Source organism: Lampetra planeri, chromosome 14, assembly GCF_965212315.1.
Source record: "Lampetra planeri chromosome 14, kcLamPlan1.2.h2, whole genome shotgun sequence".
Taxonomy (NCBI): Eukaryota; Metazoa; Chordata; class Hyperoartia; order Petromyzontiformes; family Petromyzontidae; genus Lampetra; species Lampetra planeri.
This window is the reverse complement of record NC_136120.1, coordinates 4,456,501-4,600,679: the sequence shown is the minus strand read 5'-3', so window position 1 is coordinate 4,600,679 and position 144,179 is coordinate 4,456,501. Positions and strand designations below refer to the sequence as shown.

The following is a 144,179-nucleotide window of genomic DNA, read 5'->3' as shown; positions in this document are numbered from 1 at the left end:
TATTTTATTATTTCCCTTTTATGTGACTTTACCGAAAGAACCAAGAAGATGAATCCCTGCAGTCACGAAAGCTTTAAATCTAAATAAAATAAATCCTTGACTGAGGTATAAACTACTATTATTGTCCACTTGGCTGTCTCCACCTTTGTTGCGTCGATATTTTCCACTCTTGACAAAACAATCGAACGGCCACCACAGTTGGAGGAGTTCCGGACAAAAGTTCCACTGACAGTGCTGCCCCACCAAGCTCCATTGTCCTCCAACATACAACGACGACGAAAGTGCCGACGGAACGCCACGCCGCCACTCTGCGCACACCCACCACGTCCGATGTAACGTCACACCAACTTGCCCACGAAGTGGCTGGAGACTGTCGTGAAGTGGGCTCGAATTAACTCGGAGGGGTGGTGGAGCAATGCTCCAACAATGAATGAACCATGAACACACATTCCTCCTTCAGCCACGCCGATTTTAATTTAGATGCCGGCATGCCCCTTGCACAAGTTTCAAAACAACAGCTCTCCTCCAACCCCACAATACGTTAAAGATAAGACGTTAACTCCACTGCTAAGTCCAGGCTATGCTGCCTCGTTCAATGCTTGGACACAACCGGCGTACAAGTAGGTATTGTTCGAGATGAACAAAAAACATCTACTTTGATGTGCAGGAATCTATACAATAAGCACAAAACCCCCTTATCCCACTGGAAATCTATATGTTGAAAGGAGACCTGGAAGCTTTACCCCTCTTCTGGATGAAGCAAAGGTGCCTTGGAATAGAACGTTTATGGCCAGGTACTTCTCATAGGAAGCCAGGGGCTCAAAGGGAGGATGAATGGGCTTATTGAGATCCAAATGCAGCTCTCAAAGGGCAAAGAAAGCCCGCACGCGTGACCTGATCTGCTGCACGGTTTTTAATAACATTGTGAGGCACGTGGTGCGTTCTTGCGGCTGGCGATCCAACTGATCACGGAACATCCAAATGGCTGGCGACCGCACCCTAACTGTTGCCACTGGTCTATCCACGTATAACACCCGCTGAGGGCGGTTTTGTTGCCTCAGGTTGACCGCATGAGAGGGAATCTACCTCCTCATTCGCACACCAATCCAATCAGCAGTCATCCTTCAGTAGCATTTAAACAACCTCGATGTCAGCACCCCATGGGATTTTTGCGGAAAGTTCTAAATTCGATTCTAACAAACCCAGGCCTTTAAAACACTGGCGCTCAATTTCCAAGTCCATTAGCTGCAAACAGAAAATGTTCCTCACCGGAACGTTTGGCCCTCATGAAATGACAAGTACCACAAGTAAAATGACCCATTTTCTCGAATTGACTCTTAATTATATGTCTGGGTGAGGTGGCAGGAGGAGGGAGCATAATGAAGGTGGCAAGAGATGTTTTCGGGAAAAACTGCATCTCTAATTACTGTCCTCGGGTCCACACAAAACACGGAGGGAATTTGCGAACAGAGGAGAGCTGTGATGCCGTGCAGGTGTTGATACTGATAGTGGAGCTAAGAAAATGCACGCACGTTGTACACTCCTGCACTGCAGCTGTGATGCCCAAAGGCACTGCTTAACGCGACACGACTGTGTGCGTGCGGTCTCGTGAACTCTAATGGCAAACTTCACTTTGATGTATAACACAAAATCGTAATTGAGTGTCACGGTGGAGAATGTTAATAACAGAATTTGGTCACAATCCTCCAATTCCACAAAGATGCACTTGGCCTAGGGGTTGTGTAAAAAAAAGTTATTTTTGTTTGCGGAGTGAGATAAATATGGCAAGGACGTATTCTTTTATTTTGACTTTAATTTAGTGTCGGTAGAACCACGATATGATCACAGCAAATATGTCACTGGGCTGATCTGTGAGTTCTCTCTCAGCACTCAAAACAACAAACAAGGGAACAAAGATCGCAATGAAAAGCAATTGTTGATTTTAAAATATTCTAATCTGATCTAGTTAACTCCACCGGATATTTGTTTCTGCCTGTCCCAAGCCAGGATAAAAGGAGGAGGGTTGGCGTCTGGTGGCAACTGGCCGTAAAACCCTAAAGCCAAAACATGGAAAGTCCTTGCAAACAATTGGCCCTCAGCCCCCTGCAGCCCTTAAGTGGGCAGAGGGTGTTGTGGTGAATGTTGGGTTTAACAAGGAAGGGACAGGAGGTGAGAAATGAAGAAGTGAGAGGAAGACTCAAGGTGGTAGAAATCACAGAGAAGACGAGAGAGAAAACGCTGGTGCGGTTCGGTAATGTGGAGAGACAGCAGGAAAATGATGTGGGTCAGAAGGTGCAAGTGATGCAAGTGGACGGAAAGAGATCAAGAGGAAGGCAGAAGAAGAGGAGGTGGGGCGATGTGGTTGATCGGACACGGTGGCCCGAGGAGCGGAAAGAGAGATGGTGCAGGACTGGGCAGTGTGGAGAAGGTTGGCAAGGGCAGCGGACACTCCCACATGAGTGGGACAAACGCATGGAAGAAGAAGATAATCGAATCTAGTTGCCAAGATTATTATTATTGTTGTCATTGCTGTTGTTATTCGTTGGGACATTAATCAAATGATTCAGATTGTTACGATTAATAAATAGCAGGAGTACTATTACGGTGATATCAAAGAGCGCGTTTGGTGTTCTCCCCCAGATGTGTCGTCTCCCCATCATTTATCAATCTTGGGGAAAGCGTGTCATATTCATTTGGGTTTTTCAGATCAGATCATCTTACTGCATAGGGTTTTCACAGTTGTGCTGCACTGATCTCCATTTCACGATCGGGTTGTGGCGCGTGTTGTTCGCCGTGATGTCCGACATTCCGCTCCGTGTGCTCGGAGCTTCTCGAGGAACTGAATTTACATCACTTACATGGGTTAAAGAAAATAATCTTGCAGCTTCTGATAGTGGGGCAAGGTAACAATTGATCACGTGGCCATATTGGGTTGCACAAGTCCAATCACTGCGCACCTCAAGCAGGTGCACATTTTGTGAGGCACGCTTTGTGCTACCCTGCGCAGCGAGAATGATGGTGGAGACATCACCTCGCCTGATTGGTGATCTCAGCGTCAGCAAGCGACAGTGCCTCTCTTGATGGGGCATTCACGTGGATGGTAAAACTGTCATTCCCAATTGCATGGCAAGTGATTTTGGGTCATTTTCTCCACAATGTTCATCGAGAAGGGAACGATACCCTTTGTCACTGTATCGCAAACAGATACACAGGGGTTTTTTTATATAATCTGCGGTATTCATCTTCTTGGTTCTTTCGGTAAAGTCACGTAGAAGGGAAATAATAAAATAATAAAAATAAAACATAACAAAATACAATTATCTTCTACGTGACTTCACCGAAAGAACCAAGAAGATGAATCCCTGCAGTCACGAAAACTTTAAATCTAAATTTAATCTGCGGTAATTTAAAACTCTTTGCAGGTAAAAGCAACAAGTGAAAATTCACGCAATATTTACGAAAAATGTAGAAAATACTCGAGATAGTTTGTGCTGTTCATTTATTGCAAGTATTAAGATAAAATACAAAGTCATAATACATGTGGTATAATGGGCAGGGACGTACGTACATTTTAACCTTCATTCGATTGTTTTATAAAACTCCATTGGTTTGTACGTTCACTTGAGACGGGTGTGCACGATACGTGTGCAGTCACAGTGCAGCTCACACTTCTGGGTTGATGCTGTCCCTGTTTTCTTTTGGTTCGCTCGCAAGGTTAGCTTTCTCTGTCCGTGTGTGCCACACCAACACCTGTAAGAGACAAACCATATTCATGGCACGCGGTCCAGAAACATTAACAACAACAAAATAACAAAAAACTTCAAAGTGTGAAAAGAAGCAAAGGAGAGATGCGTGCTTAGAATTACATTGAGAGATAGAAATAGGAACATGGGTTATTGAAAATACACAAGCTAATTCAAACTGTGAACAAAAGTAAGTGGATAATAGAGGGGTTTTTTTGGGTTAGATCGCACAACTATATAAATGTGTCGTTAAACCCGCCACTACCCAACACAGCCAACTCGTAAGGGTTGTCACGTGCCACAACATTTACAATCTGAGTACGTCGCTTCGCCAGTAATTACAACTAGCTTCATCAGGCGACAGCCAGATTTGTGGAGAAGTCCACCTCATTGGAATATTCTGTCGTGGGACCTCCTTTGCCAGTACCAAAATATGAGAAGAGGTTTTCTCCTTTTTTCTGGCAACAAAACAGGTGTTAAGATGTTAAAACACCAAACTGAAACCTTTTACAAGGAATCATGTCTGCATTCACCACAATACTTGTGGTCAGAATGCCTTTTGGCGTCCTCTGGTCTAACACCGTTTGATACTAGGCTCGAAAGAAAGCTGTCTCTGGTGTGGACCAATCAGTTTCAAAGACAATGCATATACTATCAGAGTATGTTTTTTTTTGCATTCTGACCACAAGTATTGTGGTTAATGCAGACATGATTCCTTGTAAAAGGTTTCAGTTTGGTGTCAGAAAAAAGGGGAAAACCTATTCTCATGGCATGTTTTGTTTACATAACAACCCAAAAAAACCCCTATATTTTGGATGATATTGGTCGCGAAAGCCTACATGTTAAAAAGTAAGAGGGTTTGAGAGGGACATGACGTAAGAAGGGATGATGGCCGATGGTCTTGAATAGTGACTAATTGGCAGTCAATGAGTGGAATTCTTTAGAGACGTTGCCAACCAAGGCGACGGAGCCATGAAATCTGCTCGTGTGCAGGTGCTTTGTGCATTGTTGCGGGATGACGGGAGATGGGTGGCTCGGGGCGGTCCTCCTCCAGCAGTTGATTGACATAAAATGTCCACCTGTCACAGGCGTGTCGTGGGTATGTTCCAAATCCCAGACGAATAATTATTTTTCCTGTGAGAACAGGTGGGGTGCCTGTATAAGGCGGCACTGCCAGTAGGTGGCTGACCTATCTGTGCCGAGCTCGATTGCTCTCGACTCCTTGCCTCTCTGCTTTTCTCCTACACTCAAATAATTAACTTCAAATAAAGTTTCGCCAAACATCCTATGCAGGACATTAGGGCTCAATAAAAAAAAATAACGGGTAAACATTTGTCTTACGATTTTAATTAGTTTCCATAATAGCAATAATAATACAAAAATATATATAATTACATTATCCAAAGCACTCCTGCTTAAAGCACAGCTTACGTTTATTATTATTGTTGTTACTGTTTATTCTTCCTAACTGTCCCCTCTCGTCACACTGCACTCTCCTTCACGCTCTCTCTCTCTCTTTGCTTCAGCAGCCAAGGTTTCTTGTCAAAGCTGCGAGTCAACCTTAACTCAGTGGAAGGTCGCTCATTTTTCTTTACTACCCACATAGTCTGGAACGCACTTTTCCCCCAACCATACATGCCGTGCACTCCCCCCTTCTTTTCAAGTCCAGGCTCAAAACCTTCCCGTTGTGTTCTCTGCCTACAACCAACTGCCTCTCTCGATTCAAGAAAGCGGCCCACGTCTCTCTGTACGGTCCTGAGATTTGGTCATATTTAAACACCACGTAGATACATTGACATTGTAATGCATTGACATTGTATTCCATGGGACATAATAATAATGCATTTATACTAATCCAACGTCACTTAATTTTACAGACAGCTTCAGGTAGGGCAATGCATACAAATTGGAAAATTCAGTGCCCACTCAACTCACAGCCGCAATTGCATTAATTGGCAGGCTTGTCAATTAAATGCGAATCAGCAAGTACATTAATTGGCAAACCCTCCGGACAATGCAATGCCATGACCTCACCATGCTTACAACTGGCAGTGTAGTCTGCGCCAGCCTGTTCGCCTATGTCCAGCAACGCTCATTATATTCCACACTCCGCTCTGCATGGAGGTGCGTGGCAGTGATTCATTATAAACGACCTTGTTGTCGTCTCGAGCTTCAATTTTACAGGGGCAAAAATGTGCCCTGTGTTTGCTGCGCTGCCGTGCACTTTGGCATTGTTCCACCTGCAGCAAAGTGGCCATGAAACGGGCTGAATGCAATGTGCGCGCTGTGGGAGAGGGCATAGAGATCCGTTGACAGGACATTGTATGGCGACTCGTTGTTTGGCACAACATTTAAATCTTGACTTAAAGCGTTCGTGACTGCAGGAATTCATATTCTTTGGGTCTATCTACGTGACTTTACTGAAAGACCCAACGAATATGGCACGACATTTGTTCTACTCCTCTGCAGCCGAGGTGGGTAGCTCCACAAAAAGGTCTGACGTTTGCTATAAATGTACTCGATGAACGTAGGTACTAGGCATGTAGACTATGGCGACCGGGGTGGTGGTGATGCACTTCTCCTGTATTTCGGCACTGTGGAGGCAAGTGAGGGTAGGTGGATTGCACGAATTATGAGCCACTCCCTTCTTGCGGGCATCGAGGTGCCATACCCTGGCTTTTCCAGGAGAAGGCGGAACAACAAAATGTGGACTAATCTCCATTTGTATCCCTGCCGTATGGGAGAGCATGTTGCTCCCTCGCACGTGTGCCTCTTCTTCGGGTGCTCCAGCTCCCTCCGCGCATGTATTAAAGCGCGTTCATTCAATGAGAACATCTTCACGAATAAAGGACTGCAGAGCCAGGGCAATTGTTGCCACCGGCTCACTGCCTGGCCACCTTGCGCCTGTTCGTGGTTCCTCTACGGATCGTGAGATGCAGTGCGCATGGACGGCACGATATGAAACTAAAATAACATAAAACAGTATGACCAGATCACCTAGAATGCGCCCGATCTCATCACATCCCAGGAGCTAAAGCAGTGTTCAGCCTGGATACACTTGGTCTTAAAGACTGCTATGGGGCTACGATGTTCGCAGCATAATGCAGTGAACGTTGCATTGTTGTGCTATACGAAGGATGTCGTTCCTGACTTACAGTATCCTGGAGTCTACAAATTGAGTTGCATTTGTGGTGATTGCTACATTGGAGAAACGAAACGTCATGTTTCTGATCGTGTCCGCGAGCACAAGTCAGATCTGAAACACGGCAGAACTGATTCTTCTGCCGTTGCCGATCATTGCTACAACTCGGTGGGCTCTCATGAAATTGTCTTTTCCGAGACCAAGGTTCTCTGCAAACCTCCCAGCTACCATCAAAGGTTTGTACACGAAGCCATACAAATATACAAACACAGACATAATTTCAACCGTGATGATGGGTACAAACTTAGTAATCATTGGAAAGATGTTATCAACCACGCAAAAAAGACTTAATTACACTTTTTTGGACCATCTTATCTGACAGGCACTATTTTACTTTACTTTACCGAGTGTTAACATCCCCAGTTGTTTTTTGGCAGTGCTCTCTTCATTGTTCAGCCGGCATTGGTGTAAGCATGGGCATTTTCGTTCTTTTGTCTATCATGTGTATCAGACCTCCCCTCCCCCCTTCTCTGTCCATTGTGTTGGCGTGTGCAGCGGCAACCGCGTCCAAGCCGTCGTCCATTGTTTTGGCCCCGCTCCCTCCCCCTCCCGATGCGTTGTGCTTGGCGCCCCGTGCTGTCTTTGAGCCCCGCCCCCCTCCCTCCCGATACGTTCCATTCATTGGCTACCACATTCTGATGAGCCCCCCCTCTCCTCCCCTCTTCAACTTGCTTATAAGGGATTACTTCTTGAATCATTGCCTCACTTTATGCAGCTAATTCGGCTGTGACGGTCCCACCTGATGACGGAGACTTGTGTTGCCTCCGAAACGTCGTGATTTTTGTTTTTGTTTTTATTTTATTTTCATTAATTTTGATGTTTTACCTACGTGACTTTACCGAAAAAACCTAAGAATACTATACGATGCTCCCAACGCATACTGGCCAGCAGGGTGAAGTATGGCCAAATAACCCCCACGTAGCACACTGCATAGGGAGAGACCCTCATCCAGGAGTGGCAATGCACACAAGACTGTACTCGACGTGTCGTGATTAACACCGCCTTCCATGCCCCTCTCCCAAGCTGTGATTTGGGGTCATAATTAGATTCATGAATGACCCCAATCAGTTTTGTTCACTTTGTAAGGCTAAAACAGAGCCTTTGGCATCTCGGTTTGCATGCAATTGGGTAAATCCCGATCAAGTCTCAATTTGATACGTGTATCTTACTGATTTTGTCCTTTGAATCGCACCTCCGATTAGCACGATTGGCTACGTAGAGTGCGAAAAAGTTAAACATAAATACAAATCGATTTTTATTTACATGTGTAGTCGGTACACATTTATGCATATTAAGTATTTGCTATTTTATACAATGCTCTGTATTTGTATAAACAATAGGAATACTCAGTGATACATAGAGAATAGGTTAGGTTTGATATGGAAATGATATGGCAATACTACAATATATTGTGTACTGTGAGAGCCGCAATAATTGTGTTGTCCATCTTGCAAAATATCATTGTATCGTGATTATTATTATTAATACGATTGTTTACCCAGTGAAGCCTCACTGACTCTCTAGACTATATTTCAGGCAGTTCCTGTCAAGTATTCGGAATGAGGGCTGATGTTGCTACGTGTATTCCCAACAGAGTAATTTTCGGTGTCATTTTGAGCATTGCTATGTTTGGCCAATACAAGTTGCATTATGTTTTGTTTTATCTATGGGAGAAAACCGCAGAACCTTGAGAAAATCTTTACAGAGCAGAGGAAAAACGTGTGAACTCCACACAGCAAGGTGCACGAGCCAGAAATCACACCCAGGAACTTCCTGCTGCGAGGTACAAGTGTTACAACTGCACCACTCTGCCACCCATTTATTTTATTTTCCTGAAAATTGTATTTCCTAAAAATATATTTCTTAAATAATAAAGTTATTGGTACTTTAACAAAATTCGTTTTTTCCTCCAAGTAACTGATGACATCGAATTTATATGACGTTATACTTTTCCTCTTCCATTTCATTGCGTAACTATTTCTGACAGCATTTGCCTTATGCAAGTTATAGAAATGTTTTTCTTCGTGGAGCAGCGGAAGGAGTACGATGAAGATGAAAAAAACAGAGACATACATGCTTAGATATACACCGAGAGGCAGAAATAGTAACACGTGCATCAGACATCGTATTGGTCTACATCTAGCAGCAGAGAGATCGTGGCTCATGACGATGATGAAGAGTGGCTTGAGCCTATCCTGGTCTCACACCTGATTCCCTACACCGGTGGAGGTGCACGTGCCGGTCATGGAAACCACGGGAGGAAGATCTGGCCCGAGGCCTTAAATACATTCAAAATAAATGTCAATGCGTTCCCTTATAAACACGATAATATCGCAAGGAATGAGAAGCCATCACACGTATGAACGTCATCTTGTTATCAATAATGTATTCATTTTTGATGTTTCCAAGTGCACCGGCGGCCAAAAAGACGTGGTCACTAGCGTATGCACGATATAATATTTCACGCCTGGTATTCTAAAGAGCACAGAGGCACTTTGGCGTTTTATCCGGAAAAATAAAATGCCTCTCGTCAGTTTCATAAAACCTCCATGTGTCACAACGTGCATGCAGCAAACATTCACAAATACCGTGGAGCATAAAGAATCGTAAAAATCAAGAGTTAAAGCACCGTGTTGCTGAATCCACACTGGGCATCTCACCTTGGTGCAGTTATCTGCCTTGGGCTCCAGCTCCTCCATGGTGGTGATCTGCTTGAGGAAGTCGGACTCCTGCATGCCGGGCTGCGAGCCTCTCCTCTTGAACACGGCCATGTGGTGAGATAGCAAAACCTCCAGGTTCACAGCAAAGCCTGTGGGGCGGGTGGGGGGAGCATGGTGCAACACACATTTTCCAATCACGGTCCTTATGCAGCTTTATCTTCAGTCGCTTAACAGTGTAACAAATATCGGTCTGGGTGACTTGTAGCCATCACGTGAGGGTATCCACGACGTGTTATTTTTTATTTCAGCAATTTCTCTGCCCCCCCCCCCCACCTTATCCCTCCCTCCATCCTTTGCCCCCCCTCCCTACCTCGAACCGCGCCTTGGTTAGAAAAGGAGCCCGGTACACCCTAAAGAGCCCCCGTTTGGGGAGAGAGAAATACCCAGAGGGCGCCAACTCTGGGTAAAAAAACTATTGGTGCTCTCTGTCATGATCGTGGGTTCCGGTTCAATAAAAAAAATTAAATGTAAGCAATTTTTATTTATCAACGATAGATGTGTGTGTGTGTAAATGCGATTAGCAACGTTAGTTTTTATTGTTTAGCGTTTTTTAGAGAAAAAAAACTTTCGCGGCTTGTGTAATTGCAGAGCGGTGGACTTGTTCACACCTAGTCATTATCGTATCCCCAGTGGAACGAACAATAGTTTACACGAGCGGACATATGTTAGGGTTATGTTACAGATATGTTTGGTTCCACATTCCTTTAGCTACATTGCAAAGTGCATTTAGAACAGCTGTTTGCAAGTATGGAAAGTGGTCTAAAAATAAGGATATACAAATATTCCGAAGATGACCAATATCTTCAAATATTGGTTCCTAGGGGGAATGAACATGAATTCTTGGGGTAAGTAATATTTAATAATATTTAGCGTGTGTATATATTCTCACTGGCACCTTCCAATCTCACTCCTGTCCTCTCTTATATCCACCCCATGAGGCCAAATCACTGGCCTGGGCAAATTGCATGTTGCTAGGAGGCAGTTCTGAGTGGTAGTTGGAAAGGAGGTATCGAAGGTAGGTCAAAGTAATGGGTTATTTATTCTCATTGCATTTCAAGTGTCACTTCCCCTGCATGAGTTTCCTCACAATCCTTACGAAGGCATTGTCCATACATCACAATGTAAGGCATTTCTTTGACATCCAGAACCCGGGTCTGGCTTTACCGGCGTTCGCCTCACAATAGCCGTTGCTGCTGCACCTGCTGTGAAACAACCCACGTGTTTCAGGCTGCGACGCCACGCAAAGGCGGCGCAATCAGCCGTGGGCGACGGGGGAGACTTGTGACAGGTCAGCCGAAGTATGGCACGCACCCAAGATCGTGATCGCCACACACAGAGATGCAGTGATAGGATCAGCTCATGCGGGGGGAGTTAAAAGGATTCTGGCATCGCAGGACCATGAATGGACAGGATGTGTGGGTATACCTTCATCCAGCAGTGGATAGATTGATGATAATGACGACATACCTGTCAACCAATACGGTTTACCCCTATTCTTGTACAGCCGTTTCAATACGGAAAAACGTTGTTGTCTGTCTGCTTGTGTTTCTCCCTTGTGAAGGGACTTTGTAGGATGAACGTTGAGATGTATAAGGGGCACGGGGTGACCAATACGGTCTGAATTGGTCCACAATAATGTAGGGCAGTGATGAAGGGATTGACAGGGATGCAATGACGACCTCGTGTGGGTCTTTCACCAACGTTCTTGCAATGAATGTGCGTACCTGCCATATCGGTGGCGAAGGGCCGGTCGGGCCGCCAGCCCGTGTACCACCCCACGACGCGGCCTCTCTCCACCAGAGGCCGCTCGTAGCGCCGTCCGCCCACGAGCCCCACTGGCCACACGCCCACCTGGTGGACGCTGCGAATCTGCGGGACAGAGATAGACCACTACCACCACCACACCAAACCCCAACAGTTACGCCACTTGTGCAGCAGCAGCAATGGACTTGTGTACTTTCGTGTGCAGGAAACCCTTGTCCAACGCGGCTTTAGCAGACACGTGTTTTTTTTTGTCTTGCGATACAGGGTTTAGGGGCCGTTTATAAATAATGTCACACACCTGGGGGGGGAGGGAGGGAGGGAGGACATTTGTGACAATGTGTGACGAGGGGGGAGGGGGGGTTTGAGAAATGTCACGTCACGTGAAAATGCGCAACTTTAAATACATATAAATAATATAATTGTTAGAACAAAACAAATTTTGATAAATTTTCATTAACTCTTTTATTATTTAAATTTACTAAGGTCACCTTTGATGTATTCCATGAAGGAGAATTTTGCTTCTCCATGGGAGAATGCAGAAGCATACATTTTGAAAAAAAATAATGATTGTTATTAAACATTTTGATTTGAATGATTTTACCAGGGCTTTTCATTATGTCGAATGAATATGTGATTGTTATAATTGTAATCTCCATTTTGCTTCGTTCTACTACAAAGTTTCAAGTATTTTTTATAGTTATAATTGCTTTTAATATTTTATAGTTATAAGGGAATTTCAATATAATATTCTGAACATCTGCACTTTAGTTAGACGTTGAATATTTTCAAGTGAAATATATGCTAAATTTCAGCTTTCCAACGCCTCCTTTTTAATACATGTTTCTCCTACAAATATCAGAGTGCAGCGCCACATTAAATACGCACTACAATGACAATAGTTGCAAGCGATTTGAAGCATGTTTTATTTTCAAAATGGAAATATGGTTTTGGAGGGGGGAGGCAGAGCTTTGTGACGTAATATTTGAGGGGGGTCTGACTTTTGTGACACCGTGTGACGAGGTGGGGAGGGGGGGTCAAAAATCGGCCAAAATCGCGTGACGTCATTTATAAACGGGCCCTTACCTAATGAGGTCTGTTTATTTCCGCAAGACGGGGGTGATTTTTCGGCTATTCGCGGGTTGACGCTGCTCAGATTCTCATCTCTGCGTTGAACAGTGGTGCCGTGGGATTGCTGCATCCGTTGTAAGGTGCGAATGAATCGACTGTGAGAACGATGCATTTACCGTGTGCGCGTGTGTATGCTTTCACGCGATCATGCTACACACTCATCACGCGCGTTTGGCGATGTCTGCCTGCATTTCCATCCACTTTTGTGTATTCACAGGGATCCTTCCGCGGTGTAACTGTCAGCATGCTGGACCTGTAATCCAGAGGTCGATGCTATCCCCCGGTGCGGCAGTTGAAACAACGGGATACGTTTCTCAAATCCCACCATCTCTGTCCACCCAGTAGTATACGGCAAAGATTGTGAATGTTATCGTTGAGAACTTGATTCAAAGACGAAGTTGTAGGTACCAATTTTCTGAATATCATGAAGCTGGTCCGTGTAATCTCACCATTTACACAACCCATGTTCTGTGAATGCATTGGATTTAAATCTTGGCAGTTGCCCTAAGAATGCCCAGCACCATCAACTTCAATCTGTGTTGCAGTTTTCTTTCTGTGGTTGTTCTATTAAACCAAGTAATTTCCAAAGCATGTGAAGGGCAGGCTCCAGTAACAGCTTACTCACCCACCACACACAATGCCACAAAGGCAGATCCCTTGTATGTGTTTAATAGCATTAGACCGTATATTGTACAGGGAAATAACATTTGAACAACGTGGATAGCTGAAGTATGTTTTCAAGAAATGAATACGTAGTTTATTTTAGTTATTATTTCAACACTAGATTTTGTACATTTGCTCTAATATAGAGTGTAGTACTTCTATGTTATCTCAATACGCTTTTATTTGAACAGCTTAGACAGAATTGAGTTTCATGGTCTCTTGCAAGAGAGACCTGGAAAAAGAGTAATTACACAAGCAGATACTTAAATTGAAACATGAAGATTACATAAAATGTGGGATTTTGGTTATAGAAACTTGCACATAGTGGACTATTATTGCAAATTAAGGTCACCGAGTGTTTAACGCACACTATACAACAGACAGCATGCTTTATTCATTCCTTCGAGAAGTTACCAACTCTTCAACTCTATACGAACTCGGTTAATTTGCCGGGCGGCGTATTTTATTGTTACAATCAAGGCCGTAGCCAAGGAGTCAACATTGGAGGGGGGGACCAAATCTTCCAGGGGGTCTGGGAGTCCCCCCCCCCCCCCCCAAAAAAAAATCTAAATTTGAAAACGAATTTCCTGCCTAAAATATTTTAAAAATTCACTAACACATAGGATGAACTTTGTATTTATGTTTTACAATAATTTTTAATAGTGTGTTGTATTACATTGTTCTGTTTTTTTCTTTTTATCTTTTCTTGTTTCATTGTGTGTAATAGCAGAGATTAGGGATTAATAAAGTACAACCATAACCACAATCATATGAACAGAAATCTATTTTATAGAAATATATTGGGGGACATTTTGAGCATATTAGAATATTGGGGGGGATGTGTCCCCCCCAATATATATTATAATTACGGCCTTGGTTACAATTAATTTTAGCAGGCTATCCTAAACGCCGGATATTAATACATGATGTACTTACTACGACTATCAAGTTGTTTGGTCAAAGAAGTCGGTCATATTTTCATCAGGTTCTTACACGCTGATGAAAAAGGTATTTGTTCTGACACCAAGCACACCTCAAATCAGTTGATATGAACCAACACAAATTGAAAAATTAAAAACAACAGTTGCAACGACATTATATATTTGTAAATACAACAATAACTGCAATATACAGACAACAACAGATATTTATACAATTCTCCAACTTTGCGTTGGCAGAGGATCAGATGGAATTGAGTTTAGAGCCATAGACCCACCCTCAGGCAGAGAAATTCAAAAAAGTAAACCAGCCATACCGACCTACTGCTGAAATGTGCCTACTGATACGTGTTATTGTGCCTTTAATGCCAAACAATTAAACATGAAATTTAACTGAATTAGATTTTTTTTATGTCCTGAAGCCCATCAAGTGGCATTCTTGCTCGCGCCTTTTTCTCGTGTAGAGATAACAATTTCACAATTAACTTCAAGAATCCTGAGATAATTCATTTATCACGAGCAAATACATCGTATTTTTTTACCAACACTGCTTCAAATGACACCCCAGACTTGGACAATTATACGTGATGAAGTAAACTGGATTGCCCAGAGAAACCCCACGTATAAGAAGGGATCACATTAATTTGCTATACACACTGTTCACCAACCCGCTTCCTTCACTCAGCAACTTATTCACTGCAAGTCGGAGTATCATGAACATAATCTCAGCATTATCCACCATCCCTGCTCGAAGTCGCTGGATTACCAGGGCACCTTATCACATGAGCCAGATAACCTGTGTCTCAATTCCAAGCAGCGGTTTAAAAAAAATGTGAATAGGCATTGCTTATTAACATTCCTATTGAGACGCCGTATTGTTTGCAGTCAATATCAAACACTCTGGAAGGTGGTGGAGCCCTACAACGTGGTTGTTGTGATTGAGTGGGGGAAGTAACAAATAAATTCAGAAAACACCATTGTGGGTAGCGGGGCACTTAAATTGAGAGACTCCATAAAGCTCAAAGTGGGGAATTAAATAACCTGACAGTAACCTTAACGTGAACCCCAACTGTGGCCATAACACAAGCCTAACCCTATTCGTGACGCACAAATGCTCACCCCAGTTTATAGCAAATCTGTGTAATTTGAGGACCTTTCAATTCCAACTTGTGGTCATTATTTAATTCTGCCCTATGAGCCTTGTGAATTCCTTGGATTCATGTGCCACACTCTGGCAATGGCTCTTTTATGTATCCAATTTGTATTACTTTACCTCTCACATTGTGGAGAAGTGTTATGTGGGAGTCTCTTTCATTACCCAAGAGTGCTATAACCACAAATTTGAACTCTGACATGGGAGTTTCTGCCATAAACTCAGCAGCATTACAGATGTTCCAATTTGTTTTAAATATGAGTATATGACATGAGCCAATGGTTTAAAGCCTAAAGCTTACAGGTAATGCCTGTGAGAAATTACTTGTGTAAATTATCAGTTGTAAAGTGGACATTAAAGACTCAGCAATGCTCATGGAAAAGGGGCCTCTATTGTGTCATTTCCAATTCCCAAATTTCACATTACGCAAAATTACATGATAAAACTGCCATGTGACTACATTTCTGCTAACATATCAAAACAACTCAATACGTGATACCTATTGATACGTGAAACTCAAACAATATAAAAATGCATGCATTGTACCATTTTCAACACAACACCCCACTGCAAATATTATACTGTCATCACCATTATTAGTTTAAATAATACATGTAATAAACTAATTATATCTAATAATGGAGATGAACACACTTTCAAGGTATTAGCAATTTAAATTGAAATTCCCTGATAGTCAAGGGCCATGTAAAACTAAAATGACTCATAATAAAAGCATACGCAGCTAATATATCAATGGTATGCACTTTAGTGGGTTATTTAAAATGTGCAGTGTGGTCTATGAAAAAAATATTGCTCTGCGATGTGGGAGCTTCTTCAGCATGTGGAGCGAAACGTTGGGCATCATGTCACAGTATATTTAGATATGACAGGGCAATTAATGCTAATGAATAATTTCTCACAGCGATTGTACCAAAGTATGTTGACGCTTTGTCCATGCTAAATTTCTCTAGTTTCCGGGGCTGGCATTTTCAGCACCATGGGCAGCAGCTGCCGCTGGACAAAATAGTTGAGGCACTGCCCTCGCGTGTCCACATGGCCTTACTGCAAGATTCACTATGGCCATGAACGCACACGCTCAACAAGCTGAAACATGTCAAAGGTCCTGTGGTCCTATGTGACTATATTTACATGCACCCACACATTTCATATATTTACACGGGACAGTGTGATGGTATAGGTTTTTTGTCAACTGTCGCTTTTTTTGCATGGAATATTATCATTCATACTGCTAGTAGAATGCGATTGATATATATTACTGATTTAAAAAAAAATCCTCGTTTAGAAAGAACATAGAAGGGACGCGTCCGTGATGTCATGGTTAGAGGTCGCCGGTTCTATCTCCCGTTACGGTAACTGTAACGATGAATACATTTATTAAAACCCCCCACCCCTTTCCACCCAGCAGTTCAAGTGGGTACACCGCAGCCAATTAGTAGGTCGCATGGTGGGGTAAAGTGGGGGTAACTCCCACTTGTTACAAGGCGTCTGACCAACGTGGAAAGTAAACCAAAATACCCTCCAGAAGGATTTATGTAGAGCTCCCTCGCATGGAGACACTTCCAGCATCAGCAGGGTGAGCAGGCAATTGCAGGGCTGCACCTTTATCAAATATGCACGACTGTATACATATATTATTGGTGCTTTAACAATATTAAATACAAAGCGTATGTAGAGCTGTGTAGGTTTTGCAGGACTGGTTATAATGCATTGTATGTATACGAGTTTTCCTGGCTTCATTCGGTAGATGCGTTTTAAAAAAAAGGGCGCACGAAGTGAAACCACACGAGGCAACTGACTGCCAAGTAGCGCTCACACACACAATGTTGTCCCACGACCGACCACAGAGCCGCATACCAGTGAATGCAAACCGCATATAACGAATTTTGGATTGAAATCGGTTTGCCGCATATACACCAAAATCGCACAAACCATACCCGTATTGAACAAGGGAAACCCATACATGTTAACAATGAATTTGACAATCGACTTAGACTCATATAGGCAAAACATTTATATACGTCTATTTCTGTTCACTGGTGACTTCGCTTGCAGTTCATACAAATGCGTATTCAGTTAAATTATCCCCTTTGTTCCATTTCATCCGGGTCCCATTCCTGTATATTTATGCGGTCACAAATTGGTAGAGATCTTCATTTGATACATGCCACAACATAATCATTACCGTTACTGTGGAGAATATAAGTAACACACGACATAAAGACGACGATAGTACTTCTGGCAGTGCATAATTCATGACTAACAGTCTCTGGACAAGTTTCAACGTGCAGTGTCTCATTAGCAGGGTCAGGATAGCTTGATCCAATGCTGGTGAACTGCAAAATTATATAGTAGTAGGTTTTTACCCTTTAAACTGGTACAAAAACTGACACCTTTATACAAGGCATCATGTTTGCAATAACCACAACACAAGCAGTCAAAATGCAAACAAAAAGAAACAAATCTGATAATGATAATGATATGCACTGTCCTTGAAGTTGATTGGTCCACACCCGAGACAGCTTTTCTTAGAGCCCAGTCTCCATTGGTGTTGGACCAGATGACGCCAAAAGGCGTACCAACACCAATGGAGACTAGGCTCTAAGAAAAGCTGTCTCGGGTGTGGACCAATCAACTTCAAGGACAGTGCATATCGTTATCATTATCAGAGTTGTTTCTTTTTGTTTGCCTTTTGACTGCTTGTGGTGTGGTTATTGCAAACATGATTCCTTGTATAAAGGTGTCAGTTTTTGTACCAGTTTAAAGGGTAAAAACCTACTACTATATTTTGCCACTGGTAAAGGAGGTCTCATAGTGCAAAATTATAATTTGAGAGCGATCTTCACGTCCAATGAAGAGCGTGTTTAGCAATCATCAGGCGCGTGTGGCGAGTGCAGCAACTGCAATTTGTATTGTGCGTGGGGGGTGATTTTGTCACCATAAAGAAGCGTTTCGGTCCGTGTTGGCTGACGAGGAGCGGCGGCGTTCGGCAATCCCTGGTGTTTCTATTCGTGCACTGAAAATGCCCTTTGTATCGCAATACCGAGGGCTAACAAAAACATTTACGAGCGTGCGTGGCTCGTGTTTGCCTCGGCGCGTGGCTCTGGCTGGATCGGCGGTCCCGGCGCACAGCGTGTGTGATTGACAAATGCTCGATATTGTAAATTATCAGCGGCGCCTTGAAAACACAGCTTCTGGTCATGGTGAACAGCGGTGGCGAATCGATAGAACCATTAATAAATAGCAGTTAGCGGAGCAGAGATGTAATTTACAACCGCAAGGGAGATTATTCTGTGACTCAGCAAGCTGCACTGTTTTTCTTTACTCCCTCCAATGTCCTTAAATTAACCGTAATTTCACGTATACACAATCGACGTCTATTAGTCGTTGCCCCTGTCTTGAATCAAATAATTAATTACCTAACCAACGTTTTTTGTGGATATTCATTCACACAGGGGGCTTTAAAAGACATGGGAAATTACGCGCAATTGATTAATTATGCATCGTATTAGAATGGGGACCGCATACCCCTGCCATTACAAATATATAATCCGCGTGCCTCTCAATAAAGTGACTCTCTCAATGATTGGGCCTGCTGCAGTGGCTTTTATGGCGATGCGTTTTACAACTGGCCAGTGGCATCAAGCTTGGCTCAGTGACTACAAGTATCGGTGGAAACTTCTTTTTGTAAACAATTGATTCTTCAAATGTACCGTGTTGGGGTATTTCAATTCGGATTGTACCCATTAAGTTATACACGAGATGAATATTCAACATGTAAATGCAACACAAAGCCAACCTACTTGTTGTGGTGTCTCATGCAAACTACTGCACCCCGTTGCTTTTGCAGCCTATGAGGAGCTCAATCCTGTGCTATTGTATATCAGCAGGTATAAAGTTTGATTGCATAATGGGACAAAAAACCCAGCCAGTTGGCTTGCCCCCCCCCATTCATCTCAATCGAGAGAGATAAAATGAGCACCACTTTCTGTGAAGTCAGCAGTAGTTTTCTCAAGGACGAGCAGCGTTTCTCCGCCATAGGAACGTGGAATTTACATTATCCCCTTTGCCGGTTTTAACAAGCAAACGCTGTGCATGCACGTACTCAAATACGTACAGAGTGACCAATTTAGCGTCTTCACGTTCTTCCCAAAAAAATAGTTACATTCAGGACTGTATAATGAAAGCGATTGATCTGCTCCACATCTTACAGAGAAGCGTGTTAAAAGATGCAATCAGTGTACCGAGGCATGTAGAAGCTTTGAAATTAAATGTTGTATTATTGTTTCGCTCCGATTTGAGTGTGGGATCTATTAATGGATCATCGTGCATCTAAACAACAATGTTGTGATATTAAACTTTTCCATTTAAGAGGTGCCCAGGAGTATGTCCGTCCGTACTGAAGAGGCTTTCCATGCATGTGTCATGTGGTAGCGTGCGTGTGCTGTGTGTAGTTTGTCCAGAAGGCATCTCAGCTCAACTCGTGAATGAGCTCCAGGCTGTACCTGCATATACTGAAGTGTGCAACCGTATACACAGGGTGCATTCACGGTACTATATATTTTAACGTTGTCCAATAATACAAAAATAACATTAATAATATTGGTCGCGAAAAGCCTACGTGTTAAATTAATTCACAGTGCTCGATCCACTGGTGAAGGCGTCCCCACGCCGCGTCGGTCAGGGGGGGTTGTTGGGCCATACTTCACCACTCTCGTCGTGGCGGGTTGGCAAAGGGTGGAGAACAGTTCAGATATCACTTGATGTCCGGGAATCGAACTCATTCGCCGGGTTCAATGTGCAGTGCACAAACCGCAGCGCCACCGCTCCACTGTGTGCGTGTATCAGCGAAGCGTCTATGTGCGAGGTACATGCACGCGCATTCCCGTTACCTCGCCTCGCTGAATATCTCCAGGCTGTAGGTGCATGACAGTCTATCCATTACGCGTCTTCTGCACTGTGTGTGTAGCATGTTGTATGTAGCATGTTGCATGTGTGTCAGTGCTCTCGCCTCGTGGAAGAGCTCCAGGCTGGGGTGCACGACAGTCTATACATCACGCGTGTTGTGTGTGTAGCATGTTGTATGTGTGTCAGTGCTCTTGCCTCGTGGAAGAGTTCCAGGCTGTAGGTGCACGACAGTCTATACATCACGCGTGTTGTGTGTGTAGCATGTTGTATGTGTGTCAGTGCTCTCGCCTCGTGGAAGAGCTCCAGGCTGTAGGTGTTGTCGTCGTCCGCGAAGAACACGACCCCCCGGTCGCGGGACGCGGCTCTGTTCCTCCGCAGCCACTTGAGGCCCTCGTTGCGCTGCTCCGTGGCCCTGGGCTGCCCCGCTCGCTTGAACCTCCTCGGCGTGGCCACGTTGAGGTGCGTGTGCGCCACGCCGCAGCCGGCCAGCAGGGCGCCCACCAGGGCCGTTTTCTGGCCAGAGTCCTCCACCACGAGCCAGTGGAAGCGCGGCACCTGGCGGAACGTGTTGGCCAGCCGCGTGAGCTCGGCCTTCTGCACGGCGCGGCTGTACGTGGGAGTGATGCAGTACACCACGGGGATGGCAGCGGGTGACGACGCCGATGATGACGACGACGATGAAGAAGACAACGGCGGTGGCGATGGAGGTACCGCAGGAGGATGCGGATCTGGTGGCCCCAAGAGCTCTTTCGAATGCCGAATCATGAGCTTGCGCTCTGTGTTCAAATCCAGAACGAGAACGAGCACCAGGATCCACGGGGCTATGATGATGAAGCGGCTGTAGACGTACGCCTTCATCGCGGACGCTCGGTGAGACATTTAAACTCGCGCAAACATTACAGCGAGGCGCGTGTCACTCTCGCTCGCTCGCTCGTCTGCGTCGCGCAGAGCCTCGAATCCATGGCATGGGTTGGAGCGTGAATGTTCGGCACAACTCGAGGGCTCAGTGTGAACACAGCGCGTCCCCCTCGGCTCCCTCTCTCTCTCTCCGCTCTCCCTCTTTGCTCAGCGCCCGCGTGAGAGTTTACACTTTTCGTTTACGTCCATATCGAATGTATCCCCCACCCCCGCCGGCCCCCCGATGTCCACCAGCCACCGCTTGATTTGAGCCTCAAGCGGGCGCAGACGACAACTTGTCCTTGCGCTTGTGTGCTCAGTTATGATCACCGCCCATTCTCCCGACACTGCATCATCGACCACACAAGTGCGTGTGAGTGTGTGTGTACGTACAGTCTACAATATCGGTGGCAGGAACCGTCGTAACCTTATGGGATGCGTGTCTTCAAACAGCACGCTATATCCCCCCCCCCCACCTACAGGCGGGTGGGTAGGAGGGCCAGTGGGTGGGTGGGTGGTGATACAGCGTAGGAGATGAGGACGAGGAGGAGGGATGCTTGGTTCTAACTTTTAACCTCACACCGTTAATGCGCATCTCCCAAAGGAGGCAGCGGCTCGCCTTGCAAGGGGAAATGCGTTTGCATTCAACTCCCACCGCCAGCCACTTTGCAGGATATCGCCTTACAAGCGATTCATCTTTGCAGTCAATTTGTCTGCTCCCTTTGTCGACGAGCGTGATTATCCTATGCTGTGTAGAGGCACACGTGCATATGCAGTATACACACACCGAACGCGCATGCAGGCACCTGTATCTGTATGAGCATTGCTGATATCGGCTAAGACGCTCAATTGTGAGCAGCAGGTTGTGGCGCGTCAGGTTTTTACTCATGAATTGAGATGTTTGACGACAGCGAGAAGATCGTGGTCATCATCGTCATCATCACTCTGAGAGTCGAAAGTCGTGTATAAAATAAGCGTTCTCGCCGGTGAGTTAGGTAATGCTGGAGTCCACGGGCTGAATTCCCCCATATTATATCCTTGAATTTGTGCGAGACCTTAAAACAATGCACAGAGTTGCCTGGCTGTGAAGCCGATGGTAAAGACCCCGTGGTATCGTGGGCCACTGTGTGGCAATATAATTACAAAATCAAATCGAATGTCTCTCCGTGCTTAGAGAAGCATTGCAGCGATGCTTATCTCAGTTTGCGGGCCCTGAGACGTTTGAAAATTCCGCATTTAGACGGCAGTGCCAATTTCCTTATCGTGCACTATCTGTTTTTGTTACACAAAGTTATACTTATGTTATTGACTTTAAAGCGGTGATAGACTCAATCAACTTCGATCTTAATTTTAAGCCGTAACCCGCAAATACATTGGAGGCGTTCCAAATCTCTCTTGCGAAATGGAAAGTAAATCACAACTAGATCTCACCTGGGCTAACAGCAATTAAAATGGCAGACAGGCTGGCACACACACTAATGCGTATTCACCAACGAGCACGTTGTTATCCTAATACGCAAATTTACGCATGAAAGACTAAAGAAATTGCGCCCAGCGCACGGAGAATCGATGCAACCGAAACATTAACCTTGCGTGAAAACTGCCGAATCCCAGCTCACGTGGCACGTGCAGCACATTGTCTCGCTCGTCCGTGTCGCCCGCTTCGTGCTGTGCGTATATCATTATAAATCCCAAGTCAGACGCAAATACACACGAGGAGCTGGCAGGAACAGCAGTGGCGCTCCAATAACGCACCAGCGCAGGTTGCGTGGCGCCCCTCGCTGGCAATATGATTTGCGTCTTAATAACGCGTCTGGGACGAAAAGCAATCTATATTATTGCTTGCTAAGCGGGATTACTATTTTATAAGAGCGCCTGCACGCCATGTCCGCACTCTGGTAATGGAGGCTATATATAATGTGCTGATGCGCTAAAAAGGGATCACTCTGCGCCGCGCAACGCATTTGCCATTCAGGCTCCGGCAAACGTGATTGCAGCCCATACGAGCGCTCGCATTGTAACCTTTGCCCAGCCGAGAGCCCATTGAGGGTTCATAATCCATTTTGAATGATGGCCCTTTAACCAGGTGAGCCCTTTGAGCTTCATCAATTTGCTTTTTATTGAACCAGGTGAGAGCTAATTGAGATGTATATATTTTTGGTGGGTCTTGTAAGTGGTTTATTTAAGATGTTATTCTTATGCACATGACGCCGGGTACACAATGGCCTGCTGTCTTGAATGGCGTCACAAGCCTTCAAATGTCAACTTAAGAGCAGACGGACACCATTGCCAACAATCGTGCCAACATTATTTCGCACAAAGATCGCCGATATGGCTGTTTAATATCAACCTTGAGCTTGCTATTAAACATGGTAATAAACTGATGTCTCGATGCGTGCATCTAAATGGACATTGTAATAGTCCTAAAATTAGATGGATATTAAAATATTGACCTTTAGTCGTAGATTTGTTGGTGATGTCAAAATTATTGCATGAGCTTAAGGTATATTGTCCACGAAGTGCAATTGCTTTGGCCATCACACAATGCAACATTGAGCAAATTCATGAAATTTAAGACCGCAAATGGATTATCTCGCCATAATTTAAATAAAGCAAATTACGTGAAATGAAACATTTAAATGCTCGTTTAAATGCAGGTCAAAGGAGTCGAGGCAGGTTGACTCATGGGCCACCCAAACCACATGTGCAGACAGTGAGGGGAATTGTATCGCCTCATTCACCGAAGTAACTGTTCCTCCTCAACCTGTCCCAAGGACTATTTGTTCTTGGGATTTTCTGGATGAAAGAACATTGTATGGCCTATTACTTCTAAGACATTTCATATAATATGGTACAATCGGATTTTTCCTGAAACAGCATCAGAACCCAAGCTTTCAAAAGCACGGCACATAAGAAGGACGTGAAACTAGACGGCGTATATGCACAAAATATAACAAGACGTAACATTTGTTATTTTTAAAAAGTGAAATTGCATTCAACTAATGTGTTTATAAAGATGCCGTGAGCCTGGCGATCTGTGTTCAATTCCCGACCACAACTCGCAACAGTGGTAAGTGACATCTGAGCTGGGACCTTCAGCACGTACGATCAAACAACCCCATGACTCTCATCCACACAGTAGATTAACAAAGGGCTCTAAATTATCTTCTTGGTTATTTCGTGCCTTTACCGAAAGAACCAAAAAGATGAATCCCTGCAGTCACGAAAGCTTTAAATCGGCTCTAAATGAGTATTATTAAATTACATTGATAGACTATATACGGACACACATACACACATCCTCACTTATGTATACTCTGATGTTGTTCTAGAAGGGCAAAACAATTATGTTGGCACACAATGGCCTACGCTTTTGAATGAGATCATGGGATCTTTAACAACCACTGTGAAGCATACGACGTGATTTATTTTGGTTGAAACACCCGCAGTGTTAACCAGGAAGGCCTCTGGATGCGAACTGTAAACATCTGCAACGAGTGGTGAATGCGCGACCGCTATAGGCCCTGTCCCCGTGCAAATTTCAGAGTGGGCAGAGCCCTTTTCCACTTAATAGTATTCTACTATAATGGAAGTGAGCGGAAAATGTGAACCTCACATTCATACCCACTTCAACAACTTCAATTGTGTGTTCTGCCTATTGACAGCTTGATATTGTGCAGTGTTTAACGCAGCCACCGGTAATGGGTTTTAAGTAATAGGCCGTGTATTTAATATTGTGTGTGGGTTCGTCTGCCAATGAGCGCCATGGGACTTTAATAAGCTTCGCGTCGGAGTGGGTTTGGATTAAGACACGTGCTGAGTTATTTAACTAATGAAAACTTTGCACGCAAAACATCGGTTATGGAACGACAATATTTGCATTAAGGATACGAGGAAATAACAAATGAAGAAAAAATGCTATGTAAAAAGGTGCACAGAAAATTAATTGTGCACACATTTAACTGTAAATAAGAAATATTACATGTAGACCGGTAATACAAATCTGCAATTTCAATATTTGCAAATTACTAAATTATTTTTTTAAACACAAACATTGAATCAATTGTATAAATGGGTGTTTAACAAAGCAATTATACTACAAATTAACAACTATTGTGACAAAATGCATGGGGTGTATATTTCGCTTACGATGAAGGTGGTAAAAAAAGCGGGAGCGGTAGTGTAGCGGTATGAACCTAGCGACCCGGGTTCGATTCCCGTTCACGGCCAACACCAGTGACGATTATCTGAGCCGGTCCTGGGCCTCCCCTAGGTCGACTCAGCCTGAAACGAGTACGTGATGTGTAAACATCGCCACTGGGGAGACAAAGGCGGTCGGGCGTGGTGCTGGCCACCGAACTCCTCGTGTACCGTTCCGGCCTTCATAGGTGCTCGCTAACAGCACTTGCCCCTCCAGTCCTGTTAAGGCTATACGGGGGATCTTTGTCTGTGTTTTACATTCACCTCAGCTTCTTTCGCGCTAACGCCTTGTTAACGTTGCCGTTCTCTTAAATCACACAAAACGCGTGAAAAGTATCCTTGTGCGCAATGCCCTTCTGCGGCAGTTTGCAACGAGACCTTTAGAAAACACAAAGTGGCGGGTGGGCGGGCGGGCGAGGGACAACGTGAGCGCGTGATCTTCCACTGGATTGATGTGCCTTGCTCAATCTCACATTGCACTGCGTGCCGATGAGCACGTGTCTGGTCAGGACTCTTCGTTTGTGCTCCACACCTGAGCTCCAGGCGTGAGATGCCTCTGGGAGCGATTGCGCTCGGCCTAAGAGGGCAGTTGGGTTTATTTGTTGCCTGTCCATTGGCAGAGGACTCAGCAGCTGCTGCTGCTGCTGCTCTTTTTTCAGACTCTTGTCAGAGTTTGTTAAGCATCCCGGGCTGCAGTTTTATGTCCTTGTTAGTTCCACGCTCACCACAGGCCGTTGGGATGTAAATCAGGTCTTTTGACATGTGAATCCGATGTAACATTTTAGTTGTTTTACAAAAAAATCTTAGTCGTACAAAAATATGTTTCTATCCTGGACAGCATCATTAATTTGTGGTTAATTGATTCGATCTCATTTGATAATTTAATTTTGTTTCCTCCATAGGCTTGGCACGTTGAGCTCCTGCTTGTCAATTAAATGTGAAATATTTTGGGCCGGCAAATGCACCCCTGCACTTGCATTCAGCAACGGCTTATGGATATAACCGCACAGCCAACGCGCAAAGGTCTTGTTGTAGTGTTGAAGTTGTTCATGTTTTTGCTCAAACGGATGGTGTTTGTTCGTTTCGTTTAAAAAATGCAACAACCTCTTGCAGCGCTTAGGGATAAACCTCGCAGCCTTCAAACAAGTTGTGATACGTACATGGTTTTCTTTGTATATGACACATACAAAAGTAGAATAAATAATCATAATACATTACACTCATACGTAGTTTACAGACTTATGCTGATATAAAAGTGCAATTTTAATTAATATAATAATTGCTGTATATGCAACCGTTGTGTGTATGGCACGGATATTGTATGAGATGCATGGGTACAGTGAGGGGAAAAAGTATTTGATCCCCTGCTGATTTTGTACGTTTGCCCACTGACAAAGAAATGATCAGTCTATAATTTTAATGGTAGGTTTATTTGAACAGTGAGAGACAGAATAACAACAACAAAATCCAGAAAAACGCATGTCAAAAATTTTATGAATTGATTTGCATTTTAATGAGGGAAATAAGTATTTGACCCCCTCTCAATCAGAAAGATTTCTGGCTCCCAGGTGTCTTTTATACAGGTAACGAGCTGAGATTAGGAGCACACTCTTAAAGGGAGTGCTCCTAATCTCAGCTTGTTACCTGTATACAAGACACCTGTTCACAGACGCAATCAATCAATCAGATTCCAAACTCTCCACCATGGCCAAGACCAAAGAGCTCTCCAAGGATGTCAGGGACAAGATTGTAGACCTACACAAGGCTGGAATGCTCTACAAGACCATCGCCAAGCAGCTTGGTGAGAAGGTGACAACAGTTGGTGCGATTATTCGCAAATGGAAGAAACACATGCAAGATCTCAGCTCGTGGAGTTGCAATGATCATGAGAACGGTGATGAATCAGCCCAGAACTACACGGGAAGATCTTGTCAATGATCTCAAGGCAGCTGGGATCATAGTCACCAAGAAAAAAGTTGGTAACACACTACGCCGTGAAGGACTGAATTCCTGCAGTGCCCGCAAGGTCCCCCTGCTCAAGAAAGCACATATACATGCCCGTTTGAAGTTTGCCAATGAACATCTGAATGATTCAGAGGATAACTGGGTGAAAGTGTTGTGGTCAGATGAGACCAAAATGGAGCTCTTTGGCATCAACTCAACTCGCCGTGTTTGGAGGAGGAGGAATGCTGCCTATGACCCCAAGAACACCATCCCCACCGTCAAACATGGAGGTGGAAACATTATGCTTTGGGGGTGTTTTTCTGCTAAGGGGACGGGACAACTTCACCGCATCAAAGGGACGATGGACGGGACCATGTACCGTCAAATCTTGGGTGAGAACCTCCTTCTCTCAGCCAGGGTATTCCAGCATGACAATGACCCAAAACACACGGCCAAGGCAACAAAGGAGTGGCTCAAGAAGAAGCACATTAAGGTCCTGGAGTAGCCTCGCCAGTCTCCAGACCTTAATCCCATAAAAATCTGTGGAGGGAGCTGAAGATTCGAGTTGCCAAACATCAGCCTCGAAACCTTAATGACTTGGAGAATATCTGCAAAGAGGAGTGTGACAAAATCCCTCCTGAGATGTGTGCAAACCTGGTGGCCCACTACAAGAAACGTCTGACCTCTGTGATTGCCAACAAGGGTTTTGCCACCAAGTACCAAGTCATGTTTTGCAGAGGGGTCAAATACTTATTTCCCTCGTTAACATGCAAATCAATTTATAACATTTTTGACATGCGTTTTTCTGGATTTTTGTTGTTGTTATTCTGTCTCTCACTGTTCAAATAAACCTACCATTAAAATTATAGACTGATCATTTCTTTGTCAGTGGGCAAACGTACAAAATCAGCAGGGGATCAAATACTTTTTTTTCTCACTGTATATGCAGTTCTAAAAGTGTAATTTAAATGAGTATAACTTAGGTTAATACAAATTAACATCATTTGACCTTCAAGTACTGTTCATGTTTAGCAATGCTATTTTTAAAGCAGCATCTAAGCCATAATAACACATTCTCAATCGACAGGACTCATAGATATGTGTGAGCCTCTGTCTGCACGCGCACGTGTATTATTAGGGAGTCATGGTATATCGCACTGCGCTACAAACCAGGTAACCTGAGTTTGATTCCCTGCTACGGTTAACATCAGCGGTGACTGTCTGAATATCTGAACTTGTCCCGTATGCAAAGATCAGCAACTGGGAGACAAAGACGGCCGGCTCTGGCGTTTGGCGTGCTGACCTTCGTAGGTGCTCTCTAACAACACTTGCTCCAACGGTCTGTTAAAGGCTATACGGGGGATTTTTCGTTTTTTGTATGCATCACACAGAATTGTCAGCACACTGTATCATGGTCCCAGTGACCCAGGCTCAATTCAAATCCATGATGCATGTCACCAGCAATGGTAAAAGGGCATGCCCTAGGTCAACTTATCTTTGAATGAGCAACCCGGACAGTGTCTTAGCATCAGTAGCGGAGAGACAACGGCTGCTCCTGCTACTGCTCGTGTGCTGTGTTTGCCTTAACAGGTGCTCGCAAACTAAACCTTTCCCGGCAGTTTTCTGTAGGCTGACTGACTGATGTAAATTGGACATCTGTGACGACTACTCTGTGAAAAAGAGCTTCATAGCTCATCGGATTCCTCCAGTATAAATAATATTCTCATTATGAAATTCGAATGATGTTCTCTACATGGGCTAAAAGGCAGAAATGTTGTCAAAGTATAATCAAGCATCATCGGGCAATGTGCCAGAATAGTGTAATTACCACGGAAATGTCGTACTCAAAAATTTTAAATGTTGTGGATTCACTCTTCAACACACCGGTGGGCTAAAGTAGTGAACTATTTGTCTTTTGTCAACGTGACATATTTCTTTACTGATTGGCCGTGTCGGGTGGTGGAGGGTTGCGACACATTTATAAATAACGCGATCTCACCCAAAAACCTTTATTATGAATAATATTGGTCGCGAAAGCCTACGTGTTCAACTATAATCAAGTCTGTTTAAAACTAGAAACATAAAAAACTGTTTTTTTTTTGTCACAAAAATACTGCCTGGGGCAGGTGCAACCGCGTTTTAAAATGCTGTCGGTCTCGGGGTAAATATGTTAAAATAAACGATCCCAATGAATGAATTTGCATCCAATAGCATGCAACGTTATAGCGAGAAAATGTTGATATAGGTTAATATAATATGCACTTCCAATTGTGCTAATCATTTTACCGAAGAAAGCCTCACTCTAGCCTTCAAAACAGTTTTTTTTTTCTCATGAGGGTCCCGAATTCTATTCTCCAATCGCATTAACGGGTGTTTGGCATTGTCCCCGTATAAGTGAGGGATGTGCAGAGGTTTTAATGTAAAATAAGATAATTGGTACAGTACGTGGAGATTAATTGAAGTCGTGGACTTTAAATAACATTTAAAAAAGAAAAATATTTTGTTATTCTCTGAACTATTCCCACCCACCCTGCAACGCTGACGGTGTTGGCAGGCAAACAATAACGGCACGAATTAAATTGCTCGACTGCCCCCTGCAGACACAGCCGTGCGTTTGTCATCACTGCCTTGATAGCCTTTAAAATACATTTCTGCAAAGGAATCCGCTGACCTTTCTCCCCGTCCCTTGATAAAGAGCAGTGTTGTCATTACGTTAAAATGCCACCGTGGCTCCACATGGACACGATATCATCGTGTGTGGGGGAGGATGAACGTCTTGCTGATGCTGCTGCTGCGAGTGTTTGTGATGATGCATGCGAGACTACACTTAGGGATTGCATCCAGAACAACTTTTTCTTCATTACATAATTTTTTTTCATCCATAGCTTTTGGTAATTTCTTACATTTTCAAATAAGTTGCGTATCAGTGTGCTTTGTTGCCGCGACGTGGTGCTGGCATTCCCAGTGCACATTCGAATCTTCTCCTGAACGGTATCCATGCCGAAACCTGCAAACACCCCTCCCCTCTGCCCTCCCTGAATGCATCGGGACGAGCTATAACATCTGTACAACCAGTCTGAAGCAGTGCAGATTTACCTCATGAACACATTTGTAAAAATTAAAGTCCTCATCTCTGGAGATGTTCAACATCATGCACGTGAAGTGGCGTCAATTCCAGGACAATTCAACAACACAAACGAGATATCCTGGCCATGGTTATTGGCACGGATCTCTCGTTTCTCACTCCTCGACCACACGACGCTAATACGCTGAACTTCTTTCGCGCCGTCCGTAACCAACCGTACCAATCGGAGGTGCTGGGGCAAGAGGTCGTCAGCGTGCAGTGTGAGCCCTCAAGAGTCACTTGGATTGGGCGCCCACCACCACGGACAGCGAGTTGCCATGGGCTGCGTGGCCATGTGGTGGACACCAGAGAGATGTGCAGAAAAAACAATCGTCGTGCTGGACTCAAATGCCTGCGTCTATGCACCCCGCCTTCACAGTCTGGTCAAGTAATCCTCATGTGCCCGCACAAGGGGAGGCCGTCATCCGTCAGCGGATTGTCAAAGGTTCTGCACAGGCACTGCCCGGTAGACATGGGACGGTGGGCCAACATTAGGCAAACGGTTACAACCACATGCCAACGTTGTCTCAACGTTGCATTGTTTACTGGGATGACCACTCGGTGCTCACCCGGGAACGACAAATACAAAGAACCCCCCCGTATAGCCTTAAACAGGCTGTTGGAGCAATTGCTGTTAGCGAGCACGAGAGAGTAGTTTGCCAACACCACAAGCGCCGATTATTACACATTGCCACTGGTACTCAAAAGGCTGAGTCGACCTCGAGAACCGGTTCAGATATTCGTCACCGATGTTGGTCCTGAGCAGGAATCGAACTCGAGGGGCCAGGTTTGCAGCGCTGCGCACTCGTGCCCACCCCAGCTGATCACGTGCATAGGGCGATCCCGACGTACAAACTAAACTAAACTTTTTTTTATTTTACCAGGTAATACCCACTGAGCTATATAGCTCTTTTTCAGAAGTGACCTGGCCACAAATGATAGCTCAACAAAGTGGCTTATCACGTGGACATCTATATCAGCTAAATACTCAAAATGCATGATGCTAAATGTGGAGGGACAAACCGGAGGACCTGGAGAAAAATCCACGCGACCACGGGCAGAGAGAAAGGCTTGTAAACTCCAAATATACAGGCGTCAGGTTCGGGGTCGAACCCACCTCCTCCAGACACCGTAGCGCCCCAAGCCAGCGGCGTGATGTCAGGTCCAGCTCTGCGTGTTATTGGCCGCGACTGCAAAATTCGAATGTGAAGCGATCAGTAATTCAATGCAAATCCACGCATTGCTCCTTGCCGATTAGGCGCAGACTCCTCAAATACTTTTGCTCCCTGGCGCCCCCATTGGTCGTGCCGTGGGCGGTGCAGCTGAGCGGCTGGGGCAATGCTCCCCCCCCCGCCAGCTTGGAGCTGGGGGAAACTCGTTAGTTCCAGAAAGCACGTGCACAGCGTTTACCATCTCCTGAAAACGGAACGTCGCCAACGAACCTCAAAGAGCCGATACATGTGGCTCGCTGGATGTAATTTATAGTCGTCAAAAATGCCACGAGAGGATTTATAGCACGCGTGAAACAGAGTAGACTGATCCTAGAAACACATAGTATGTCAATAGACAATTTGGATACATAGCAATAGACAATGTACCAGATATGAATGAATCATAGCCAACTGATAGGGGATCCTCAATGCATACATGGAATAGCTCCTAAATCTGCATTATGTTATCCACCCAGATTTGTCGTTTTGTGAATATTTTTTTCAATGGGGAGGCCCAAAAGGATGCGTTGTCTAGCGATAAGCTTGCTAAGTTGGGAACACTGGTACTCCATGAATTTACCAGGCGTGACAATTCCCGCCGGCTGGCCCACACATGGCCCTGGTCACACTCCTCACTCTAGCGGTAGAGCCACCAGCTGCATGGGTTGGTCGTTACTATCCACGTGTAAATCTGGCAGCTCGTTCTTTGGTGATAGCTGTCAACGCGGACAGTCGCTAGTTCACACGTAAAACAAAAACAAATCATGGATTCAAATCCGTAAATGACATCCCAGTAAACGTGTCAACGCTGCGCTAACGTTGCCACGTGATTTGAACCGTTGGCGCAACATGCCATGTGTATACGACTGGAAAACCCCCTTCATCTACCATGAAGATGTGAAAGGAAATCATTTGATTGGGATTACATCGAGCAACATTGCCCCCTGCTGTGAAAAGTTGGCAGCAGCTTTCTGAAACGGGGTGGTCCGGTATCAATAAGGCTGTGTCACCCCCACATGCAGTACAACTGCAAACGGAAGATGAGCCCTCTACAAGAGGCCCCTGATAGTGGGTTATCGTCACCTTACTTCAGGCCGATAAGCCTGCGAATGGCATTGAGGCTTTAATAACAAAGAAGGATTTCTATGAACTGAGTAACGACCATTCAGCAGTGTCCTTCCAGCTATGCAAAGCACCTCACCATGACAACGAGCTCTAATTAATTCAGTGAACCATTCTGGAGCCAAATCGATCCGTGAAAATTTCTTGTTAACTGCAGGTCGATTATTCCTACAATCCGCAATTTTTACGGATCAGAGGAATCACCAGGAAGTGGATTGCGATTGGCACTGAATTCTACCAAAAAATGTCATGGGGAAAAATATATTCATGCAGAAAAATTACTCCTTTTTTTACATGTGTTGTATCCCGCACCTCCGATTAGCATGGTTGGCTACGTACGGCGCGAAAGAAGTTCAACATAAATACATATCTTTTGTATGTATGTATGCAGCCCCTTTGCCAATCTACTGCTGGATGAGGCCTCTCCACACCCCGTCGAGATAATTATTGAATAATTACTTATCACGCTGGTCAGTTGTGGAATGGTGAATATGACGTGGTGGCATAGACGGACAGCGCAATTTATTCTGCACTGCTATGTAATCGCTTACCCCATAACCCTGCATGTGATCATGATTACATTAACAGAGGAATTTATTTTTAAAGGTAATAGGATGAGATGAGATCTGCTTTCACCCACTAATTGTTTGATTCTTGAATATCGGCAGCTTCATCAGGTAAATGGAGTTCCATTGCAGAAAGCATAGCGTTATAAACTGCAGCACTGCACAGTAGAAACTCTGTGCGTTTAATACAACTGTGTGCTGTGTCGGGAATGTGATTACAGTCGTTCCAGAAGCTATCAATAGCACAAGTACATATTGCAGCATGCATTCGAATTGGATGGACTCTAATCAACAAATGCAAATAAAAGTAATGGCTCAGCAAATGGCTCATCATGTGTATTTCCAGTTTTAATAATGCCATCTGAGTCGCGTATAGTCTCAAACAGTGGTAAAGGAAAAACATTAATCAGAAACGTCCCTTTAATTGGAAAGATGTGCTCGCCCTCTGCATTCGCAAATAAGATGCTTGTTGCTAAAATGGCTCACAATTTGTAAATTTAAATGGAGAGAGAATGACTCAATTTGTTTATTTTAATTGAGCTTAAAGGCCAAGAATTGTGCTTCAAACACCTTCATTCGTTTTTTTTTGCTTATTAAATTGCATTAACTGATTAAATGGGGGCCACGCATGGTATAATTACGAGGCTGGTTCAATTCATTAACCTCTCAGGCCAAGGTTCACTGGTAGGAAGCACAAAACGGCACCTGTCCTTTGAAGGAATATGGCAAGGTAGGGTAGCGCACACTGCCCACCAACGTCTTTCTGAGGTGGCTCTGCACAATGCGGCGTGGCGCACGGGACTCACCACAGAGGGCTTTGTACTTTTTCTAAATGTATCTCAGTTGTGGTGAAACCTGGTTGCTTTACTTGAGTCTCAAGACTCCTTTTCAGAATGGTCCTGCCCAGTTTTCGCTGGGCTAGATGTAATCCCAATTGAACAATTTGCAGGTATTTTTCAGCATTGGGATTTTAGACCAATACCTGTTCCACTGGATGATTTTTGTTTAGCTATGGGAGGAAAACAAAGAATGCGGAGGAACCCAATCCAAAACAGGGGGAGAATGTACCGACTCCACACGGAATGGCACCCAAGTCGGGAATCGAACCCAGGTCCTTCTTGTTGAGATGCAAAAGTGTGACTATTGCGCAATCCTTGAGCACATACTATCATGTAATCCGTCACTTTGGGGGCAGGTGTTGGTGGATCACGCAGAGATTGCCATGTGCATGACTCTCCCATCCTCTCTGGCTACTACCTGGTCAGCCGTGTGACAGCGTAGCACACAGGAGATAGGGCATGACGTTTGCGCAGACGTCAAATATATACCAAAAAAATTTTTTAAAGGAAAGCCACCAGTGCCATCAAAAGCTCCGCTGGTAGTCGCTCAAGCCAGTGCTGGGAGAAGGGCCTCCACTCGAGTCCTATCTCGGTCAGGTTAGAGACCCACAGTCTACCCTACCCCATGCGAGATGCTGATCGACGAACGTGCGGTGAATCCATTGACTGTGTATATTTCTATACAGCACCGCTGCTGTGAACAGAGGCCACTGACATTTGCACATCATTAATTTTAAACTTTTAACTGAAGGGAAACCACGGCTTTATTCATCTTGGCAAGACTTACATTTTGTTTGCGATGAGGAACAAAGCCACAGATGATTGAGTTGCCTTTAAGGGGAATTGAGTGGTTGCTTCTATATGAATAACATCTGGCTTTTCATGAGTTCATGTACACCTTTGTAGCCTTTGTTTTACTTTAATTAACGCTAATTATAATATGCAAATGAGGTCATTGCCCATAATTTAATCACTCCAAGGATGACTGAGCATGAAATTGTACTCAAACTCACAGCACTTAGGAGTTGATTGGATTTTTGCTTATCATGCACACACACGTACACTGTGAAAGCACAGGGTAAGCACACGTGGCTAAATGCGGAGGGGGGGGGTAAACCACACACACGTCCACACACGTAAAGAGTGCATGCTGACACATGATCTTAAATGGTGCAAGGGTGACTTGAATTTTGATCCATTAACCTTAACGAGAATTTGCCAGTTAGCTAATTAAGATAGGAGCATCGCTGTATTAGATTCAGTTGTTATTCATGAAGCACTGAGCCAGCGCTGGTGATAACCTGGGTTTGAGCCCTGGGACAGCGTTCTGTATATAGCCGAGCATTACTACTATAATGAGCCAAGAATGTCTGTGTGTCCCGCGCGTGACGTCACTCCACATGCCACACCCCCCCCCCCCCCGTCATTAATATTCATGAGCGGGTGGATTTTTACACTCACGCAGAAGAAGGTCGAGCAGAATTTTTTTTTTCACAAATTCGCTTTAAGTTTGACGTTTCTTTATTGAAACTGAATCTAATAAATAAGTTTACGCAGCAATAAAGTGGAATTGGTGTCTTTATTTATTTCTTCAGCACTTGAGACAAAAGGTAAGTATAATTTATGCTTCTACATTATGGTAAAATAGACATTTATCGGTGATTTTCAAGATATTGTATCCAATTCCAATTGATTTCAACCCCAGCGACCGAAAGCAGGAGAGAATAAAGTATCAGAGCAGTGGATTTGAACAAATTGAAGGTCAGTTATATACAGTGATACAGTGACATGAAGTGAGGTGTTTAATGACATAGTTTAGTGCAAGAATCACTGCCATTAATACAGTGCTACAGTGAAATGTAGTGAAGGGTTTGAGGGCATACTTTTGTACAAGATTCACTGCCATTAAATTTACACAAGATACAATTATACTCTGCTCAATTTTTTCGTAAATATTACAGCTTCCGTCCTACGAAAGGAAAAGAAGCTAGTACTAAATGTTAGGCTACAAATAAACACAAACATAGCAGTGTGAAGCCGATAAAAATACACTACCAGACTCAAATAAAGATATCGTCCCCCCAATGTTCTGACATTCTTCATCAGATGTTCATCGACATTTGAATCTTATGGCGGCACCCCGGGGTCCCGAATAAACGGAAGTTAAAATCGTAATTCATATATTTATTTTTGGCGACTCCGTCCCACCGCTCATCATGAACGCCGCGACCCGCCTGGCGCGGATCATTCTGTTGTCGTGTCGTCCAAGCGCAGCAGCGAGGACGAATGCGCAGAAGAAACAAAACTTTGAAACTTTGATTAGCACATCGTGTAGAGCTCGTCGAGAGGAATAGATCGCCGTATCGTTCGCCTTCAACAGACATAAAATGACGTCGCAACACAGTTTATGCGAGAGCTTATGGGACCCCGGGGGTCCCGCCATAAGGTTCATTGAGTGGGCCGTTACATTTGAAGGCAATGTATCCTACAATGCGCCAACTCTCAGGCAAGACTATTTTCATTTGTATTTTATTTTATTATTTTCACCTACGTGACTTTACCGAAAGAACCAAATAGTATGGATCATTGCAGTCACGAAAACTTCTAATCTAGAAGTAAGGCTATTATTGTCCCCCCCCCTGCACCTCCGATTAGCACGGTTACCTGCGTACGGTGCGAAAGAAGTTAAAAGTACACATGAATGGCTAAATTACTTGCAACTGAATCTCAAATGGTTGTTCTACATTAGCCATGCGAAATAATAAGATCTGAGAGATTTGTCAAGCTTGACCGGCATCTTCATTATACCATGCTACACTTGAGGACCAAAAATTGTCTTTAATGAACATGTTTAGAATATATTTTGCACGATTAAAGCATCACCAATCTACCGTCCCATATGTGACTCATTCATTTAAACTTGAACTCTCACAATTTATAAACAGTAACAAAAGTTAACGGGTGTGTTGTTATCAATTATCATCATCTACCGTGATCAATCCACTGCCATATGAATGCCTTCCCGTTATGATTATCATTCCCAATTTGCATGGAGATGCTAATCAGACAGAAGTAAGGATATCTTGGTTGTTCTCTTTGTATGCTTCGTTTGTGTTCAACATTCACAAATCTGGTTTGCGAGGATATCCCGCACCTCCGATTAGCACGGTCGGCCACGTACGGTGCGAAAGAAGTTCAGCGTATTAGCGTAGTGTGGTCGAGGAGTGAGAAACCAGAAGTTTAACACACGGTACATTCTGTGGTAACAAGGCAATGCGTGTTACACGCGCTGGGCAATGCGTGCTAGGGGCCGTCCATAAATGACGTTACGCGATTTTGGACGATTTTTGACTCCCCCCCCTTCGTCACACGGCGTCACAAAAAGTCAGACCCCCCTCAAATATGATGTCACAAAGCTCTGCCCCCACCCACCCCCCCCAAAAATATAAACCATGCTTCAAATCGCTTTAAACTATTGTCATTGTAGTGCGTATTTAATGTGGCGCTGTACTCTGATGTTGTAGGAGAAACATTTATTTAAAAAGTCTATTTAATTAAATAGAACGTGTTGTCTATATTTATTTAAAGTTGTGCATTTTGATGTGATGTCACATTTCTCAAACACCCCCCCCCCCCCATCGTCACACATCGTCACAAATGTCTGACCCCCCCCCCCACCCTAGATGCGTGACGTCATTTATGGACGGCCCCCTACACGCGCTGGGCAACGCGTGCTACACGCGTTGGGCATTTACGGATTCTCTGGCATGTCTGCTTGTCTGTGCTTGAGCCAGCAGGTGGCAGTATGCAGCTGTCGGCGCGGCTGCAGCGCTGTGATCTCATGGCCCATGCCTCGCAATGGAGATGTCACGAACCCTGCCTGCTCCGTGGTACACCTTTCCGTGATGCAAATTATCGAAAATTCAAACAAAAACATAACTTCAAACCTCTGTAAAAATAAAAAGTTTCTTCTTTGACCACTGGATTATTGCCCTTGTTGTACTTTGCAAAATTCGCCGCTTGCTGTGGTGCCAATGATGGCAAAGGGGTCCTTCACAAAGATATTTTAGAACAGTCCCACATATGGACTTGACAGCCACTCTTCAAAGCCATGACAGTACGAGCGTGGGCATTAACTTGATTAATAAAACAAAAACAAGTCGTGGAGTGCTTTACAAGTTAATCAAGCTCATTCAGGGGTAATTGTATTCGCTTTTTATAGCTACAAATCTACCAGCCTGCCAGGTAAGACAGTGGGGAGACTTCACAAATATTAACAGCGAAGCATTGCCATCCCCAAGCCTGGTCGACTGGTGGACAGAATGGTGCACTTGGGGCACAATGAATCAATATTACCATACGTACAAGCCACGCTCAACACTAATGTCCTTTGTTCGCTTCAATCCTCAAAGAGAGAAGAGGTGTGATTGTATCATAATTGGAAGAAAACGATTTGCGCAAGTCGGAGCAAGGAAAGGAAATAAATCCCATCTGGCGTCTTACTTTTGCGAATGTGGTGAGTCCACTTTACGCTCTATATTTTTTTCTAAATCGTGCCGTGGACGCGCAACGTTTGCTCAGTTGTTCCAATCGACCCTCCCCTTCCTGTACCCCGCCAAGACCGTGGTTTAATCTCACCCAGATGCCCCAACCACCTTATTTACGCACGAGACATTCGATTGATTTTTGAATGATCCAGAGGAATCTGCCGACTCTGCAGACACTCGCAATGATCTACAGTTGAGAAAAATAAAGTCCTCATTTCACCCTTGCCCATTTTAAGCCTGGCCACCAATTCTCTAAATTGTATTTCACTGTATTTAAAACGCTACATTTTGTTGTTGTTTTAGGAACGTGTTGGTTGCGAATTGTTGTAGAAATGTGTACTTCATTGTCATTTGACTTATCTAAAGAAGCTTGAGTGGCAATGCTGTTAAAACAAATTCAGGAAGGTCTTCAATTGGAATCTCTGGCCATGTCCATTTCATAAAGTGGAAATCGCAGTGCCTGTAGAAAACCCTCACAAAAAGTCTGCACCGATGGGATTATGAACCAAAGAGAGTCAACACATTCGTCAAGAACACTGCTCCAATGAGGAAAATTACGTTTTGGACAATGGTCCTTCTGCAATGCAAATAGAAAGACCAGAGAGGTAGTGTGGGTAATAAACGTTGTAGACTTCACTTTACCCCACCGAGCCTGATTGGAATTACATTTTTGAAATCGTTCTGATAGGTTTTTTTTATTGGTATATAATTGCCTAACCGTAGCGATTGGGTAACGGATAACCCCTTCTATGCTCAAAGAATGTTGCTAAATCAACTAATTTATACTAAAGGTAAAATAATTTAATATTGCTGGCACCTCACATTTGTGGGAAAATTAGTTCTCGTGAGGACAAGGTGCAATCCACTTAGCAATGCATTATTGGCCCCAAGTACGATTTCAATAAAGCATCATGAACCAACTTGCTGTTCATATTCTGGTCACTTCAGAGCTCAGAAGGTTTCGAATTCTCATGGTACATTATGAACTATACATGATGCACTCCAAAGCTGTGCACATTTAAGCAAGTGAAACCTAATATATGGTAATAAATATCCATTATGATTAGATTAACCACCCCCCCCCCGATTCTTCACACCTGATTGGCTAACAAGTGACGACATCACATCCATCCCTCTAAGACCGAAACAGGAAGATTTCTCCATAACTCTGGCTGTCGCCTGATGATTCTGGTTGTAATTAGTGGCAAAACTTCGAACTCGAATTGTAGATGTTGTAGATGAACTGTCCATCACACCGGTGTGGTGAACTAGTAACGAATTGGTAGTTCTGTTTAAGTTACAAACCTTAACAATTGGCTGTCGGGTGGTGGCGGGTTTAACGACACATTTATATATAACGTAACACCTTTATTATAAATAATATATGGTATCTGCATAGCAAGGAAGATCTGTTTCCAAAGAGATCTGTTCGTATCCTTGTAATTCAAGACAAATTCACGGCAGTAATTTACAATCCTCTGTCAATCACATTTTTGGAGGAAGATCTCCGTGCACCATGTTAGTTATGGGGGTTTTTGTTAGGTCATACTTCACCACACTGGTCAGTGAGGGCTGATGCAGGTGGGCCCAGGGACCAGCTCAGGTATAGCCCTCACCACTGATACTCGGCGTGACCAGCAATTGGATTAAGCTCGATGGGTTCATAGTTCCGTGCGCTTAACTACCGCACCACCGCTCTGCCTTTTGTAACTGTGTGGGGCAGGCCTTCGTTCAGAAATGGCGAAGGAAGAGCGTGGCTTTGGGGCCGTCCATACATGATGTCACGCGATTTTGGACGATTTCTGATCCCCCCCCTCTCGTCAGACGGCGTCACAAAAAGTCAGACTCCTCCGTAAAATATGACGTCACAAAGCTCTGCCCCCACCTCCCCAAAACCATATTTCCATTTTGAAAATAAAACATGCTTCAAATCGCTTTAAACTATTATCATTGTAGTGTGTATCCAATGTGGTGCTGCACTCTGATTTTGTATTTTGTAGGAGTGTTGTTATAACAATTATATATTTGTCTAAAGTTGCGCATTTTGATATGACGTCACATTTCTCAAACCCCCCCCCCCCTCGTCACACATCGTCACAAATGTCTGACCCCCCCCCCCCCCAGGTGTGTGACGTCGTTTATGGACGGCCCCTAATTTAGTTTGCGTCACATTCACATATTAGGCATTTGCACCGTAATTCGACACACAATGGCCTACTGTTATGAATGATGTCAAAAGGTTTTAGACGTCTCCGGAATAACAGTCAGCAAGCTTTGAGTAATGCCTCGCAGAATTCTTAAGAGTGCTTTGGCCACACCTGCTAACAACCACTTTCCTGAGACAAAATTTGTCAGATTTGGCTGTCGCCTGATGAAGCTTGTTGTAATTACTGGCGAAACGTCGTACTCAGATTGTAAATGTTGTGGATTTGCTCTCCAACACACCGGTGTGCTGTACTAGTGACGAATTGGCATGTTCTGTTTACGTGACAAACCTTATGTGGTGCCACAGCGACGGGGCCGCTCGGCCGAGCCAGGGAGCCGCCCGGCTTCCACCGCCGCACTGCCCCCCATCACCCCCCCCACATAAACACGCACCCGCACCCACGTAGGGCCTCGTGGTCGGGTCACCTACCCTGAGTTTTCACCCGAGGGCCCCCTAGGGGGGTTACCCCACGGTTTCTCAGGGCCAGGGAATTGGACAGGACCCTTCCCAGGCCAAGTAACACTGCGGCGCCGTGGGCGGATTTGAGATCGCACGACCACGGCGAGCTCAGAGAGCCCCGCAGTTAGAAACGCATACAAACACAAACACGGGTCAGCAAGGCAGATAGCTGGGATCAGGAACCGGGACGACTGATTGGTCGAAAGTTCAAAGGCCGGCGGGATCGCAAAAGAGCGGGAAATCCTAGGCTCAGGATTGGTCGAGAGACCAAGGCGGTCGGGACGGGGGCGCCTAGCCTTTGATGTGAATAGTTTAAAAGAAAACGCAGGGGCAGTAGGGAACTCTCTTCTTCTGGAGTTTGGACACGGGGTCAGCGACGAAGGAGTCATCGGGCGAGCCGCTAGATCGTCTGCAGGACGATCTGAGCGCCGCAAGGTCACCAAGGACTACAGACGGTATCGTGTTGCGCGCCTTACAACACCTCAGAGCGGAGGGTAGGATCCGTAGGAGAGGGTTAGTTCGGGGTAAGGACGAGTAGGAAAGCGGTTTAGCAGAGAGCGCAGCATAGAATAGGGCTACACGGCACCAGAGTGTGGGTTAGAAGCGCCTTGCTGTCCCGCACACACACACGGGTGGCTCGGTTGGTTAGCAAGGGCTAATAAAATCTCGAGCGTAGTAACAAAACCGTGTTGTTGGGTGTTTTTGGAACGTGGTATTAGCGTGCACTGCATTCGCGAGTGTGTGGTCGTTGTACGCATAAAGGCCGTGGTCTCTGTACGATTGTGCGGGTACGGAGGTGTGTGCGTTAACGCCCGGGGAGAGCACTTTTGGTGTGTTGGCGTGACTACGCAGCCGTGTGAGAGGAGAATCGTCCTTGTACGATATTTGTGTTGACGTGCACGCGCGAGTGGGGGAGGGGACGAGTCGTCGTGTCGGCGTGTGCCCCGCTTGCGTGCGCTCGTTACTTGCGTAAGCTCTCGGCGTGCGTAATCGGCGTGCCCAAGGTGCGCGATCGTAACGTGGGCGGCCAGCGCAGCGCAGAGCGGCGCAGGAGTGGGTATCGCGTGTGGAGCTGTACGCGTGTGTGCGCGCACGTTCACGACGTGTGTAGCACAGGTGCGCGATCCTAACGTGAGTGGTCAGGGTTGGGTGAGTGCCGTGCAGAGCTGTGTGTGGGTGTGCGCGTGCGTGGTTATCCATGCCTGCTACGCGGACCCGCGGTGGAGGGGAATCCTCGGGTGACGGCTCCCACACCCTGGGTGAGGAGCCTAGCGGCGGTTCGCTTAGCAGCGGGGGGGCGATTGATGATGTTAGTCCGGCCGTTAGTATTATCGAGGGAGGGATCTCGGGGGCTAGCGACCCCCACAAATTGGTGTCGGAAGCGGTACGGACCCCCGCGTTACCTCACGCTAAAATAAGACTGATATTTACCGGCCGGGGGGCCCCTTCGTGGAAGGCATTCGCCCGCAATCTCTTAGGGGCCAAGGAAATTAATGGATGGACGGACGCGCAGGCAGTACGTCAACTTAATATGAATCTTGATGGGCGGGCAGCCGATTTTGTAGAAGCGTTACCCGCGAGCGCACAGACACAGCTAGAGGAGCTGATGCGCCGACTCGATCAGCGTTTTGGCACGCGTGACGAGGAGGAAGCAAAATCGGCCTTAGAGGCGCGCCGTCGCCAACCTGGCGAAGATCTCCGTGATTACGCCGAGGATGTGCGCGAGTTAACAAAGATCGCACGCCCGGGGTACGCAACTGAGGTTATTGAGGAACTGGCTGCCGAGAAAATCCAGCGGTACCTGTCTCGCACGGCGTGGTGGCAGCCAGACATGAGCTGCCCACGTCTTCCCTTTAACACCCTTGTCGAGCGCGCACGTAAGTGTGAAAGAATTCACAGCGAACGCGCGCAGCTCCGGGGGCTGGGACGAGAGCGCGCCATTGCGAGCCTGCTCTCGGAAGACGAGGAGGAGGAACAGGAGCTCGCGAGGACGGTAAGGGGCCGGGAAAGAGAACCTCCAGTGTCCCGCGAGACAACCCCGGGATGGGTTGCCGGTATACAAACGGGTATAAAGGATGTCTCCGGCCAGGTAACCCAGGTAGGTGACAGGGTAACCCAGGTAGGTGACAGGGTAACCCAAGTAGACAACAAGGTAACCCAAGTACGGGCACACATGACTGCGCTGGAGACAATGGTAGAGACGGTCCAGGCCGAGGTAGGAGGATTAACTGGGAGAGTGGCTCGACTGGAGGCAGAGTCGGGGCAGCGGCGTGCCGGAGGGGGGATAGGGAACGGACGGGGGGGCTCCTACGGGACGGCCCCCCGTGCGTGTTACCTGTGTGACCGGCGAGGGCATCTCGTGAGAGACTGTCCGCAGATCGCCCGCGCTAGAAACGCGCCGGGGTTAAAACCCCAACGCCCCCTAGAGAGTGGACCATCTGGGGGTGCATTCGAAGCGGTCCCGATGCAAAAAGACGGTAATAATGGCGAGCGAGTGATCTCCACACAGGTTCCAACAACAACGCCCACGGAAACGGTGACTCCTGGCGACTGGCTACGGGAGCTGGTGGCGGGGATCACGGGGGCCACGTCGCTGGTGGAAGGGGAGGTAAACGGAGTGCGTACCCGAATTCTGCTGGACACGGGGGCGGTGGCCTCGCTCGTGAGCGCAGCGCACTGCAGCGCGATCGGGGTCGACGTGCGTCACCTGCAGGCACCGGACCGCGCGCTGCACACGGCGAGCGGAGCCGGAATGGGGCTGCTGGGGAGAGCCACCCTAGAGGTCCGCATAGGCAGTCAGGTGTGCACCCAGGAGTTCTACGTGTCGAGTGCGTTGTGTCACGAGTGTATCGCAGGTACCGACCTCTTAGAACGGCTGGGACTCAACGTGCAACCCCGCCAGCGATGCGCCACCATGGAGAGCAACGGCGAGCGGATACCGTTCCTGGGACGAGAACCAACGCGCCCCCGCTTCGCACCTGTGGCCGCTACGCTGGTGTCGGCCGTCACCATCGGGCCTCTCGCCGAGATGCTGGTGCCGGTGGCAACCCTCTCCACCGACCCAACCCACCGACCATCGGGCGAGGTAATGCTGACTCCTCACCCGGAGTTGGCATCGCGATACGGGGTGGTAGGGTCAGCCACACTGGTAAACGCAGATGGGGGCCGGCTGTTTATACGTGTGTTTAACCCACACAGTACCCCGGCAATGATACGACGACGCACCCCGGTAGCCACCGTACACCCCCTGCATGCTCGCCACTCGAACGACTCGGTGTTCGCACTCTGGGCGGAGGACCCTGGCCGCCCCGAGGACAGCCAGGATCTGGCCTGGCGGGTCGGCCCGACCCCCCGAGCCGAGATTGTTCCCCTGCAGGATGCGTTACATGTGCCTTGGGCAGCCTTACCTAAGGGGGAGGCCGATCAGCTGCGCGGGTTATTGCGGGAGTACGCCGACGTGTTCAGTGAGCACGATTCGGACGTGGGCCAGACCGACCTGGTCAAGCACCAAATTGACACAGGTGCAGCCCGACCCATCAAACTCCCCGCATACCGAGTGGGCGCGCCTGAACGGACCCAGATCAAAGAGGCAGTCACGGATATGCTACGCAATAACATAATCCAGCCCTCCGCGAGCCCTTGGTCTGCCCCGGTGGTACTGGTAACGAAAAAGGACGGATCGACTCGGTTCTGCGTTGATTACCGAAAATTGAACGCAGTCACCCTCGGCGACGCTTTTCCCATCCCACGCATCGACGACACCTTCGACAGTCTCGCAGGAGCGCGGTATTTTTCCACCCTCGATCTGGCGTCCGGTTACTGGCAGGTGGAGATGACGGAGGAGGATCGGCCAAAAACAGCATTCACCACCCCGATGGGCCTGTTTGAGTTTCGAGTGTTGCCGTTCGGACTCACTAACGCGCCCGCGACGTTCCAGCGGTTGATGGAGTTGGTGATGCGGGGCTTGCAGTGGGAACAGTGCCTGATTTACCTGGACGACGTAATAGTGTTCAGTAGGTCGCTGTCCGAACACTGGTCCAGGCTGCGGGAAGTATTCCAGCGACTGCGAGCAGCCCATCTCAAGCTCAAGCCACGTAAGTGTTACATTGCGCAACGCGAGGTGGGGTACCTCGGACACCGAGTCAGCGAGGCAGGGGTGAGCACCGATCCCGAGAAGGTGCGTGCCGTAGTGGATTGGCCGCGGCCGAGGAACCTGACGGAGATCAGGTCATTCTTGGGACTCGCCACTTATTACCGTCGATTTGTAAAGGGATTCAGTGAGATTGCACGCCCCCTCACCCAACTCACCTCCCCTAAGAACCCCTATCAGTGGTCGGAGGCCTGCCAGACGGCTTTCACCACACTCAAAGACCACCTCACCCACACCCCCACCTTGGCTTTCCCAGATTTCACCACCGATTTTATTTTGGACACTGACGCCTGCAGCAGTGGGCTGGGCGCGGTGCTGTCGCAAGTGCAGGGTGGGACGGAGCGGGTCATCGCGTACGCCAGTCGGACCCTGAGCGGGGCCGAACTGAACTATTGTGTAACCCGTCAGGAACTGTATGCTGTAATTTTCGCGTGTAAACAGTTCCGACCGTACTTGTACGGCAGGAAATGTCGTGTGCGCACCGATCATTATGCACTGCAGTTCCTCCTTACATTCAAGGAACCGCGGGGGCAGATGGCTCGATGGCTGGCGCAGCTGCAGGAGTACAACCTGCAGATCGAGTACCGAGCGGGGCGGACACACGCGAACGCGGACGCCTTGTCAAGACGGCCCGCGGTGCGCGCTGAGACGAGGGAGGGAGACGCCTGCCCGTGCTTCACGGGGGGACGCTGCCGCCAGGCAGCAGAACCCAAGGAGCGCGCGGAAACTAAACTCCCCCCCCCGAGAGAGAGTGCAGTGTGCGCCACAGAGACCCTCGCAGGTGGCACTGAGGATCCCGTCGACCGCCCGGCAAGCGCGGGACCCGCGGCTCGGGACCCGATCGGACGGACCCAGGAGGACGTCGGCTGTGCCTTCCCGGGCCTAAACGACGAGCAGCTGAGACAGACCCAGCAGCGAGATCCGGATCTGGCGGCAGTGGAGGCGGCACTGCGGGAGGAAAAGAGCGCCCTACCAGGACCCTGGAGCGGTTTGTATGCCCGGTTGTGTGTACAGAACGGAGTGGTACGGGAGTTAACCGAGGCCGGCCAGCCGGGGTGTATCTGTGTTCCTGCCCAGGTGCGACCCCAGCTGCTACGACTGGTACACGACCACCCGCTCGGGGGCCATGATGGGGAACGGCGCACCCGGGAGACTCTGCGTCGCCAGTATCTCTGGCCTAAATTGGCGCAAGATGTGGCCGCCTGGGTGCAGGGCTGCCGGGCCTGTCAGCAGTGTGGGCAAAAGCCGGCGAGGTACCAGGTACCCCTGAGGCCGTTCCGAGTCAGTCGGACGAATCAGTTGGTCGGAATCGACCTGCAAGGGCCCTTTCCACGATCCCACCGGGGCAACCGATATATTCTTGTAGCGGTGGAGTACTTCACCCGCTACCCCGTGGCGGTGGCTATCCCGGATAAAACAGCCCTCGTAGTGGCCCGGGCCTTCGTGGAAAACTACGTACTTAAGTGCGGGATCCCCGAACGAGTCATTACCGACCAGGGTAGTGAATTCGAGGCCGAACTATTCCAGGCGCTGTGCCGAGAGTTCGGGATCCAGAAGGACCGAACCACGGCATATCACCCCCAGGCGAACGGGATGGTAGAGAGGATGAACCAGACTCTGGCCGGGAAGCTTAAACGCATGGCGGCCGCGAATCAACAGGACTGGGACGAACACCTCCCCTATGCCCTGTTCGCCTACACCACCGCCGTTCACACATCTACAGGACAGACCCCGTTCCTAATGATGTTTGGTCGCGAGTCTCGCCTGCCCGCAGATCTGCTGTTCGGTGTCCCTCCGCCGCAACGGGAGGAAGGGAGCCACCCCGTGGAGCACTTGCTGGAGACCCTGCGAGGGGCCAGGGGCCGAGCCTACCCGCACGGAGAGGCCGCGCACCAGCGGCAAGAGCAGGGCGCCCGACCCCGTATGGAGCCCCCCTTCTACACTGCGGGCTCCGAGGTGTGGCTGTACACTCCCCGCGTCGGTGCCGGACAGGTGGGGAAGCTGACCACCTACTGGCGAGGACCCTGGATTGTGAGACGGCAGATCTCACCATGGACGGTGCTGATTCAGGGAGGAGAGAGGGGCCGGGAGATGGTGGTCAACATCCGCCGACTGAAGCCGTGGCGAGCAGCCCCCGAGGGGGGGAGCCCCGCCGTCCAAGTACCCCCGAAACCCCGGGGTCCCCCTACCCCCCGTGCCCGGGGGCCTCGCGCAGTATATGGGCCCCACGGAGCCCCGGGCTCCGAGGGGCCCCGGGCGGGGCCGGGGGCGACGAGGACGGCGACCCTTAAACCCCACCGCCTCTGAGTTTGTTCCCCAGCCCGCAGGTGCCAGAGACCGAGGGGAGCCGTTGGAATGGAGGAGGAGACCACCGCCGGAGCCCCAGGAGACGGAGCCGCCACCCCCGAGGCCAGCCACAAGGGCCGGGCGAATCCCGCGGACCCCGCGGCGATACCTCGTGGGGGCAACCCAGGCGAGGTGCTCCAGTCAACCCGGGACGGGGACTGGCACCCCGGGGGGCTATGTGGTGCCACAGCGACGGGGCCGCTCGGCCGAGCCAGGGAGCCGCCCGGCTTCCACCGCCGCACTGCCCCCCATCACCCCCCCCACATAAACACGCACCCGCACCCACGTAGGGCCTCGTGGTCGGGTCACCTACCCTGAGTTTTCACCCGAGGGCCCCCTAGGGGGGTTACCCCACGGTTTCTCAGGGCCAGGGAATTGGACAGGACCCTTCCCAGGCCAAGTAACACTGCGGCGCCGTGGGCGGATTTGAGATCGCACGACCACGGCGAGCTCAGAGAGCCCCGCAGTTAGAAACGCATACAAACACAAACACGGGTCAGCAAGGCAGATAGCTGGGATCAGGAACCGGGACGACTGATTGGTCGAAAGTTCAAAGGCCGGCGGGATCGCAAAAGAGCGGGAAATCCTAGGCTCAGGATTGGTCGAGAGACCAAGGCGGTCGGGACGGGGGCGCCTAGCCTTTGATGTGAATAGTTTAAAAGAAAACGCAGGGGCAGTAGGGAACTCTCTTCTTCTGGAGTTTGGACACGGGGTCAGCGACGAAGGAGTCATCGGGCGAGCCGCTAGATCGTCTGCAGGACGATCTGAGCGCCGCAAGGTCACCAAGGACTACAGACGGTATCGTGTTGCGCGCCTTACAACACCTCAGAGCGGAGGGTAGGATCCGTAGGAGAGGGTTAGTTCGGGGTAAGGACGAGTAGGAAAGCGGTTTAGCAGAGAGCGCAGCATAGAATAGGGCTACACGGCACCAGAGTGTGGGTTAGAAGCGCCTTGCTGTCCCGCACACACACACGGGTGGCTCGGTTGGTTAGCAAGGGCTAATAAAATCTCGAGCGTAGTAACAAAACCGTGTTGTTGGGTGTTTTTGGAACGTGGTATTAGCGTGCACTGCATTCGCGAGTGTGTGGTCGTTGTACGCATAAAGGCCGTGGTCTCTGTACGATTGTGCGGGTACGGAGGTGTGTGCGTTAACGCCCGGGGAGAGCACTTTTGGTGTGTTGGCGTGACTACGCAGCCGTGTGAGAGGAGAATCGTCCTTGTACGATATTTGTGTTGACGTGCACGCGCGAGTGGGGGAGGGGACGAGTCGTCGTGTCGGCGTGTGCCCCGCTTGCGTGCGCTCGTTACTTGCGTAAGCTCTCGGCGTGCGTAATCGGCGTGCCCAAGGTGCGCGATCGTAACGTGGGCGGCCAGCGCAGCGCAGAGCGGCGCAGGAGTGGGTATCGCGTGTGGAGCTGTACGCGTGTGTGCGCGCACGTTCACGACGTGTGTAGCACAGGTGCGCGATCCTAACGTGAGTGGTCAGGGTTGGGTGAGTGCCGTGCAGAGCTGTGTGTGGGTGTGCGCGTGCGTGGTTATCCATGCCTGCTACGCGGACCCGCGGTGGAGGGGAATCCTCGGGTGACGGCTCCCACACCCTGGGTGAGGAGCCTAGCGGCGGTTCGCTTAGCAGCGGGGGGGCGATTGATGATGTTAGTCCGGCCGTTAGTATTATCGAGGGAGGGATCTCGGGGGCTAGCGACCCCCACACTTACTAGTTGGCTGTGTCGGGTGGTGGTGGGTTTAACGACACATTTATATGTACGCGATCTAACCTAAAAAAATCTATATTATGGACAATTAGGCATGTCTAAGGACCAATATTAACAACATTGTATTTACTTCTTTGTAAATTCAGATTATAATTGTTTACATGATCATCGGAGGACTCCTCTTTAAAAAAAAACTTGCGAAAGCGCGAAGTAATTGTTTGCAATGGACCTCTTCCCATTTCCTGCTCGCTGGCCATGCTCGGCAATCATTCACGTCTGGTGATTTCTCCTGGGTAAGGGGGGCCCGCAGCAAAGACAGACTTTGAACATAATGAAAGAAACCTCCCCTCTGGTGACCCGTTAACTCAGGGCATAACGTGGCCCATTTGAGCCGGCTAACTGACCGACGGTGTTGAAACAAACGGCCAGCCAGGCCTCCAGCCTGTGATCATCACAACTCCTTAATCCGCAGCCTTTGATCATACATATTTAAGCGTGGATGAGGCAGAATTTAAAAAAAATGAATGCTTGGAATAAGTGCTCCGTCAAACCGCATTATGCTGAAATAAAGAAATATACGTTTCGAAATAACACCTATATACGTGCATGCAGTGAATGATATATTTACTTTGAATGATGCAATTAAAAAAAACATTGTCCATTTTCCACAAAAATACCGCAGTAAACGTGTTTTTTTGTAAATGCAAGTTCTTTATTTGTATTTTTTTATGATCGAACATTCATCACAAAACAGCTCGCAATCTGCACATGTATTGTGTTGCATAAAAATGAATGCAAGGAATACGCTTCCACGTTATTTTGAGCAAAACGAGCAAATATTCACCTGGGTACAAATGCAAACCTTTATAGATTTTAATAAGTCGACTTAATATCTTTAAATCACTGATGGTGGGTGGGTAAGTTGGCCAAGACATTTGCACAATAGCCCATTGCAAGGGTCTCGGGATTATTTATGCGTGAGCGAGTGAACATGAAACACAACCACGTGCACGCACACACACACACAATGCATGGAAACATTCAGTCACGCAAAGACAACACTAGCTGCTAGGGCGGCAAGTGTTGTTAGCGAGCACTTGTGAAGGCCGAAATAACACACGAGGTTCGCACCATGCCTGACCGCCTTTGTTTCCCCAATACTTATTCTTACACACTACACTCATTGCACATCGTACCAGGTAGTCATTTAAGGCTGAGTCGACCTAGGGGACGCCCAAGACCAGTTTCATATATTTGACGTTAATGTTGGTCGTTGCTCATGAGCGGGAATCAAAACTCAGGTGGCCAGTAGGGCTGAACGGTTAATCGATTTGAAATCGAAATCGCAATTTGAAACAATGCGATTAGCAAATCACAAAGGCTGCGATTTTTTGCGATTTGAAAAGTCCGATTACTTTCATATTGGAATTTTCTTTTTTATTATTATAACTTTATTTATTTAACTTAACAAGTGTTATATGTTTGATTGTTCTATTTCAATAAAAAAAATACATGTTGGAAGCAATTCATATCTTTCGATTTAAAGCTTTCATGACTGCAGGGATTCATCTTCTTGGTTCTTTCGGTAAAGTCACGTAGAAGGGAAATAATAAAATAATACAAAATAAAACATAATAAAATACAATTCTATTGTATTTACATTTCTATTTTATTTTATTTTTCTTATTTTATTATTTCCCTTCTACGTAACTTTACCGAAAGAACCAAGAAGAACAATTCATATATTTTAAGTTCTCATCCTTGCATTAGAATATCTAGAGCAGTTCATATTTTTATGGTATCACGTGGTAATGCTCCATCACATGTTTCAAATCTATTACACGGTGAATGTTGAACTGAAGCTTGACTTTAAAAAATGTAATCGCAAATCAAATCGCAATATCTCTCAGAAAAATCGCAATTAGATATTTTCCCCAAGTCGTTCAGCCCTAGTGGCCAGTTTCGTAGTGCAGTGCAATAGCCACTGCACTACTCAGGCACGCATACAAACCCACATGTCTATCTTCTGCTGTTAATTCTGAAGCTCTTGGGAAAAATAATATCTGTGATCAGTGTCCATGACCTTTTTCTCTTGTGGAACATAGACCTTGAGCATTCATCTATGGTGGGGGGAGGGGGGGGAGAAGAGAGGTGGGATTATAAGCACGTTTGGATATTTGCTAATACCCTTTATAGAAACACAATCAGAGAAAACTTACGCAGTGATTAAATGTTGCAATCTGTGAATAGTCAACTTCATGTCGAGAAAAAAAAAGCCTTGCGATGTAAAACTATGCTTTGTGACTGCATTTGTTTAAGCACATTACACCCAAGAATGGGAGCCAGGGAAACACTGTGTAGACAATGTATACCAAATGTTAGATTTGTTTTATGACACCTGTACACAGTGGCCTGCACTTGCAAATGTTCGTACAGAGTATAACAAAACTGAAAATCAGACAATGTCCCCTTTCATATATCTGGCCCTCCACATCATAAAATTAATTCTAATCTATGCCTCTCCACCCCAAAAATAACTCTCGTGTTAGTGGCCGCGGGCCGTTGCAACCAAAACTAGCTAAACGGGATTTCCGTGTAACAAATAAACATTGAATTGGATTGAATCGACGACGGAGGGCATTTGCAAGACATAATAAATAGCAGACACCACAGAGCTGGGAGTCAGGAATACAAAAGACTAATCCGGTTAATTTACAATGTGTGAACCAACCATTAAATGTGTGCTTCTAGTAATGCAATTATTTCACCAGAATATTCTTAAATTCGAGGGAACATAAGAAAAAAACCTCACAATACGTATTATCTTGGCGTTATATTACGTAAAAAAAAGTTACCTTTTGTGCTCTGATTACAAGAGCATAACAATTACAGCTGTGTGTTCTTTTTCCATTGCAGAGCAACGGGTTCTGTACTTGTTAATATAAAAGTATTTCTTACACAACTCATCGGCAGCACAGCCTTCTGTGTATATAATTGAGGCAGATATATGAAGGAGACATCGTCTGCTTATCTATTTTGTTACTCATATTCTGCACAATGGCGCTCGTGATTGTTCCGAGTGAACCAATATTGCTCTTCGGTGTGTTTTTGGCTTGTGCTGCAAGTTGTTTGGCATGATGTCTGAAAGCTTCGCTCCATAAACTAAAGAAGCTCCCAGCACATGACACGTCAGACACAAAGGTGAACACACCACGCGGTGAAACCTTAAAATACATCGGAGGCGGTACATACAACCATGAAACGTCTGCGCAATGGTGTTAAACATTGTCTTTAACACCGACCCTTCAGCAACAAAGCCTGAGGCTCACAAATTCAAGCCAAGGCAAAGCAACAAAGCACAATTCCTTAAAGAAATGACAGGACAGCTGTGTGAGATCGGACTGTTTAGGGCAGGGGTGTCCAAACTTTTTGCAAAGAGGGCCACATTTGATAAAGTGAAGATGCTGGCGGGCCAATAGTTCCTTTTGACATTTTTTTAACCACAAAAGTTACGTGGGAATACACACTGTTATAAAACAAATCATTGTCACAATTACCTTTATTTTTCAAATGACAATGTAACCAAATATAAGCCACTCAGGCAGACGTGAACAACTCTAAAAACGCAATTCTGCCTTTCATTCAGTCAGATAACATTGAACAAACTGTATAGAATACCTTAAATTTCCATGAGTTTTATGATGTATGTATTTTTCGATTTAAAGCTTTCGTGACTGCAGGGATTCATCTTCTTGGTTCTTTCGGTAAAGTCACGTAGAAGGCAAGTAATAAAATAGTTAGTTTTTACGTGTTGTTTAGTAACTGCAGCTACATACTATTAACATTCCTTCCCTTTGTTAATGCTATCCCCATCCCATCCCTTTGATGCTGCTAATCCTGCATAATGTACGGGCATAATAGGACTTTGAAAACCCCTGCCCACCTCCTACGCATTTCCCATAAATATGCTAAATTCCTCTTGAAATGCAAATTCTTTTGTCAAGGCGCTCTTCTTCCCCCCTCCAACCCAGCTTATATATACACTCCAAGCTTGGTGGTGTTTCATTCTTCACCTGAGGACGGCTGCTTGCGTTGTGGCCGAAACGTCGTGAGAATTATTTTATTATGTTTTATTTTTATTATTTTATTACTTCCCTTCTACGTGACTTTACCGAAAGAACCAAGAAGATGTATTTATTCTGACAGAGCTGGCGAGCCATAAATAACACATAAGACCGAAGCTGCGGGCCGTATGAAATCTGCCCGCGGACCGTGATTGGCCAGCGGGCCGGACTTTGGACATGCCTGGTTTAGGGGAAGGTTGCCTACAACCGGATACTCAGGTACAACGGGACACCAAGGTTTGTTTTCCCCCTGCGAACTGCAGCCATCTCCAAAGAGTGAGTGTGGATACCCACGCGATCATTCTTTGATAGCGACTTGTTTGTGGAACACGTGGTGTGTAAACGAGCTGATTTAGATTTTTTTTTTGCTGGGTCTCACTATAACAAGATGGCTCAGCAAACGTAGAGTCTGTGTCTATAAATATTGAGAGAATATGATATACAGATTGCAAACAGGTGGATAAATAGCGAAAGGGTGGTATTTGGCCTTTGGTGTTTGGGCATAAACTTAACCAACCAACACAGCTGCACAGTAATGTCTGTTGTCACGCGGCAGGTAAAAATGGGTTACCCATCCCACTTTGCCCACACGTATGATTGGCGTTTTACAGGTAATATAGTCAATACAAGAAATGGCTTCATAATAAAAGTGTTTGGTTTAGATCGCGTAAGTGTAAATGTGTTGTAACTCTCCACCACCCGACACAACCAGTAAGCAGAGGTGGGACAAAGTCATTGTTATGCAAGTCACAAGTAAGTCTCAAGTCTTTGCTCTCGAGTCCCGAGTCAAGTCGAGTCAAAGATGAGGCAAGTCCAAGTCCAGTCTGAAGTCATCAAAATCATGACTCGAGTCTGACTCGAGTCCAAGTCGCATGACTCGAGTCCACACCTCTGAGGTGGGACAAAGTCATTGTTGTGCAAGTCACAAGTAAGTCTCAAGTCTTTGCTCTCGAGTCCCGAGTCAAGTCGAGTCAAAGATGAGGCAAGTCCAAGTCGAGTCTGAAGTCATCAAAATCATGACTCGAGTCTGACTCGAGTCCAAGTCGCATGACTCGAGTCCACACCTCTGCCAGTAAGGTTTGTCACGTAAACAAACCGTGCCAATTAGTTACTGCTTCAGTCCACCGGTGTGTTGGCAAGTACATCCACAACATTTAGCATTTGAATACGACGTTTTGCCGTTAATTACATCCAGCATCATTGGACAATTTGCCAGAAAAGTGAAGAAATCCACCTGCTTCCGGTCTTAAATAGAGCAATGTGACGTCATCACTCTGAACCAATCAGGTGCGTAGAGCAGAGGAGGGGGGGGGGTAATTTTATAACAATAGATTTTTAATCACAGTTGATTAGCATGTGTTGCCTTTATAAGGAATACAATTGTAAGGTGTATTACTTAATAATACGCTTCCAGGTCACAGTATTCTGGCAAATCGCCCGATGATGCTGGATGTAATTACCAGTGAAACGTCGTACTACTCAAATTGTAAATGTTGTGTATTTACTCTCCAACACACCGGTGGGCTGAAGTAGTAACTAATTATCGCGTTGTTTACGTGGCAAACCTTACTGACTATGTCGAGTGGAAGGTTACGACACATTTATACTTGCGCGATCTAAACAAAAATCCTTTATTATGAATAATATTGGTCGCGAAAGTCTACGTGTTAACAAATAGATATCGTGCAAATATCTGATATTACTTTAAAATAATTGTGAAAATATTTTTTGTGGCGTTAATTCATTTTAAGTGTCTTGAGCGGCAAGAGCCGTGCCTTCGAATTACAAATGAAAAACCAATCGCCAGTTGTAGAGTAAAGACAAGGCTAAAGCAATTGAATCAAGTGCTACTGAAGAGTCCAGTTTCCATAAAGTTGCCAAAACCTACGCAATACCAAAACATGAGTGGAAAGGTGATTTAAAGGAAAGAACAAGCATGCAGTCATGACGATGACCAATTCACGGGTGTGTTGGAGTATAAACTCACATTTACAATTAGAGTACGATGTTTCACCGGTAATTACAACCAGCAACATCAGGCGACAGCCATTTTGGGCTGTCGGGTTTAATCTCCAACACACCATTGTGCTGAACTAGTAACTAATTGGCATGTTTTGTTTACGTGAAAATCTTACTAATTGGCAGTGTCGGGTGGTGGCGGGTTTAACGACCCATTTATATCTACGCGATCTAATTCACAAAACGTCTTACGGATATTGTTCGCGAAAGCCTATGGGTTAAACTGATGACCAATTCACTTGTGAATTGTGCTCGTAGACTAGGTCAAGAATGGCCTGAAGCCTTCAACATATTTTTATTAACAATTTTCTTGTAGCTAACACGAGTCTATATCCCTGGTTACTGTAATTGCATATCCCACTTAACAACAGTATGGGTAAAAATGGGAAATTGCAGATTTGGGAAAACAAGACGTTGTTTTCGTCCAATTAATACTTCATTGGCTTTTATATATTGCCAAAATGTATGGTAGTACATACTCTTGGGTTTTATGAGCAATTTCAAAACGAATGGTGGTCTGTGCTGACCGACAGAAATATCCAAATCTTAAGTATCCCGTTTAATCCAACATTTGCCATGGTCTTAAAATAGTTGCAACAACCACTAGGCCACACGGCTACTCACAAATTCAACTGTGCTTTGATTTTTCGCGATTGCGGTTGCATGAAAATGCCTGTTGATAGACCTCATACAATGCATCAGGGCCGGTTTGTGGTTTTATTCTCAAGCATTCATGGACTTATGAACCCGATTGTTCATAATGCTGAGGCACAATTTACTTTGGCAATCATTTATTAATTACGACTCGCTGATGAATGCGCAGAGCACAAAACACCTTCAAACGTTGTGTTGCACACTCATAATTGGTAAGCGATGACAAAGACTCATTTTTAAATGTTGCTCTATATTCATAATTATATTCACTTAAGCAGCAACTGTTATTCTTTATACAAACAAATACTCCTTCATCTTATATGGCATATATTATGTTAGCGAGCACCTATTCTCGCCAATTGGCATGCAAGTAGATGGTGTAGTCAGCCCCGTGCATGCCTGGATGACTTTGAGACTCCAGTGTAGATGTTCACCACCACACTGTACCAGAGAAGCTCATCTTAGGCCGAGTTGACTTATGAGAATCCCAAGCTTTGGCCGTATATCAACTGTAAATGATTGCAAGTAGGGCCCTGATCATGTGCGAGTATACACGTGTTTTGTATGTGTGTATATAAACGCATGGGGAGTGGTGGTGCAGCGGTTAGCACGCTGCGCCACAAACCCGGGAACCCGAGTTTGATTCCCGCTCACGGCCAACACCAGTGACGATTATCTGAGCTGGCCCTGGGCCTCCCCTAGGTCGACTCAGCCTAAAATGAGTACAAAGTGTGGTGTATAAAGATCGCCACTGGGGAGACAAAGGCGGTCGGGCGTGGTGCTGGCCACCCACCCCTCGTGTGCCGTGCCGGCCATCATAGGTGCTCGCTAACAGCACTTGCCCCTACAGTCTGTTGAGGCTATACAGGGATCTTTGTCTTTATAGGCATAGATGTGTGTATGTATACACATACGCAGTTGTGGATGTGGTTAGCGTTCAAAGTAAGCGGAAATCTTAATCCTTGATAAACATCCCACTTAGGTGGGGCAATCTTCATAATGCACGGGGGACAGCAGAGCTGGAAAACCACGCCGGGGCTCCTGGAATGAAAAAACAAACACAGGGATAATGTTTTTTACATCGCAATCTTGTCGCTCAAAAAGAAAAGATAAATAAGTACAAGGACGGCAGTTTCTCCTGCTTCAACCAAAGTGAGAGACGGAGAGATGGTTGAAAGTCCTCCACCCTGTAGTTGAGTCGAACAATGTTGCAGTTGTAATTCCCCGAGAATTCTCACAAGCCAACCTAAGTCACGGTGGTGAGACATTAACTACCTCGCTTGGTATGTAGGTCATGGGTTCGATCCCGACCCTGACGCCTGTATATTAGGAGTTTGCATGTCTCTCTCAACATGGTCACATGGATTTTTCTCCGGGTCTTCCGGTTTTCCTTCCACGTTAAAGAATCAACATACGTTTAGAGTGTTTTGCTGCTATAAATATCCACGTGATCATAAGCTATCATCATGTTGAGTATCATTTGTGGTGGCCAGGGTCGCTTCTAAAAAAATCCACACGGCGACGGGGGAATTATCTGGTAAAATAAAAAAAATAGTTTCTATAGTCTAAGTCCCTCCATGACGGTTTGGTCACTATGTCTCCTGTGCCACGTTTGTGGTCTGTGATATCCTTTTAATTGCCATTCATTGCAATGTCTTCCCTCACTTTGCTTATGTCTGAAGACTGATCTTTCCCACGATGTAAATGAGACTATATTCTTGCACCACATTATTGGACGACTCTCACTCATAATAATTGCTGCCGGAGCAAAAACAATTATAACTGGTCCAAGAGGGTGCCTCATCTAAATAAACGCTACTGGGATGTGAGAACTGGCGGGGTCTTGGGGAGTTCTTCATCCAGCTGTGGATTGAACATGAGTGATGATTGGGGCACACTGACCTGGAATGTAAAAACTTGATTTGAAGCTATATGTTGGAAGCTAAGCATGGTGGAGCTTGGGTCGAGCTTGGCAGGGTGACGACCACGCAAGCCAGCTTGTCATGGACGCCTGGATCTCCAGAAAGTCGGAATGACCAACTGGATATTATCCTGATGCTGTCTGACGTAGTTTAGCAATAATAATCATAATTTGTCTGTGATCGTGCGCCCTTTCACGCCAAGGCACTGGCGGTAAAAAAACCTCCACTCGTGGTGCTCTAGATAGAGAGCACCTTTCGAGGAATATTTTGGTCTACTCTTCCACACTGAGGTGGGAGTTCCCAACCTTTACCTCACCACAAACCACCTGCCGGTCGACTTTTTATACCGATAGCCACCGATGATGGGTCGACTTTTATACTGAAAGCCACCGATGGGTCGACAGAAGTGGGAGAAATTTAGAAACTTGCTCCATTGTTTCAACTGTCGCACCGGGGGATCGACGCGGCCACCACTGGATTGCAAGTCCAATGTGCCCACTACTGCACCACATCAGCATCCTTATATCTCTAACAGATCTCAGTAACACCATAAATCCCATTATGTCTTTAACGTTCGTACATCTCAAAGAAAGGAAATGGACACAGGTTAAAGTGTCTCTAACAACAGCGTTTTTACACATGATTCACAACATATGGATGTTTTAATGACGTTGCACTGCACATTAAATCACGGTGGTGAGACGATAACTCCTTCGCCTGGTATGCAGAAGGTCGTGGATTCGATACTGACCCTGACGCCTCAATATTTGGAGTTTGAGTGTTCTCCCCCGTCGCCGCGTGGATTTTTATCCGTGGTCCTCCGGTTTTTCCCTCCACATTTAGAAACACGCGTTTGGAGTATTTGGCCACTATACATTTCCACACGATAAGCTACTTCGTGGAGGATAAAACCGGAGGACCCGTAAAAAAAGAGCTATATAACTCAATGGGCCTTACCTGGTAAAACAAAAAAATATATATTTTTTTTATCCACCGCCCACCCCCAAGGTTCAAGCGACACTTCCAGGCAGCAGTGATGCTCGCCCAAGCCAGGCAAGGTAAGCACCCTCTCCCAGCTTCCTCTGTCAGTCAGCAGCTGAGAGTGTAGGGTGTTTACACTGCCTGCAGCTCGGCTTTGTTCAACGATAAGCTTCGCTGCTGCGCTGCGTTGACAAGAGAAACGTAAACGGCACAGTCACGTATCCGCTCTGACCAATCAACCTTCCACACACCAGCGCAGTATTTGTGTGCGGTCAGACTGTCATTGTAGATGTTCACATATCCGACCTTGCGTCAACTTTCCCACCTTCTAAAGTCCAATGAAGCATGCCCCATGTTTAAACCAGTTTGAGATGTATTTTTGTCGACTAACTTAATTGTGCATGGTGCTGAAACTGTGATTTTGCCAAGATGTTCACATATTTGACTTCTTCTCATATCCACCTGTACCTCAATCCCCAGCCATGATGGTGTACTTTACTTATACACATATTTTTAAACATCATGACAAAGGCCCTCTCTTGTTTGGATGCATCTTCAACGTCCTCCGCACCGTACGTAGCCAACAGTGCTAATCGGAGGTGTGGGGAAAGGACAACAAACTACACACAATATATATGCATACAGTTCATACTTTATATATCATGACAAATACCCTCTCTTGGATTATAGATCGCAAAGACAGGCGTTATTGGCAAGCTCCTGCAGTATTAGGGCCGACATAGAAGCCACACCAAGAGGTTGAACCGGCGACCTCTGGACTGAAACTCTGGATTGCAACACGTGACAACCATTACACCTCGACGAATCCCCTGTTATAAAGCACGTAGTGCCTTCCTTCTCAACACTCCACACAAACACCGACTTGCCTTGTTGCCTCCTTACGGGCACCTTGTTGCCCTCAAGGCATCATTCACGCTCAATCGCTGCAAGATCCACAACATCTCCACCCTTCCGGATTGCGCCACTAAACCCGACACTGTCTCCCGTGTGAAAGCTTTGAATTAGCTCAAACACAGTCACCAATGGCTGTATAAGACATCGTCAAGTTCAGCTTAAATGCCTCATTCAACGGATAGGCACCGAGTGAACCACTAGGCCTGCGCGGCTAAATGGGGCGGTTGGAGTCTGGCTGCTGCACAACGGAGGCCCCTTGTAGGTAACTTGGTGAAGTCTATGTCGCAGCTCAACATGACATTGCGGAGGCTCTACTGTTGAAGGGAAGCTCGCGAAAGAGTGAAATGTTCTTCACACTGCTCAGATGTGCACATCACGAGATGACACTTACTGTAGGGCAATTAATAAAAAGCTCAAAATAAATAAATAAAAATCACGATCAATGGAAACCTTGGTGAGACTGAAAAAATAAAATTAAGCTAAATGTACAAGCGAAACTAATCACATCTATACAGAACCGCTGTTGGCATTGCTATGAGAATACCTTAATCGAGCAGTGGAATGAGAATGGCCCGTGGAAGAGTATATGTGGTGGCGAGGGCAGACTGAGGTTATTTGAGATTGTGGCTGAAGCCAGATACTGGAGTTCATATCTGTCTGCTATCCTTGGGGAGACGAAGACGGCCCCATCATCACTTGAGGAATTTAAGCGCCGTTCGTAAATACACGCAAACGACTCCGAGATCAGATCTCTGGGATCAGAAAGCCCAGTTTCGTAAACAACGTCATCTCAAACTTGACAGCGTGCACAAACAACAATACGAAAGAAAAAAAACGAAGACTTTAAATGAAGCAAACGGAAGAGCATCGGTTCAATTTCGTTAATAAATTATTAAATGCGCCTTGCAAGTGGCCATCCAATTCGCAGCAGCTGGCATGCACTGTACAACACATGCACCAAATTCTTTTCACTGTGGCTGCATTTCACCAGGCCAAAAACTCACGGTCTCAAAAACTCCCCCCCACCCCTGCACGGTGCTTTACTTATTTACCCTTTTCAATAAATAAAAATATGACAAACGCCCCGCCGCTCCGTCTCATCGCTTCTATTGCGCACGCGATCGTAGTTTTTCACAGCCACGTAAAGGACTGCAAAACCACAGTGGGACAGAGCACGCCATGGGTGGTGGGAGCTAAATACAACAAAAACCCGAATTCGGACTTTGACGGACCACAAGCTCATCAAAAACGCCCTCGCTGTGGTTTTTTCTCTCTCTCTCACCAGGGCCCACACATAATTTTGGGGGCATTCCGTTAAGCATCCAGGGGGCCAAACAGTAGAATAGTTGCCGCATGCAAATTGCAGCAGCACCTATCGCAGGCTGCGCCGTGGCCTCCACATTAGGGGGCTCCCTGTTGTGCGTATTGACCCTGCCCCTGGCTGATAATGGCTCCTTTCACCCAGTACAAAGGCCAGCCTGTTACCCAAGTCCGCTTTGGGCTTGCTCAAATGTCACAGAAATAAAAAATAAATAGGGCTTCTTGCTAACAAAAATAAGTAAATAAATTGCAAAACTTCAGTAATTAAGCACAAAAAAACGCCACAGTTAGGCCCCTGTGTACATTCTGTACAGATTTATTCATTGAACTTCTGAGAGGTGGTATTTCCCCCCCCTTTGGTTTCCTCAGCAGATAAGATACTCGATCCTCCACGCTCGCCCTTCACCGAGCCCCCTCGCTCAACCCATCTCCCCTGTTACGCCATTAACGTAGCTCAGCCCACTTGAAATCAATCCAGCTCCTTTTACAAGGTCACTTAATCGGGACGTCTGCAGTGGACTGAACGACTAAATGGCCCCGTTTGAGAAAGATATTTATGAACACACTTGCCTCGTAGCATTGGCTCGTGAACAAAAGTCTGGAGACAAGACTACAATAGTATGAATGGTGAATGTCATATGGCTGTGTTTTTGTCTTATTTATTCACATTCTGATTACAACAGCACCGATGTGAATATTCATTTTGCCCCTATGAGCAGTGGGGACTCTTGACATTGCAGGGGAACAACATCGGAAGATATGAGACAGAGCTACTTCAATCGGTGCATTTTCAACCGACCTTCTCTGCACAAGCACCCAGCAGTGCTTGTTCCACGGGTGCTGAGCGCTTCACCCTGTCTGTCTGCTGATATATGTTAAGCACTAGAATCGAATTTGGCACGAGAAAACGTGTAAGCGTTGTTTGCAAACATTGGCGAATGGAGATGATGAAACACAACACGTGCGAACCGTTTTTATTCCTATATCTCATTATTCTCTGCAGTGGAGCATTCTGGGAAATAAAATAAACAAAACATAATGCAATTGCATGTATCTCTGAATCTCCACTGATTTTTTTTTATTAGTCTATCAGTCTCTTGGCCTTCGAGAATGTTATGCATTCTTTGTGAAATTTATACAGGAAGAAAGCCTCTCCACAGAAAGCCTCTAACCAGACTTCACCACATTGGTCAGTACGGGTTGATGAAGGAAGAAGTGCACGGACCAGTTTAAACATCACCCCCCACTGATGTTAGCAGTGGCCAGGAATTGAGGTCACCAGGTGCAGTGGGCTAACAATAACCGCCATTCGCTACGAAGTGGCGGTGACGTCACCATGACGCTTGTGCCAGGCTATGTGCACTTTGAGGCCACGTGAAGTGTTGAACGCCCGCTGGCAGGAGGCTACGGGGCAGACCCAGATGCCACAGGTGGACTGACTGAGACGACTGGCTGATGCACTACCTGTGCCCCCTACTGTGCCAACTTGCTGTGCTTTAGCCACGCGGCGCGCCGCTCATTGTTGCGAGCGTCGTTCCTCCGCCCTCCGTTGTTGTTAGAGGGCGACTGCCTCCAACTGCCCAGTAGCGTCCTTCACAAGCCTCCTCCACAGAGGCCGATCTTGACACCGCTGGTACCAGTCATCAGCAAGTCCACTGAGCTCCACATCCTCCCGTACCACATCACTCAATCTCTTCTCTAGCCCGTGCCATGCCCGTTTAGCCCCCTCGATATGGCCGAACAAAAGCTGTTTAGGCATGTGGTTGCTAGACATGCGGACTATATGACCCAGCCAAGGCAGCCTTGCCTGCCAGAGGAGCTCACCGATGGGACTTTGTCCAGATCTTTCAAGGATTTGTGAGCTCCTCACACAATCGAGCCTGGTTTAACCCAGGATGGATCGTATGCAGGCCAGCCTAAATGTTTCTAACCGTTGAAGATGTTCCATTAGGGGGGTTCACGTTTCGCAAGCATAGAGAAGGGAGGGAATGACTATGGCCGAGAAGACCTAAAGCTTCGTACGGAGCGACAGACCAGGTACCGTCCACACAGCGTTACGCAACCAATGAAAAGATAATGCCGCTCGACTGATTCGGAGTGAGGCCTCTGCTGTTAAACCGGAGCTGGTCATGCCCAGGTATGGGAAACTCTGCACTCTCCACAACTTCCCTATCACCAATTAGGAGTTGTGGGGGTGGAGTATACGATGGTACAAAATACCCAGGCAGGTGCTTAGTTTTGGTGGGGCTGATGGTGAGGCCCCACCTCTTAGTGGCAAGCTCCAGGTTCAGCAGCAGTGCCTCCAACGCCTCCTCTGAGTGAGCAGCAATTACCAGACCATGAGCAATAGGGAGCCATCCCTTGACCGCACACGGGCATCAATCAGCCTCCCATTGTATCTGTACCAGATTGTATCTGTGCCTTTGTATCTGTACCAGATACAATGGTACAGATACAAGGCTTCATGAACTACGTGGTCGAAATAGATGTTAAATAATGTGGGAGCCAGAGGACATCCCTGTCGCACCCCAAGGTGTACAGGAAATGGCTCCGACTCCCAGCCATGTAGTTTTACCTGGGCCCGCTCACCATCATGAAGGTCCTTAAAGATCGTGAGCAGAGGGTCAGGGACTCCGAAAGCATGAAGAACAACCCGGGGACCAGGCCTACTGATGGTATCATAGGCCTTGACCAGGTCAATAAAGCAGAGATGTAGGTCTTGTTGGAATTCCCTACACCTCTGATATAGCAGATGGACAGAAAATATGGCATATGTGCAGGACCGCCCTTTCCTGAAACCACAATGGGGCTCCGCAAGCCTCTCCTCAGCATGCCTAGCAAAGCAATGTTGTTATTGAGCTGATCTGGCCCCTGCCTTCCAATCACTCCAGACCAGGTGCCAGCATCATGACCCACTCGGGCATTGAAGTCACCCAACAAGATGACTCTATCCCGAGGGGCCACTTTAGCTAGCACCTGTGACAGGAGGTCATAGAAGGCATATGACTCATTGGCCTTGCCTGCATCCCTCCACAGATGTTCATCTTCGGTGGGGGCATAAGTAACTACGACCACCACTCCTCGCCTCTGTTTGATGGGAAGGCGAGCCCAAAGTAGCCTGGGGCTTACAGCTTCCCACACCTCACCGCCACGCTCCCACGTCCCCTTCATTCTTTTTTTCAGAAGACGAGCCACTTCCTGTTGTTTGGCAGTCTACTGCCCCGAGAAGAGGACTGTCTCCCCCTCATGGTGGCAGGAGCCAGAGCCGGTCTACCGGACCTCCTGAATACCACAGAGATCCAGGCGGTACCGGTCCAGCTCCAGACAGATGAGTGGCAGCCTCTCCTCTGCAGTGAGCATTCTAACATTCCACGTGGCCACACGTAGTGGTTTTTTGTTGTTTCTGGAGGAGCCCTGAGGGTAACGATTCAGTCTCCTGGCTCCGCCAAATGGGGTTTGGCCAGGAGACGTCATAGGCGCCTGTCCCCCCGGGGCCTCCGGCACAAGCTTATTAATTACAATTTTCAGTCGTGGTTTAGTGGTAATTAATTGAAGGTGGAGGAGTTACCAGCCCCTCGCACCCATCCAGAGCCCCCATTTGGCTGCTGTGATGGTTACAAACGCCATGAGAGGAAAGGCCAATCTAAATTGGCCCTCCCCCCCACGGCACTGCCGTCTGGCATCACGAGGAGGTAGGGGGTTGTTTTTGCTGGACTAAAACCACTGCTCCACCAGCAAAATTTATTTTAATGCACAATCTATTAAGCAATTTTTCCCTTCTGGGTCTCATCAGCAGAATCAGCCTTACACTACCAAAATGCTCAAGGTTGAAGAACCTGTGGCAAAGCATGAACTGATGAATACTTCAATAACCCAAACCAAATATGTCCTGTGTGTTACCCAAATGACTTCTAACTCGAGAGTATTTGAAACTGCTGACATGAACATCATGGGATTTTCGATGATGTTGCCAGGAATTGACTCACTCTTCCCATTAGACACATGGTAATTAAATGTCACGTCAGGTGTTGTCAATACACTTGATTGAGGGATGCTTTGGTATGCATTCATCTGGGATATTGCAAGCCAGCATGGGTTCATATTGCTCATTAAGGTAATTTGTTGTTCAATATTTGTATTCTTTATTCCTTGGGTGCATAAATGCAGTGTGACACCTTCTAATAAGTAATGATATTAGCTCAATGTCAAACATACCCCTTATGCTGTCCACAATAACGATATATTTACTATGACAAAACAAGCACTGCAGATCTCAGCTGAAAAAAATGCATAAATTAGATATAACGCAAATTGTATTTTTAAAATATCTGGTTTGGAGACAGATTTCATGCAGGGGATATCATTAACTTGAGGATCAATGATGATGTCATTTCCACTTCACGTGATCGACCTATCCCATTAGCTTCTGCTGGGATGGTGTTGGGAGGTAGGAAGGGATTACTCTTTACAGCTTGTGATTATTAAGGTAAAGGTACAGCCCTGCAATCGCTTGCACATGCCACTGCTAGTGGAAGGGCCTAATCTAAAGGGTATTTGGCCTACACTTCCATCCTGGCCAGACGAAGAAGTTGAAATACCCACCAGTTATCCTGCTGGGTGGACAGAGGTGGGGGAACTGGGGACATCTGGATGACAAGTCCAGTGTGCTAACTACTACACCACAGCATCTTCCCCTTTACACTATGTATGTGTTAACTGTATATCAAAATGCGGCACGGTTGAAATGTTGATGCTTCACCAATCATGCAATACTTGGTAAAGTAAAACTATGGCATTTTCTTAGTTTTTTCCCCCAATTATATCCCAATTGTGCATTCAGAATCATAGCATGAGTTACATGAATGCATTTGTAGCGACTGTGTAACTAGCAGTGCACCGACATTCATATTAGAGGCAGACCTATTGGTGGCCTGAAAGATCGCTCATCAAAACTGAAACTACCATTTCTAAGTGTCAAAAACTGGAATAGCAAAGAACACATTTAATTTGAAGATTTGTGTTGTTGTTGTGCAGTTAATGATGACAAGGCTGAGAACATCAACCCGCTGTGCTTGAGAAGAAGCCGTTTTACCCACGGGCAGCTGCCAGGAGTCTAACCCAGGGTCTCAGTGGTGTTGGCTCCATGATCTGACCCCTGAGCCACATCATCACCTCCAAACTACAGTGCAAATAATTAATCAATAAAACAGCATGCGTCTGCGTAAATGCACACGAACGTCATACATGCAGTGTATGTAAAGCTGTCGAGGTATGGAAGGGTGGAAAACCCACGGTGGATGAGCACAAAAGGGGCGGTTTGAATATACAATGGAACTAACCCTAACCCAATGTTAAAATGCACGCAACATTTCCCCGATTTACTCGTGCATATAAGCGTTCTGTTAATATTAGTAAATGCGTTAGTCCTGCAATGATTTATATTTTAACTGAGAGAAAAAAACACGTTGACATTTGATTGATACATTGCATATGCGGTATATTCAGATAAGCCAGCAAACACATGATATGTAAACATGTGTTGTGAACACAAAATCAGTGATTTGGCTTCAAAATAAAAATGGGCATTATATTCTTTTGTGTGCCTTTCATTTATAAAAGTCCAGATGTGAGATTCAATTGAATTTTCAGTTATTTGCAGTTGCTGCTGTGTCAACGAATTTAAACAGCTGGCACAAAAAGCGATGCCATGGCAATTATTCTAAATGTCTGGAATAGAACAAAATGAGATGTTTTAAACATATCAGCCGCACAGGCCCATATCACCGGCATTGCCTAAAACATTGATTATTGCGTACTCTTTGTCTCAGGCATCAAATTAAAAGTGCTGTTTACATATCCACATGCTGATAAAAACTCAGCATTCAGTAAATGTACAATGCAAATATTTACAAAACAGGGCTGGCTACCACTGCACTTCTTTATTCAGTGGAGTGATTAATAAATCAAACACAAATGACCTTGGAAAAACTCACGGTCAAAAAATATATATATCTCGAGCACCATCATGCTGTTTAGTCTTTACGATCATGCGCTGTTTAATAGTACCGTGTTACGGTCAGTAACATTTTTTAAGAGGTGGTTGGGTCGGATAGCTGAGTCGGCAAAACCGACACCCCGAGTTTAAATCCTGGACTCTCACTCAAAATGTATTCAGGTTCTCAAGTGTCGCCTGGTCAACAATCACTGCATTAAAAACGCACACAACGTAACATTGGTGTTGCACTTCGTTTTTCCTGGCTTGCGCCTATCAAGGTGCTGTCTATATTTATTTCTAGATTTGAAGCTTTCGTGACTGCAAGGATTCATACTCTTAGGTTTTTTCGGTAAAGTCACGTAGGTAAAAAAAATATAATAAAAAATTACTAAAAGTAATAATAGAAATAAAATCAAATAATAAATCACGCCGTTTCGGAGGCAACACAAGTCTCCGTCATCAGGTGGGACCGTCACAGCTAGATTTGCTGTATCAAGTGTGACGGTCCCACCTGATGACGGAGACTTGTGTTGCCTCCGAAACGTCGTGATTTAGTATTTTATTTTATTTCTATAATTACTTTTAGTAATTTTTTATTTTATTTTTTTACCTACGTGACTTTACCGAAAAAACCTAAGAGTATGTCTATATTTACTATTGGTATGTATGTAGATTACGAAAGAGCATACATCTTCTGTTTGTTAATTTGCCCAAATTTTGTGCCACTTAATTTCATCTCACTTTGACATAACAGTTAACACACTGCACACTATGAGCCGGGCAACGGCTAACATTTGCAGTGAGTGATATCCGAACCAGTCCGGGTCATTCCCATCTCTCCCCTTTACCAAGCTGCACTGGTCATCATGGTGAAGTATGGCCAAACTCCATGACTCACACAGCATTCAAAGGCCTTCATCTGGCAGTAAATCGAAAATGGGCAGTAAATTAATATTATGATATTCTTTGGTCTTTCGGTAAAGTCACATAGATAGGTTCAAAGAAAATAACAAAAAAATAACAAAAAACAACGACGTTTCGATCACAACACAAGCGGTCGTCTTCAGGAAAAGGGGGGTTAGCTTCCAAGGGAAACTGTTTATAAGGGTTTGAAATGGGCGTAGCACAAAAATCTGATCCCATCTGTGAAGGATGTGATCCATGACATGCAATAACCAGGAGTCTACAAACTAAGCTGTGTCTGCGGCAGTAGTTACATTGGGGAAACTAAGAGACATGTCACGGACCGTGTTCGTGAACATAAGGCAGATCTGAAACACGGTAGGACCAATACCTCGGCCGTGGCTGATCATTGTTTTAATGCGGTGGGCACACACAAAATAGATTATCTAAGACGAAGGTGCTTTGCAAGCCCACTGGCTATCAACAAGGATTCGTTCATGAAGCCATCCATATATATAGACACAGACACAATTTAAACTGAGAAGATGGGTACAAACTGAACAATCATTGGAAGGACGTTATCAACCAGTTTAAGTCATAATTGGCTATGATGTTCCCATCCTACCACCTTCCGATGTTAGTTGTGCTTTACGCCCATTTCAAACTTGCGCTTTCACAGACACTTCGCGCGCCGATCTCTTGGTTGCGGCTCTGCGATCTTCCATTAAATTGCTAATCTCTCTTTAACATGCTAATTTTCACCTGGCAGCCCCTTGATTATCATTGGCTGCTGACATTTGGGCTATGCCCATTTCAAACCCTTATAGACAGTTTGCCTTGGAAGCTAACCCCCCTTTTCCTGAAGATGACCGCTTGTGTTGCGATCGAAACGTCGTAGTTTATTTTTATTTTCTTTGAACCTATCTACGTGACTTTACCGAAAGACCAAAGAATAAGAATTCCTGCAGTCACGAAAGCTTTAAGTCAAGATTTAATATTATCATGATAATAATTAAAAGAATTGTTATAATTTTTAAACTCACATTTCTCTATGCTAACTGCAGTTAAAACCCTCAGGCCAGTCCATGGGTTTTAGGGATATCGGAGGTCAAATCACGATTCGTCGCCACTGGCATCTGACCATTATCCCACGGTCCACATGGGCCTTTTACAGAGCTGTAAAATGCAGTGTGTAAATGAGAGTTCTTTAATATTTGTTCTTTAAGCACAACCCACGTGGTTTGTGAGAGCACTGGCGGGTACACCGAGCTGGCTTTAGGTTGCCTAAAGGTGAAAACAATGAGGCTATTAAGGTTCGTTCATTTCAGCTGGGGGACGTAACATTCCACCGTTAGGAGAAGCACACTAAAGCACATGACTGCTGGCTAGTAAAGAACTATAAATGCCCAAAGCATTTAGAATACATTAACGCAAAACTGCAATGAGTCTGTCATAATCCATGTGTCCGTATCCACACGTGCACGTGCACAAGATGTACATGGATGTCTGTCTTTGTGCGGATATATACATGGCTAACACCAGTGACGATCATCTGAATCGGTCCTGGGCCTCCCCTAGATCGACTCAGCCTCAAATGAGTACCTGGTGCGATGGGTAAACATCGCCAATAGGGAGACAAAGGTCGTGCTGGCCACCCACCCCCTCGTGTGCCGTGCCGGCCTTTCATGAATGCTCGCTCACAGTACTTGCCCCAACAGTCTGTTAAGCCTATACGGGGGATCTTTGTCTCGATATATATACGCCCACACAGTAGGTTTTAACACACACAGAGCATGGATATATCATATCCCGCGGATGTATATGCGCGTGTGGATACAAAATTACAAAATAAGTAATTAACTCCAAGCAAATTAAAGAGTATACTCATCAACTTTATGATCGCCCACAACCCCCAGCTATAAACCAGTTATGCCATCGCTCTCCGTTGAGTGTTCGGGTTTTACCCAGTGTTCTCGGGACAAGGTGTCTGGCATTTCGCTCCACGTGCTAGGAGCTTCTTTGGGAAGCGACTTTGCGGGACATCGGAGAGATATACAACAGCATCGCCGTGAGGGCTCCAGGTCCTGGAACGAGTTGTGCTATTGGCGTCACGTTGTGAAATTAAGAAATTCCCACTCGATATGCTCACGGCGAGCGATGCAACATCACATGTCGGGAAACAACCACCAGAAGATTACGTCACACAACTGCTTTTTGAAGCAATTTCAATGGACCTCTGATCCAACACAAGCTGAACCCTGTAAATAAGTACGTAAGTACAGGGTGGCAATTACATTTTTGAGTCATCGAAGCTGCTAAACGGAGTGAAAACTTCAATGCAATATAATGGATTTGTTTGTGTAGGCATTGGTGACTGGGCTTAGAAGAGGGCAATTTACACGTGGCTGAAACATGGATTTGAATCAAGGCTCCCAAGCCCTCCAAGCTCAGTCTCTTGAACTGAAGCCCTTGGCATTAGCACCGGAGCTTATCGGGCCACCTCGAAAGAAATAACTTCTCTCTAAATGCCCTATTCAAAGTGAATTATGCCAGCCTCTTTCTCCTGCCGCCCCCAAAATATAACCGAAAGCTCATTTTAACGCGTGTGAAATCTCGTGAGATGGCGCTCCTGGTGGACGCGCAAAGCACCTGTGTTAATTGAGACAAATTGCATGCTTCTCCTTGAAGCCCTTGACAGATGGCAGCAGCAAACATCCGGGCGAAAGCTGCCGCAGCAAGTGCTCCCAGCTTCCAGTCAGGGATGTTTACAGCTCCCACCCTGTCCATTGCTGTGCGCGGAACACGGGAACGGCGACGGCAAGCACGCCACGAAAACAGCGCATTCGCCATAGACTGGACGATGAGTCTAGTCCACGTGGATGTGTTTAGTATTCACTGGTCCACATTGATGGCTACAGTCTGCACTGACAGGTAGTCTTCAATAGTTGTCACAGTTTTCACACAGATGAGTAAGAGCAGAGACTTGCAGGTAGCAATCAAGCCATTGCATGGGAGAGCATTCTTTTTCATGGTCAGTTCCATCAAAAAGCATTACCTTCTTATGGAAGGACATATCTTTATCCAACAGACATGTGTGATCGTCCATAATAGAGGTTTTTTGGGTTAGATTGCGTACATGTATTTAAATATATTTATATTATGGTTGATATTAGTCGCGAAAGCCTTCGTGTTAAAATATGTGATTATATTTACATGGGGGGGAATCTATTGTAAACAATCTTTCTTAAGGCTCAGAGCGTATGACCAAATCAACCTCTGAAGCTAGGCAGGACTGAGCCTGAATAGTGCTAGAAAGACCAGCGACCAGGTTGTTAAAGGCTGCCAGGCTATGTGATGGGCAGCATATGGCAGTACAGCAACATCAATTGTTGGACTATGATTATGGTCGCATGTCCGTGCTGCCCACTTTCACAAACCTACACTGACCAACGTGGTAGAGTATGGTCAGAACCCACAAAAGGCATAGGGATGCCCTCATCCAACGGCAGATTCATAAATGGGCTACACAAATAAATAGCTCAGTAGGTAGAGCAGAAAGGCTGCTAACCTCTCAGTCATAAGATCACGAGTTCAAATAGTCGCACTGGCCCATCGTCACCACGCGTGGCAATAAAATTTGCGGCAATTTGTGTGGCGTTAACACCGGTTTGTCCTCTGGCCAGACTAGTGCATTGTAGAAACGTGAAATTTTTCACAAAAGTTCCAGGACAGCTGGATATGAACCACATAAAAAGACTAAATGCAGCATGTTGTACACTGGTGACTCCTGAATATAGTATTCATTAAAACAAATCTAATGCTGGCGATTTTTTAATTTTAATGGGGGTTGAGCTATGACATCACCACATATGGTAACTATGCTCATAATTAGTTTCATGATCACATTTGAAAACACGCACACACTAACAACCTACTTTCTGTACTTTCTTTATAAATGTAGCCCCATGCGATATGCCAAGTACCCCCTCCACAGCACTGACTGGATTATGGGCGTAGCCCACTCCGGTGCTGCAAGCCAGTGTTACTGAAACTAGAAGGAACCCTGTTGAATAGCTAATGCATTCGGCATTAGGCATTCCTTTGCAACTGTACCTGCCCACCTTGCATTGCATTTGCTGCAACGTTTGCAGCAAATTCTGCCAGTCAGGCTGCAAAAACCAGCTCATTCACTCATGACTTTCCCCCCTTGTGACGTTTATTGCATGGATAGACGTTTAACTTTAAAAAAATACCGGTATTAATCACACCTGACGGCTAAGAACACTTCACAACAGAAAGTAGCAAGGAGTTAATACAGGAAACATTCATCATTGTACAACATTGCCAAGTGGTGAAATGTGTGTCACTGCTTGTCTGTTTAGCTTGGCAATTCATTGTGGGTAATGTTTTTTTCCTCCAATCTCTTAATACACGAACAAGTATTTACTTAACAAAGCCTCACTGAGTATCGGTGATCTTTTTCGGGAGGGTCCTGCTAGGTTTTGCAATTGAGGCGATGTTGCCGTGTGTTTTCCCAATTCACTCATTCGCAGGTAATATTTTAAACGTCCACTTTTGGACAATAACGCCGGGGGACACACACACGAAAATCTTAGCATCTACGTTTTATGGTTGAGAAACTCATATTATGAACCATGCACCATAAACATCATGAACATCCATCACTTTTGCATCTGCTTTTCAATGTTTAACGATGGCCTAATTTTGTCAAGGTTTTGGACTTCATGCTGCAGTCAACATTTGAGCAACCATGGCCATGCCCCACATTGTACGCTTGCACACTCGATGCCGCCATACCCTGTTGAGAGGGTTTAAATAAAGATGCGTCTAAGATAGAGTGAAACATTACCTCCCATGTGGGAAGAAACCCTCTCCAACAGTGTTCAGAGACTCACTGTGCGCTCAATTAGGGCAGCCCAAGCTCTTGATTCCACAGTCGATCTCCGGCAGGTGGAGTGTCTCTGAAATCAGTCGGTAGAATCCCAGCAATAGAATGGGCTTTGCTCTGCAACAACGACAAAGATCCTCTCATATAGTGGTAAATGCACTGGTGGGGCAAGGGCTGTTAGCGAACACCTATTAAGGTCGACACAGCATTCAAGGGGGTGGGTGGGTGGCCAGCACCACGCCAGACCACCTTTGGCTCTCCAGTGCTCATGTTTATACTCTGCACCAGGTACTCATTTAAGGCCGAGTCGACCTCGAGCAGGACTAGAACCAGTAAAAAAAAATCGCCACTATTATTGGTTGCGAGTGGGAATCGAACTCGGGCAACTTGAATTTAAGCGCAGTCCACTAACCACTCCACTCATATCAATTGAGAAAGAACTGATGCTTGAATTAAATCGTGCCCCCTGAATTGCGACAATTTGGGGTCACGAATTGAGTCGCATTGCAACACACAAAGACACACAGTATCATAAGCATTTACTTTCAAGAGCAATATAAAATGAATTTGAGCCCTGAGGCTACCAACATAGTATTGGGCATCTGCTTGTCTCTGGTGAAATTCGAAAATAACAATCACTTAACTGGCTCCGCGCGCGCACGATAGCGCAGTGGTATCCCGTGAACGTTTTTTTGCAGCACTCACCCTTTCGCAGGAGGCTTCTGCTGAGATGTAACAGCAAATCATATAATCTCATCCCGTTTGCACCTTTAGCTCGTGTTCTGCTCGCTGCGCCGCGGTGGGTGGGCCATCCGAGGTGGGATTTCATCACGTTGGCTGTTTTCGTCACCTGTGAGGATACAAAAGAGATTTGCATGCACGTGACTTGTTTTGTATAATAAATGGCAAAGAAATACTAAATGCAAGAGCAACAATTATGGTGCACATGTGTTCAGATGTCTGTCAATCATCAATGTGAACAAACATCATTATGGATATGGCAGTGCAATTAGCTGAATTGTAATGGTTGTTTAAAACATAAATCCTGTTTTGTTAAAGCAGGGAAGTATCACGAAGTCTCAAGACTCATTTTAAAGAGAGTCTTGTATCCGTGATGCTTGGTCAATTCCTTTTCAAGGAGCAGCATCTTGCGTTCCCGGAGAAAATTCATGCACACACACACACACACGAGGACAATTCATCTCCTTTGCAATTCGATGAATTATCCCAATTCGAGTCCAACATTTGATTCAAGTGTCGCTTCATTGTTTTTTTGTATACTTTTGGTAAAGTGTTGCATCTCGAGTGACTGCAGAAGTTGTACGCAACAATCACAAACAACATACACTGTACGAATAAAAAACAATTGATGCTTATGCACATGATTCCACGCACGCGCTGCGAGCAGGCGAGTGGATTTTAATCGACGAATCACTGCGTTGTTACACGTCTAGTCTACGTTGTTTTAACATTTCCTACGTGAAGAAAGCTGGAACCAAACCCCGTCAAACCCCTTGCACACAGCCTCAGTGGTGAGCGGCGAGCGAAACCACCACGATATCCCGGCAGTGATTTTCTGCAGGAAGGAATAGCCACAAGACAATTGCCTCATGCGGGCAGCCCTGCCCAATTACTTGAACATTTCCTTCGAGCTGTGGTGTCTACAATGCGCCTGCGTGTTTTGAAAACATGAGGCAGCTGGCTCTGCTGCATCAATGTCTATAAACACCGCCGTTGTATCAGGCAGTGTTCTCAGTTCCGTTGGCGTTTTGTCAAACTGTCTGGTTGACACGAGTTCAAATGCTGCCAAGCAAGCTTCCTGGCATTTCTTATTAGTTTTTTTTTACAGGCGGTTTTTTTCGAGAGGAAATATAGTAAAATACTGTGGGGTCAACACATTTGTGTTTCGGTGTAGGCCAAAAACACGAATTCTACGAGTATAAATGTCAGGTTGGTGTCACAATTTATGAACACACTTCCAATCAAAACAGCTTGCAGTTCTAACGTACACAATTGCCTGCAGTTGGAATAATTTACTTCATATTAAAGTATGTTTGTGAATGCACAATAGACTACAATTCTATACTATTGAAGTACCGGTAAGTACGCTGGACACCCAGGTTGAGGCACACGTATGTTTATTACAAGTTGTCGGTACAGGACAGCACTAGAGGGGGTAGCGGCCCCCTCACCCGGATAACTGGGGATACACCCTAGCTAATCCTGACCTACTCCCAAGTCCTCCACTAACGGGCTAGGGGAGGCTAACTGGCCCGACACTGGTGAATCGGGCTACGGTCTCCGGAGTCCCAGGGTACTGACCCTGGTTCACGGAACCACGCCTCTGGCTTGATCCTCCGCAGCCCTGACAAGGGCGGCGTCGAGGGGAGTCCAGGGCTTCTAACTAGGAGATCTTCCTTCTTCCTCCTTCGTTCCCAGACTGAGCCACGAGCTCTCTCTGTCCTCCCCTTTTATACCCCCCCGTCAGGATCACAACCCCCCAGGCTGCCTGATGCGGACGTCGCTGCGGGCACCCCCCCCGTGTACTCCCGGAGCTCCGCCCACTGTGTTTATTCCCCGTTGGATCCCATGCACCTACAGCCCTCCCGTAACAACCCTACATCACTCCCCCCATTACAGCTCGCAGCCGTCCCGGCTGCAACAATTCCAATAAAGGAACATTTACCCCTCAACCCCGTGTGTGCCTCATTTTTTTTCCAACAAAATGCAAATTGAACAACAACAACAAGAACAACAAGAAGAACAAGCACACCCCCGAAGGGAATGTCCGACGCACCCCCCCCCCCGTATAAATACGAAATCCGTAAAAGCGCGTATATACAACTAGCCAGGAACTCCCCCAGCACACACAGCACACCCACGACACACAACGCACCCACAACACACACACCCCGCCCACACACACAACACAACACACACAATGTGGCAGGAGCGCACCACCGACGCAGCATACAGTAACCATGACACGTGAAATAAAAAAAAATTTCTTCTTTTTGTATATTATAAGAGTCTGCGCATCTTAGCGCGCGTCCTTGCCGCAGGCCCGTCACACGGGGCAACCCCGGACGGCGGACCATCCGGTGGCGGCTGTCCCTTTCGAGATGAGGTCGCGATTGAAGTGGCGCGACCGTCGGCATCACCCGTGTGGGTTGTAGGGCATGAGCCCGTCATTCCCGGTGCACCTGTGGGTGGGACAGCCGGCAACACATCAGGCGAGAGCAGCGACGGACCCTCCGAGTCGGTCGACCCCCCACATGCTTGGCCCCGCGCGTGTGGAGTGGGCCCTCGCACCGCAACAAACGGTTTTAGCCTAGAGGGGTGTACAAACCACCGGCGCCTGCCCCATTTGATTCGAACGCACTGAGGCCTCAAAACCTCGACAACCTCGACGGGGCCCCGCCACGGGCGCACGAGTTTAGAGGAGGTCGCGAGTGGTACCTGGGGACAGTGCAGCCATGCCCTGTCCCCCGGCTTCCACTGCAGCACGTGCGCGCGAGCCAGCCTGAGGCGCTCGTTCGCCTTTTGACGCCTGTCAGAATTTAGCCTCGCAGCATCCCGCGCCTCAGTCAGTTTGTCAAGGTTAAATTTAACGTGTTCATCCAATTTAATTTTTCCCAGCGGCGCGGGGATCTGCAGCTGTGCCGAAACAGGTGGGTCGGGTTCGCGGCCATACATAAGAAAGAATGGTGAAAATCCCGTCGCAGCATGGGGAGCCAATCTGTATGCCGCTAGAACCCCTTGAATTTGTAAGTCCCAATCAGTCTGTGAGTCCGAGACTTGCTGCGACAACATAGACGAGATGGTGCGATGCAGACGCTCGACCATCCCGTCCGTTTGCGGGTGATAAGGAGAGGTTCGAATTTTTTTCGTTCCTAGGAGATCACAGACTTGTTTTAGGAGTTTCCCGGAAAAATTTTTACCCTGGTCGGTCAGCAACCGCTCCGGAGCACCTTTGTCCATGACATAACCCTGGACAAAGGCGTCGACGATGGCTGCTGCCGACTGATTTGGCAGGGGCCAGGCCATAGGCCAGCGCGTAAAATATTCGACCCCAGTAAGCAAATATCTGTTTCCCCTGGGGGTGGCGGGGAATGGCCCCAGAATGTCGAGTGCGACCAGTTCATTTACTCGGGAGACCTGGATGGACTGCAAGGGCGGGTTCGACTCCCGTGCCGGTGGTTTGCGCTGCGCACACATAGGGCACGCTGCCAACAGATCAGTGACATCCCTTGTCATGCCTGGCCAAAAAAAATTCAGCTGGAGCAAGGCGAGAGTTTTCTGGGTCCCCAGGTGGAGGAGGCGCTCATGCGCAGCCCACACCACCTTACCCCGTAATCCCGAAGGGACCACCAGCCGGTGACGGTGGGATTTGCTGTCCCAATGCATGAGCAACCCTGCGTGCATGCCCCAAGCGTCGGCCTCACCCGTCCCCCGCCCCCTCTCCCCGGCGCGACGACGCAACGCGAGGAGGGAGGAATCCTCCATTTGGAGGCGCCCCCATTCATTAACGGGCAACCCAAGCAGGGAATCTTTCCCCTGTTCCGCGATATCAATGGTGACCAATGTTTCGTCATTGGCGGCGGCCGCCAGGACCGGATTCATCATGTCCCCTGCCGGCTTGCAACGCCCAGACCCCAGGAGGCATGCGCATTCGGAGGCGGTTGGCATCCGTGACAGAGCGTCAGCGTTGGTGTGGCGAACGCCCTTACGGTAGGTGGTTTCGAAATCGAAATCCTGGAGGACCTCCAACCATCGGGACAATTGTCCCGATGGCTGTTGAACCTTCAGGGCGTACTGCAGTGCCGCATGATCTGTGCGGACGGTGAAACGCCGACCGTACAGATATGGGCGATACTGTTGGATGAAATAGACAATTGCCAACAGTTCCCTACGGGTGACACAATATCTTTGCTCCGCTGGAGACAACACCCGACTGCCGTACGCAACCACCCGTTCCACGCCGTCAACCACCTGGGAAAGCACACCTCCAATACCCGTGTTGCTCGCGTCGGTGTCGAGCAAAAACGGCCTAGAAAAATCTGGGTAAATCAGGGGAGGAGCCTTTACCAGGGCGTCCCGAAGGGAGCAGAAAGCAGCTTCCTCCTCCTGACCCCAGTGGAACCGAACCCCTTTCGATGTTAACGCGTGTAGGGGTTTGGCAATCGTTGCAAAATTAGCGACGAAGCGTCGGTAATATGATGCGAAGCCAATAAAACTCCTGACCTCTCCCACCGAGGTGGGAGTCGGCCAGGAGCTGACACACTGCGTTTTGGCGGGATCGGTAGCAATACCCGAGCGCCCTACGATGTGCCCCAAATAACGCACCGACTCGCGTAACAAATGGCATTTCTGGGGCTTAAATTTCAAATTAGCAGCCCGCATCTTTAGGAAAACCGCCCGCAACCTCTGGAGATGTTCATCAAAAGTTTTACCAAAGACAATAACGTCATCCAAATAAATCAGGCACGATTCCCATTGCAATCCAGCCAAAACCAATTCCATCAATCGCTGGAAAGTTGCCGGCGCTGAGTGTAAGCCCATCGGCAACCGGTTGAATTGGAACAGGCCGTGCGGTGTACGGAAAGCAGTTTTAGGCTTAGAATCATCGTCCAGAGGAAGCTGCCAGAATCCCGAAAGTAAATCTAGTGTGGAGAAGAATCGCGCTCCCGCCAAGGCGTCCAGCGATTCGTCCATCCGTGGGAGCGGGTATGCGTCGGCAACCGAAATTTTATTAAGGCGCCGAAAATCCACGCAAAACCGCAACGAGCCGTCCTGCTTTTTAACCAGGACGATCGGCGCTCCCCAAGGGCTGGTGGAGGGAGAAATGATGTCGGCGGCTAACATGTCATCAACAGCCGATTTGACATGGTCCTTTTCGGCGGGACTTAACCGAAACGGAGTTTGGCGAATTGGCGCGCTGTCACCCGTGTCAATATGGTGACGCAGCAGGTGAGTGCAACCCAAATCATATTTATCCCGACTGAAAACGTCGGAAAATTCCCTCAGTAGCGTTCTAAGCTGTTGGCGCTCTGAATTTGTCAGGTCCGTCGATCCCGCACAAAGCGCGTCGAGCCACCCTTCATCGCTGTCCGAATGTGGGAGCATTCGGGAAGCAGTGCCAACATGGTTCGCGACAGGTTCCTCGCAGGGTACCGGCGTCGCGTGAGCGAGCACCGTCCCTTGAGGGACCACCACTGTCTGCGACCCCACATTGAGGACCGCGATGAAAGGGTCCTCGTCCCCTCTTACGACGGTCTGGGCCGGAATCAAATTAGGTGCACTAACCCCGGCCCTAGACGGTCCCAGCAAAACACCCTGATCCCCTACGCCCATAGCGAAGGGCTTACGAAGTTTCAGAGGCACTAGCATTTGAGCTCCCGGCGGCACACTAACTGTTCTGACGACAAACGCCGGTACCGTCGCGAACGCCGTCCGAGCCGCCGCAGGGGAAGGCAGGAAGGCCATGCGTCGCCCTGACGGAAGCTCAATGCATCCTTGGTCGATCAAAATACGAATTGGCATTTTTCCTAAGAAATCCGTCCCCAGCAGGCACGGAACCGCCAGCGAGGAGGAAACGAAAATCGGCCCCGACAATTTGATGTCCCCGATACAAATTTGCGCGCGAATCTGTCCCATGATGCCCAGAGAGCCCCCGTTAGCGGCATAGAATGGGACGTTAACCGGCAGTAAGGGCCGGCTTTGTACAGGCAGAATATTGTAAATTAACTCCGAAATGATTGTCGCCGATGCCCCCGTATCGACCAGGATGCGTACCTCTACCCCGTCAATGTGTCCGACCACGGCCGACGACCCTGACGACGCGGCTACCACGCGATGGGCCAACACGGACCACTGTTTGGGCTCGATTCGAGTCCCCGCAGTGATCCGCGTTGGGCCGTCGCAACGCAACATCGGCCCCCCGTTCGTTGTGGTGCGAGAGTGTGCAACGGGCGGGTGCTTTGGCCAAACATGTGTGGTGCCGCGACTCGCCGGATCATGTTGCTGGAGCTTGGGAGGAGGAGGCCCGGCGTCCCGTCGAGGCGTCGTCCCGCGCTGTCGAGGCGAGCGGCACCCCAAGGCGACGTGGCCCCGAACGCCGCAGTTGAAACACCGCGGACCCCCCGGTGGAGACGATGGACGGTCGAACCGGCTTGAGCCGTCCCGGCCCGCCCGTGCTCCTTGCGCCTGTTGCCGTCGGTGGTCGACGGCGTAGAGCTCCTCCGTCTGAAGGGTGGCTGCAGCCACCGCACGCCCGGCCGATGCCCTGCTGGCTTTCCGCCGCAGGGACAGAAGGTTGGCGTGAAGGAGGCGCGCCGCCTGAAGAGAGGTCATCTCGGCGTCCTCCTGTGCGACGACAGCGATGTCCAGGTCGTCTGCCAGGAGGAGGATCTTCTCCGTGACCATCGCGTCCACGCCGTCGTCGTCCATACGGGGAAAAGCCGTTTTGGCCAGCGCCAGGAGGCTCGTCCTGTATGCCAGGGGCGACTCTTTTTCACCCCGCTTGCGGTCGTAGAACTGCTGTCTGCATTCTGCAGATGGTCCATAGACCCCAGCCAGCAGTTGTAGCGCCCTCGGCAGAGTAGAACGCTTCTCTCTTGGCGCCGATGTGAGGGCGGCGAGCGCGTCGGCGTCGAGGAGCGCCGGCAGCGCGCAGAGGGCTTCGTCGTCCGACCACCTAGCCATTTCTTGGTGGGCGATGAAGCGACGCTGGAAGCCGCCCCAGTCGCCCTCCGCGCCAACAAATTCCTTCAGCGGAGGTAGGCGTTGTTGCAGCGCAGCGTTCGCCTTGGAAGTCTGCAGGCTGCTATCCCCAGGACTCGGCTGTGCGTCGGCGCGAATGGCAGATGGAATCGCCTGTCGCAGCCGTGATGACGTTCCCGCCGCTGGCGATGATGCGGCTGTCCCAGCGAGAGCGGTGTCGGACCCAAGGTTTAGCCCGGCCACGCCCTCTGCAGCTGCCGTGGCGATGGCGGGAATTTCAAAGTTGGAGTCTTCCGAAATGGCGGGAAGGCGCTCCGGTCGTCGACTCCCCTCGCCCCGTGGTGGACCACCAGCCCCCAGCCGCGTGATGTTTTCCAGCGTGGCGGCAGCGGCATACAGCAGCTCCGCCAGCCTCTCGTGAGCCAGCCGTAGCGCGTCTGGCTGCGGCCCCTCTTCATGCCGATGCCCCGGCAGGAACGCGTCAGGCCCCGGCTGTACCATGTCTTGGTGAGCCGTCTCGGGCTCAACGATTTCAGCAGTGTCCTCGTCCGGCACTCTGGCTCGAGCTGTCTGACGTGTATCCATGTTCGTAATACTTCTGACCCCAGATGAAGTACCGGTAAGTACGCTGGACACCCAGGTTGAGGCACACGTATGTTTATTACAAGTTGTCGGTACAGGACAGCACTAGAGGGGGTAGCGGCCCCCTCACCCGGATAACTGGGGATACACCCTAGCTAATCCTGACCTACTCCCAAGTCCTCCACTAACGGGCTAGGGGAGGCTAACTGGCCCGACACTGGTGAATCGGGCTACGGTCTCCGGAGTCCCAGGGTACTGACCCTGGTTCACGGAACCACGCCTCTGGCTTGATCCTCCGCAGCCCTGACAAGGGCGGCGTCGAGGGGAGTCCAGGGCTTCTAACTAGGAGATCTTCCTTCTTCCTCCTTCGTTCCCAGACTGAGCCACGAGCTCTCTCTGTCCTCCCCTTTTATACCCCCCCGTCAGGATCACAACCCCCCAGGCTGCCTGATGCGGACGTCGCTGCGGGCACCCCCCCCGTGTACTCCCGGAGCTCCGCCCACTGTGTTTATTCCCCGTTGGATCCCATGCACCTACAGCCCTCCCGTAACAACCCTACACTATTATAATACAACAGTGAAGTGATTAGCGCCAGAGGTGGGACAAAGTCATTGTTATGCAAGTCCAAGTCGAGTCGCAAGTCATCAAATTCATGACTCGAGTCTGACTCGAGTCCACATCTCATAGGTGGGACAAAGTCATTGTTATGCAAGTCCAAGTCGAGTCGCAAGTCATCAAATTCATGACTCGAGTCTGACTCGAGTCCAAGTCACATGACTCGAGTCCACACCTCTGATTAGCGCACTGCACAATGAAAGTTCGATATCCGGCCATGACCACCGGAGTAGCAAGTGATATCTGAACCTGTTATGACCGCCCCTTCATCTTACCATAGTGATTAGCAAAGGTGAAGTATGGTGACACAAACCTCTATGATCGAAAGGTGTGGGGAGGCTTTTCATTCAACAGTGGACTGATAAAGAGCTGTAAAGAATGATATTGTTGTTATAAAACAAGGGTTGCCAGGAACGAATCAAGCCACGTTTAGTTTAACGCGACCAATATTAGCCATAATAAAGGTTGTTTTAGCTAGATCGTGTTAATTATAAATGTATCGTTAAACCCGCCACCACCTGACACAGCCAATTGGCAAGGTTTGTCACGAAAAAAAACGTGCCAATTAGTTACTACTTCAGCATACTGATGTGGTGGACAGTAAACGCACAACATTTACAATTCGAGTGCGACGTTTCGCTGGTAATTACAACCAGCTTCATCAGGCGACAGCCAGAATTGTGAATACATTCTCCTGTTTCGGCCTTAAAAAGGTAGAATAAAGGTGATGTTATCACCTGTGAAGCTCGCTGGACCGGCACACAATCTCATCGCGCACACCTCCACGTGAAGCGACCACTCCCTGGGGTCCGGCTTCTCATGACTTAAGCCAGTCTCCAACCACACTGTGCCCACTAGGTGCCGGAGCCACCAGACTTACCCAATGTGCTACCCTCATTAAGGGGCCATTGCCTGTTCACCATCGCGCCGCGGTGACGTTGTCATGACGGACCACCACCGCGTGACCTGTGGAGGGCCAGACGGATCGCCCTCAACTCGAGGAGGGTGATGCTCCACCTCGCTTCCTCGGGCGACCGCACTCCCTGAATCACCTGATGATAACGGTGTGCTCCGCAGCCCTTCAGGGTGGCATCAGTTTCGATGGTCATCCGTTCCTGACAGAACCCTAGGAGAGAGACCCTGACTGTAAAGTCTCCTTCTTGCACCACCACACGGCAATCCATCTCTGCTGAGCAGGACAGGGGGCACGAACTGGCCCATGTTTCCCCACAGGGGCTCCCAGTGTTCCAGGAGACACCAATGTAATGCTTTCATTTCAAGGTGGGCCCACGGCGATAGCCGCCGCCATGTGTCCCAGCACCACGAGGAACGATCTGGTGGTGCTTGTAGCCCTACTTATCGTGCGATGCACCCATCTGTCCCTGGTTGATCTGGACCACTCGTCCCAGAACCACCTGAGGTGACCCCTGAGCTGTGCGGGTTGAACCGCAGCTGCGACATCTGGTTCGAGCGGCTATACTTCACTCTTTTTGGCGTCAGCTCTCAGCATCACCGACGTTAGGCCACGACTGCTCGTTAATAAAACGTACATTTGGTAACCATGAGCTAAAAGAAAAGTATACGGCTTTGCCACGAAGGATAGATACAATTTACTTATTATCACATAGACGATAATGAAGATTCAAAGATTCGAATATACTACGACTGTAAAGACTCACATTTTTTATATAACTACAGGCAGTCCTTGACTTACGAATGGGTTACGTTCCAGAGACCCATTCGTAAGTGCGGATGTCCATAAGTCGGACGTTCGTATCTCGGGGACTGCCTGTACGCTGGAGCTCGAAATGGGCCCTGCACTGCCGAGAGGACCCAAAAATGGAACGGAGGATGATGAGCAGGAAGTCACGAGTGGGGAGTCGCCTGGAGACGAGATACTACCGAGGTAATAAACAAATCAATGCTTTACCCCTCAGCTTTATTATGGAATACAAAGAAATCCGTTTTGTTATATTATTACTGTGCCTTCATTACTACAGATCATCAAACTCACTATACTTTAAAACCGGTTTGCACCACAAATCCAGAATTTCAGCAGCTTTGGCTCACCCAGATGTTCACATTAGCCCTCCAATACACTTCGCCACCTACAGTATTTATTATGACGATTACACAATTGGGAAACCCAAAATGATCAAGTTAGAGACACCGCTGTTAACAGTGATAACAGATGGCCCACTATGTGAGTTTGTGAAAGGACGACTGGCTGTGGCAATGCACAGGCGTGGGGGAATTAACTAATTGCTCGGGCCCCAACACTAGAAGGCTTTGGAGCAATGTTTGGTAGAGGAATTCCTGCCAATGAAACACGCCCTACATTTGGGCGCGTTGCTTTGAAAAATGTCCAGTGCCGTGGTTAGATGGCGTCATCATGAGCAGACACACAGCAAGCACTGCATTGCACTACATTGCCGTGTAAGTGCCTATTTTAGGTGCGCGAGTGGTTAGCGATGAATTGGGTGGTGAGCGCACCACACTGCAATCCTATTCACCTGGGTTAATTCCTAAGCCACACACTGCACTATTGGTATTTGGTATAAGAAATCGTCTTGGGCCCCTCCAAGGTTGACTTAGCCTAAAGTGAGTTACCTGGTGCAAGTGGTGGGTCCATATCGGCAATGGACCTGGGGAAAGCAATTGTACAAGTACAGTTGCGGCCACACCATAACACATAACACACATGCATCTATCTACACATTAACACATTGGCATGTGTATGATTGGTGACAACTGTTTTACAATGGGTGAGAAGGCAGATGTTTATAACTCGAGTGAAGCTCATAGATCTATACAGCTCGTTTTTCAAGGGCAAATTGTCTGGGAGACAACGATGGCAGCAAAGTGTTACAATGGACAACTAACAGCACACCACTCACACTTTGTTGAACAACTCCCAACTTCAAGGTACTCATTCTGTTTTATGACACGCACAGAGAGGCAAGGGTTCTGAATCAACCCTTATGTTCGGTGCATGTGCTTTTGTTTTTCAAATTAATTCTGAAAGGATTTAACCATGCTTCTATGCAATAAAATGCGGATGTCTTGCAAATGTACTTTTTATACATTTTTAATCTTTACGTAAGAAAACTTCACTCAACGTCAGTCCTTTTTTCAAGAGCATTTATTAATATTACAATAAACTGCATGCAGTGAAGGTTTAAAAAAAACTTTGAGGAATGCACCCAACTATTTGTGATTAATGTTGGCTCAAGAGCTGTAGTATGTATAGTGAAGAAGAGTGAGTGGAATAGAATGGGTTAGGATGGAGGAAGTTTGAACTATGGACCTACCATTGGGCAGAGATCTCGAGAGTTTTTTAGGGAAATTACTTTGTATTATTCGTGAATAAAACAATTACCTGGGATTTATCCAATATTTACTATTTGTACTGCCTACTCTATTTATGGATTCAGAACATAGCCAGAGTGAGAGTTAAAATCCCAGTTTGAGGTCGACTTTGCCCTTTATCCCCCATGGTCAATAAAATGAGTTGCCTTTGTGGGAAGTTAAGATTGCTCATCTTATGGACAGACTTACCCCACCATAGGAATGTGGAATTACCACCACTGGTCCAGGGCTGTAAACAAAAGATGAGCACTGCCATTAGCTTGTCTGAATGGAAACCCACTTTAACTTCAGACTTCCGGGTTTAGATCAGTATGCAATATTTGTGGTTTCACATTAGACATCTGTGATGCTGTCATAGTGTAATGGTTGGCGCACTGGAATATTAATCCATAAGTCACTTGTTAGATTCGATCTCCTGGCAAAGCAGTTGAAACAATGGTGCAGGTTGCTTAACCCCCCCACCCGTACCTCTGCGGGCTAAAGTGTGGGTACTCCAACCTCTGGCATTACTTCTGACCAGTGTGCAATAGTTGGCCAAACTACCCTCAAGAAGGCTGTCGAGTGGAGGTGCTTTCTCCAGCAGTGGAGTGCACACATAATTGCAGGGCCACGTGTTCTACATACTTGGCTACATGAAATGCGTGTCCTGAGAAGAACCGTCTTCTGGCCACCCTCATTGTAGAAAAATGATATCCAGCGTCCCGTACTGAACCCCTGTGTGACCACGTGCAGCACAGGCATAGAAATGCCTGTGAACGAACACACAGCCTCTTAAAGCAAATCTGGGATTTCCCAATGGTAGAGAAACTTCTGGCAGCTACGCAGGTGTGAATTCCAGAGGGAACCACCATAGCATACAAAGGGGGTGTGAAAGAAAACATACGGTATACACACAACAAAATAAAAATGTATATGAAAATAAAATGCAATTTGAATACACTTAAATTATTATTTTGTAAAACAAAGCATCAGATCAGCAAGAGATGCTTCATATACCCAAGTGACTCAACCAAATCAATGAATGTGAAATCCTGCTTGGTTCAAGACACAGACATTTACCTGCAATGCAGGTCTTGAATGATGCATCTCAAATACGCTTTGATACGGGCATATTTCCAAATAACCTCCAGATTAAAATTCTCTCCACCAATTATATTAACAGGCATGGCTGCAAATGAGACTTTGCAGGTTGAAACTGCTAAAGAGTTTGCCCGGCTTAAAAAAATGCTGCTGGAAAATATTTGTGTGAAGGCTCGTATGCCGATGGGGATCAAATGTTAGTTTATTTAATATAATGCGGGGGGAGAATTGTGTTTGTATTTGTAACTCACAATTATCCACAATGGTACAAAGTTTCGTGCAATTCTTTAAAATTGTGTTACAGATGTCAAGAAACAAAGGAAATACTGTTTAATCCATTCAGATACTGCCAGAATGAGACAAACCGTTCCATGGCATGACCCAGAAGTAACATACTCGAGCTTAACTTAAGATCCTTCAAAGGTCTACTTTGGCACAACTGCTGGCCTGTTCCCTGGTAGACAGTGCAGACGAGTGAGTGGTTTGCAATGCGACAGTCGTGACTATTGCGTACTTGCAGCTGGGTGTTACAAAATGAAAGTGAAAAACTAAATTTTCATGAATGTATTTCTGTGCAGTCACTGGGGATCCAGCTGAGACTATTAAATTCTGTACACATTGAACCCTGAATCTCTGTGCTACCAGCTAAATGCCCTTTACAATGGCAATGCAGTGGGCCTCATGAGCCACCTAGCTACCTCTAAGAAACTAATTTATAATTGCTAATTAATGTAGGTATGTGTGTGTATCGACATCTGGCAACATCATCCATCCATTGGCCAGCTCTTCTCCGTGCTCTCATTTTCAAATAACATAGTCCTCTAATGTATGAATTATTAAAAACAAATACCAAAAACAAAATGGTTTGGTTTAATGTAGGTTTAGGAGTCAAAGGAACCCCCTCCCCTTGCCCCCCCCCCCCCAATATACCTTGAAAATATTTCATATAATTTCAAAGCTACAGTCATATAAACCATTGCAGTCCATCACAGTGAATATGATACATGAGGGTTCTTCTGTTACTTTTAAACATTTTAATCCATCGTTCTTATTTTAAATGTGTTTGATTTACTTGTAGGCTACTCGACGTATGTTATTCCTATTATTTGTATTCACCGTCTTGCATTTTGGCACGAGGCTCTCGGCCCACCATGTCGTCTTCATTCTGCCAACCCGAGCTTGCCTGGCCCACAACAAACCAGAGGAGCTCTGGATTCGACTTCCCGTATCAACATCATTCTCTCCAGGGCCGCATGATGAGGAGAGAAAGATATACAAGACACTCTCCGGGTTTGAGGTCCTTCGCCAATAATTCAAGAATAATATGGCCAGATGTGTCAATAAGATGGAGGTTGCCATCAATCTTCAAGATGGAGATACTGTGTAGATGAAGCTCAGCCCTCATGAGTTGACAAGGCTCATTGGAGAGACATAGAGATTGTTCTGTCCAGCATGCCCTTGCATCCATGTACCAATCTCTGGCTGCCGTGGTCCATCCGGCTGCTCTTCCTTCACGGCAATACTTCTACAGTAGGGGCGTCGGGAGACCCTCAATCTTGCCTTCAGTTGGCCGACATTGGCTCACATGCCTGTGATGAAAGTCGAGTAATGGCTTGCCTTCCCAGCCATAACATCATCTTCTTCTCAAGTTCTTAGTGTGTTGAGAAAAATCATCTTTACGGACTGGAGGTGTATAAATAATTGATGGTCTCAACCTTCAACGTTCACAAAATTATCCTCTGGCCAGCCCAATGTGTAGATATATACAGTACATGTATGCATGAATATACAAGACACTCTCCTGGCTAGAGGCTCTTAGTCAAGAATTCAATAAGGAGAAGGCCACACATGCATACAAGAAGGCTTCCAGTTGCAAGTTGGAGATGCACAGATTACGCAGCCCACGAGCCATTTCCCACTGCAGAGACTCAGGGTGTTTCCGTTCGGCCTGCCATGTGCCACCATGAACGGTTTGCTGCCTTCCGTGGTCCTGTAAACTGCTGCTCATGGCGACACCTCGGAAGTAGGGATGTCTGGCTGCCCGTGTTTTGATTCCCCCACTACGCCAACTTGCCGTAGTGAAGCTTGAACGTTTGGAGCTTAGCCACTCACATGGGCCTAAGCTCCTGGTAAGGTCAAGGGGGAAGTTTCTAGACAAAGCGCGATCCAGCAAAGACCTCAATGGAGGAGCAGGTGGAAGATGACGGCAAGTCACAATGGTCGTGAAGGCGGAGGAAGGCTGCAGCAGAGAGAGGTCGCCAATCGCCATGGCCTCCATGCCATTGGACCCTGATCCCTCTCTGTCAAGAACCGCGTGGTGGCTGCCCATGCGTCAGTCTCCCCATGTTAAATTATGTCATGCGCAGGCATCCTCTTGAAAGGGAACAAAATTCCACGAACAGAACCCACCAGGATGATAATTATACTCGACCCCAGGTGATCGCCAATGATGATGATGACACCTACTGAACTTCCAGTCATTTTTCATTATCACCACTTACAAATGCTGATATGACGGCTCTTCCCATGAGCGCATGAGGGCCCTGAGAAACTTGGGTTTGGCGTACAAGGAACCACGTTTTTAACTGACCACCGATTTTGTGTATTTGGATCAAGCTCGCTCTTTGGTTTCTTCCCCCCTGCTCGGTTAGTTTTGGAAGATGCAAGGGTTTAAAATGTGTCTCTTTATTAATATAAGCTTAACTTAAGTTAATGGTTACTTCGAACTTTGATATATTGTTATATGCGAATCATATATTTATCAGAGTCGATTCGAATTTTATTTTAACAGCTTCGGATTAGTAGCTTGGTATGTAGGCTGTTGTGGTCGTTACATTTCCACGTACGAATGTTGATTTTTATTGAAAGCATTTGACCACAATACACAATTCTTATTGATCTTCATTGTACTATTTTGATACGCACTTGTGGTTATTTGTAATGCTCTAGTTTATAGGAAATAAGAGGAAACGAATAGGAAAGTAATGTAATGGAAAAAAAAACTGGAGCGAAGGGTCAGGAGAAATGAGGACATGGAGGAAGAGGCTACACAAGTGCCTCAAAGCTACATGGAGTCGTTTGTTTTCAAAGAAGACAGGTAGAGTGGAGGGATTCAGAGTAGGGGTGGGCCCACATAAGTCACGTGATGTTAATCCCGATGTTACCATATGAGTATTGAGGGACGTCTTTTCGCCTTCATCTTGCATCGCATTGTCTAGCAAATCGGCTTGAGGCATGTCATGTTGAACCTTGTTACTGGTTTTGACGAAATATTTTATCAAGAAAACCTGTTTTTTTATGTAGGCATGTGCATATACTGTATACACATAAGTATCCCCTTAAACAAAATATACAGAAAATGAAAAACACACCCACACATACTTTAACTTGTGTATTAATACCTTGGCTGAAGTTCAAAACACATTATTTGGGCAGCTCAGACTTATAAATATATCACCTCCCTGGTGTTTGGGTGGGCAGAAAACCTGCATTAGGAGTGGCCAGTGGCTGTTGAGTTGGAACACAATTCCAGGCGCTGTAGTGAAATATCGGGAATGCACATTATCAGTAAATAAGAAGATTCGGAAACATCTGCACACACACATATATATCTAAAATATGTTCAAATTGCAACGCATTATTGAAACAGGTGCTGTGGTACACACCTGTAATACAGTGCGTTGGTGGATCATGTGTACTGGTAAAACTCCCAAACCTGCTAGTCTGTAGAGGAACCAGCAGATGGCAGTAGAGAAAGTATGTTTGTGAACCCATCTGTGCAGACCTTTCAGTGTTACCCCATTGTATGGTTCTCCGAGTACTCTGGTATTAATCCACATGCAAAACACTCTTTTAAATAGCAATTGGTCAAAAATCACAATTCCAGACTGTCATCTTGAAAGATAGGCTTGAGAGCCAGGCTTTGCTGAGTAAATAAATGGCATTTTTTAATCCTTTATATTAAGTTCGCGTGCTTGCTTGCTTGCTTGCGTGCTTGCTTGCTTGCTTAGGACCGTGCAAATCTTTCGGTCGTTTTTTAACCCACTTCCCGTGATCCAATCGAGCTGACATTTTCCACACAGACTCGTTGTGCCAGACAATTATTGTTCGTGAAAAAAAATTCCCAAAATTTTACACTTTTTAGGCAAAAAAAAAATATTTTACATATATTCAAATAGAACGCATTCATGGCTTTGGCTGAACGTCAGAGTGTAAGAGCCCAGAGCGTAACCCCTCCACAGGCCGTGGCGGAGTAGCGCAGTTGGTAGCGCCCTTGCTTCCCATGCCAAAGGTCGCGGGATCGATCCCCGCGTCCTCCACAGGCGAATATATTTTTAAATCCTTTATATTAAGTTCGCTTGCTTGCTTGATTGCGTGCTTGCTTTCTTGCTTACGACCGTGCAAATCTTTCGGTCGTTTTTTAACCCACTTCCCGTGATCCAATCGAGCTGACATTTTCCACACAGACTCGTTGTGCGTGACAATTAATTTTAGTGAAAATTTTTTTCCAAAATTTTACACTGTTTAGAGAATTTTTTTAAAATATTTAATTACCAATTGCTTAATGCTGGCAGACAATCATCTGACCCATAGGTGGCAGCCATCTCAAGCCAGAGGACGAGAGGACTCTAGCCGCCACGCATATAAAGGATTTAGAGTGAAAAACTTTGTTTTTACGGGTTCATTTTTTATCATTGGAATAAAACCTTCGATGCTTCGTATTTCACAAGCACAAGCCATGTGATTGTGGGTTCAAACCCAGGGCGACAGCAATATTGGCTCAGCATTGCATCACCTTAAGAAATGCAAGGGTAGCTCAGCTAACATCACTTTGGCATAACCTCACCATAAAATGTAATGTCAGTGGCTGTTTTCCATAGCGGCATTAGGTGTTCCCATTTAAGGTGCAGTTTTGGTAAGGTGCCATGATTTATGCGCTGAAAAAACACATAATTGGAATCACACCACACACTATCTAACCGTGGCATATGATTGAATTCTACACAATGGCTCCTTGATACAATCTAATGACTAACTTTTACCCGTGCTTCTGGTTAAAGTTTATCTCACTGTTGATGTGTTCACCCTCCCAGCCCCCAAGTCAACTTGTTCCAAATTGATTCTCAATGTCAAGCCAAGGTCCACCACAGCAGTCAGACAAGAGCACTGTTAGAATAAGTTAAGCAATACAACCTAATCACACACTTTGTCCTTGAGCAAAATGCTAACAAACTGGAGATGCAGCAACTACTGTTTCAGTAGTTGCTGCCCAACACCAGCAGTGCTATATAGGTGAATTTTTCATATATGCTCGGCAATTGAATCAAGTGTCCATTATATCTAGCAAAGTCAACTTTTGTTCAAGGTCTCCATTCTTTGGGGACCCAGGAAAGTGCAGTCATTTTTTGTTGCAAACAAACTCCGAGGTGATCGGAGAGATCTCTTGGCGTGGTGGTAGTTGATGCATTGGGTACATTTCTTAAATTTCCCTTCCTGGGTATCTATCTAAATCGGTACATCACAGTTAGTCAAGCAATAGATCACTTTTGGTGAGGTAGAGTGACATTACCCTCACCTCTTCCAAGATGTATTGCTAGCTTGAAAGACTAGGCATTGTGGATTACCTTCCACCAGCAGTGGCATGAGCAAGAAATGACAATGCTGCTCCTTTACCTTCTGGCAGTAACACCAAAACAAACCATTTCCGACCGTCATATGCAGTCTGCAGGGTCTTTAACGCCCGCTCCACAGCAGACAGGTCACTTTGGTAACGCCCTCCCTAAATGTACCAGGCGACCACAGGGAATTGAACCATCAAGTGCTCAAATGGCTCTGCGGCAAGAGTAGTGACTGCCTTTCCCAGTTCTGCCGGTACTTGGGCGCCGTCTGCGGCAAGCATCAGCACTCTTTCATCGTCAGGGTAGCTCTTGATCGTGACCCATGATTCCTTTGCTGCCAGAATACGTGTGGCAGTCACTTACTGATTCCTTCACCGAAGCATCCTCTTCAAATGGACTCCTTCAGGAGATGAAGTTTCTCCTGCAACACCTTTCTTTACCTGTTTTAATGTCTTACAATTTGGAATGGCATCTAATAAGGGAGAGGAATACATTGGTGTAAAATCAGTTCTGTGTGATACGAGTGAAATAAAGTTGAAAAATCCTCATGGATTTCATGTAAATCGGAGAACTACAAAAAATGTTAAGGAGTGGTTTGATGCCTTTATTAATCACCGGTGTGCAGAGTTTATCTGCATGTGCACGGCGCATGCAGTTATGCCACAGATGTGACGAAGTATCTCATCGCCTATGACCACATCACCTAGACGTGCCCGATCTCGTCAGATCTCAGAAACTAAGCTGGTATGAGCCTGGACATTGCTCGAATGAGAAACAGCCATACATGTTTTCGGCAACAGAGGGCAATGCAGCAAAAAACATTGTTGTACTGTACTTCTACACTACCACATGCATTACCCCCACTTACACCAACGCACACTGATTGGCACAGTAAAGTATGGTTAAAACAACCACCACGATCTGTACGACGCAGGCAGGCGATCATCCAGCAGTAAACTGATAAAGTACTGCACATCTACAACATCATAGTACCTGTAATCAACAAAAGTGAACAAGATCCATACATACGCATACTATGGCCGACTCTAATCAGGTAATACGAATACATTTTTTCCTATGTTCATGTTATATAAAATAAATTTGCCGTAGAGACAGCTACAAGTTTTATTTGTAATGCGTTTCCACCCCCCATCCTGTTCATGAATTGATCTTAGCCATAACGGTAGCAGGTGGCAATGATATAATTAAATTATAAGCTACACCTAACCTGCAGAAATTCACAAAAGGTTAAAAGAGTCAAAAGGATTTCCACACTGAAGCAAATTCCACAGATAAGCATTGACGTGCACACACATGCGCTGATAAATGTGGTTTATAATTTTAGCTGTTCAACAAACCCTTGCATAAAATGTTCATCAATTAGCTGAAACATTAATGATTAATGATTACACACGCAGTTAACACAAAGGGCTGCTGAAGCAAATCACTTTGCAGCATGTGAGTTTTATACAAAGCACACTGTACATGGCATTCTTTTACTTTTTTCCCATGGTTGATACCAACAGATATCTCATGCACCCAGTGCCCTGTTTACAAATCATGTCCAAGTACAGGGAGACCTCGAGGCCAGCATATTCATTTGCGATTTTTACCCACGACTCCTGGACTCTGCCCGCTATGTTCTTCTCATGTATGCGAGGACGTGCTGCCACTATCTTGTGCAATTGATCGGTAGAACGCAGAGGCTAGGTTGCCTTGTGGAATGCTGCCAAGGCAGTTACAGAGAGTTGTTTTTCTACATTCCTGAACAAATAACAAAATCTTGTTTATTCTGCGTGCTGGTGTAAAATAAATTCCACGCAGATGGCCGCGTGCATGCAGGCGCAATGTGTGCAAAGTTGCTTCGCGAATTAAGCCAAGAAATGCCCCTAAAACTCCGCCCCGAAGAAAATATATCCGCACCGTGCACTTGCACAGCAATGGCGAAGAGGTCCCGATACAAATTTAGATTTAAAGCTTTCGTGACTGCAGGGATTCATCTTCTTGGTTCTTTCGGTAAAGTCACGTAGAATGGAAATAATAAAATAACAAAAAATAAAACATAATTAAATATTTCTCACGACGTTTCGGCCACAACGCAAGCAGCCGTCCTCGGGTGGAGAACAGGTCTGTCGAGAAGACAGTCATTCAGAAATATTTTATTATGTTTTATTTTTATTATTTTATTATTTCCATTCTACGTGACTTTACCGAAAGAACCAAGAAGAAGGTCCCGATACGTTCTAGAGATGTCACAACACAATCGCGATGCCACGGTTACACTGTTAACACGAATTCCAACGCAAGCCGCATGCTCATACGGCCGAGTTACTCAATGGATTCACTTCACTGCGTTTGCCCATCGCAAACTAAACACCAACAGCATCAAGCAAAACCGGCGAGCCGGTTCCTTAATAAATAATCACTCGTGCAACATTCGTTACGAAGCAGCTACGGAGTTGAGTTTGAAAATCCAGCCTAAACTTTTAACGTGCAGCAAAACTTCCAGGTTTTAACCGATGCAACGTTACCTATTAACAATAACGAGCGTGATATCTATCGACGAAAATAACGACTTGTGACAAATGGCATTCTGCAGCACAAGCAGGGGCTGCGAGCAGAAAAACAAATGTTGAGGTTACTCACCGGCAAAAAAGGAAGCAGCCGACTTTGTTCTAACAGCAAGACCGAGGTAAAGGCTCCGCTGCTGTCGAATGCAAACATCGCACTGCCGTTGTTCAGCATTTGCTGCACATTCACACCGTGCTGGGCCCACCAATGGGGCTGCAGCCTCAAAGCCTCCTCCTCCTCCCTTATCCACCTGCATTAAACAAGAGAACGGGGGGGGTGGGGGGGGTGGGCAGCGGCAATCTCCGCAAGCCAGCCAAGCGATGAGCCTCGCTCACATTAATGCGGTATTTCCACCCACCCCCACCCACCTTATTTCTTCTTATCCTTTCACCCCCCGCTATTCCCCTCTGCGATCGCACGTGCGACGTGTGCACGCCTTGGAGCTTAATGACCCTTCAAGGTCGTGTTGGGGACCGAAGCGCGCGTGTGTGTGTGTGAGAGAGAGAGGCATTCCCCTTCGTCGCCGCGCTCAATACGCACACACTGCCCATGCTGCAGTTTTCGGGACCTGAGCTGCCAAATAAATCTACGTTGGCAAGCACGGATTTTTTTTTTGCTTTACCAATAACGGCCATGAGCGTGCAGTTGATTCTGGGCATTTTACCCCCCCCCCCTTTAGCATAGTACGTATTTATAGTCACGTTCAGTGCCCAGTTTAGCCCCTATGTGCGAGGGAGGCAAGTCAGCTGGATTTTTGTTTCATCAGGAGAGGGGGGGTACATTAGTTTCTCCCTCTCCCCCCGCCTTGATCCCTGCCTTCTCTTCAGGGTTCCCCCAAGCGGCCCCTTGAGATTGGCTCTCCTCTCGGTTGTGTCTCCCAACACCAGCCATTCATAAATGACGGCAATCAACCAAAGAATGCTCAAGTTGGAAGGGTCCCCCGAGATGCATTGTAAGTGCCTGCCTCGTCTGCCCGTGAATTAATCCGGTGCTGGGGATCGCGCGCTCCTACACGCGCGCGGGCTGCGCGTTTATATTTGAAGCTGTACGCCGGCGTAACCGAAGTGTGCACTGATTCACTCGTTATAAATACACCGTGGCCCGTTCTAAAATAACCACGTCTGCCCGCTTCGCCCGGGACCGACGGTCGCGAAAAAAAGTGACGGAAAGAGTGATCGCGTCGCATGGGCCGCAGTGCGGGCTTGCCGGAGAAGGCGCCCGTGTGCCGGTCCCAATGCCATGAGATGTGCGCCCGACGATCAATCCGCTCGTCGACTGCTACAGCGCGTGCGTGGGAAATTGCTCGGAGCGAGCGTGCCTCAAAAATGCGTGCCCTCCTATCAAGCTCTGCATATCGTCTCGTGCCAATGGATCTACAATCGCTGGAAGCTGTACTCTTCAGCTGAGTTCAGTATCATTCACCGAAATGGTGTAGATGAGTTCGTGTGGTTATTCGGTAGCACGTTTGCAAGAAGAAAATCTTAATCACTTGAGCAAGGATCCATGTTTGTCAGCGAATTCGCCATGGATGCGTTTTTTTAGGTGTGTAATTTGGGCTCCGACACTGGCACACAAGAATGATGCCACAGGATCTGTGATGTTCAACTTCACAGCAGATGGCATGCTTTGGCAAATCCTTCCGGAAATTACCCAGTGGCCATGGGAATTGAGCCATTTACTCTGTGAAAATTGACTCGACAGAGAACACTCTGACCACTAGGATGGCCGCTCACCCTGAAAATTAATACAACTTCATCCATTTTTTTCAGCGTTGCAATCTTTTGAAAAGCATGCGCAACAAAGTGAATTTACCCACGTAACCTATATACGGAATTCAAATGTACAGCAGGTTTAATTAAGCAAACTCTTAAGTCACAGAAAAAAAACTAGCTTGTATTAATAAGACTTCGTGTTACATCAACACTCATTCGATCTGACACAAATCTGTTAAAACAATACATGTTGTGTACACAATGTATTTACTCAAATGTGTTATTGATTTTTTTGTTTGTTAAACACACTAGTAGAGAACCCGTTGCTATGTAACTCCACTCACAATATTGTACTGGAATCAGTAAAAGTTATGTTTTATATGTAATAAAATGCCAAAATAATGTGTATTGTGAGGAATGTTTTACATGCTCCAGGTTTAAAAATTACATTAATAGGAGCACAAATAGAAAAGTTAGAACAATTTTAAATCAACCTTGTCAGATTTTTGTATGCATACTTCCACCTATTTGGTCTTGCTATATAATGTTTAGCAAAATTCGTCTGCCATTTCAATTCAATTCAACGTTTATTTGTTGCATGGAAAATCCCACTTAACCAGTTACCAGCTAGTTTTGGTGGCAATTACCTGGAGCTCCTCATAAGAGTTATTGTTAGGGTGGAGAGAAGCCCAGCCAGCAGCCAGCCAGGAAACTTGAGGCATAGATTATTATTTGTAATAGTAGTTATTATGTATTGGTTACATGTCAAAGCACACATTGGGAATGATGTTTGCAATTGCAAAAATATATGTCCGTGTTGTTTTTCACGGAAATTCATGAATATATCAAGAGTTCAACAAAGTCCAAAAAAGTAGTCCACATTACTCAATATTTTAATGAGGCCCAGCTCCAGCACCCTCTGGCATGGAGAGCCCCAGTAGAGCTGTTGTGTGCGGGCCATCATAACAGATCTACACCGTTAAGGACATTCTAGATTTGAAGCTCTCGTGACTGCAAGGATTCATACTCTTAGGTTTTTTTCGGTAAAGTCACGTAGGTAAAAATAAAAATAAATAATTATTCTATTATTATTTCTATTATTTGTATTATTTATTTTTATTTTTACCTACATGACTTTACTAAAAAAATCTAAGAGTACCGTTATGGACAGTCAAATTGGGTGGGAGACCAAGCGACATTTAGTGGTGTGTGGCCCATCACAGCACCCCGTATAGCACCAGGCTTGATTTTAATTGTTTTAGTTTGATGAACTGCTATTTTCTGTAACATAATATGATTTATCAACCAATTGGTCCGAGCTAGACGTTTGAAATTAAGTGGAAATTTATAACAGCAGCATATTAGGAAACATCAAAGCCAAAGTTAATTCAAATCACCTGCTTGTTTAAACAAGCAACGATGAGGCAGTCATCATCATTGGCAGCCCTAAGCCAGGGGTGGAAACTCCACATTCCTATGGCAGGGGGGGGGGGGGTCTGTCCATAGTAAGATCAACATTGACTTCCCAGAAAATGAAACTAATTTTATCAATACCAATGGGATGATGAGCCGAGTCAATACCAAACTGCAATTGTAACACCCAACCTTCCGGTCCGGTTGTCAGTCAAGCGATCTAAGCCCAGCACCACAATTCTTCTTTTTGGGGTAAGACGATAGATGTGGTGCTTCCGTGCATACCCTAAATATCTGGGTAATAGACATAGAGACGGAGCCGAGGTGTAAAACCCATGATTCGTGTAGACCAGTGGCATCACCCACACACACACCCAACCAAAGCTGCCGTACACAGCCACCTTTGAAAGCGATGAGGCTCCAACCACAAAACCACTCTCCGGAACCGAGTGAAATTATCGGCTACACGAGCGTCTGCTGCGAGAAAAGTAGGCTGAGATCACCAGCGCTGAGCCAGCGATAAGCTGCAAATGACACGCAATTAATGGTGATTTTGCCGACATGAAAAGTTTTCAGAATTTTGCTCGAAAACTCTTTTATATTCCATTTGTTTATTATGGATGCGATGTCCCTGCAATGCCAGAGTGGGTTTCTGGTATTCATTTATTTCAAAAGTGAATTGTATATATTTGTGGCAGTTCTATAATTAAAATGCATAAATCTTGCCACGTTAATTCATTGATAAAAAAAACCTTCTTGTTAAGTTTATAGTTTTTGAGATACAGTATACCAATGAGCCTTCTTTTCTGTTGTCTTCTCGCGATTTCTAAAATTTAAAAAGCTGTTTAAAAAAAAAAAGATGTGTTGTATGTAGGTATGTATGTTGAACTGAGTTCTCACCGTACGTAACGAACCGTTGTTAATCGGAGGTGTTGACATTAGAGTCCAGTCAACTGCTATATTTGACTAGGTAATTATGAATAATGCATTAAAACAATCTGTCACCGAATATCCGTACTGTGACCATCACAATACAAGACAGTTTTGTGGTGAAGCTAAAGGTGCAGCCCTGCAATTGCTTACTTGCGCCACTGCTGGCAGAAGGCCCTCCACTGGAAGCCCGTTTGAGAGGATATTTTGGCCTTCTCTTCCATGGCAGGCCAGAACATCTCGGAAGATACACACTCTACCCCATCACACCTAACCTGGCGATAAACGTCTAAAGTGAAATGCCCCCTTTTTAACAGTTGTTACTTTTAAATTTGCCATTTGGGATATAACATCAACAGTGGTATACACTTCTGCAAATGAAATCACGGGACCTTTTGCATCTCCTCGACAACTTTGATAGTTTATTACAAATTTTACTGAGCAGCTGTGGGAAATGAACCATCAGCACTGTACAGTATGAGCTAATTATGTGGTGGGTGCAATAACCCACTCGAACCTGGGCTAATCCATCCAGCACTTAAAATACAGCAGCACAAATATTTTAATGACAATGTCAGTCAGGTTTATACCTCATGATGCGTAGACAAAATTTCTTCCCTCGCACAGCCATATTCAGTTGCTGCGCATGCTGATTAAAATAGTGCAAATGTAGACAACAGATTGTTCTGTATATGATATCATTTGTTTCTTAACAATAATTGATTGCAAAGAAAACGGCAACATATGTTATATTCTTTTCATTATACCACACGCGGTTAGTCACTTTATGTGCATGCTGTTGAGAGTAAAAAAACACTATCATTAATATAATCACCGCAGTTGAATGTGCAACTTTATGAATCGGCAGTGTGCCAAACTGTTTATTTTATTTATAAGTACCTTGCGAGAAGACAGGAAAAAATGCAGACAATCAACAGTGAATAGCAACCAACCGAGACAACTGTATCTGCATCCTAATCAGAGACAGCTTAGTTGTACAAAACTTTTCAACACTACTTGGATCTCACTGGCATTTGGACTTCTGAAAGCAATTACTTTTTTTGCATGGCTGGCTGATGGCTAAATAGCTGTATGGCTGAATGAATGGCTGACTCGTTAACTGGCGAGTTAGACGACCCGCGCAGCTGGCTGCCTGGACAGATAGATAGATGACCGGCTGGTTTTTTGTGAGGTTAGATCGCTGGGTTGCTGGCTGGCTGAATGATTGGATGACGAGATAGCTGGATGACTCGTCTGATAGCTACATAGCTGGCTGGTTGTTGGATGGCTGGCCGCTTCACTTTTGGACAGCTTAGATGGCTTTCTAGCCGGTTAGATGACTTTCTGACAGGCTAGATAGATGGATGGCTAAGCTGGCTGACTGTGACTGACCGGTTGGCTGTCAGGCTGGCTGGATGTGATGTCTGTGCTTGGCTGGATTTTTTTTTGTCTGGCTATCTGGGTCGTAGGCTGGCATGCCTTGCTGGCTGGCCGGCTGCCACTCGTCGCAAACACTTTCAGCCCCCCCCCCCAACCCTATGACGGACGCCCTCTCTCCAGGGGACATTTGATCCTCATGGCAGTACCCCGGAGTACCAAATAATACAAAATGGCCGAGGCAATTAAATATTTTATTTCTGGGACACAATTTTGTCAGGGGTGTATTTAACTCCGTGACTGGGGTACCAGTGAATCCGAAATCAGTGCTACTCCGCGATGTCAAAACGCAGCGAGGACGATTGCGCCGAAACCCTGAACACTCGTACCCACCGTAGCGGTGCATCGTGTACAGCTCGTCGAGATGAGTCGATTGCCGCATCGCCGACCATCAACAGACTAAGCATGACTGCATCACGGACATTATGCGAGAGCCGGGGCACTATGGAACCCCGGGGTACCACCATAAGGTTCATTTCACTGCGTGGCTCCACCCTGAAGCCAGGCACTGTACCAGTGGAGAAACCGCACTCGGGTTCCGGTGACTGCTCCCCGTACCCTCTGCGCCCCCAGAATGTCCGGGCGCCGAGACGGAAAGGATGCAGCAGATGCCAGCCCTTGGTGGGTGCATTCTTGGGCACAGCTCTGTGCCAAAGTGGGCAGAATTGGATGAAGCTTCAGTGACTCAGACTCGGCTTCGCTGTCACTACAGTGCATAACTTCACGAAGCCTCTTATTTTGTCCACCACCCCCTATGCATGTGCACGGTTGTTACAAAGGTGAGAATTACTACTCTGGGTGGTGTGGTATTTAAACTGTGGACCGTAACTGCAATCTGGAGACTATATGGCACCGCGCTGCACATAATAAAAAAAAAACTCGACACGAAAATGCCCCGTGCCCCGAACGTTGCCAGCACTTTTCTTCATTCCACAAAACTTTATTTTTCAGCTCAGCTCAAATTAATTATAGCTGTGAGCAGTGCATTTATGGAGAGAGATATAAAAAAAACATGCTTAAAACCCCGTAAGAGGGATGTGGTGAGTATTTTAACTATCACAATTTGTTTTACATATTTCAAAGGTCATGGGTCAAATCTAATCATCAATACCATCGGTCTCCAGATGCTGTTGGTCAGAAAGAGCCCTGACTGGCAATTATTAATCAAGTGCTGCGATTGCCACACTGACAGATTGGGCAAATATAAGTATCTCATAGTCGACATACTGTAAATACTACAATGAATTGGTACAATGATAATATAATCGTATAGTTGTCCACAGTGGTTGTCCTATATGGAGAGGCTGGTCCTTGCTTTAAATCATTTGAATGTGGATTTTGTTTTTGGCACTGGATCAGGGGCCACAATGTTCTTTTGGACACGGATTCATGGACTCTTTGAACTTTGAAATGTTGAACCGTATACCGTACTCTATTTAAGGCTCTCGTTACTTTCAAAAAATAAAAACATTTTATATTTACCTTACAAAAAGCCAAATTAGCCCGATAGAATGTAAACGTAAAATTCCTTAATTATAAAGAATTCGCCTTTTATGCGTACTGCCGAGACCTACGACACTAGTTTGAACACATAGATTGCAGTACATTATTTTGAATACCTCATGTACCCAAGTGATAGTCCGCTGAGATTAATTACCTCTTCAATCCAAATGGGTTTGCAAGTCCATCGTATAAACACTCCCTTTGGCTATTCCACGGAGTAGCACAACACAAATGACCAACCAAACCCCATTCCACCATTATAAACTTTGACAATCGGCCGATGACGTTGGCTTCCGATTAAATTATGAAGTTATTTTTTAAAAGATGATTTCACCAAAAATCTGGCTGGTCTGGTGCCGTCCATCCGGTGTGGTACTGTGGCCTCAGGGAACCAGAGGTGTGGACTCGAGTCATGTGACTTGGACTCGAGTCAGACTCGAGTCATGAATTTGATGACTTGCGACTCGACTTGGACTTGCATAACAATGACTTTGTCCCACCTATGAGATGTGGACTCGAGTCATGTGACTTGGACTCGAGTCAGACTCGAGTCATGAATTTGATGACTTGCGACTCGACTTGGACTTGCATAACAATGACTTTGTCCCACCTCTGCAGGGAACTCACCCTTCGTGAAATTGCAACATCAAGTTTACGATAATTTCCATAACGTACCTATGAAGACCGGCACAGAACTCGAGGGGGTGAGTGGCCAGCACCACCTTTGTCTCCCCAGTGGCGATGGGTTTTTTTTTACACACCGCACCAGGTACTCATTTGAGGCCGAGTCGACCTAGCGGAGTCCCAGGACCGGTTCAGATAATCGCTATCGCCGGTGTTGGCCGGGAGCGGGACTCGAACGCGGCACGCCGGGTGCGCAGCGCAGCGCGCTAACCACTGCGCCACCGCTCCACACAAGGACAACGTACGCATTGACACACACACACGCGCGCAAAGAAGAGACAGATCTCACTTGTTACGCAATCAGTATTGTACATACCCCCCTGGTCAGATGAGTGTGGGGAGCAGGGAAGTCTTCAAGTGCTCATCTCCTGCATGAGCAGTCACTCCAAGTGATCTCTTCCTCCGGCATTCATGAGCAGCAGCTTGCTGCACTGTTAACACCCCCCACCCCCCAAAACAGCCACATTCTTGGAAGTAAGAACAGCAGCTACTATATTGACGTCTCTTGCCCTGCTCCCACTTTTGCCGTCTCTCTCGTAGCAGCGGAAAATACTCCTTGAAGATTTGCGTACGCGCACGTGCGTGCGAGTTGTCTCTGCGCACTGCGGGGCATTGGGGACGACTGCTGCGCTACACCGGCGAGACATCGCACGCAGGCTCGAGGCTCACACTGCACGCTCACGGACTGCTCGCTGGCTTCTGCAAGCCGCAGCAGCCGCTGCCGACGGATACGAGCCGGACTAAACGCCCGGCTGCTCCCTGGGAACAACTCACTTGCTCACGTTCGCCGCCTCATGTGCGTCCGTGGGTATGACATTGCCATTCCACGTGAAGCATGCAATTTGCATTCGGTTAGAATTCTACTGCATGTGCAGATGTGGACCAACCACAACAGTCGTAGGGCTAGAGAACAACCGAAACTATACTTGAAAATACAGCGAGGGCTTTAGAGCTTATCCGTAACATCTTTTGAACGTTTTTTTTATTTACCAGTTAAGGCCCACTGAGAAGCTATCTGGCCACAAATGGCAGCTCAATGAAATGGCTTGTCATGTGTAGATGTATAGCAGCCAAATACTCTAAATGCATGTTTCTCAATGTGGAGTGCATAATCATTATCAGCATTGGACGATCCACTGCTGGATGAAGGCCTCACCAAGTTGCCACCATGTCCCATGTACACTGTCGCCTTCCAGTGCACATGGCTGCTCGACACAGAACAGCAAATAGGTTGCTGGCATTAGTGTGGCAGGGTTTGAGTGTTGTTCTTCCTCTCTCTATGCAGCTGTTTCCTTCAAGTGCTTTGGTTTCCTACCACAAGCAAAACACTACAGAAAATGTATTTGTTGAATGTCCGAGAGCAAAGGCCTGCAGAAAAATAAACTTAAAACTCGGCGGTGAGCTGTTACGGAGTAAATAAAGAAATAGTTACAAGCGAACTATATTGTGTTTAATGACAAACCATGAAGCTTAAGAATGTCAATGCTGGTCTTAACAGGCATGATTGTATCCTTGATGCTCTGTTTGCATGTATCAAGCAATGCATGCTGGGCAAGCTGGAATATACAACATTTCATATCGCGCAGTAGTCTCAGTCAAAACACGTGTGTTTATTCATACACTGGTTCTATTAGGTAGGGCCTTGGCAACAGTGGTGCCAGTGGTTATCGCCCTGTGTTGTGAACCTGGTAACCTGAATTCGATGCCAGACCAGAGCTAACATCAGCGGCGAGGAATATCTGAACTCGTCCTGCATCCACCCAGCCCCTTCCCAACCCTGCAGTCACCAGCACATTGCAGAATGGTAACACCCCCGTAACTGACCACAGCATGAGGGTGCCTTCGTCTAGCAGTGGATTTACAAAGGCTGTAAGTAATTCTAGATTTGAAGCTTTCGTGACTGCAAGGATTCATATTCTTAGGTTTTTTCGGTAAAGTCACGTAGGTAAAAAAAATAAAATAAAATAAAGTAAAATAAAAATAAAATGATATAAGTAGAAAAATAAAATAATATAATTATTTTGTTTTTATTTTACTTTTATTAATTTAAATTTTATACCTACGTGACTTTACCGAAAAAACCTAAGAATATGAAAAATAAAATAATTATATTATTTTATTTTTTATTTTTATTTTTTTAATTTACATTTTTTACCTACGTGACTTTACCGAAAAAACCTAAGAAGCTGTAAGTAATTATTGTTGACAATGGTGTATGGTGGGTCGTGCCTGTTATCCCACCATTTGAAGACGATGATTAGTGGCTCAAAAAGGGGCATGATAGCAGGTGGAGTTACGAGCCGGGACTTTGAAATGGAGTCTTCTCTCCTTCTACAATTTGTCTTTTAGCCAGCTTCTCCCGTTTCCTCACACATGCAATACACCAATTTAAACGGAATTAGCCAAACATCCCAATGCAGTGCCCATCTGAATGGTATTGCGATTCAGTGAGGATACATTATATCGTTGTGTCTTATTTTAATAAAAGGTTTGCTAATTGCACTATCTTGAAATTACTTTTCAAATGTACTTTGAGATGCACTTCTGCAATCAGAATGAATTAATACTGCCTTGTGAGTGTAAATCGATTGCCCCATCATCGCATGTAGCACAGCTTAGCAACAATGGTTGCCATGCTTTTAATATTTTATTCCAGTAGTAATTACGTCCTTAAACATGTCTACTTGTCAAGTGGCTCCATATTGTGTATTCATGTAGCCCACGTGTTATTGCAACACTTGTAGCATTTGCCTATGCACACATTTCAAATACCAAGTTAAACATAGAGTCTGACATTAAATATATTAATAATTGCTAATATGCCAAAGCTCAACTCAAAAAGTACAGCGTTTATTCATTATTTGTGTCTCCTAAAGTACTTTTTTTTCTTAAACTCTGACATTAAAATGGAGACTCAACAGCATGAAAACATACCTGGTGGTTGAGCACATCTGATATCATAATAGGACGGTACATATGCTGCTTGTGCTAGAACGTGAGCGTACGGAATGCCACAATCCTAGCACCTGCGCACGATTGGATTTAACCACTCCACAGACGCGCTCTGCCCCTTACTCCTATACGAAGGATTTTAACAATTATTATATAATAACAAGAAACCACAGCTTCACAAATAGTGTTTGAGCCATGAATGGACGGATGGCCATACACTGCTTCAAAATAGTTAGATATTTAATCTTCTTGGGGCTCAGTAGAAATGCCCAAGGCTTTGAAGCCAAGTCAGTCAACCTTTTTGAGAGTTTTAATGTGAGTGGGAGAAATGTCCCAAGTCGCCGTGTCTGCCTGCCTTGTTGTTACCTCTAAAAGACATTGACAAATGAGGTGTGTACAGGGCTCAGGAGGTTCAAGACAGGGTCAGAATTTAAAGCTAGGACCGCTGAGATCCTGATTTAAAAGCCAGGCCCCTTCCCAAAATAATACCAGGTTCTAACGTAACCGTGATGTATCATTTCCTGTATTTTAACGAACGATAACTATGTTTTATTTTACCAGGTATAGCCCACTGAGCGAAATTGCTCTTTTTCAGGAGCAACCTAGCTACAAATGCTAGCTCAAAAAAGTGGGTTATTTACGTGGAAATTGTTCGCAGCCAAATACCCTAAATATGGACTTGGAGAACATGCAAACTCCAAATATATAAGCGTCAGGGGTGGGGTCGAACCCACGACCTCCTGCATACCAGGCAATGTCAAGGTCTTTTAGCTACGAGAAGGTTCCATGAGAGAATTAATGCGGTTTTGCTATTCTTCCATTGAATGAGCGCGCACGACAGTGTTTTGCTATATAGTCCGTAGTTTAGTTTGGGTTGCATGGCCACACTCGCATGACTGTGGCTTGTCTTTAATTGCCCATTTATGAAGGAGATGTTCGCATTGGCCTGTTGCTATTCTGATGCAGTTGATGGTTACACCAGATACCAGTGCCTTTGAGGAATATCAAGCCAGGAGGCGTGATGTTTCGGTCTCGAATTACTGGAGGTGTTTATTCTGGACATACTTTTTTTTTCAGTTTTTGCCTGCGTTCTTCTGGATCTGGGTGACCTTCGAGGATGGCGATAGCATGAACTCAGAAGCGAGTTACATCGTTTAGGTCTTGGTTGATGGGTAGGTGGTTGTCGTTGGCAAAACAATCTGTAAACCTCCTTGTAGTTTGCATATCTGCGGATATTTGGTGGCAGAATGTTCATGTTCCCTTTATGATGCACATTGCTTTATTTAATTGTGCATCTAGCAGTTTTGTGGACAAACACCCGGACCAAGCTGCAGCATAACACTCTGCCACTGAGTAGATCAGTGATAGGGCAGCAGTTCGCAGCACACAAGCTGAGGTGACCCAGCTTGTTTCTGCAAGTTGCTGTAGCAGACCGATTCTTTATTGGGTATTTTCACAAATCTGTTTTATGTGGGGCTTGAAGGTCAGGCCTCTGTCCGTGATAACCGCGATATATCTTGGAGTGGGGCCATAGTGCACTGGGCTACCACAGAAGGACACATCAAGGGTGGCATCTGCTGCATGATTGTTCAAGTGGAACACGCTTGTGGTGGTTTTAAAGGAAAATCACGTTTCAAACTTGATACAACACCAATTACGCAAAGCGCTTCTACATAACACAAAAAAAAACCTCCAACCATAAATGCCACCAAAACCATCCATTCCCACCTCCTAGTGACCTTAAGGGCTTTTTGCCGGAGTCCAAACTTTCTGATCACATGCCGCAGGCAGTCGTGCACCAAGCGCTCGGCACCGTGGCAATTAATGCCTCGCAATTAGCGGCCGTGTTTGTTTGGTGTGCCTGCTCAGCACCTAGCCTCGGGGCGCTGTATAATGTGCGTTCAGCTATGACTTTTTGGTGTTCGTATGCCGCACTTTTGCTTTGGGAATTAAGACACTCAATCCACTGCCAATATCCTCTCAGCCATGGCAATGTTGTAACGTTTTATGGCTGCGTGCCTGAGTGCTCTGAGATATTTAACAGGGTGACCTTCGTTGCACAGGACACTGCATACACAGTCCTTTAAATGCGGTCACAGGCCTTTAAAGTTCCCATACAGTAATTCACCTCTGCGGTGTAGGTGTTATGGCCCATGTTATATGCAGCATTGATATTCAATCCTTCAAAGACTTTGGAGAGTCTTAATTTAAATTCTTAGTTATGGCGTTATATTTGAAATGTTGTTTGTATTGCAGTGCGTACTGTATGCGTTATTACATATTAATGTGTCTATACTCTGGGTCAATGTGTGTTTGTCTTTATAAATATACTAGCGGGAAGTACCCGGCGTTGCCCGGGTCGAAAAAATATTTCAAAACTACTCTTCAAAATCTAACAGCAGTGCGTACTGACTGTGGTGGTACCTGCTATGATTACAGCAGTGCATACTGTGGTGGTACCTGCTTTCACTACAGTAGTACATGCTGACTCTATAGCAGTATTTATCGACTCTATAGCACAAGTACTCACCTGACAGAGTGGCGAGGTGAGGCCTAGTCCCGAGCAGAGCCTCCAGCTTCGCCTAGATTGTCCAGCCGGCCGAGGTGGCACCTTGGCTGGGCTGCTACCCCTGACCCGTCCAGCCACGATCTCCCCGGCAGCTCTGCAGTAATATCTACGGCCTATAGTGGTAGCATCTAGCGACTGTATAGTAGTAACTGCACGCATCGGGGTGGGGGGGTATCACACAGTGAAGATTTAAGCTCAGCGTTTAGTCTATTTTTATAGCATTTTTAACGTGAAAGAAAATGTCGCCTTCACTCCCACCGAAAGCGTGCGACTTAGCATGGGCCGTCCCCCCCACCAAAGGCGCGAGAGTTGGTACGGGCGTGCACGCGTCATAAATAAAAAAACATTTAAGCGCACAAAAATCGCACTAAATCGCTAATTAAACTAATTTAAAGTTGACGGATTTGAAAAGGAATAGCGCTTGCTCACCGCGGGGCTTACGGCGTGGTACCTGGCTATTTGTATTTAGCGTAAACCCCACCGTTGGAGAGGCAAATCGTTCACAAACGCGCGAACACACACAAAGCCACACACAATCCGACAAACAGACAATTTTTGACTTTTATATAGATAGATAGATATGTGGGTTGCATATAGGAAGGTATCATTGGTATCTGCCCTTGGTTTAGCCGACCCGAAGGTTAGCTCTGCCTAAGATCAGTACCTGGTGTAGTGTGGTGTCAACATCAGAAATCTTAAGGCGAGTGCATCTCTACGTGTGAGGTAGTGAGAACATCGCCTTGCTGTGGTATGCTGTCCCTAATAGGTGTGCACTAACAGCACTGAAGAAAATACTTGACTTGCTTAAGAATGTATGCATTGTGCTAAATTACCGTGAATATTATTTTTTTCAAGGTTTCCGAAATCGGCTTCCTAGATAGGCTCGTCTCCTCGTTCGTCTTGCACATCGTTATAAATAAAGGACTTAATTGACTTTTGTAATTTGATGCCACATAAAATGAGATTCATTACACAGTCCATAACTATATATGCGGTGCGTGCAGGCATATACCATACAGAGATTTAGGGGGATTAAATCTCAGCAATGAGATGGGTCACTAACGCAGTGGCTTTACGACCACTGCCTTTCCACGGGGCGAAGATGACAATGCTGCCCGGTCTCCCTGACCAATTGCTCTTGTGTGTTTATTACCCCTGCACAGGGAAAGAAATGCAGCAGAGATGCGTGCAGCCCACCTCCTCACCAAGGCCGTATCGTGGGAAGAAAAATACCTCACAATACCGGAATAGAGGAATACTATATGTAAATGCATTGGCTTCAGTCGTGTGTTATTAGGCAACTTTTTTTTTACAGGATTTAGATGTCGTGGAAGACTTTAAAATGTCCCAGGACGACTACCTCAAATGTATAGTTGTCATGGAAAATCCCGGACAGGTGGCAACCCGACCCCTTCCACAGAGCGATGTGAAATTAGCGTCCCTTCTTTCCCAGGGGCCAAGACTGGTGGGCTTGTCACCAACCAACTGGCTGCAATGGCTTTCATTCAGATCGCGTGCTCAAGGCAACTTCACATGGGCATGGGAAAAGGACCTCATTTAATAACTGCCAGAACATGGCCCACAGTCCTGTGATTAAGTGGGGGGGGGGGGGCGAAAGGCTTGGCTTTGTGGTACAGTTGAGCAAAAGTGCTCGAAGGCAAAGTTCAACAATTTAAGAGTTGCTCGGTAATACACATATAGTAGTCGCTAGATATAAGCACATCTTATATAAGCACGACTCTGATATAAGGAACGCGTGCCTACATTCGACCGGTGAAGGACAACTTCTGATACAAGCACATGTGATGTATAAGAACAGCTGGCCTTCTTGCCAAGGGGGTGTGCTTATATTGATATTCTGCTATACTTATGAAGTATATAGGATGAACCAGTAAATCGTTGCGTTCACGTTCGCGTCTATAGAGACGTGTTTTACTTAATTTGTTAATGACCGCTAGTATATTTTATTGTTGTGGCCCGAGGTGGTTGGGATAGATTTTGCCCATGACACCAGATTACTCAGTGGCATTTCTTCAAATGGATAATCCATGCTGAAGACACTCAATAAAGACTGAACCAATCTTGTTAAAAAAAAAACTAATTACAACAGGTAAACTTTTGTCCAGAACATGCAAGGGGTTACTTTTTTTTAAATATATTTTGGATTTTATTTAAAAATAATATTTTTGCCATGTTAATCTCTGCAGTACATTTACATGCATCTAAATCTGTTTTACCACCTGTCGACAATTGAAACGTGTATCTTTCATACCATGTGTGTCGACGATTATTATTTTTGTTCTATCGCTATTTTTGAATGCACAGTCACATACACATTAAAATGTATATGTAATATTATGTAAACCAGAAATTTAATATATTCGGGAATATATTTTCCAGTTAAACAAATGTTCACGTGGAAGTTGATTTTCCACATTTTTTAACTACAAACAACGCAACTCATTATCCCCTCCAGTTTGTAAAAGTCCTTCCAGCTAGTTGTCAGAGCTCTAAAAATATAGAACAAACGTCAAATTGTGAACCTGATTTTAGAAAAATGCCCTGTCAAAAAAAAAAGATTAATGTGATGCTGTCTTGATGCTACTCTTTCCACACAACCATGGGCCCTGCAATGAATGTGGATTCAGGAAAATAGATTCAGTGGAATCAAATGGATTTGACTCAAATTGAGTTTAGTGGATTCAGTGATTAATAGCTGTCAATGTGCAGCCTTTTAATCACCGGAAGGATTGCTTCTCTTTTCCTGACAGTATCATAAAAGTTCAAAGAAGCAACCCTAAAAATGATACATTCAGCCATGAAAATAAAATAAAACACCACATTCACGTAATCAATACTTTAAAACGTGAAAATCACGAACTTAAAAATATAACCACATATCGCTTACGACTGTGTATGGGTTTGTTATTGTGCGGTGTAGCCTCCGATGGGTTATTTGTGTTGCACGTTTCGCTCCACATTATGGGACCTTATTCCTAAAGAAGCTTCTTCATCATGTTGCTTGACGCCATGCCATCGGAGAGCTAATGTGTCGCCACGTTGAATATGTGTCATGAATTTCATACCTGTCATGTACTGTATATATGTGATAACGTTCATTAAACAACTCCAAATGTACCATGCATGTAAACTAATTTTATTTTCTGGAATTCGTTACAGAGAGTACAGCAACATTGCAATAGTGAGAGCGACTCTGGAAGAGACAGGGCAGAACTACTTGCAGTCTATCCTCAGTAGGCAGATCTTACCAGCTGCGCAGGTGGATACGTGGTTCCCTTTATGCCTGTCTGCTGAAAAAGCCCTCAGAGTTGAATTCGGCCCTAGCTGACAGCAACACCAAATTACGGCACTGCATTGCATTACATTACAACGGTGTTTTTTGTGCATTCGTCGTTGACTGAGCTGAGACACAAACCTGCCACGCCACAGAGCCTGGTTTAATATTGGGCTGGAGCTCCAGTGACAGCTTCGTATTTTTTTTGACAGATGTAACAAAAAACTCATTGAATCACATGGCCACTTCTTGTTCGTAAACTCTATTTAGGAAAGCTTGGAATAAAGGAATATTGCATTTTGGTGTGGAGCTGTAGAATCTTATTCAAAGGCACTGCATCGTTTCATGATAATGGACGACTAAAATCTATCGATTCGAGGTGGCCAGGTGGCTAAGATATCAGAGCGCTGAGCTGGTGTAGCTGTGTAGAGGGTTAATGGTTTAAGCCCAGTCATCAGTGAATGCACACAACACAAACATAATTACATTTAGTTTGGTTTCACTCAAAAAATATTTTTTTATGAATTCCACCTCTGAGAATTTCATTTGGTGGTTTGACTCATGTGTTGGACATTGCTCTCAATGGGAACGTGCTGTCCCTTTTTACGTGAAACAGGTCATTTTAATGGATCTCAGGAGTTGCTCTGTGATATCTGCTTCTGCCGGCTGTTCTCTAACATGAAGGGTCACCCTGCGCTGTGAGAAATGGCAAAGGATATTTTGTTTACACTATGGGAACCTCATTTGCCAGTAAAAATATGATAATTGGTTCTTTACCCTTCTATCTGGCAACAAAACTGACACCTTTTTTACAAGGAGTCATGTTTGCATATAACCGTCATCTGGTCCAACCCATATGAGACTAGGCTCTAAGGAAAGCTGTCTCGGGTGTGGATCAATCAACTTTAAGGACAGTGCACATTATCAGAGTTATGTTCTTTTGTTTGTATTATGACTGCAGGTATTGCGGTCTATGCAAACATGACTCCTTGTAAAAAAGGTGTCAGTTTTGTTGCCAGATAGAAGGGTAAAGAACCAATTATCGATATTTTGTTTGTTCAACACATAGGCTTTCGCGACCAATACTATTGTAATAATGGTCGTGGAAGCGACTTCTGGAATCCGGTCTTTATTTGTCTTTCTTTACAACACTCCTTCACACTGCTGACAGACAGCGTGAGAGGGATAGAGAGAGAGAGACGCGCGCAGCCACGTGGCTGCCTGGACCCCCACTCTCGCGTGGCCTCTCACTCCGTTCGTTCCAGTTCTGACCACGTGTTGTTCGTCTCCACCCCTATTTAATACCCGGGTCACGTGGTACCTTTCCACCAATCCTGGTTAGCCTCTACGGAAACTTCTAGACTCCATCGTAGGCTCCCGGGACCACGCCCCTGACTCGTCTCCCCATTGGCTGTGGCTAAAGCCAGCAGAACCAATCCTCTACTTACAGATGTCACCTTCCCGTTACATAAGGGCCACGCCCCTAGGCTTCCCCCCATTGGCTATGGACCAGGACCGGCAGAGCCAATCATCGTAACGAGTTGTGATCCATCAGTGACCCGGATATATCTTCACATTACACTATTAAGAGCAGAGCCTCACCATTCTGGCGAATTGCCTGATGATGCTGGATGCAATTACCAGCGAAACGTCGTACTAAAAAATTGTAAATGTTGTGGTTTCACGCTTCAACACACCTGTGGGCTAAAGCAGTGAACTATTTGTCTTTTGTCAACGTGACACTTTTTTGCTGATTGGCTGTGTCGGGTGGTGGAGGGTTACAACACATTTATAAATAACGCAATCTAACCCAAAAACGTTGATTATGATATTTTGTTTCATGGCACGATCCTAATAACACAATCAAGATAAAATTGGGAGGGGGGGGGGATATATGTTTTTAAAGCCATTATTTTTATTACGATTTCGGAGTTAGTAAGTTGAACACCTTAATCGCTTTCCCAAATGTTTGTCAAGGCCACTGTGGTAGCAAAGGAGACGTGAAAAAATAACTCTAACAGACAGTCTGATATACCTATCTGAGCAGTTCCTTTTACAGAGAGGACATTAACTATTAATGGCTCTCTTTAGAGTGTCACATGAGATCAGCCCTAGGCAAGGAACGGCCCGCTGCAGGAATAGAGGGGATTTTTGAAAGCTGCTTCCAATCCAATTCAATGTTCATTATTTAACCAGGTGTGGGCCCATTGAGGATTAATTATCTGTATTGCATCGGAGATCTGGGACCCATATATACACAATTTATTTGCAGGTAACCTCATACACTTTGGGTTTTTGCTATGACACTACAATTTACTCTTGCAATTTACATCAATGTCGTTAGCATTTACGAATACACTGCATTTGTTTCATGCTGCGCAAACCTAGTTGTAGTGCAAACAGGATGTAGGCACACAATATAAATATACAGCACAGGCTGTTGGAGCAAGCTCCATGAGCAAACACTTTTGTCTCCCAAGTGTTATCATTTCTGATTTAAGGCTGAGTTGACCCAGAGGAGGCCCAGGTCAGATTTAGATGCTGGTGTTATGCAGTCAGGAATGGCACCCTGTATAATGGTTCTAAAGCCACTAAAATGACAGCCGCTATTCACAACTAATTGGCGGTGATTTCACCACGGCTCGTGTACCAAGCTGGGTACACACATACACTCATCTATGTACATGATGTGGTTACCAATAGTATTAATTGTATTAATCGACTAAAATAACGCTCTTACAAACCATAAACGGCCTAATTGTGATGCAGTTGGTACGTTTGTTCAACCAGTTATTTATTTACTACTGGGCTATTTGGTATTATTAGCTGTACTCAAAGAGACAGCCTGGCCCAGGCCTCATAAAGCAACAGTTTTATTGTTTACTGCTAAATGTGGCTGCCCTATAAAGCGCACGCAATGACCGTCAACCCTCATTGATCACGAAACATTTTTTTTCCTGTTGCCCACATTCCAGATTTAATTTTGTAAGTAAATAACTCCGTCCAACATTAGCATTTCTGCAGAAATAAACTAACACGCTTGAAAATGAGCCCTTTCTTAAAATGTAATTTCCGAATATTTCTTGAACTTTCTGGAATTTATAGTTTGCTTTATAAATGCCTCCATGGATTACGTACAAAAACATGGGAAGTGTATTGATATACAGACTGCTCCGTTTATAAACAACCCAATAAAATAAATGGGAAAATATATACAGAAAACTACAACATATTATATTTAAGAGCCTCCACATACCTACCACCAATATGAATACACTAATACAACACATCAGGTATAACTTATTTTTGAAATAGTCAATCACCTTTTGATAAAAATATATAAAGTCATTAATCACTGGGATATACATGTAACAAAATAAACAAGCAATGTCTACTTCATATATCAGCAGCATTACCCTGCATATACATTAAATTAAACTATGGGAATATGTAATAACAATTATTATTATAGATATTCCCGTGAAAGCATCACTGAGTCTCAAGACTATTCAAGATGTTCCTGCATGCAATGTTTGGTCAACTTTCAGAACCTCTTACAGATATATATCAGCACTGTCCTCTGTATACATGCAATGTTTGGATAACTTTCAGAACCTCTTACAGATATATATCAGCACTGTCCTCTGTATACTAACTTGGAAGGGTAGACCAAATATCCTCAATAGGGGCTATGTTTAGCTCTCTTTATTAGTGATCCTTCCGTCAGTAGTGACGTGAATAAGTAAAATGTATTTACCTTAATCGTACTCCATCTACGAGCACCTCACTGTCCAGGCAGGATGGTATCTTACGACACATCATGAACTCTGCCCGGTACCCTAACTCCGCACCCAAATCTCAGCATAGCACTGTGAAAGCACAGGGCAGGCACTAGAGATTGCATTCGTTGGCACGGAAGAGAAAAAAATATCCACACAAATGCTACGACTGCATGGGAATGTATTGACTACGGTGGGAAAGACAACAAGGAGATTGACGTTCTCCGAAAATGGAGAAGTTGTCTTGAGTTGCACGATGAGAGAAGCTCAGAAAAAAATATATATATACCTAACCCGAACACCGAAGTCACGGTCTTAACACAGAGGCGTGGTTTCTCTGTGTGCCTATGTTTGTTCTCTCTCTATGTATCTCTGTGATATCTGTCTGCTTATATGTCTGTCTATATGTCTCTGGTTCTGTGTTTTATCTCTCTCTCAAATTTAGCATTCTCAGGAAGAACGTAATCAACCAGGTAGGGTGTTGACTGTTATGTTATCCGACACTCTGTTGTATTACATTACATTTCTAAGTATACTAGATTTGTGTTTCTATTTCATTTATACCTGATGATGATTGCTTGTGTTGCAATCGAAACGTCGTATGCTGGTTTTTAATTTATTATTTTATCTTTATACGTGACTTTACCGAAAGAACCAAAGAGGTCTTAATAAGGTTGACACACGGCCAGACCCACAGCCCATTTACAGTAGTTGCTCGAGGGCAAACTTGACCAGTCAAATCCAGCCTCGTCCCACCAGTGGCTCTCATTAGCAACAGCAAAGGTGGTGCGGGAGAACGGTGTCAAGTAGGGTGCGCTGGGGAGGAGGCAGGTGGCGGGGAAGGGCGTGATGTAGAAGGGGAGAGGTGGGAAGGCTGGGGGGGGGCTATGCAGCCCATTGCTCGCCTCGCTAACCCCAAAGGCTTGGGAACGATAGCCGGCCATGAACCATTTTTGCATGGAGGTCACTGGATGTCCTTTCTTTAAAGAGCTGCCAACCTCACGGCAACACATGGCACACAGTGTACATCATGCACAGCAAACGCAGTACAGACCACTCGGTATATAACATGCGAGGTGTATGCTGTGTATTTAAACACCATACAACACACACACATCATATCCCACATGCCAGAGGACCACAGACTATTGTAGATAGAGCCTTCCATCAAGGTCCCCCCCACGGGACCACCCGTGCCTACTTTTCCCCTCTCACCTCACTTTAGTCTCCTGCGTGCAATCTCTGCTCCAGAAAACAAGACTCTTACTTCGAAGCCGCCCAATCAACCTTCGTTGATGAAATCAGCGTGTGTGCAGATGGCAGATGAACTGTTGCATCGCGTGACCATGAGGGCTGGCAGCGATTTGGAGAAGCCTTCATCCAGCAGTAGATCGATCATGGATGATGATGATGACAATATGCTGTATACACACAGAATGTACAATCACGGCCGCTTGTATTTTATATATTTTTTTAAATTGCCTTGTCTTAACCATGTCTCCAATTATTCTCAAAAGGTATTTCTCTCCAGCAGATTCTCCTGAACCAAATGTGAATGTTGCCACCGAGACCGCCGTAGGGGTGGGAATATTGTTTGGAGAAGACTGCAATTATGTAACTTGTGCAAAGTGTGGCGCGGTATTTTTCCATGTGGACGATTGAAGTGTTGTGCCCAAGGTTCAACGAAGGCCCTCTCTTGGCCCCAGAGATAATGCCCTCAATTACGTCATCTTAATCAAAGCTGCTCTAAAACGAAAACATCTGGTTGCAATTAATAGCAGACTGCTGACTAGAGTCAACATGACAATGTCCTTGTGCCTTGTTCTAAGATGTTTGCAATTGTATAAGGCTTTCTGAGGTTTAGGAATATTTTTGATTTTCCTATATGCAGTATTACCATATTCTCCATATTATAAGATGCACTTTTTCCCACGATTGTTTTAAATAAAAGTGTATCGTGCATTTTATAATCCAGAAGTTGTGTGTGTGGGTATGAGACCAGATTTGTATAACTTTACTGACACCAGCCACAGGTTTGGGGTGCATCTTATTTTCGGGAGTGTCTTATAATCTGTAGAATATATCATCATTATAAACGGCTGTGCAGTGAACACAATTACATTTCAGCATTATAATAATATAAATACAGAACTCATTTTATCCGTGGCCATATTATCTGCAATTCCTATTATCCATGGCAGCTGAACGGTCTGCAGACGTCCCTATTCTGGTTATAATACATGTTTTTTATCATAACATTTTTAAACGACACCCTTTTTGCATTTGTTTTAGGATAAGAGGAGTCACACCCAAATTCACCCAATTCCAAATTTTTTTACCCCACGGATAAAATCAGTAAACTCACAGATAATAGGATCCACTCGCTATACTACTCCCCAATATCACCGCAGATAAGATCAAATATTCATAATAAAGGTGTTTTGTTTGTTAGATCGCCTTATTTATAAATGTGTCGTAACCCTCCACCACCCGACATGGCCAAACAGTAAAAAATGTGTCACGTTTACAAAGGACAAAATCATTCACTTCTTTAGTCCACCGGTGTGTTGAAGAGTGAATCAACATAATTTATTTTTTGAGTACGACGTTTCGCTGATAATTACATCCAGCTTCATCGGTGAGGCTCTACTCTTGCTCCCGGTCTGAAATAGAGCAGCAGCAGGGTGATGTCATCATTTAATTCAATAAGGTGCAAGTAGGGTGGTGGAGGGTTACGACACATTTATAAATAACGCGATTTAACCCAAAAAACCTTCATTATGAATAATATTGGTCGCGAAAGCCGACGTGTTAAAGATCAGTTATCTTATATACCATCCAGAGTCTTTTTCTGAAAGTCAATCATAAATTAACACATTTCAGTCTATCATACTATTGGCCCTCCAGAAGCATTTATGTAAACAATTAAACTCTGGCCCAGTTTTTACTTTCTGAGTCACATAATGTGATGGGTTGCATATCTTACAGGAAAGGGCTTGTCATTAACACCTCGAGGCTCATTCATTTTCAGCAGCCACCCAATAAGTTTAATACCTGCCATGTTCTACAAAGTGTAAGTTAAAGACTCTGCGACATAATTCGTAAGATTAGACCACAGTGTTTATAAACCAAGTAAAAATTCACTGGCTTTTGGTTTGTAAATATATTTTTTATGCGTCATTATTTCTTATTTTTAAATCCTTTATATTAAGTTCGCGTGCTTGCTTGCTTACTTGCGTGCTTGCTTGCTTGCTTAGGACCGTGCAAATCTTTCGGTCGTTTTTTAATCAACTTCCCGTGATCCAATCGAGCTGACATTTTCCACACAGACTCGTTGTGCCAGACAATTATTGTTCGTGAAAAAAAATTCCCAAAATTTTACACTTTTTAGGCAAAAAATAAATAATTTTACATATATTCAAATAGAACGCATTCATGGCTTTGGCTGAACGTCAGAGTGTAAGAGCCCAGAGCGTAACCCCTCCACAGGCCATGGCGGAGTAGCGCAGTTGGTAGTGCCCTTGCTTCCCATGCCAAAGGTCGCGGGATCGATCCCCGCGTCCTCCACAGGCGAATATATTTTTAAATCCTTTATATTAAGTTCGCTTGCTTGCTTGCGTGCTTGCTTGCTTGCTTACGACCGTGCAAATCTTTCGGTCGTTTTTTAACCCACTTCCCGTGATCCAATCGAGCTGACATTTTCCACACAGACTCGTTGTGCCAGACAATTAATGTTCGTGAAAAAAATTCCCAAAATTTTACACTTTTTAGGCAAAACATTTTTATTTTACATATATTCAAATAGAACTCATTCATCGCTTTGGCTGAACGTCACAGTATAAGAGCCCAGAGCGTAACCCCTCTACAGGCCGTGGCGGAGTAGCGCAGTTGGTAGCGCCCTCGCTTCCCATGCCAAAGGTCGCGGGATCGATCCCCGCGTCCTCCACAGGCGGATATATTTTAAATCCTTTATATTAAGTTCACTTGCTTGCTTAGGACGGTGCAAATATTTCGCTCGTTTTTTAACCCACTTCCCGTGATCCAATCGAGCTGACATTTTCCACACAGACTCGTTGTGTGTGACAATTAATTTTCGTGAAAATTTTTTTCCAAAATTTTACACTGTTTAGGGAAAACAAATTAAATATTTAATTACCAATTGCTTAATACTGGCAGACAATCATCTGCCCCATAGATTGCAGCCATCTCAAGCCAGAGGACGAGAGGACTCTAGCCGCCACGCATATAAAAGATTTAGAGTGAAAAACTTTGTTTTTACGGGTTTACTTGTTAAGCAGTCTCCCCGATAAATTGATAATGAAATTGCAAAAAATAGGTGATGTGGCCCTAAAACTACAGTGGATGTTTTCTTTCAGGTTTGGCAAACAAAGAAACACAGATACAAAACATTCCATTGCAAATACGCATGTTTATGGTTAAACACTGTGGAGTCAAACACAGGTATTGACCAACCAAGTACACACAACAGACATGACAATGTAAACGGTTCACATAAATCGGGGCCTCTCATTTTCACTGTGGGTGGATCGGTGGAGAAGTGGTTAGAGCTCCAGGCTAAGAACTCTGTGACCTGAGTTCAATTACCAGTCCTGGCTAAGGTCAGTGGCAAATGGTATCGGACCTGGTATTGAGCCTTGTGCTCTTCACCAACCCTCACTGGCTGCCAATTGAGAAGTACTGTGTGGTCAAAAAATCCCCTACAACTGGCATGGGGTAGGGTGACCTCAATCCAGCAGTGGATTGACACTGGGCTGTAAACTATGAGTGGGGCATTTACTTCTATGTGCCATACACAACACTGGATGACATATAGATGTCTTTTTTAGGGTAATCACACGCGTCCTTAACACGTGTCATTACACTGTAAAGGACACATTGCAAATAAATAAATAACTGGTTTAACTGATGAATGATCAGTGGTGTTGTGGCCCAAATCCTGATTAAGAAAATCACCTAAAGAACACTAGTAGAATAGAGTACATTTTATTGGGCACAGATACAGAAGACATGTGAGAATATTCAGTACGTGTAAGATTTGTATAGATATAGAGTTTTTGCATTCATATACGGTAGTGATGGACGCATTGGTTGACGAATTGAGCTGTGAACCCGGAAATCTGCATTCAATTCTCAGCCACAGGAGAGCGCCCCCTGCACCAACCCGCACTGACCAGCGTGGTATTCACGCATGATCCAACCGTCGCTCAATGGGAGGTCCCGCATTTCCCTATGCTGCCCCTAATGTCTGGAACTCCCGCAACCATCCGTGCTGTCGACTCCCCCTGCCTCTATGGAAGTCAAAGTTCAATACCTTCCTGTTATCGTCCATGAATGTCCGCCTCTCTCTCTCTCTGCTGATAAATACAAACTAAATAACACGTCCATTGTTTCTGCAACAGCATCACATTTGGATTCTATATAATTATAATTTGTATTTGTAATTGCAGTACGTGAACAGAAGTGGGTTCTCAAGGGCTGAGGTTTGGGAAATCGTAAAGATTTGATTTCTCGCTAGCCGAGGAGGTGCAGAGACTCAAGAGATGTGTATGATCGGCTAAGCTCGAAGGCAATGATCCTTATTAAGGATTAATTATTGTCAATATCCGGTCATGGAAAACTGTTCATCTGTCAACTTCAATAATTGTAAGGCAACGTAGTGTCTGTTAGTTCATCTGTCGATCTCTCTCTCTGTCTTTAGGAATGTCCTAAAAATATATCAATATGTTATCATGGCCAAAGCCATTGATGCCACCTCTCCAATGCTTTCTACTTTCTGCCAGATCCCACAGCTGCTGCATAGTTGACACGTAACCTCAAGCTTTGCCATAACAGTATCCTAAGCCGCCGAATTCTTGGAGACCATTCCAATGTGTCTGGGTAACCAGCCCTTCCCTATCACTCACACATGCCCCAACAAGTGCAATTGTTTTTGTCTCCTCATATCTACCATGTTCTCTTCCGACTTCTGCATTCCAATGATACATCTTTCCATTGGAATGAGCTGCGGTTTAGTGCTTAAACATTATTGTTATCATTATGCTTGTTTCCACTGGAATGGATTAATCACTGAGTCTTACGACTCTTTTACAGGGAGGGTCCTTTCAAATGCTTGTTCACATAATCCCAATTGGGTGTGTTTTAAAATGTGTCGAATGTGGACCATAGCGCTCGCACACAATGGCCTACTCTTGTGAATTACATCACGGGATCTTTACACCGTGAAGCAGACGTACGTTTCTGGTTGCTGCTTTTTGTGTAAAGTTTCTTGTCCCCCCCGCACAACACCTCCGATTAGCACGGTTGGCTACGTGCTGTACGAAAGAAGTTCAACACACAGACATGTTCTTGGGTCTTTCGGTAAAGTCACGTAGATAGGTTCAAAGAAAATAACAAAAAACAACAAAAAACTACGACGTTTCGATCGCAACACAAGCGTTCGTCGTCAGGAAGAAAAAGGAGGGGGACAGCTGCTGAGGCAGACTGTTTTAAAGGTTTAAAATGGGTGTAGCCCAATGATCATAAACGAAGTGGGCGGAGCTAGTTATGTTAATGTAAAAAATTAGCATGTTAATGTAAGATCAGAGGGCGACCTCCACGACGAGGGCGTGGAGGTGGCTATGTTAATGTGAAAGATTAGCATGTTGATGTAAGATCGCAGAGCAGCAACGTTGAGCTCGGCGAGCGAGGTGGCCATGTTAGCGTGGTAAATTTAACCTGTTAATGTTAAATCAGAGATTCGAAAATAACAACTAACATCGGAAGGTGGTAGGATGGGGACATTACAGCCAGTTATGACTTAAACTGGTTGATAACGTCCTTACAATGATTGCTCAGTTTATGCCCATCTTATCGATTAAAGTTGTGTCTGTGTCTGTATACGTGGATGGCTTCATGAACGAATCTTTGTTGATAGCCAGTGGGTTTGCAAAGTACCTTCGTCTTAGAGAAATCAATTTCGTGTGAGCTCACCGCATTAAAACAATGATCAGCTAATTTATCACATTAACATCACTAGCCCCGACCAGTTCATTGATGACCCTTGGGCTACACCCATTTTAAACCTTTAAAACAGTCTGCCTCCTCAGCTTTCCCGCTCTTTTTCTTCCTGATGACGAACGCTTGTGTTGCGATCAAAACGTCGTAGTTTTTTGTTATTTTTAGTTATTTTCTTTGAACCTATCTACGTGACTTTACCGAAAGATCCAAGAATGTGAATTATTGCGGTCACGAAAGCTTTAAGACACAGGCGTGGTTAATACACCTGGATCCAGACCCGTGAACATTCGCAACAAGTGACGAACGTGCTCCCTCCAGGCCATGTCGCCATCCTTTAAAACGATGGCTTTTGAATTCTGAATGAACCAATTCGGTTACAGTTTGTCTTCCTGTTGCCTTTGTGGACATCAGTCACCATTCGAGGCACCCACCGGGTATCATCGATTATGTTTATGGACTGTTGGCTTCCCATTACCCACAGGAGAATGGCCAGTACTATGTCTTCTCTTTAATAATAATAATAGTAATGGCCATTTCCCAAAATATTATTCCGATGCATTCGTCTGTTTTAAGGCAGTGGTTTATGCTGAATGGGGGACAACTTTTTGCTGTAATGTGTTTTTTTGTCGAAATGAGATTCGCCGACCACCTGCCGCCACCTCGTGGCCGAGACAAACTCAGCACGAGGCATGGGTGCGCGTGACTGCGGTGTAACACGATGGCAAATCACGTGTTCGGTGACGTGGGGCTCTCGGCTCGTCCACGCACGACACTGACATTTCATTGTGCGCTGCGTTTCTCAACCGGTTTTTTTTATCATTTATACCAAGATAATTGTACTAGATCGCGTATTTATATGGCCGTGTTTGTGTTAACTGTGATATGTTTGTTTTTGGCATCGAGAGATTCAACAATCTTAACACGGAGAGATAGTTACAAAATATATATGTTAAAGGTTTGTTTGAATAGTTGAACAGAGTTCTCCAGTTACTATCAACAGGCTGTTTCAATAAAGGGCAGCCAATTGAAATAACTGAGTTTATTCTGCGCCCGTGTTACAGCAATGAAGCTGGGTTTGACCGCACGTTGAACTTCTTTCTCACCGTACGCAGCCAACCGTGCCAATGGGAGGTGCGGGGAATTATTGACAGAATAATTCCACAGTAGGGAGGTCGTGGTCTGAACTTGGTAAAATAATGCAAACCTACGTTTGGTTTGGCGTTGTCATTCGATGTACATGGTAGTCCAGATGTCTTGTGACCCCCGTTATATTTTTCTTCAACTTCATATTTTTTTAAGTAAGGTTTATTTAAAACAGAAATGAATGTGCAAAGTGGGGAAAAAAAATTAGGGGTCAATTAATTTGGGGTCACAAGACATCTGGACAACCCTGCACTGTATTCCATGTAAAAGTTAAAGGTGCAGCCCTACAATTGCTCGTTCACACCACTGCTGACGGTGGAGCCTCCACTGCAGGAAGCTCTAGAGAGCCCAATTATACTGCTGGCTGGACAGAGGTGGGGGGGGGGAGAATTGAAGCAGCAACAACCTTTGGATTGAATGTACGTTGTGTATCCAAAGTCTAAAGTTAATACCGTACTCATTTTGAGAGGGCTAACCAAGGAGGTAATCGCGTGTTAATGTATGCGAGGCCAACTGGAAACACAATTGGGAGTACATAAATCCCTAGATTTATGCAAAGGGATGCAGCGTTCTTCAAAAAACACACGCGCAAAACGAATTTTCGTAAATCGGAACGGCTTTTATCCCATTAATGTAAGACTAAAAATTATATATGTGTTTCGGACAGTCATAACAAATATACTCCTCACCTAAAAATCGACTTTGCACAATACACAAATAACAAGGACATATGAAAACGATTGAGAAATAATGCATTTGTTTTTAAATCACCTTTTCAGGGAACGCACCCAAAGATTGACACGTCCGAATCACTGGAAAGATGGCGTGGGAGGCCGCCACTGCTACCACTACAGGGGACACCGCAGCCTCCCCGGTTGGCTTCTTGTTTGATGGCCTCGTGGCCGTCGTGAAGTTTCGTTCACGCGGAAATTGCGTTAATGCGAGATTTCATAAACCGAACGTTCGTAAGTCGAGGGATATCTGCCCTCGAGTTATTTAGCATTTCTCCTGGGGTCATTCCCCATTCTGACACGAGGCTCTGCTTGTTGGGACTCGTCTTGAACATGTTTTGGGCCAAGACGACTGATATAATGGCGATAATATATACACACACACATGAAAAAGCAAAGTAAAAAATTGTTTGGCAAGAGTATATTTATTGAAAATTAAACAAAAATACAAGAATACACGGCGCAGTAGAAACATAGCAAGTTATACACCGACCTTACTAAAAAAGAATATCACGTAGCATGCTTTGGTATAGAGTTCAAAATTAGAACTGCAATACTTTTTGAAAGCACCTATCAGCTTCAACACGTTTAACGTTCATATGTGTGGGTGAATTAAGGCACGCCACCTTTAACCTCAGCATCACAGGTTCTTAAATGCTTTCGCTGTGCACATTTCAGTAAACAGACCGGCTAAAGTGAGTAAGTGCTCTGTTATTTACCATGATGAACAATTCTCGAGAGCCAGCCTAACATTTCAAAACAAACCACACACACAGATCTTAATACTCAAGCAGTGTCCCCCTCTAACTCCAGTCCATTCTCTGCACCACGGTCCAGGTTTTAATGTCCCCCCAAGGTTATCATCCTACCAGCAATCGGTGCCGCAGTAACTAAATATTAAGCCTAAGTCTACAAGGTTGGCTAATCGTAATGTATATTTCATGCAAAAGTATACATGTGCATGCACCTCCAACAAACGAATTAAGTGCTTGTGTTGTTTACATGTCAAATATTTAAGGAATAATATTTATTTAGTCAAACGCATTTAATACATTTGTTTTGCATAGAAGTCAGTGCACGTCAGTGTCACTCTAAGCGGTCATATTTTATAATGTGACTGGCATGTTAGATGAACCACATACACAACACAGGAGCTCGCTTGTGGACTTGAGAGCATGGTTTCATTACCGAGGAGGGTGGATGTGGACATTCATCTCCCGAACCGATTTTTTTTGTCTCGCGACAATGGTGATAGCGTGATCGGAATAAAATAAGATTTGGAAGAAAAAAAGATTACACACAATCCAGGATCTCAACAGGATCTAACACAGCTCCTCAAACATGGCACAGTTGGCTACTTACGGTACGAAAGAAGTTCAACATACATACAAAGAGATAGATCTCCCATATAGCCTTAACCAGACTATTGGGGCAAGTGCAGTCTTGCGAGCACCTATGAAGCCCGGCACGGCACACGAGGGGGTGTGTGGCCAGCACCACGCCCGGCCGCCTTTGTCTCCCCAGTGGCAATATTTACACACCGCACCAGACACTCATTTGAGGCTGAGTCAACCCAGGGAAGTCCTAGGACCAGTTCGGATATTCGTCACTGGTGTTGTCCATGAGTGGTAATCGAACTCAGGTCACCGGGGTCACTCACTCGTGCACATGCACTGCCCATTTTAGTCAAAACCCCCTCCTGGATACGAGGCCTTACCTATGTCGTGTCGGTAGTGGGGATTATTTGACCATACTGCACCACGTTGGTCAACGTGGGTTCGTGAATTCGTGGAGCATGTTTGAATATAGTACAGTACTGTACGACAATATATTTAGCTGTACTGCCCATTTGCCGAGAGACAACGTCCCTCCACAGAGCTGCACAAGATCTGTGTTTGTGCGTGTCGGATTGACCATCTTAGACCTATCCAGGCTAAATCCTGTTAAGATTTTAGGATCTGCCAATATTGAATGCATTCCAAGTGATTTGGCCATAGTCTTATTAATAGCAGATTTAAGTAAATTTGATGTACATTCATTGAACTTCCTACAAATGTTAACGAATAACATCTCAATGTGGTAGTTAATGGATTTTGCTTGAATTTTAAATATTTTATTGTTATGCGTAACCGCATGAGGAGAGCACCCCGTAGCGTGACCCAATGGTAAACAAATGTTGTGGAACCCAGAACCAAACTTCATACGCAAGCGAAGTCACTTCCGAGAATCACAGAGTTATAAATGGCTGTGAAGCTGATGTCAGGAGAGGGTTTAAGCATAGTTCAAGACCGAAGACCAAGTAAGCTTATTGTGCGTTTTCAATTAAAAGTATTTACACTACAGCATGGGGTTATGGGGCATTTTTGCATACATCAGCCATAGATCCCCTATATAGCCTACAAAGACTTTTGGGGCAAGTGCTGTTAGCGAGCTTAGCAGCAAAGAGGTGGTGTGACCAGTGCCACGCTTAGCCGCCTTTGTCTCCCCAGTTTTGACGTTCACATACAGCACCAGGTACTCATTTGAGGCTGAGTCGACCTATGGCAGGCCCAAGGCATGTTCGGATATCACCCGCCACCGATGTTATCTATAACTGAGAATCGAACCCAGGTACCGGGTTTGTAGCGCAGTGTCCCAACCACGATGCCACCGCTCCCCACAGTTTTGCATGCACACAATCATACGCACGTTCACACACACGCGCACACACTCAGGCAAAGTTTATCTAGGGCAAGAGCCGTTATCAAGCTCCTATGAAGGCTGGCACAGCACACAAGGGGCCGGTGGAATCAGCATTATGCACACAGAGCTTTGGTTGTTCATGAGTTAAAGTTGCTCACATTGCATCAGGTATGCAGTTTACGGGGAGTCAACCGAGAAGAGCCCCAGCTAGGGTTCAGAAACCAATTGCCATCGATGATGTTCATGGACAAGATTCGAAACTTGGCAAACTGGGAAGAGTAATGCCGCTCCTTACATGTTTTCACGTAAAAACTCACCTACAAACACACCTATAAACACAACTGTAGAAACATCTGTAGGTGCATCTACACACCACTTCGTCTGCAGTAGCAATCACACATGAAGATACAACCCTGCCTCGGGTGCCAGTGCATTTGTCAACAAGAGCGCAAGTTTGTAAGCGCCAGATGACAAATAAAAAAAATACAGTATTAGTTGCTAATGCACAGTTGTCATTTCATCACACAATAATACAGCACTGGTGCATTTCAAGACAGTCAAGTTGTATTAAGGATATAAGCCACTGAACACTAAATGACTGCATATGAAGTACATTCATATGTGCTGTATTATGCTAACGAGATGCCTTAGTCTGAAATTGTTCAACTGTAATTAAAAATATTTTTAATTAATGCCTGCTTGAAGGTCTAACTCCCCTTGTTTGTTTTGCACACGTGAACACAAAACAATCGATTTTATTGCAAATGCAGAACCAATAAAACCTTAAAACCGAAGATAAAAAAACTACCCTCTGAAACTGACGCAATGTAACGTAATCCCATTTAATATTCACTTGATTTAATAGTCACTTTATAATTAGCTTTTCCAGGGTATTGTAAAATACTGCATTGCAATGTTTATGTAAATTGAAAACTTAAAATACGTCGATGGAGAATTGCTTTTTGGAATTCAAATCAATTTTCACATCGCCACTTAATTGCCTCTAGCTCAGAAATAGAGTAAGAATCTAGGTATCAAAATGTCACATTTGTCTTTAACTACCGTTAAAAAGCTACCACACTAACGGTCAAATCATTATGCACTTTCCCTTTACAATTACATTTCCATGGATTTTATTTTTTTTACCATTTGTCCAATCCGAATTCGCAGCAGACACATTTCCAGTTGTGTAGCGAGTCTATTTCACAACCTCTAGGTGAGCCTTTTTTTTAAACATAGGCAAAAATAATACAAACACTATTGAAAATAAAGCTTATGGAGCTGAACTCCTCTTATCGGCAGCCGTACTACCCACAACTCCTATTACCATCTTCTCCGCATCATAGATGCTCTAGAAAGCAAGACCCACCGAAAACTCTGTACCCAGTGTCAATCAAGTTATACAAATCTGGCCGCATGCACCTCTCTGAATATAAGATGCACCCCGAACTTTTGCTTTCAAATACCAGGGGGAGAAAGATATGTGCTATCATCTGGAGAATACAGTATCCATAATGTTTGTGAGGTCCACAACAACTCATTCTCATGCCCCTATACTTAATTTCTTCCTAACACCCGTGATTATTATGCAACAAAAATTGTAGGTAAATTTGCAGATTACCCCGAAGATGATAGCATCTGCAATGACCATCGCCCACATTTCTGCAAAATACAGGAGTTCTGCTCAAAATGTAAGCGTAAATGATACCGTTCACTGTACTAGGCTGTGGTCACACGGGTTCTTAAACGTCAGGCGAACGACTGAACATGTAGATGTGTTGATGCTTCTGCAAAACAAACTCCTTACAGTGCATTTTACTGTTTTCGAGAACAAACAAAAAAAATACACCAATAGCAGTGGCCAGGAGAGTAGACTGAGTGCCTTGCGGCTGGTTGTAAGTTACACATTTCAGAGAGGGAATTTTCCTCGAATTTAACCAAAGGTCAGGGTCACAGGTAAACTGATACAGCAGAGAGCATGTGCCATTGATCAACTGTACAGGAGTCACGAAATTCTGCACTATTTGCATAGAGAGAGGCCAGGTCCCTGTCATGAGTCACAGAACTCCAAATCGAAAGGTTGTGAGCACAAATACTGGTCGGAGATCAACTCAGTCCATCGTCGCTCTGGAATTGATAAAAAAAACGAGCACCAATGTATGGGACGTCCACAGTTGTTTTGTTATGGGTGGACTAACCCCCGTCATAAAAATGTGGAATTTCTGACAATGGCTCAGAGCTGCTAGCAGTCGTGAGCACCACCAATGGCTTATATGTAATCATAGATCCTATTGACTTTTTGTAGCACAAATAAAAAAATATTATTAATATATATTTCTTCACGAGTAGCCACGTCGATTAAAAATAAGCAAAACTGCAGTTTGTTATCTTACTTTCATACTGAATATTTTATGAGGCTGTTTTTGAGATTTTTTTATTTATTTGTAATTATCAATAAAAAAAAATGTAACAGAAATACTGCTGTGGTCAGCTGTAACCATGCCAGTGGCTCACCCGCATATCGTGAATGCAGAGACGTAACACCATTAAGGTTTGGTCGATGATGTATTGGCTCTTACGATGACGAATAACCCGCCGGGTAGCAGACCGGTTCGCGAGCTCACAAACTGCGCTGGCTTGCACTCGGCCCATTAATGATTCGACTTCGTGCAGTTGCGTGGTAGTCTTCGCGAGATATTAGCAGCTATAAGCAAAGGCCGTCCGCCGTCGAAAGCGTGTTCATGACACTATGACGTCATTCACGAGGAAACGTCACCGAGTGCCGGTACAATATCCACAAATTCGAAATTTTGAATATCAACACAATTATCCCGCAGGCCTTTATTGCTAGAGAGAGTCAATCTCAATAACTTAACCGGGTTAAGTTATAGAACGCCAGGTTGAATGTAAATATTACTTGTTTGGCCAATTAAAAACATCTCCGTGCAGTAATCTTAGTTCTTTCGGTAAAGTCACGTAGGTAAAATTAATAAAAAAAACAATAAAAATCACGACGTTTCAGAGGCAACACAAGCTTCCGTCTTCAGGAAGCTTGTGTTGCCTCTGAAACGTCGTGATTTTTATTGTTTTATTTTTATTAATTTTACCTACGTGACTTTACCGAAAGAACTAAGATTATGAATCCTTGCAGTCACGAAAGCTTCAAATCTAGAATCTCCGTGCAGTGTTTGGTTGCCGTTGCCGATTCATCGTGCCGAGGGTTGCGTTTGAGGTGACCACTGGCTGGTTCACGCTGCTTTTACCTGCCAGAATAGCGCCCTCATGCCCCATTTGTCTGTAACACGTGACCCAGTGCAAAGCCTCGTGACTTCGCATTCCGTCTTCTGCACGCCTGTCATGGTTTAGCAGAGGGACATTGCATTCTTAACGGTTCAAGAGGACTCTCATAAGGCAGAAACGTATGAGTATTTTAGCTCTGTGTATGCAGGAATTAAGCAGGGACTGAAACAACTGCTTTTAGTTTACTCAGGCCATGTGTTTTCACTTTGGTGTCCACAATTCCATCCAATGTCCTTATTCAGCCATGTGAGTGTTGCATTACGATGTCTCGTACAAGTTCAATGGCATTAAATGCCCTTTATTTAATCAGGTGAGAGTTAATCATTTCTTGTTCACAAAATCACAGAGACAGCCAGAAAAAAACCGGAAATAAAACTCTACATACAACTAAAAACTGCACACCCAATCTTAAACAAACACAGCAACCACAATGCTTTGTGTGTGCATATATGTTCTTGCACACACACACACAGGGCTTGATTTACATGTTAGACAATGTGTTTTTTATTCAATGTATATTTCAGAAAAGATGGAGTAATTTGTTTTCCAGCTGTTTCGTCAAGATGTGAATTTGAGTCCCCTCTGCTACATTGAGGAAGCCCAATAAAGTGCCAATGCAATATGTGGATGTTTATTGTCTAAATGCAGAATTATTGCTGTGGCTATCATATCATTTACATTTGATTTATATTGAAGGCTGCATGCAACCTGAATTGCTTAAGCCTTGTGGATAATTTTCATTTTCTAACATTTTACAGAACATAGTTAACATGTCTAATCATTCCATTTCTAAGGAATATGATTTGCATTGCTGGCATAAAAAAAAGGTAAGTGTCTAAGCTGCATGGAATTTTGGCAAAAAAACAACCCACACTGCCTTGCAAGCCTCTACACAGTGCATCGACATGCACAGAAGCCTCGCTGGTAATTAATGTTGCAGTAATAGGCAACGTGTTTTCTTTATGGATCTATGATAGTTCAACTATGGTCACCCTATGGGGAGACAAGTCAATGTGGAATTTCCACACCAGTGACTTAAGTATCCTAACAGAGATGAGCCCTGCCCAATGCTAATTTGAGCGGGGGGGGGGGTAGGGTGGGGATACAAAAATAGAAATTGCATTAATTAAATCAGGGCTTAATTTCACCCGGAGCCGTTTGGGGCTGAGCTACAGAAAATATGAACCTGCCACCTCCCCCCCACCTCCCCCCCCCCGACCCTCCCCGGAACAGGATCCGGGGAGGGTGTAGGGGGAAGGGGTTTGGGGTTGATTGTACAATTGTTACAGCGGCGACAACAGCGTCGCTGTCGTCGCAGTCAAGTAGTCATTGACACAAGGGTCGATCTCCAGGAGGAGAGGCGGTACCGTGCGAGCGAGCGAGCGAGTGGGCGAGCGGGCAAGCCATCACTCTTCGCTCGTGAGCTGCAGCGCTCGCATGCGCTTGAGGCTGTAGGAGCTGAGCGCCAGGCCCAGGAGGCTGAGAAGCAAGGCGGCGCGGTTGGTGCGGGTTTCAGCGTGCCCGCACGCCAGCTCCTGTGCCGACTGGGTCTGCAGCTGAACAGGGCACACGCGGCCGCACACAAAGGCAACGTTCCCCTATCGCCTCCACTAGAGGAAGCTCTGGAGAGCCCCTCTACATGGGATTTTGGCCTACTCTTTCACGCAATTTTTTTCAGTAGTGAAGACCTTAAATCAAATGAAACATTAAGTAAATAAAATGCACATTGATCTGTATAAATATTTTAAAAATCAATTAATTTGCAGTTATTTTTTATTTTATGGTATGCTCATAAAAGCACTTACATTAATATTGACCAAACAATTAGTCAAATTGCCCATTCATAAAACTACCAAGGAGGGAAATATTATTTAGGGTTAATGAGATGCAATATAGTTCCATCCATAAGGAGCATTGGGGTCGAAAGAACAATTTCTATATTTGCCATTTATTCTTGGACCATAACTTCTGAACTTTGAGGCAAATATTAAGTTACAAAGGTTTAATTGTTAGAGTTCTTACAAACCAGAAACACCTCACAAAAGACAAATGTTCATCATTTAGTAAATGTGGCCAGCGTCAGGCATGCCCCCCCAACCTTTAACTCCCCATTGATGACACTGTATTTACGAATATGCTGCACCTGCTAATCATATACGGCTGAGTTGACTTGAGAGGCCTTGGACATGAACCAATCACGCATTGCCAACGGTGTCAGGCACGTTCGGGAATTGAATGCAAGTTGAATCCAAGTTTTCTAGTGCAGTGCACTAACCATTAAAACACTCCTCCCCACAATACACATACAAAGACGAAAAGCCCCAATTACAGCTTTAACAGACTATTGAAACAAGCGCAGTTAGCGAGCACCTATGAAGGTTGACACTGCACGAGAGAGGGTTGATGGCCATCACTACGCCCGGTCATCTTTGTTTCCCCAGTGGCGATGTTTACACACCAAGTACTTATTTAATGCTGAGTCGACCTAGGGGAGGCCCAGGACCAATTTAGATAATCATAACTGGTGTTGGCCGTGAGCAGGAATCCAATTCTGGTCGCCGGGTTCATAGTGCAGTGCGCTAACCACCAGAGGTGTGGACTCGAGTCATGTGACTTGGACTCGAGTCAGACTCGAGTCATGAATTTGATGACTTGCGACTCGACTTGGACTTGCATAACAATGACTTTGTCCCACCTATGAGATGTGGACTCGAGTCATGTGACTTGGACTCGAGTCAGACTCGAGTCATGAATTTGATGACTTGCGACTCGACTTGGACTTGCATAACAATGACTTTGTCCCACCTCTGCTAACCACTACACTACCGCTTCCTATACACATACAGACACACGCAGCTACATACGCACACATGCGTACAAAAAGCTACAGTTTTTAGCATGGATACACTATGTCCAAGTACTGTGTCATATTGAAAACAACTACCCGTCAATGGCGATGTGGCAAACGAGAGGGATTTTACATTAACATTCATTATTTAGGAATACTACCAGAGAGTAATGGTTAGCACACTGGACTTGCAATGGTGGTGTAAAGTGTGGGTTTTTTCAATCGTCTGACCAGCGTGGAAGAGTAGACCAAAATACACTTTAGATGTAGAGATGTCTCTAGTGGAGACCCTTCAGCTAGGAGTGGCGTGAGCAAGTGATTTCAGAGCTTCACCTTTTCCTTCGTAGTTATTTAAGTTCGAGGTTGCCTGCCCATTGGCATGTTAGGTTTGAGCAGATTAATAACCATTTCAACTTGGAACGGGAACAGTATGAGTATTCGCTCACTCTCGAAGAGAGAACGACTCACATGCGCAAGGAACCACAGACTAGCAGGCTCCAACAATTGCCCAAGCTTTGCGGTACTCTCGATATCAAGGTGTTATCAGCCAATACACGTGTCTCTACATGTGGGAGGAAACCAGAGCACCCGGAGAAATTCACGCGTGCGAGGGGGATTCACTGTATCCCATGCCAGGTGGAGGTCCACATTTTTTGCTGTTACTCCCTTCTCCGACGAGCTAGGAACTGGCACCTCGCCGCCCACTGGGAATGGAGTTTCTCAACTTTTGTGCGATCCACTAACCCCCACCTCCACCGTGCTCTATTACAGGCCAGCTAAATTGTCGATGTATACAAATGTCGTGGTTACCTGCAGCAGGCGAAAGTAGCCGGGGGTCAAACGGCTGAACCGCTTCACCATCGCAGGCGCAGGTGAGGCAGCAGGGCTTGGATCAGAGCGTGCCCCTCACCCTCCGCGTCTCTCGTCTTCTGGTCTAAATGAACGTTGGGAGATCTCTCTACATATACGCAATGTGGCTGATCGTCATGCCGCTTCGAATGGCAGCAATTATCTCCGTAAGACAGTTATGATAAAGCATGCCGTATTTCTTTGTATGTATGTGACACATTATCGCTTTATTATGCAACACCGTACGGTGTAATACTTGTAATCGTAGAATAACAATGACACAAAAGTGTGATGCAATGTCCAACCAATTGAATCTAGTATTTATATACAGCACTGTTATAGCATACTGATGTTATAGAGTAAAAACCTCAATACTGTGAAAGGTAACAACAACACAGTCCATGATGACAATGCCATCAATGAACTTTACACGACATGCCAGGCACCGTTGAAGACGACGAACGTTCGCACCCTGCTCCCTACACTCACCTCCAAGCGAGCCCACGGGTTGTTATTGCTTCTGGGCTGCCACCCTACCCCCCTAGCTATGACGGTGATCCGTGTTACCCCCTTTGCCCCCCACCCCCCTGCTCTCTCTCTCTCTGAGCCACGGATGGGGGGACACTCGGCACGCCGGTGTCTATTTAAGAGGCAGGGGACATGGGGACGAGGTGTCCCTCCCCTGCCCTCCCACCACGCTGCCCAAACCAGTACGAACCAAGTCTCCCCGGTATCCCTTTGAGCACTGGCAACTCCCTACAACGCCAGCCTTGTGCGTGCGTGTTTTTAGCACACTGTTGCATAAAGCCACGTGGGGTGGATGGGAGCAGTGGGGTGGGGGGGAGGCAATTTTAGAAATGTGTGTGTGTGATTTTGATTGGTGTATTCACAATCTTTTAGCACAACACTGAACAAAAGGCGCATGGGGAGAACGTTGATAGATGTGTGGTGTGGATTTGTAGTGGGGAGCACGGGGTGGCGTGGCATCTGTCAGTCATCTCGGTCAGTCAACCTACAACACCTGGGACTCTCCCCCGTGACCTGCCAGCAGCGAGCCTGTGACACGTGATGTGGCCTCAAGGTGCACATAGCCTGGCACAAGTGCCGTGGTGGTGACATCACCAACCACTCAATAGTGGTTGTTGTTGTAGATTTGTGTATTCACAAGCTTTAAGGCATGGTGTAGCAAAGCTTAGAAATGTGTGTGTGTACGTTACGTTGATGATGTAGTGTCGTGCTTAGTGCGCTGCACTAAGAACCCAAAGACCCGAGTTCGATTCCAGCTCACTCCCAACACCAGTGACGATTATCTGAACCGGTCCTGGACTTCCCCTAGGTCACCACGAGAGAGACAAAGGCAGCCAGGCGTGGTCCTGGCCACCCACACCCTCATTGTGTTGTGGCACACTTCAGAGGTGCTTGCTAACTTTACCAAAAAGTCCGTTAAGGCTATAGGGGTGGGGATCTTTTCCTTTGTTGATCTGTATATTCACAAGCTTATTGTGCATGTGCCTACGTCTATTTCATGTTAGTTGTGCATAGGCATTCTGAAAGTGGCTCTCATTCCTGGTTCCGATTCGGCGGCGATGCACTCATGCCACATTCCCATGGCCAAAGTACAAATATTCACGTGAGAGAGCCCCTGTTGTGATCTTAGGGAAGCACCACCGAGTTGTGCAGACCCACCAGGTCGTGCCCAGTTGGATGATGATGATGGCCATCATGGTAAACATTATTTATAGTGATGATTGGAATTATTACATTGACCTTGGTTGGGATTTGAACTCAAGATCTCACAATTGAAAGCCTTATCCTTATGGATATAATATTGGTCGCAAAAGCCTACGTGTTAAATTGAAAGGCCTTTTGCTCATTCACCAAATCTCTATATACACACACACATACAGCACGTGTATAGTACCTTACATAGTATTTTCAGTGTCTCAGTAAAACTTTGAATTATGTATGTAATAAAATGCACACATTAAAAATACCGATTTAAAAGTTATGCAAAAAATTGTCATATAGCAGTGTGTGGGAAAGTGCGCCCCCTACTGTGCAGAGATTAAAAGGCCAATTGAAGTGTTTATGGAGAGGAACCTGAAAAAATATATTCCGTAGTTGTTCTCTGAGAGACTGAGAGCGACTCTGTAAGATTGTCTAATGGATTATTCGTCTTCTGACATGATGCCGATCGCAAAAATGTAATAAACGGGGGGGGAAGGAAAAAGATTTAACAAATAAGAAAATATATGTACAACTCTATGGATGCTATGCCATGCCAATGTTTTGCAATTAATAAGAGCCAAGCATAGGTATTTCAATTTCAATACGCACAACATGTTTCTGTTTTATTATTGCGCAAGTTGTTTGTAATATATTCTGCAATATAGTAAAAGTATTCACGTTAAGCCTCTGCCTTTGCCCTGCGTCCAATCTGATAAATATACAAAGTATGTTGCGCACATGTTTATGCATTCATATCAATGAATTCCTGCATGCCCATACATGTGTGTCTGTGTGCGTGGTTGACTTAGCCTTAATAAGTACCTATTGTATTGTGGCAGCATCAGCATTGCGTAGACTAAGTTAAATAAGTGTAGTGTGGATCGTAATAGGTGCTCACTCACAACAGTTGACCCTGTGCTTTATGAGGCTGAACGGACAGATCGTTGTCCTTGCGTATATTTTTTACAGTTGTCTGCCTGTATCGATACACTCGTACTAACAAGAGCACTAATACAACACTCACTATCCAATTCTCTATCCGTCTCCGCGTGTCTGTCATCCTGTCAGCCTCTTCAAAACAAATGTCACAATGTGCCATCACGCACCACTGAGCTGCCACATTTCATTTACATCGAAGCAAAGCAAGTGCCGTGCCATTACGGATAGAATCGACAGAACATATTTCAAAACGCACTGCATATATACAGTGCTGTATGGAATGGATGATATTTTGATGGCTGGGGAGACCAGTGATTGTTGTCCTCATCATTAAGCCACTTTTTATGGCGTTTTTTTTTTATCCCAGCAGTAACTTTTATGGGTAATTGTCAAAACGTTATGTCTCCTCGAAAGTGAATGTTAATGACTCCCGTGACATTATTTTTCACGAGAGAAGGCCAGTGTGGTGTTCTCATAGCACAAATCTCACATTTTAACCATTACCGTACTCACAGAATGATTGACAATGAAATACCCTGACAATACTGTCCCTATTCTTGGTTCTTTCGGTAAAGTCACGTAGAAGGGAAATAAAAAAATGTTTTATATTAAATTCCCTTCTACGTGACTTTGCCGAAAAAACCAAGAATATGAATCCCTGCAGTCACGAAAGCTTTAAATCAAAATTACTATCCCTTTTAAAAATATAGCAATCCAAATTTCTTGAGATAATTTTATCAAATGACGCATCTCCTTGATAAAAAAATATGTCCATTAATTAATCGTATAGGTGCAGAAGAACTGATTGACATATCTGACAGACCGTAAATGTGACTGCTGCAGTATCATGCATAACAGAGTTGTTTGCTTTTACTATCAGTGTACTACTCTCCTCTGCAATGTGTCAGTGGCTTTTAAAAGTAGCCTCAAAGAACTGAACTGTGCAGCGTTTGTGCAAAACAGCCATCACGCAACCCACAGAGATCATCCCAGTAAAATGCAAGTCAGTCACAAGATGTGTTTAGATTTTCTAAGCAGTGTGAGTTGTAAGCATTTGCGTCGGTCTTTATTTCCCTGCCTGGCAGAGGACAGTAACATTTAGTTTTAAATAACAATGATGATCAACTTCAAGGACAGTGCATACATTATCAGAGTTATGTTCTTTGTTTGCATTATGACTGCAGGTATTGTGGTCTATGCAAACATGACTCCTTGTAAAAAAAAGTGTCAGTTTTGTTGCCAGATAGAAGGGTAAAAAAAACAATTATCATATTTTTTACTGGCAAATGAGGTTCCAATGGTGTAATAATAATGTTTAGTTTTATGTAGCATCGTCCATACAAATTTCATCTCACAATCGCTCAAGAACCACGTACAAGTTGGAAGGCAGCCAGTTGGTGAGAAGACGCCAACATATACCCAAGTTCTTCACTCCTCTATACACGAAGATGTTTTCAGGCAATAGATGTTTATACACGTGGGAAAAAAAACCGGAGCACCCGGATAGAACCCAAAGCGTGCGAGGAAAACAACTCATTCCTCTACAGTCCGGGTGTATCTGGTCATAGGTCACAGTACGTGAGATCATAATGCATTAATCACTGCGAGCTCATGCACAAGAGCTGATCGAAGCACAAGGCAAATATAGGAAAGCACATGCTGATGTCAACAAATGGAGTGTGTAGTGCGGAGCAGGAAGAGAACAGTATGTCGCGGTAAGGAGAGAGAGGGTAAATTCCCTACCGAGAACATATTTGAAATACGCAGCCCCATAGCCCGCGCGTGTCAGAGGAGGCTGTTTGCTCAACTTGCATTTGTACACAATTTTACACATTCTAGCTGAGGCCTTTAATGCGTCTTTGTAAAAACACACAAACTGAACCATTCATCTCCATAGGTCAAAGAGCAGTGTCTGGTGATTGTTGTCAAGAAAGGCCAGCTGAAGACATTAGGAAGGGCCGAATAGCATTGATTGCGTGTGTGTGTGTTCTACATCAATGTGTAGCCTCTACTTAATGCAGGGTATTGTGAAACGAATAAAGATGCTTTGCTCTCTGACTTATGCAGGGGAGCAGTAAGAACATAACGTGGTTGATTTAAAAAAATACACTCATTTAAAATGTAGTGCTGTAACCTAAACATTTATTTAAGAGTCTAAAATGGACTTACTGTTTATCAATGCCTTTCAAATCAATAAAATAATATATAAAAAAAAAACATCTAGAAAACTGAAAAAGCGACTGTGATTTAAAAACAAAGTGGCTGTAGGTTAACCACCCCATCAGGGACAGGAAACAAAGCAGAGGGAAAAATCAGTGTCCTGTTACCACCAAATATACAAGTGACTGCTCAGGGAACGTGCATTTGATGTTGGGTGCTTTTCGTCTATCCGTGAATGTCAACAATTGTTCACATTTAACTCTGTGCGACCAGCTGTTATAGTTCGTAATTTTTCGTTTAACTGCTATACCTTTATCATGGAAAATATTTAGTGCAGTGCCTGAAAGAATTGTGATGATTGATTAGCTCTTAGTTCTTTTCATTAGCGGCCTGCCCTGTAGTTGTCTCCACACTGTAAACAGGTCAGAGATGTTCTCATTTGGAAACGCTCACTGGTTTGCAGAGAAACCCACAGGTTAATTAAATTAGAACGCTCATTAAGATTCCACAATCTCACCTACATCACACACACACATGCTTCCCGAGAAGGTGCCATGGGGCCCTTGGCTTTAAACGCAAGCCACCTGTTTGTGCGATAAACACTGTCCATGATAAACAAATACAAACGTGGCCCGGTTTGTTTCATATCGGCACATGACAAGGCTACGAGCCCCGTGCCAAATGAGTGTCATTCTGCTGGGAGCCATGGCCCAGTTTAAACGTTGCCCGCATTTCAGAGACGATTTGGCGACCGTGACCATCAGCCGGCCTTGCTCTGAGAGAGTTACCGCATTAACGCTGCTCTGCTGACAGTGAACTTTGAGACTCACACAGCTCTATGTAAGTGGATTATTGTTGTCACAATACCGTACAAATGCCTTAAGCCCTGGGAACATGAGGCCGTGTTTTTTTTTATCATTATTGGTATCAGTGTTGTAGAAACGTGAGTTTAACTATTGTGCAGTAAATATGGAAGAGGGTGTTAAGGTTTTCTGAGGCCTAAGCGAGATGTACAGTTGAGGAGACACGTGTCAGGGGAAGGAGTTGTTGTATGTATGTTGTTGAACTTCTTTCACACCTTACGTAGCCAACCGCGCCAATCGGAGGTGGGGAAAAGGAGGAGGCACATGTGCAGAGTCAAGGACTTTGGTGAGTGAGAATCACGTCAAGTCTAGAAGGCCAACTCATATACATTGGGAGTTGAAGGGCAGCAAGGCAAGGTGCTTTGAGTCGTATTTAGAACAATGTAAATTGGTCTGGTCAACACCATATATACATGTTCCGTCACTAGCATATGATCTCATACATAGGTATGTAGATTTCCACATTTCAGTCCTGTTGTTTAGGTTATCAACAATGGCAAACCATCAAGATGGCAATCATAGGCAACGGCGGCCACACAATGTTCAACTTAACATCTTCAGAGTATCATACGTAGATAAATATAGTCACCCTTCCCCTCAATACCACTCCGTCACTCTCCTGTCCCCTCAGCCTGACATACAACACATCCACACCATCTCCTAAAACTGCATCACCATAGCCATCCACAACATAATCCATCATAACACCTCTATCCATAACCTAACCTCTCCACCTGTCAGTACTAGTCCCACCCACCCCCCCCAAAAGCCCAAAACAATACAACACACACATCGTACACCACACACACACATCCCACACCACACAGCACCACACACATCACACACCACTCCACACAACAACACAGACACACAACAACAACCGCCAATTTCCACGAAGTGGCGGTGATGTCGATCCGGCACATGTGGCAGGCTATATGCACTTTGAGGCCACGTCAAGTGTTGAAGGCTCGGTCGTAGGAGGTCATGGGACAAAACCAGGTGCCAGGAGTTGACTGACTGAGATGACTGGCAGATGCATCACCTATGCCACATTTGTTCAATTGATCCTCTCCCGTTTGGAGATGACTGCAAGTTGGAGGGTGAGTCCCATTCACCGCTGAATCTCGGAACGCACAAGTGGTTCAGCGTTAATTTTATTTAGAGAGGCACATCCGAATTTGTTTTTAAAGACATTGTACTCACCAGTGACAACTGTAGCAACACGACCACACTATGTGACAGCTGGCTCCAAACTGTGTAATACGCCTGCCCACATGGCCTTGTGGGAGCCTCGGTACCAAAAAAGTTAGAACTGTACACGTACGTCATCGGAATGGGAAAGGGTTAAAGAGTGATTTGTGATTGCTGGCTGAGGCAGATTCCATCTCCTCAGCAACCCATGACGAACGCTTATCCTTGCAGCGCCACACGGTTCTCCGAACCTCCGAGCGAAGGCTGCAGTAAGCCTCCTCATTCCCCAATGTGGGATGATGTATTGTAGACGGTGGGAGTGGGCCTGTTCGAGCACCTCTTCTATCAGCAAGAGTCTTTGGGGAGGTTTGGACTGTGTCACCAAAACAGCCATTGCAGCTGCATGAGCCACATTTCTGAACCTCAGGTATTTCCCCTCGGCATCAGGATGAGAGGGGGATGCTGCCAACCCCAAGTGCAAGCGATGATGAAGTTCTCGCTTGAAACTTTCATCAGCTAGCTGAGACCAGGCCACTGTGGTTTTAAATGGGGTCTTAGGTGGACACCCACCACCGCAGTCGAAGAATGGTAGGCGCATTTTACAAATGACAAGTTGATGGTCAGTGGGCAGATCAGCTCCGCGGTAGGTCAAGGACATGGGCCTGCATCTACTGTTCCATTACTACCATATGCTGTACTGTCTCCAACTGCATGGGGAGATGTTCTAGCTGTCCAGATTATCACCCTATCTGCTTTGAAATTGAGTATGTATCTCCTGCAATCGTGATTTTATATGGATACTCAGACAATGTAGACGGTGGGAGTGCCCAATAAGTATGAAAAGATTTACTCGGCAAAAACATCCCCAGCAGGATCCACTTGAAAAGAGAATCTCCTAAGTAGATCAATAATAAACAAGGAAGACCAATTACGCAAATGCATGGCTTCTGTGATGCTTTCAAAATGTGTTTGTCCTCAGAAGTACATCCAGCACAGTGTTGTATTAGCAAAATCACATGATGTATCACATTATTGACAAGTTGTAGGCAACTCTCTAATACTTTTGCCTGGTTTCCTCTAGGATTAGTCTGTAAAAGCAACACAACCAAATACTAACGTTTTAACTACATTGGATTATCTCTTTACGACAGTTATCATGGCACCATTTTACAGACGAACAGAGAGACAGACGGACAGACAGACGAACAAAGATAACGCATTGCCGCTTTGAACCTTAGTTGTAAAGCATTAAAATAGAAGTCTAACCTGTTGACGCTGGTAAAATCAGTGGCATCAATGCAACCTTACACTATTTGTGTAAAATAGTCAAATAATTTGAGGTAGCAGCATAGTTTGTTTTCTTGTTGATATTAATGCATGGGCACCGCGAACTCTTGTTACACATGAGTTGCTTTGAGCGGCAGATGACTTTAATAACTATAGAAAAAAACTGTACCTCGTGTCGAATGGTCTGGGACGGCACTATGGATTACATCTTATTTTTGTTGACTGTGGCAGTCACAAAATAGTTTTAAGTGTTGCCGTAGCTTTATAATAAATGTTTATTGTGTTACGTCTTGGCCAGCCAATCGAAGATAATGTTGTAGCTAGGAAGATGAGAGCACACACATGTCGCCCTCGTCATGATTGTCACGATGCACTGATTCATTGATTAATATTAAGTGGCGAGGTCCAAGAGCCACGCATGGAATGATCCTTTAAAATAATAAATCTTTTTACAATAGACGTACATTACGTAATATGTTAATGCGATTCCTGCATTTACGTAAATCACTGTATACCTACATTTATATATCTATATTATACATATGTAAAACAAATATTTAAAAAAAATAGTGACACTGAATGGCCACAATTCATAGAATTGCTTGTGGGAATTAATTGTTACACCGTTAGTCTGGATAGTTGTGATTTTACGATAAAAATGCCTGTGTGTACTTGGGTTCACGACTGATTTGGCCACGATGATAAACGTCTCTCGTAGCTGCCCTCAACCTCATGCACGGGGCAAAGCGCACGTTGTTGCTTATCACACAGACCGATACATCCTGCTCACAAGACAAAATATTTCAAATGTAAAAAGAGAATAAGACAGGTTTACGCTCGCTTATCTGGCTGGCGTTATGTAACGCATTGTTCTTAGTGTGGGTCCTTTCTGACGACTGACCTTAAGTCCGGTCAATGTGGCTTGTTGCACGTGAGGCACATACCCACCCACAGACACGGACACGGAATGTTCCACTGCTCACTGGGGGCACCTCTGATGTGCTTGACTATGAACGTGATGAGCGGACAATAAACTAATTTTTTTATTTTACCAGGTAAGGCCCACTGAGCTATACAGCTCTATTTTCAGAAGCAACCTGTCCACAAATGATAGCTCAATGAAGTGGCCTATCACCTGGAAATATATAGCAGAAGCCAAATATTCTAAACGCATGTTTCTAAATATACGGGCGTCAGGGTTGGGATGAAACCCATGACAATGAGTGCATTGCAAATATTTCTTGAGGTTGTGATTTACCGAGATGTGCCTCAAGACAGAGCACGCATTGAGGCCGAAAGTGAACATTTGCTTCATAATAAAACCTCTGTAATAGTTGCAAGTCTCAACAAAGATCAAAGACTACACTTTGGCAAAAATAAAGAACTTTGCTGTATTTGTAATTCAGTGCAATATACATAACCAGTTGATAGGCCACGAAGGTTAATTTATTCTTATCGCTGTGTATTTTACTTTGTGAATCGATGGTAACACTTTGTAGAAGCTGACTAAGCTCACCTCTTGCAAAAAGAAGACTTTTGAAACGAATAACATAGGACGATGATTGTTTTTTTATTATTATTATCTTAAAGGCATTTACTATCAATTGGCCTTTGACACCGACGCACAATTGCCTACTCTTGCGATTGAAGCCCATCGACTCAAGAGTGAGTGCACGCCTGGCATTAATGCAACGGGAGTGCATCGGCTGCCACAGTGGAAGCGCATGTATGGATCTGCCACCAGTAAAATTGGCACAGTACCGCAACCCTGGCTCGGGCCTTCCGAAGCTGCCTGATACCAGCCCCCTCAGGGCATCAGTACGTCCCAAGCCAGACAGAGGCGTGTCAGTCTGGTTTAATCTTACCGAGCCAGCCAGGCGAACCAGCCAGCAAACCTGTCTGCTGCCATTAGTTCACCTGATCTGACTGGCAGTAATCTGCGGAAGTTAATGAACGCATCGGGGTTTCCATGCACGTGAATACATTTCCCGTTGATGTCTTGGCAAGTAATAGGCAGCCAACCAGCGTAGCAGTCGGCACGCTTGGTTACCGAGTGTGATTTTTCACACAGCAGTGATGGTTTGAGTGGATCCGTTCGCCTGGTGATTTGAGGATTTGGCAGTGTCTCCTGCCCAATAAATATGGCTTCAGATGTGGTCAACCATCGCGTGTCATTGTTATAAGCCAAATTCACGACTTGAAATACGTAGTGAAATTCTGTACCAGAAAGTAAAAAATGTGAATAATAATTAACTTCATAATTTACTGCCCCCTATCAATCCACTGCAGAATAAAGGCTTCCCCAAAA

General features: G+C 45.5%; 1 protein-coding gene and 2 long non-coding RNA genes across 11 annotated transcripts; all 3 read right to left on the bottom strand.

Annotated features, from left to right (window-relative positions):
- Positions 1–3,490: 3,490 nt before the first annotated feature.
- Positions 3,491–21,192, bottom strand: LOC144722327 (galactosylgalactosylxylosylprotein 3-beta-glucuronosyltransferase 2-like). Its single transcript, XM_078600496.1, has 4 exons — positions 20,526–21,192; positions 11,390–11,534; positions 9,606–9,754; positions 3,491–3,750 (listed from the first exon to the last, which is right to left on the bottom strand). The coding sequence occupies exons 1-4, from the start codon at positions 21,114–21,116 to the stop codon at positions 3,664–3,666; spliced, it is 972 nt and encodes a 323-aa protein (XP_078456622.1). The 5' UTR covers positions 21,117–21,192; the 3' UTR covers positions 3,491–3,663.
- Positions 21,193–50,250: 29,058 nt separating this feature from the next.
- Positions 50,251–103,276, bottom strand: LOC144722326 (uncharacterized). Of its 9 annotated transcripts, none has more exons than XR_013586034.1 (5): positions 102,855–103,276; positions 83,274–83,347; positions 74,008–74,152; positions 73,264–73,419; positions 50,251–57,398 (listed from the first exon to the last, which is right to left on the bottom strand). It is a non-coding gene; the product is annotated as an uncharacterized LOC144722326 (long non-coding RNA). The 9 variants fall into 9 exon arrangements; XR_013586036.1 differs by lacking the exons at positions 83,274–83,347; positions 102,855–103,276 and adding an exon at positions 94,935–97,594 and having other exon boundaries at positions 50,251–51,680; positions 52,519–57,398; XR_013586032.1 differs by lacking the exon at positions 102,855–103,276 and adding an exon at positions 94,935–95,231.
- Positions 103,277–130,279: 27,003 nt separating this feature from the next.
- On the bottom strand, positions 130,280–134,451 carry LOC144722325 (uncharacterized). Its single transcript, XR_013586028.1, has 3 exons — positions 134,193–134,451; positions 133,665–133,788; positions 130,280–131,562 (listed from the first exon to the last, which is right to left on the bottom strand). It is a non-coding gene; the product is annotated as an uncharacterized LOC144722325 (long non-coding RNA).
- Positions 134,452–144,179: the final 9,728 nt, after the last annotated feature.

Excerpts from the sequence above, each read along its gene's own strand:
- LOC144722327 (XM_078600496.1), bottom strand. The coding sequence starts at position 21,116 with ATGTCTCACCGAGCGTCCGCGATGAAGGCGTACGTCTACAGCCGCTTC. Across the intron at positions 11,535-20,525 it reads GCCTGGAGCTCTTCCACGAG|ATTCGCAGCGTCCACCAGGT; the intron begins GCGAGAGCACTG and ends TCTGTCCCGCAG. Across the intron at positions 9,755-11,389 it reads CTTCGCCACCGATATGGCAG|GCTTTGCTGTGAACCTGGAG; the intron begins GTACGCACATTC and ends CCCGCCCCACAG.